General features: G+C 44.3%; 1 protein-coding gene across 1 annotated transcript; it reads right to left on the reverse strand.

The window, feature by feature from the left end:
• Positions 1–17,066: 17,066 nt before the first annotated feature.
• On the reverse strand, positions 17,067–99,894 carry tmem114 (transmembrane protein 114). Its single transcript, XM_078239876.1, has 4 exons — positions 99,711–99,894; positions 99,433–99,513; positions 82,372–82,509; positions 17,067–17,302 (listed from the first exon to the last, which is right to left on the reverse strand). Exons 1-4 carry the CDS (start codon positions 99,892–99,894, stop codon positions 17,067–17,069), a joined length of 639 nt encoding a protein of 212 aa, XP_078096002.1.
• Positions 99,895–111,963: the final 12,069 nt, after the last annotated feature.

Below are 111,963 nucleotides of genomic sequence, written 5' to 3' on the forward strand. Positions count from 1 at the left end.
ACGCTGGATGCAGCAGACAAAGGGAAACATGCCCTCGCCTCGCTCAGGATCCAGCTCCCATGAGCCGCTGCTTATCTTATGATTAGCTCGGGACTCTCCCCTTTGGACAGATAGGGGGGAGGTAGCAGTTATCTGTAGAATCAAATGGATCCAAGATGTCAGACTGAAGCAACTGGATGTTGGTATCCAAATAAACCGTCTGTGGCAGGTTTGATAATCTGATCTCTAAACCAGGCAAGTTGTCAGTAGTTCAGCACTGGCTCACTGACTAAGTCTGGTAAAGTAAATCTGTCAAGGGGAATTTAAATTCTTTCCACTCAGTTCCACTTGCCTTAATGGACAGAGGGATGCTACCTGCACTGAGGAGCTTACCAGCATTCGCTAATAGTCTTTAGTCAACTTAAACTTTTACATTTCTCCAGCATTTACTCTGTAATCCCTGAGTCATGTTGTTGTCCACCCACTCAAATCTCTCTTTATTTAACAAAAAACAAAGAATGAAAAAAATTACAGCACAGGAACAGGCCCTTCAGCCCTCCGAGCCTGCACCGACCAGGCTGCCTGACTGAACTAAAGCCCCCTATCCTTCTGGGGACCATATCCCTCTATTCCCATCCTATTCATGTATTTGTCAAGACGCCCCTTAAAAGTCACCATCCTATCTGCTTCCACGACCTTCCCCGGCAGCGAGTTACAGGCACCCACCACCCTCTGTGTAACAAACTTTCCTCGTACATCTCCTTTAAACCTTTCCCCTCGCACCTTAAACCTGTGCCCCCTAGTAATTGACTCTTCCACTCTGGGAAAAAGCTTCTGACTATCCACTCTGTCCATGCCTCTTATAATCTTTAGACTTCTATCAGGTCGCCCCTTAACCTCCGTTGTTCCAGTGAGAACAAACCAAGTTTCTCCAACCTCTCCTCATAGCTAATGCCCTCTATTCCAGGCAACATCCTGGTAAATCTTTTCTGTACCCTCTCCAAAGCTTCCACATCCTTCGGGTAGTGTAGCGACCAGAATTGAACACTATATTCCAAGTGTGTCCTAACAGATTCTATAAAGCTGCAACATGACTTGCCAATTGTTAAACTCAATGCCCCGGCCGATGAAGGCAAGCATGCCGTATGCCTTCTTGACTACCTTCTCCACCTGCATTGCCATTTTCAGTGACCTGTGTACCTGTACACCCAGCCCCTTCTGCCTATCAATACTCTTAAGGGTTCTGCCATTTATTGTATATTTCCTATCTGTATTAGACCTTCCAAAATGCATTACCTCACATTTGTCCGGATTAAACTCCATCTGCCATCTCTCCACCCAAGTCTCCAACCGATCTATATCCTGCTGTATCCTCTGATGGTCCTCATCGCTATCCGCAAATCCCAACCTTTGTGTCATCTGCAAACTAACTAATCAAACATTTTCCTCCAAATCATTTATATATATATTACAAACAGCAAAGGTCCCAGCACTGATCCCTGAGGAACACCACTTGTCACAGCCCTCCATTCAGAAACGCACCCTTCCACTGCTACCCTCTGTCTTCTATGACCAGCCAGTTCTGTATCCACCTTGCCAGTTCACCTCTGATCCCATGCGACTTCACCTTCTGCACCAGTCTGCCATGCGGGACCTTGTCAAAGATCTCACTGAAGTTCATGTAGACAACATCCACTGCCCTACCCTCATCAATCATCTTCGTCACTTCCTCGAAAAACTCGGTCAAGTTAGTGAGACACGACCTCCCCTTCACAAAACCATGTTGCCTCTCGCTAAATTAAGTTAGTGAATCACCAAAATTGTTATGACACAGAAGGAGGCCATTTGGCCAATCATATTTGTCTTGGTTCCTCAAACGAGCATCATGGCTTAGTGCCATTCTCCTGCCTTTTCCCCATACTCCAGCACATTGTTTCTATTCAAATAATCATCTCATGACCTCTTCAATGCCTCGATTGAACCTGCCTCCACCACACTTCCAGGCTGACCTGAACCACTCATTGTGTGAAAATAAAATTCTTACATCCCATTTGCTTCTTTTACAAATCAAATTAAATTTGCACCCTCGTTCTTGATCCTTTTACAAGTTGGAACATTTCCTCCCTATCTACTCTGTCCAATCCCCTCATGATTTTAAACATCTCTATCAAATCCCCTCTCAGCCTTCTTCTCTCCAAGGAAAACAGTCCCAACCTCTCCAATCTAATCTCATAACTGAAGTTTCTCATCTCTGGAACCAGTCCTATAAACCTCTTCTGCACTCTCCCCAATGCATTCACATCTTTCCTATAATGTGGTGCCCAGAATTGTACACAATACTCCGGCTGAGGTCTAACTAGTGTCTCGGAAAAGGTCAGTATATCCTCCTTGCTCTTGTACTCTATGCCTCTATTAACAAAGCGCAGAATACTCTGTGCTTTATTAACTGCTCTACCACTTTCAATGATCTATGCACATATACACCCATGTCCCTCTGCTCTTGCACCCCTTTAAGAATTTTCTCTCATGATGTGGGCAGCACGGTGGCACAGTGGTTAGCATTGCTGCCTCACAGAGCCAGGGACCCGGGTTCAATTCCGGGCTTGGGTCACTGTCTGTGTCAGGTTTGCACGTTCTCCCCATGTCAGCGTGGGTTTCCTCCGGGTGCTCCAGTTTCCTCCCACAGTCCAAAGATGTGCGGGTTAGATTGACTGGCCACGCTAAATTCTCCCTTAGTCGCAGGGGGATTAGCAGGGTTAATATGTGGAGTTATGGAGATAGGGCATGGATGGGATTGTTGTCGGTGCAGGCTCAGTGGGCTGAATGGCCTCTTTCTGCACCTGGATGATCACCAGTCTAGTAAAATAATTTCCAATATTCCTGTTGCCCCTGCAGTTGGGGCATTTTCCCTTGCTTGCTCCTGCATAAATATATCTCTCCTACTAATGTGATTTGATGCTGCGCGAATGGATTTTCACTGCTGCTTTCTCAACACATTTACACAAGGGAGAAGAGACAGAACACTTGCATCAAAGTGAAAATATCAGTGACTCCTTCACAGTGTTAAGCACAAAGGTGATTGTCAACTTATTCCATCAAATTTTGGAACCTTTGATTCAAAGTTCACTGTCAACCTTGCATTAACATTTTGAAGTGGATCACCCAAAGATTCATTGTGATACTTTCATTAAACCTGGGAAATTAATTCTGGAGCTTGTATATTCTACCATATATTGTACAAATTAGTGTCAAGTTTGAAGTCAGCTGCTAACAGCTAATGGTGATTTCATATAACTATTAAGTTTTAAGCTAAATTGATATGATCTCTGGATATTAAAGTCTACGAAAGTCATTGTACCAAAATAACAATAACTTCAGCTCAATAACCTCTATTCAGAACATTTTTACACAGCAAGGATTTCTCTCTGTGCAACTTTGTGGCAATTTTCTAACCTGTATCACCAGTGGTATTGGTTGAAAGGTCAGGTAAAAGGTCTTTGAGGTGTTATGAAGATGAGCTGGCAGGACCTGGAGCAAAGGGACCAGGTTCTTCTTTTTTAAGCATTCTTCCTCTCTCTGGGAATGAAAGGCTTGAGATATGAGGAGCGCTTGAGGACTCTGGGTTTGCAATCAATGGAGTTTAGAAGGATGAGGGGCGATCTCATTGAAACTTACAGAATAATGAAAGGCCTGGATAGAGTGGATGTGGGGAAGATGTTTCCATTAGTGGGCAGGACTAGGATCCGAGGGCACAGCCTGAGAGTAAAGGGACGACCCTTCAGAACCGAGATGAGGAGGAATTTCTTCAGCCAGAGGGTGGTGAATCTATGGAACAGCACATCAGTATACAGTCATTGGGGAGCTGCGCATGCGCAGTTGGAGGCTCTGATCAGAGCTGCAGGATTTTGGGCAGATTAAGCCCCGCCCACAGGCTTGTGCAGCACGATTCAGAATCGCTGATATTATTTCAGGCAGAGTGCGTATGGGGGTACCTGAGAACGAGTCTAAAAGTCAGATCTGAAACACTCCCAGTTTCAAGTCCACCCAGTACTTCGAATCAAAATGGTAAACTAGGGCCCTAAGTGCCCAATTCACGTGTAAACTGGAGTAATTGACGTTGTTTTTTTCAGTGGGAGTTCAGGGAAGAATCTTCCACACTCTATGCACTGCAGAGGTCACCAGCGTGAATATCATTAGATTTTCCCATTGGAGAGGCTGAACCCAGCACGTTGAGCAGGCTACTTACTGCACATGCGCCGATCAGTCAGTGCCAAGATCGGTGCATGCACAGTGGCACTGCACTGCCGGCCTCCCGATCATTAATATTTAAATATTTATATTTAATTGACCATGTGAATGGTCTTTGTGCCTTGCCCCAGTTTCTGGCACGGAGCAGACACTGCCGGGAATCCGGTGCTGGGAGGAGCAAACGGAGCGCGAACACTTGTGTGAACTCCACGAATCGACTGACCCGTTGCACTAAAAAAAATTAGCGCAGCGGGATGCGTGAATCGTGGCCTAAATGTTAGACACAGTGGAGACAGATCCTACAAATTTCCTCAGCAACCCATCCTGCACTGGGATTTCAACTTAAATAGAGTGCTCAGGTCTCCAGAGTGAGAAGTTAACCTGACTTCCTGACACAGGAGCTGAGAGAACAACAGGGTCAGATCAGCACATAATTAAACCTTCAGCAATGCCTCCAACTGGAGTTGGCAAACCTAGTGTGTGTGCATGAGCTGTAATCTATTTCCCGGCTCTCTAACATCCTTGGCTGTGAAGGTAACACAAAAAAATCTTTGAACAATCTATCGCTTCATGTTCAAATAAAACGCTTCAATATCAGTACTGAGTGCAGTTCTTTTAGCAAAGTTATCACTTGAAAGACTAACTTATTGCAGTCCCTTAATTCAAACAGCTCATTCTACTTCCCGTAAAAGACCTCTGCTCTCAAAGGCAATTAAATTTGATCACCATGGTAACAGTGAGACTCGAAAAATCTGATCGCAGCCTCCTTCGTATCAACTTGTTACACATGCCAGACCCAACTGGAATGATTCCAAGCGCTGAAGGTAATCATGCCTGCCACTCTGCAACAATGGTATCTGTCCACCTGATGGACTGCGCTCAGGGTGTGTATCACTCCTGTTTGTTGTGCCTGTACAGGCTGATTCGACAGTGACAGTTCCCTCTGCTGCGACCATAGGTTGCCTGGTGATTTTTTTTCCTTCTTCCAGCGGACTCTCTTTCCCACCATCTGGTCATTTCTATTGTCCTCAGCTTTTTCTATGCCCTTCCTGGCTGCTAGTCTGCAGGCACTCTGATCAGAAGTGAAGACTTCCCGTACATCGATCTGGTGTTTGGTCTGCAGTCTGGTCAGAGCAACACAAGCAAAGATCTCCCCCACAATACTTTGCAAGGAGAAGCTTTGGTAATTGTTGAAGTCACTGTGATCCCCATTCTTTTTGTGATTGTTTTTACATCATACGTGTCTCGAGACAGTAATCTTTCCTTCCATCAGAGATGCAAAAGTTGCTGCAGTAGTGCTGGTTTTCCAAGTTCACATGTTGCTGACATGTTGCTCACTTTGAGTCAGCCTAGTTTTTGGTGGTTCCAGGTGAAAAGCCATGGTTTGATGGGGCTTTACCACTGATCAAGAGGTCACACATTGTGCTCTACATAAGGTGGGCTCACAGTCCAATTCCTCCGAGTCAGGAAAGATTGGAATGGCACTGAGAGTTTCTACAGTGACAATGGTCTCTATGTCGTAGAGTTTGAGAAAGTGCTCCACCCACCTTTCCATCTGTTTTTGTCTTTGGGTTCAAGGGGGTTGATTTGGTTGCTGCTGGGCCAGTTGTTTCTTGATTCCTTCATAAATCCCTCTAGCATCCCTGGATTCAACAGCAGATTGTTTGTAGAGTTTCAGTCAGTGGTGATTGGTACAGTGATGAGCAGTCTGTTGGAATTTGATTCTGGCAGCTCGGAGAGCATCTAGATTTTGTTTGCTAGGGATTTGCCTGTGCTTCATGAAGACTCTCCCCTTGGTTGCAGTAACTGGCTCCATTTCAGGCCAATAAGATACATTTGAAGCAATCAGCTCCAAACCTCAGCATTCCTCTGATACTCTCTTTTCCCATATGCAGTGAGTGCAAGAGTTTTGCATGGTGTTATGCAGATGATTACACTTTGACACAACACTCTGCTCTTGAGCTCTGTTGTCTAGAAGTGGCTGATTGAGAATAATGAGGAACCCTTGGGTCCTTTCTGGGTCAGTGGTATTGTAAGTGTTGATCTGAGGGCAACCTTTCTTCTTAGAGTATATAGTTTCTTTGGCTGAAGCCTGATCTTACTATATACCAGGGAGTGGTCAGTGTCACCCAGCTGTGATAGCCAAGAATGAAGGGGACATTGTTGAGGGTGGCACACCTGGTGATGATGACCTCTAGCTGGTGCCAGTGACATGATCACGAATGTTGCCAGGACACCTTATGGCATGGCTTGGTTTAGAAGTAGCTGTACCTTTCACGGCATTCATAGTAACAGCATAGCTCCAGCAAACTCTATCCATTTTCATTCATCTTGCCGATTCCATGGTGTCAAGCTGTGTAGTCATATTAGTTGTATATAGTCATATAGTAATGACTGTATTGTGACTTTGTAGTTATATGGAATCATATTACAATGAGATACATAGGCTTGGCCAGCACAAAACTAAATCAGAACTGCCATTCTGTACACTGTCACATCATTCGGACCATCTTTTTAAATCCCCTGTTTTACTGGGTTTTTTTCCCTTCTAGGTAGGCCAACATGTGTTGACAAGAAATTATTAGAGTCTATAAGTGAGGATAGAATGACAGAACACCAGAGAGAGCCAGCGTGAATTTGTGAAGAATAGGTCATGCCCGATGAATTTGATTGAAATTTTTGGTAGACTTGACAAAAGTAATGGACAGGACATATCTATGAATATTGCTTATATGGACTTTTGATCCAACAACAGAGGCCTCTGGCTTTGACTTTCCTTGAAGGCAGTGGATAGTGTTCACCCGAACCCACAAAGGATATAAATGATAGGAACACCTGCTCCATAAGTGGAAGATGAGGAACAAATGAAGTACAATTGTGGCCATGAGTCTCAAACTATGGAATACATCGTATCAACCTGCCACTAAGAGCTGTTGTGGGAGGTACCCCATTTCTCCACTCTGCATTTCAAGAGACCATCAAATGATAGCCAAACAAGACATCTCATTGTAATCTTTTTCCTTCATATAAAAGTAGTTGTATGGCAGTAATTTGCTGAGATTAGTTTAACAATACATCCCAGCCCCATGACATCGCCATCAAGAAGAACAAGAGCAGCAATGTCTAAGAACACCATTACCCCCTGACATAAGACATGGAGTCATTTCATTCATCAGCCCTAAATCTGCTAAATCCATCATGAAAACACAATGAGCACATAAAGTACAGTGGCTGAAGGAGGAAGCCCACAATCAACTTCTCAGGGCAATTAGAGGTGAGCAATAAATCCAGCAATTCTTGCAGCCTGAGGAAAAATAAAAATTGGTTCAGATTTTGGGTCAGGACTGAAATGGTTTGGCACATGGCAAACTGCACTTGGCTAATTAATGATCTACACCTATAAATAATGGGCATCGGGGGGTCACTAGATTGTCACCAGAATGATATGGAGATGCCGGCGTTGGACTGGGGTAAACTTCTTACTGTTCTTACTTCTTACTGTGAGACTTCTTACTGTTGTCACTAAAAGGCATGAAAGATTACAAAGTGGGATTCCTGCTGCAGGTTAACAAATGAAAAATCATAAGACTTGCACACTTGAGTTGCCAATCTGTACTGCTGATTGTTGAAAGCTTCATGTTGTTACTCTTTCTACCCATCAAGCAGTCAATGGGAAGCAAATCAAGTACAATCCACAATGCGTTCATGAGATGGGGAGGGGAGAGCGCAATCTGTCATGTTCCCACCCTGGGTCAGAAGATAAAAACTCTCCGTCCCAACCAGCAACCCTCCCCCATGTCCCCACCCCACCCCCAATAGTTTCAGAAGAGAACAGAATAAAATTCAGGAAGAAAAAAAGATTGGGGAGGTGGACTGAATTGCACAAATGATGCGAAGAATTCTCTTTCCTTCTGGTTCCGTTATCCCTTTTGATCTTGCCTGTCTCACAGATGCATTAGCTCATGACGTGCCTGATGTTGCTGCCTTCAAAGCTTCCTTCTTATCTACTAGTAACCAAGTAATGGTCAGTTCTAAGAAAACGAAATGTTTGAGTTTACGCCAGAGGTGAGAGCAAATAATGAGATGACGATGAACAAAGTAAAGCCAAGAGAATTTCAACAAATTAAAGAATGTTTCCAATGCTTGCAGCAATGTTATTCATATTAAAGAGGCAAAATACTGGATGAAAAACATATAGGAATGTGAGCTGGTATTTGAAGCTCCAGCTTTTGCTTTTTAACATATCAAAACGGATTATTTTTTTTAACATTCTTTCATCAAACCCTATCAATAACAACGAGAAATAAGATTTGTAAATGTTGCAAATGACAACTGTGATATACATTCTTCACGGTCCATAGTCTGAAGTTGGAATTGTTGTGACTGGGGTGTCTATATTTCTGGGCACTCCTCTGTCATATAGTCAGCTGAAATGAATTTGCATGTGTTAATAGGGTTCTCCTTACTGGCATCAAACTTGGACAATGGTATAGTTGTATCAAACCACTACAGTGGTAAGAAAGCACTGTCAGTGCAGCAACATTATGTGGACTGCAGCAGTTGAAGAAGGTGGCTCACCCTTTCTTCTCCAGGGCATTTAGAATCATAGAGTCATAGGGTCATAGAGGTTTACAGCATAACTTGTCCATGCCGCCCTTTTTTTTAAACCTCTAAGCTAATCCCAATTGCCCACATTTGGCCCATATCCCTCTATACCCATCGTACCCATGTAACTATCTAAATGCTTTATAAAAGACAAAATTGTACCCGCCTCTACTACTACCTCTGGCAGCTTGTTCCAGACACTCACCACCCTCTGTGTGAAAAAATTGCCCCTCTGGACACTTTTGTATCTCTCCCCTCTCACCTTAAACCTATGCCCTCTAGTTTTAGACTCCCCTACCTTTGAGAAAAGTTATTGACTATCTAGCTGATCTGTGCCCCTCATTATTTTATAGACCTCTATAAGATCACCCCTCAGCCTCCTACGCTCCAGAGAAAAAAGTCCCAGTCTATCCAGCCTCCCCTTATAACTCAATCCATCAAGTCCCAGTAGCATCCGAGTAAATCTTTTCTGCACTCTTTCTAGTTTAATAATATTCTTTCTATAATAGAGTGACCAAAATTGCACACAGTATTCCAAGTGTGGCCTTACCAATGTCTTGTACAACTTCAACAAGATGTCCCAACTCCTGTATTCAATGTTCTGATCAATGAAACCAAGCATGCCGAATGCCTTCTTCACCACTCTGCCCATCTGTGACCCTACTTTCAAGGAGCTATGAACATGTACCCCTAGATCTCTTTGTTCTGTAACTCCCCCCAACGCCCTACCATTAACTGAGCAAGTCCTGCCCTGGTTCAATCTACCAAAATGCATCACCCACTGGCCTAATTGATCAAGATCCTGTTGCAATTGGAGATAACTTTCTTCACTGTCCATTATGCCACCAATCTTAGTGTCATCTGCAAACTTACTAACCATGCCTCCTATATTCTCATCCAAATCATTAATATAAATGACAAATAACAGTGGGCCCAGCACTGATCCCTGAGGCACACCGCTGGTCACAGGCCTCCAGTTTGAAAAACAACTCTCTACAACCACCCTCTGGCTTTTGTCAAGAAGCCAATTTTGTATCCATTTAGATACCTCATCCTGGATCCCGTGTGATTTAACCTTATGCAACAGCCTACCATGCGGTACCTTGTCAAAGGCCATGCTAAGGTCCATGTAGACAACATCAACTGCACTGCCCTCATCTACCTTCTTGGTTACCCCTTCAAAAAACTTAATCAAATTTGTGAGACATGATTTTCCATTCACAAAGCCATGCTGACTGTCCCTAATCAGTACTTGCGTCTCTAAGTGCCTGTAGATCCTGTCTCTCAAAATACCTTCCAACAATTTACCCACCACAGATGTGAGGCTCACTGGCCTGTAGTTCCCAGGCTTTTCCCTGCAGACCTTTTTAAACAAAGTCACAGCATTTGCCACTCTCCAATCTTCAGGCACCTCACCCGTGACTATCAATGATTCAAATATCTTGGCTAGGAGACCCCCAATTTCCTCCCTAGCCTCCCACAATGTCCTGGGATACACTTCATCAGGTCCCAGGGATTTATCTACCTTGATGCGCTTTAAGACTTCTAGCACCTCCTTCTCTGTAATATGTACACTCCTCAAGACATCACTATTTATTTCCCCAAGTTCCCTAACACCCATGCATTCATTTAGGATCTCACCCATCTCTTGTCGATCCGCACATAGATGACCTTGTTGATCCTTAAGAGGACCTACTCTCTCCCTTGTTACTCTTTTGCCCTTTATGTATTTGTAGAAGCTCTTTGGATTCTCCTTCGCTTTATCTGCCAAAACAATCTCATGTCCCCCTTTTGCCCTCCTGATTTCTCTCTTAACTCTACTCCTACACCCCTTATACTCTTCAAGGGGTTCACTTGATCCCAGCTGCTTATGCATGTCGTGTGCCTCTTTCTTCTTCTTGACCAGGGCCTCAATAGCCCGAGTCATCCAGAGTTCCATACTTCTACCAGCCTTGCCCTTCACTCTAGGAGGAATGTGTTTACCCTAAACCCTGGTTAGCACACTTTTGAAAGCATGCCACTTACCAGACATCCCTTTGCCTTCCCACAGACTCCCCCAATTAACTTTTGAAAGTTCCTGCCTGATACCACCAAAATTGGCCTTGCCCCAATTTAGAATTTTAACTTTTGGGCCAGACCTATCATTCTCCATAGCTATCTTAAAACTAATAGAATTATGGTCACTGGTCCCAAAGTGATCCTTCACCTCCCCTTCCTTATTTCCCAAGTGGAGGTCAACTTTTTCCCCCTCTCTAGTCGGGCAATCCACATACTGAATGAGAAATTCCTCCTGAATACATTCAACAAATTTCCCTCCATCCAACCCTCTAATACTATGGCTGTCCCAGTCAATGTTGGGAAAGTTAAAATCTCCGACTATTACCACCCTATTTTTCGTGGAACTATCTGTAATCTCTTTACATATTTGCTCCTCAATTTCCCGCCGACTATTTGGGGGCCTATAATACAACCCTATCAAAGTGATTTCCCCCTTCTTATTTCTCAGTTCTACCCATATAGTCTCAGTGGCCGAACCCTCGGATATATCCCCTCTCAGTACGGCCGTGGTGCTTTCCCTAATCAAAAGTGCAACTCCCCCTCCTCTCTTACCTCCTGTTCTATCTTTCCTCTGGCATCTGTACCCTAGAACATTGAGCTGCCAGTCCTGTCCCTCCCTTAGCCATGTTTCAGTAATTCCAAAATAGAGATGGGCAATAAATGCTGGCCTTGCCAGTGACACTCACAAACTACGAACAATTGGGAAAGGAATCCCATGGTGGAGAAGGAGGAGCTGTGGGGAAATTCCGCTTCCTTGCAAACATGCCAAGAAGCAGCTATTCAGCTAATGGAGTAACATTACTGATCTCTACCAACTCATGAAAGCATCCTCCAGCCAGCCATGATCTTCTTGTAGAAAAAGGGTAATTTCATCCACTGGTAATTTTCAAACTATAATGATGAAATCACAAGGGTGAGTCACTCTGCAGTCATACAGTATGTGGTTAATACACTAATAAACATGAATAAGCTGCACATCAGCATCAGCACCAAGCAACTCCTGCCATTGTTTCTATCGATTTGTGGCCTTTCTAAACTCCTGGGATTTCAAAGATTGCCATCGGCTATTTGGACACTGTCCATTAATTCTTGCTGTCTACATAAATCAAAAGGCTTCGCGTTCCTTTAAACGGTGAAAATGGAATGTTACCCATCAAGAAGGCCTTCTGGTGCTTCCCCAATGAACTCACTAGTCACTCCAGAAAGGTGGTCACTGTGACTGATCTAAAGTCAGCAGGTGATATATGTCAGTTAAAGTCTATGGCAAGTTTGAAACTGGCATTGGCAGAGGCAAATCAATATGAGCCAGGAAGCCAGTGGCAACATTGGCTTCAAGCTGGTGGAAGATTTCTCCCAGTACAAGCACTGTGGCATCACATGGAAAAGCGTCGACATCAGTAAACCAAAATAAGTGGATCAATGCACCAAAAATGAAAATATTACAATACACCCAGTCTTTTTTGAGAATATGTACAAATAAGTATTGTGCCAAAATCAACTGCAGTCTTCAAGTGAACTGGATTTAGAGGATGAAGCATACTGCATCAAAGTGGCAAGATATGGTTCAGTTATCCATTTTAAAATCACTGGAAATTCCGATGACCACCATATCACACCAATTGTTCACAAACGCTATATTCTATACTACCCCAGACAAAATTGATAGCCCCAAACCCTATCCATCACAAAGATCATCTACTTTCACCTTGATAATATTGTTCATCTTACCTTAGTTCAACTGCATTGAAATCATTATCTGGGCCTTCCCCATCTTTAGACTTGATTATTTCATTTCTGTCCTGGTAAATCTCCCCTCCTCCAGACTCACACCAATGTAGGACTCTAAAATGCTCTGGGTAATAAGTGACTCATTTGTGTGGAGGTGGACAATAAATGCTTGCTTTGCCAACAATGCTTATGTCCTGTGAATAAAAAAAATAATTCTTCCTTTTTAATATCTCTTTGTTCTACTTGTCTTCCTCTCTTTCCACTCCCCACCCTATCCCACATTGGCTTCCTCTTAACTGGAGTCCAATCTGCAGGCATAGCTCCCAGACATGATAGATAGTTATGAACACTAGACATGCAAAGGACAAGAAGACATCCTTCTTTATGATTTATCCGAGGTTGGTAAAGTTCTCCAAAGACAGCCTTGACTGTAAGATTGAAAATGCACTTTAATCTTGAAACTGGTGATCCAAAGGTTTGTTAATGGTGGCTGATGGACCACCAGAATAACCCTGTGTGACCTAACAAGTTGTTTGACACATCTGGCTTGCTTTTAAGGGGAAAGAAAATGGTCTCTTTCCCAAACCAATGTCTGACATTGTGCTTATTACCGGAAAGTGTTTAGTTGTTGATCTTCAGTGACGATACCATTATTTTTACTTTCATCTGTCTTCTTGCTTTCAACAGTGAATAAAAGCTCCCACCTCACCAACCCCCCACCCTCCCCCCCACCCCTCACCCCACCACCCCCACCCCCATCCCTCATTTGTCTTGACTTTGACTCAGGCATCAATATTTTTTAAAATGTTATCTTACACATCATGCCAGTGCTGAGCTAATGATTGATTCACAAACAGATGAAACCAGATTTAAAATCCATTGAGTTCAAACCATGCATGGCTTGGTTAGGTGACAATTAAAATAAGAAGTTGAAAAAAATAAATGAGCCTAATTTCAGGAGGGCATTTTAAATCATGTACACACTTCCGTTTTTGAAGAAGCAGGTTGTAAGCTTCATTTGCAGATAATTGGTGTCCTGTCCTTTGTGAAGTGATCGCAGCATTTTAAACATTGATTGTTGAATCAACGTCAGCTATTGGTGCTGTTATAATTTTCAGTCATGAAGTGCAGGTGCAGCAAAGCTTCATCTCTTCCTATAATATTGCTCCCTTGTTGATGAGTATAAGAGATTCATAACCTCCTGTTTCCTCCTAATATATCCATCATTTTGAGCCCTGGTTTCAGAGCCATGTTCATGGATTGGCGTCTTGATCTACTGACTGGTATTTCCATAAAATAAATACTCAATCCTCAAGATGAAACCAAAAGCCAAACACCAACAAGAGATTGAATTTGCATGTTTGGAATGGGTTTTTTTTGGGTCACCATTTTTTTCACTGCATGTTGAACAGAAAAGTGCGCAAATCTAGCTTTCTGGAGTGGAGCCTCGATGGACAGTTAGCACGGCTTGTGGTCATGAAGATCTCAATTTACAAATGATTCATTTTAATGTCTGAAAGTAGTGCGTGCAAAGAGCTGGGCACGCTGTTTTCTGCCAGTCGTTGGAATATTACGGGTGATTTTTTATTTTCATAACTTGGTTCCCTTCAAAATAAGCTGAGTGCCGGAAGTTTTAAAATACATTTCACTTGGTAATACAAGGTGATGGATTTAAACCGATGCTTCTGTCCTGCTGCTATTGTCCTGCTGAAATGCCAAGACAAATTGTAGCATGTTGTGCCATTTGAACTTAATGAAAGTTGTGGGAGAATAATTGCATCAAGTGAAATTGGCATAAACCCGACCAATTATTTGATGGTAATTGTGATTCCCCACTGTGTCAAGTGAAAATCTTGTTATGTTATTGACAGGAAATCAAGTGCTTTGTTTTGATTATTATATTTTAATAATGTCTGAATAGAGTATGCACAGACAATGGTTTACAAGATTAAAAACCAACAAGCTGCATTTCAATGATATTACCCCCACCTCCTGTGTAACATCATTCTATCACTGCAGGGATATGTGTGAATTGATTTCAATGTAAGCTTCCTTGACTTTTTAAGTGTGTCAGACCATTAGCAGCATGTTTGTTACTGCCTCTCGCTCGACATCAGCAAAATTGCTCATCCTATCTTTTTAATACATATTTCTATTCATTTTTTACTGGTGGTGAGTATTAACTGCAGCCTAATAAAAATGAATCACATAAAAAGCAGAAATAATTGGGCTACTGCTCGCTAATGTGTAGGACATCATCAGACATAGCAAAACATTACTCTGCCACCGCTGTCGAGGCCATGCATACTAAAGATTGCTTTGACTCAGTGAAAAGCTCGCTCAATAAATGTACCAAGGGACAAAAGAACATCTCTGCTTCCTAACTCTTCTTCTGAAGAAATTTGTCTTAATTATTTAGAATTTGAATTAAGAAATGAATTTCAAAATATGGCAATTGATTCATGTTTTTGCTAAAATAGTGGACCAAGAAATTTCAGACCTGAAGCATCCACCTAAAGTCAGCCCATTTGCAGATTTGTAATGACCTTTAAACATTGTTGATATCCATTACTTTGGGCATTGTGTTGTTAAGGCCACACCCTAAGCAAGTACCACAACCACTTCAGCTTGTGATTTAACATTTCTGAAGGGTTTTATGAATCCATAGAAGCTTTTTGTTCTTTTGAGCCCTGAAACATTAAGTATGTTTTTAATCATCAGCAATGTAATAGGTAGCCATAAAAGACTTGTTCTTTAATATTTTGTACATTTGGTACGAGTTGTTAACTACAGTGCTTGAAACATCAAGTGGAAAGTTTGTAACTTCTACATACTGGAAAAATTCAACCAGATATTCTCTTTTTTGCCGTCCCCTATCTGGCCATTGTATTTTGAAGGCCAAGTGTTTTAACTTTTTCTCCTGTGCTTATTAAAGGTTATTTAGCAATTGGCTCATCCAAAAGTTCAGCCCGTTAATCCAGTTAGTTTGCTGAACCATAAAGATTGGGAAGATCCCAGACTGGATGACTAGCATTTGCTAAGTTTGTCAAGCTCAGCAGTAATGGGGTATCTACCATGGTGCTCAGTTTTACGAGTTAAGGAGCTCAGGTGGCCTTCACGCAAACCAGCCTCCCATTTATTGACTCCATCTACACTTCCTGCTGCCTCGGCAAACAGTCAGCATAATCAAGAACCCCACGCACCCCGGACATTCTCTCTTCCACCTTCTTCCGTCGGGAAAAGAAATACAAAATTCGGAGGTCACGTACCAATCGACTCAAGAACAGCTTCTTCTTTTGAATGGACCTACCTTATATTAAGCTGATTTTTCTCTACACCCTAGCTATGACTGTAACACTACATTCTGCACTCTCTCGTTTCCTTCTCTATGAACGGTATGCTTTGTCTGCAAGAAGCAATACTTCTCACTGTATACCAGTACATGTGACAATAATAACTCAAATCAAATCAAAAAAGTCCTTTCGTTCTTCAGCAAATCCTGCTGCAAGTTTTGGCATCCAGACAGGGTTGCGGGCTGCGTTCCCCTGTGGGCAAATAGTCCGGGAGATGTTCACTGTCATGGCTCGCAACTAAACAAAGTGAACAGCTGGGCAAGATGCTGGACAATGACAGGTGGGCATGGAACCATCTCCATGCGAAGCACCAATGCCGTCAGGAGGGAAGTGGGTTGGGGGAGGGGGGGGAGTGGGGAGGAAAGGCAAAAATTAAAATCTATAAATGATTTATCTCCTGGCATTTTTCATCACATTTTTTGCTCATTTTGTGGTACTTTTTAACAATTAAATATTGTTTGCCGCTAACATTCCTGCAGCCAGTTTGTTTTGCAGTGCTACCACTCTCCTTTGGGTACTTTCACTGTGTATTCAAAGGGAGCGAGCATTCGATATAGAGTCGCTACATTGAAACCTAATTTACCAACCCCATAGAACATGTAGCATCATGTGATTAGCCCATTCATCTTCTGAAAACTAATGACTTTATTGAACATTCATCTGTGACATTCACTGCAACTCCAGACAGAAGAACACAAAAAGTATATTTTCTCTGCAGAAACAGGAAACCTTGCCATTTGACCTGAAACTGTGAGAGCTCTCCCTTCCTTGCTCAAAGACATTAGTACAGTCAACACAATCACTGACAGCATTTCTTTGTTACATTTTGCTGTGAAAGTTACATTAGGAGAGATATTTTGATCTTACTACAACATAAACTACACAGTTACAAAGAATAGACTGTTTTATTAGGTATTTCAGCTACTAATATCTAATTACACATTCTCAGCATTGATAGCATTTCAAATAATATCAGCTTTGTGCGGAATATATATTTCAGCAGTTCCCTAGGATTATTGAAATCGTTCCATAATTTACAGAAACCTAACTTAATTCCCTTTGTTTCTTCACAGCTCTTGTTGCGATTAAAGTACATTAGCTTCTTGCTGCTTCTTCCCGCCTCCTTTTCATGCCGGTCAATTTTGCAGCTAATATGAATGCAACACCTGTAAAGACCTCAGCAGTAAATGAGATCCATGCCAGAGCCAAGGACCATCCGAACCTGATGGTAATATCTTCCAGAATCTTCTTCCCGGACAGGCAAACAGCTTCTTTAAACGCTGCTGCTGAATAGCCGATATACACACTCACCCCGCCAAGAGTTACCAGTGCTGAGTTAAACAGAAGATCAGGCATTGGTTAGTAGGTACTGACATATCCATTCCAATTCTCTTCCCGCACCTACGAGTGCAGTAAGGCTGACTTTCATCTGGTTTCACAGCTAGTAATTCCGGAACAGAGTCTATCACCAGTGCTACCACTCTACTTTGGGTACTTTCACTGTGTATTCAAAGGGAGGTTTATAGCTTGAGGGAGGGGCCAGTCCAAATCAAGCATGGCTGACCAGGAGTCTCTCCCGCTCTTACCGCCACCGTTGGCATGTTAGGAAGGATTTGGAGGTTGAACTCATTCTATTTGACCGCGTTATGAACATTCCTTCCTTGACCATCAAGTCCTGGAGTGGGATTTGAACCTGGAGCTTCTGGTTCAAAGGTAGGGATGCTACCCACTGCACCACAAGATCGTCTACTGAACGGGCGGCACGGTAGCACAGTGGTTAGCACTGCTGCTTCACAGCTCCAGGGTCCCGGGTTCGATTCCCGGCTCGGGTCACTGTCTGTGTGGAGTTTGCACATTCTCCTCGTGTCTGCGTGGGTTTCCTCCGGGTGCTCCGGTTTCCTCCCACAGTCCAAAGATGTGCGGGTTAGGTTGATTGGCCAGGTTAAAAATTGCCCCTTAGAGTCCTGAGATGCGTAGGTTAGAGGGATTAGCAAGTAAATATGTGGGGATAGGGCCTGGGTGGGATTGTGGTCGGTGCAGACTCGATGGGCCGAATGGCCTCCTTCTGCACTGTAGGGTTTCTATGATTTCTATGAAATCATGTATTTTCAGACTATCACATTCCATGGCCATGTTGTTTTTCCACAATATGTTATGTTCAACTGTAGAGTTCAAATAATGTAGCAAGACAAATGTTTTTTGTGAATCAGTTGCCTGAAAAAGAGAATTCAGTTTGTTACCAACACAATCAGAGTGTATCTATCTTAAGACATGCTGGGGATCTCTTTTATCTTTGGGACACATCAGGTTGGAACTGAGCAACATGATAGAGGTGTTCGCCCAATTCACTGGCAAGAATCCTGAACTGATAAAGCATTACAAGGAAGAGGAGATAAAATATAATATGGAAAGAGGGAGTTGGCATGAAATGTGTGGGAAGGGAGATAAAGAAAGCTACTTAAGATCTTTGAAGCACCGTTACACATAATTTGCGAAGCAAAATCCGTGGATGTGCTATTTATTTCAGCCAATGTGCTATTTGATACCTTGCCAACAAGTTAAAACACCGGGGGATAGGAAGGGCTGGAATAAGAGGCAAGATTAAAAATGGAGCAAAGGAGGGAAAGCAAAGTAGCAAAGTCACAAGGAATAGTGTGCCAGGAATCGGTGCTGGGATCACTTCGGTTTACAGTGAATGATTTGGAGCTGGAGATAGCCGGTGACATCAGATTAGGCTGAGCAAACAGAGGAGAGAGGAAAATTAACTCTAAAGAAGGCATGGAGAATTTGAATGTCGAAATGATGAGCCTTAAATGCAATTAATGTGGATAAATTCAAGATAATGAGAATAGGGAACAGAAATAAACAGTGGAAATATAAATTAAATGGCTTGAGGAAATTGCACATTGAACTATCGACCATCCTTCAGTTCAACAGCAGTAAGGTGGGGAGGGTGCTAAGATCTTGGAAAGATATATGAAAGTAAACTGGGGCATCTGAAATAGAAATAGAAAATACTGAAAATACACGGCAAGTAAGGCGGCATTTGTGGAGAGAGAAACAGGGAAACCGTTCTGATCTGTGACCCATCGTCAATACTGGAGGAAGCCAAACATGTAGCAGGTTTTAAGAATTACAAAGGCAATGAAAGGGGGAGGGAGCGAAAGAACTCTGTGATAGAGTGGAAGGCAGAAGCACGATAAATGACAATAGGGACGATGGTCAAGGCAAAAGAGGGTGGGAGTGGGGCATGAAGGAAATAAAGCTTGGTCTGGGGGAGGTGGTAACAGTGGAAGGTTCTGCCTGAAAATAATGGAAGCTGTGATTATGATCTGAAAATGTTAAAATCAGTGCATCGTCTCGGGGCATTCTCCGAGCATCAACAGTGACCATCTCTGCCAGTGAAGCCTGTCGAGTCTTCAGGGCAGCTGACATGGGTGGGCACGGTGGCACAGTAGGTAGTGCTGCTGCCTCACAGTGCCAGGGACCCGGGTTCAATTCCAGCCTCAGGTGACTGTCTCTGTGGAGTTTGCACGGTCTCCCCGTGTCTGTGTGGGTTTCCTCCGGGTGTTCCGGTTTCCTCCCACAGTCTGAAAGATGTGCAGGTTAGGTGGATTGGCCATGGTAAACAGCTGGGATAGGAGGGAGAGGAGGGCCTGGGTGGGATGCTCTTTCAGAGAGTCAGTGCAGACTCGACGGGCCAAATGGCCACTGTCTGCCCCGGGATTGGACCATCAGCATCTACATTCCACCTGCTGCCCTTGCAGCTGGCTCCAATATGGCCAATCAGCAGGCTATCTCCTTGGCTTGCAGCAGGTTTGGGCTCAGGATTCCCATTTGATCCTGAAACCAGAGTCCCGATGGGAAATCCTGCCCTGGAAAACTGTAGAGTACCTCGCGTTAGGCTGAGTGCTGATCCTCAAATTTCCACTGAGCTTTAATAGAGCAATGCAGGAGATCCAAAACAGAGAAGACAGATTGGGGGCTGGACAGAGAATTAAAAATGGCAAGATTGGAACATGCATCCAGATCGTAAATCTCAGAACCTGTTAATTGAGTCTTCACTATATTTGGTTATAAAGGGCAGTGGGGGGCAGGGCGGGGGGGGGTAATATTCTTCCTATTTGTATACATGTTTGCTCCTATTTAATAAGTCATTCCCTTATAATATATTCTTGTTTTTGCTCTTGACAATTTGATTCTATTGGTGATGAATACTAATCGCTCGGTAGATTCCAGAGGAGATTTGTTTGTTGGAAGATGGATATTACATTCACTTGTTTAATATGCAGTGGGATCCCTTCAGCTTTCTGCCACCTTCTCATAATGACTGTTAACATCTCATGAATCTTGGCCCTCATATTTCTCAGTAGACTGGATTAAGTATGTTCTCTTCCTGAGGATTATTTGGTTTTGAGTGCCTTAAGCCTCTCTGTATTCTTGTTGGTGAAGCGGAACAAAATGAGTTCAACATGATTGGTGATTGTTGCACACATTTTGTTATAGCAAAAACATTGATAATACAATTAGCAATGTGTTCGAATAAAAAATCTTAAATAGACTTAATGTAAGACTTCACCATCATGCTTTTTCCACCATGCCTATGATCATATCCATCTTTTACATAAAGCTAATTATTGTACTAAGCCCTGATTGAAACCTCTTATCTCTAGGAGGGCAAGTAGCTCTGTCTTCTAAGAGCCATTCAGTCAAGGTCTGTAAAAATTGAACTGTTTTCCTGATGTTCCCTTCAGATTTCTCTCCGCCACATTCCAAAACAATTTAAGTCCAGAGATGGTCTTTCCCCTCTTCACATTTGTCATCACCTGGTGTGAATGTTTAAATTGTGCTGCAATGTAGTACATGGTTTAAGTGAATAAGAACAGCTATCCTCATTGGGAAGTATTAGGGCTCTGTTACTCGAGAATAGAAAGCAGTTCACACCGGGGGTTGTGGGGAACTGGAAGAGTCTGTGGCCGGAATCTTATCATCGTTCACACTGGCGGTATTTTCCCATCCCGGAGATTTGGCTGGGTGGGAGTGAGGCGTGACCAGCCGGTAAGATCGTGCCCTGTGTCTATACTCTGAAGGCTTGGAAATAAATCTGTCCAGACTTACTGGGTGAGAATTTATGGCCTTTTCCACCAACTGGTTCCCCAGTGGTGGGGGGACAAACCAGGCAAAATGATGAAGACATCAGCAGGAAGAGCCTGCTGTTGACTGGAAGAGCCCACTGGCGACCAATGGCGAGTTGCCTCCGCCACCGAGAAAAACACACCGTGCGGGGGGCAGGGGGCGGCGGGGGGGGGGGGGGGGGGGGGTGAGAGGGCTGGCAGAAAATCCTGCCCATTCTTTCCTCAGCCTTAAGGCTTTGAAAGGGTAATTTTACTAAGTGTACAACATAGCTTGCCATAGTTATGTGACTCTACCATGAGACAAGCTGACTGCAGGCTGCCATTTCTATTGAGTTCACTAGAAACATGGCACTTAAGAAGATTGCTGTCCTTATACATAATGGCTTTCTTCTGTGCTGTAACTTTTTGATGAAACACTCAACGTACGATTATTTAAAAGTGGGAATGGTCAGGAATCTGAAATTATAGGAAGTGAAGATATCGAGGAGGATTATGATACTGGAGGTCATTACAGAGATAGAGAGGGGCATGGCCATGGAGGGATTTGAGTGTATAAGGAAATTAACACTTTAGAGTCATTGTGTTTTACAGCACATAAAAAAGCCCTTCGGCCATTGTGTCTGCACCGCCCATCAAGCGTCTTTCTCGGTGGCACAGTGGTTAGCACTGCTGCCTCACAGTGCCAGGGATCTGGGTTCAATTCCCAGCTTGGGTCACTGTCTATGCAGAGTCTGCACGTTCTCCCCGTGCTTCGGTATCCTCCCACAGTCCAAAAGACCTGCTGGTTAGGGTGCATTGTTTGTGCTAGATTCTCCCTCAGTGTGCCCAAACAGGCGCCGGAGTGTGGCAATTAGGGGATTTTCACAGTTATTTCATTGTAGTGTCAGTGTAAGCCTACTTGTGACAAGTAGATAAAATTTAAACTTAACAAACTTTAAAATGAACATCTAACACTGCTTCTTGCTGCTTATACCCCAACCTAACCATCAATGTAGCACTTTCCCCAGCTTCAGCCCTAAAAACCTTTTAGTTCCAAACTCCACTCTAACTTAAATGTAGTTCACAGTTTGAGGCTTTCTCCATAGTGTAAATGGAGCAACAGTGATGCCCAAAGCGCATTTCCATTACTGATTTAGGAGTCCTCATTTTTAAGATATATTTTGTTAATAGCTCTTTACTTTCACCTTTTATTGCTCCTGTCCCAAGGACTCAGCTAGTTCCTGTGCCCTCTGCTGCCAGTACTTTCCCCGAATAAAGCCTCGGAGTTATATTCCCAGCTGTGACATGGGGGCCAGCTTGAAGTTCTTACTGTTGCCAACCATCAGCATTCAGAGCAGACAACCTACTTTATGATCCTCATTCATGGAGTTCTGCAAATATATAGACATTGCCAAAGGAAAACCTGCACTAAAGCCCATCATCTCTGTGTTGGCTGATCTACACTGGCTCCCTATCTGACAGGACCTCGGTTTTTTTTAAATTCACATCCTTGATCTCAAATTCCTCTGTGGTCTCACTCCTCCCTGTATCTATCACCTCCTCCAACCCACAAAACTCTCTCAGATCCTCCAATTCTGACCCATTGCACATTCCTGATTTTCCATCCATCGCTCTATCATTGCTGGATGTGCCTTTAGTTGCCTCAGCACTAACCTCCAAAATTCCCTTCCGAAAACCCAATTGATATCTCCCTTAGACACTCCTTAAAAACCCACCTCATTTTACCAGCTTTCGGTCATTTGCCCTCACATTTCCTTATGTGATTTGTTGTTGTACTTCATTTATGAAGTGTCTTGGGACATTTTATTACTTTAAAGGTACTGTATAAATCCAAGCTATTGCTGTTAGCTCTTTAGAACAAAACAAGTGCTCTTTATCTTGCTTCAGAGTGAAATAACTTCCAGTGAAATTATCGAGTAACATGGACCGTACCTCAATATTCTCATTCCAATACATTTTGTTCAGATGCCAATTATGGTGCACGGGTAGCAAGGTACTGGAAGCCACTGTCAATATCCTTGGGTTACCATTGGCCAGAAACTCACCACATAAACATAGTGACTACAAGAGAAGGTCAGAGGCTAAGAATACTCACTTCCTGATTCCCCAAAGCCTGATCACCATCTACAAGGCCCAAGTCAGGGGTGTGATGGAATATTCCCCACTTGCCTGGATGGATGCAGCTCCAACAACACTCAAGAATCTTGACGCCATCCAGGACAAGGCATCTTGACGCCATCCAGGACATTTGATTGGCACCACATCCACAAACATCCACTCCCTCCACCACTGATGCTCAGTAGCAGCAGTGTGTGCTATCTACAAGATGCACTGCAGCAATTCACCAAAGATCCTTAGACAGCACCTTCCAAACCCATGACCACTTCCATCTAGAAGGACAAGGGCAGCAGATACATGGGAACACCACCACCTGCAAGTTCCCCTCCAAGCCACTCACCATCCTGACTTGGAAATATATCGCCATTCCTTCACAGTCGCTGTCAAAATCCTGGAATTCCCTCCCTAACAGCATTGTGGGTCAACCCACAGCACGTGGACAGCAGCAGTTCAAGAAGGCAGCTCACCACCACCTTCTCAAGGGCAACTAGGGATGGGCAATAAATGCTGGCCAGCCAGCAACGCCCATGTCGCATGAATGAATAGAAAAAAAGAGAACTGAACACTTCAGTTCAAAGATAACATGAACTATCTGGCACTCTTGTTTTACACAGACAAAATGGGCTTCTTTTTAGAATTTGAGTCCAAAAGTAGTGAAACAAGCTTTTTTGCCAACCTTTCAACCGAAATGGCCAGGATATCAGCAGGAAGCAGCTCCCCAGCTCTTATGATTGGGCTGCTTGAGGTCACAGTGGTCTCCAGTGCAAAGCAAACACTCTCGGAAGGCAGGGGTGGCTCAAAGTTTCCTTGTGCACACAGAGGAACACTCCTGATCCTCTAGGTTCATAAAGAAGGCAAAATGAAGCAACCATTATTCAATTGAATATTCAATTGAGCAGGCTTGAAGGACTGAATGACTTACTACTGTCCCTAACAAATGTAAGGTACGCTGAAAACCGTTAAAATTCAGGTCCAGAACGTTGATGTGAATAATGAGGTACGGCTAATAGCCTTTTCCCATTCCTATATCCTTTCAAAATTAAGTTACTCCAATAAAGTAACAGAATTATAATCATGGTGTTATATTTTACTGCACACAGTAGATAAATAGAATTATTTTAAAAATTCATTCGTGGGACATGGCCGTCGCTGGCTGGCCAGCATTTATTGCCCATCCCTAGTTGCCCTTGAAAAGGTGGTGGTGAGCTGCCTTCTTGATACAACTGAGTGGCTTACTAGGCCATTTCAGAGGCAGTTGAGAGTCAACCACATTTCTGTGCCTCTGGAGTCCCACGTAGGTCAGACCAGGTAAGGACGGCAGATTTCCTTTCCTAAAGGACATTGGGTGTAACAAGCATATTTTTTTTACAGCCATTATACTTTTGTTAAAAATGGAGAATTGTTACATGGAGTGAAAAAGAATCTCACTTTTTCCCGGTGTTTTGATAAGAATCACTCATTGCTTGTTGCAGCTAATGACATTCTTGATTCTCTTTTTATTAACATGTATTTGTGAGGAGAAGGTTGCTGAGATATTAATTCCCTGAGTGCTTCAGAGGCTTGAAAGGAAATATCACACAAAGAAGCTGGAGACAAATGGAAAACAATTATCAGCCTCTGGGTGTGTGCTCTTTTAGGATTCTTTCTTAGAATGAGAATGCGGATTAGTTTAGGCAATGTTTGACATTAGTTTCCAAATCCAAACATCTATTCTATTGAAACTACAGTATAATAAGGTGATGACAGCATTCATAGCATCACAGAGATCCTACAGTGCAGAAGGAGGCCATTTGGCCCATCAAGCCTACACCAACAACAATCCCACACAGGCCCTTTCCCCATAATCCCACGTATTCACCCTGACACTAAGGGGCATTAAATCAGTTCTTTTTTTCCAAATGAACCCAAATGAACACTGCTGGCCAGTCACGATGGGGTTTCTGCATCAAAGCCATACAGTTTTCACATCACCTTGGTGCAGAATTTAGAGTTTCATGTTGCCAATTTCAAATCGCTTCAAATTTTTCTAACCATTATGAGACTGCTTTGAGGAGGTGGTTTGACACTGCTTGAATGTGCAAAGATTTACAGAAATTTGCAATCAGTGGGGAGCTACGTTGCAAAATTACTCTTATTTTCTGGTTGCTATTTTTGTTACGTTAAATGCGAGAAGGTAACATACCTACTGAATTCTGGACTGAATATGTGTAACCCTTATCATCCTACATTGAACGATTAGGGATCAGTGAAATAAATTTACTACAGAGAGCAAAAATAACAGTTTCTAAAATAATTATCAGCTATGTGGGACATGATCAGGAATGCAGGGCTTGTAGGATGAAAGTTGAAAATCGACCATTGCTAACCTTCAGCAACAGGTCATCCAAATTTCCATCAAATGATTTGGGGTCAGAGTGTAATATAGCACCATCAAAGCCTTTTTTTAACGTAACGTGTATTTATTAGTCACAGGTAAGACTTACATTAACACTGCAATGAAATTACTGTGACATTCCCCAGTCGCCGCACTCCGGCGCCTGTTCGGGTTAATGCACCAAACCAGCACGTCTTTCAGACTGTGGGAGGAAACTGGAGCACCTGGAGGAAACCCACGCAGAGACAGGGAGAACGTGCAAACTCCACACAGACAGTGAACCCAAGCCGGGAATCGAATCCAGATCCCTGGTGCTGTGAGGCAGCAGTGCTAACCACTGTGCCACCGTGCTGCCCCCATGTCATCATATTGAAAAGAAAATCACATCTGAGTCCTGTGACTGGAGCTGGGTCCCCCATCAGAGTGTTGGCATGTTTTTCTGGTTTTATGTGGCAATTCACCAACGTTACGGTTGACCTGAATGCGGTGTACTGCATTGTGGGTGGCACCTAAGTAGGCGACAGAGCTGAAAACAAAACACTGCAAATGCTGGAATCAAACAAAAACAGAAAATGCTGGAACATCTCAGCAGGTCGGACAGCCTCTGTGGAGAGAGAATAGAGCCAACATTTTGAGTCTGGATGACACTCTGTCAGAGCTACAGAGCCGTTTGTACCAGACAAAACATCAATGAACAGAGAGCTTGCACACAGTCACCACAGCCAGACTTTTACCAGCTCTTGGCCACTGGGCAGGGAGGCAGCAGGGCTGGAGAAATGGAGCAGGGAGGTGTAGGAACATGCCCACATTTTCTTGCCATCATGCCACTTTGCCAACAGTGACAAAGATGACAGATTGGCCACCCACCTGGAGTCCAATTCAGTCACTTAAGGGCCACTTACTACCTCTGCGTGCATTCTGCCTGCCACAAGAGGAAACTGTCCAGTGAAGCTTAGGTGTGGCTTCCAAGTGAGCTCTGAGGGGGTAGGAGTCTTCCCTTTTTGGGTAATTAATGGCCCTTGGAAGAGCCCCCTTCCAATCACCCTCCCCCCCCCCAACCCCCATCCACCCACAAAGGCAGTGGCCGGCTATGAACACTGAGACCTCACTCCCCCCCAACCCTCCCATCCCATACCTCCCCCCCCCCAACCCCCTCCACCCCACCCCCCCCCCCCCCCCAGCCTCCCCCCCGCCCCCCAACCCCCTCCACCCCCCCCCCTCCCACGCCAACCCCAGTGGTCACAGAGCCCGCCGCTTGACCAAGCCACTGAGGCGCCCTCTCCTCCCAGCTGCTGCCTCAGCCCTGCCCAATGTTAGCAGTGATGCTGCTACGCTGCCAGCCCTCTGACTGGGCAGGGAATGTGACTCCCTGGGTCCCACCGCTGGCCTAGGTGGGGTCACCTCCCACATTCGGCCCCAGCAGCAGCTCTTTCTTCTGCCCTCCCTGTAAGATTTCAGTCTGTGCCTGAATACCTGATGTGGAGATGCCGGCATTGGACTGGGGTAAGCACAGTAAGAAGTCTCACAACACCAGGTTAAAATCCAACAGGTTTATTTGGTACAGATATCCACTCCATCTGACGAAGGAGCTCTGCTCCGAAAGCTTATGGTATTTGCTACCAAATAAACCTGTTGGACTTTAACCTGGTGTTGTGAGACTTCTTACCCTGAATACCTGTGTCAGTGACCATTATCCAACAGTCAGCCATAGTAGCTTCCCTGTGCAGCTGGCCACACTTTATTTGAAGGAGAACCAAGCTGCTGCATGTCTCTTTGGAAACCGAACTGCCATTGGTGTCCATAGTCACTGATTCCACAGAGGAACCATCTAACAGTCTGTGTGTTTGCTGTATCTATGGCTGCCGTCTCCACTTCCAGAACAACTGTACCATGCAACTTCAACTCAATTAAAAAGCGGGTGCACAAGGACAATGGCTGTGCATGGTGCTTCAAATGATAGCTCTCAGAAGGTTCAGCTCAATTTTCAATCACAATTGATGGGTCCATCAGAAATGGATACAGGAATGCAAAGCATTACTATTAACTTACCTTTTACATCTTCACCTGAAAGATTTGTGTGAGTGCATGGGCCCTTGGCAGCCTTCCTCGGGGTACTCGTGCCTTTACTGGTGAATGGCTTTCTAACCATGTATTAGTGGCCAACTTGAGTTAGAGGAAGGAACAACTATTGCAACATTGAATGCAGCCAATCCTGAGTCCCTGTCATGGGTCAACAAAATCCCCTTTTTATCCACCTCATAATTGAGACTTCCAGCCAAGTCCCTGACCACATACGCCATATTCCCCATCATAACTAAAAGTGGACTTGTTTTCCTAGAACTTGTCCAAAGTACCCACACGGGGCTATCATCTCCATGTGATTTTATGCAGGCAGAACTCCTGAACAATCTGAGGTGAATTTCATCTTGGATTAATCAAAGCAAAGCTCCGGAGACAATGGGGGATCACGTCAAATTAATTGTCTTCGCGATTTCAATTATCTGAGAACATCAGGATAACTTCTCTTCAATATGTCCCGTTGCTCCATTTTCTGGTTGTCATGGCTTCTGTTTTCATTGTTTGAAGGCGCTCTGGCTGTTTTGAACAGCAAGACTGTCAGACTCAGGAATTAAACGTGTACCTGTGATAGACAAAGTGTGGTTGTTGAGACATCCGAGTTACATGACTACATTGTTTGGCCGATGTGGTGGGAAAGCAACACCTCCGTCAATACCATTTCCTTAACTGCAATGACGCGAGGGCCAAGCCAGTTACGTCGCAATGGAGGTGGGACATTTGTTTTTAATATTAGATTGAACAAACTAAAAAGCTGGTGCACCAAATACTAAAAACTGATTGATTTTCTACATAAACATCAGATGCCAGCTAAGACAAATCCTGTGATAACTTTATGAACTAGTTATTAATCCCAAAGATATCACAAATGCATAGGACTGGGACACAGGGCGGGATTTTATGGCCTCGCTCATCCCAAAACCATAAAATCCCGTCCGAGGTCACCGGACCTTTCCGTGGCCTGCCCCTCGTCCGCTCTGATTCCCGTTGCGGGGCGGGTCGGTAAAATTCTGTCCTCAAACATTTACCTGAGAAAATAATGCAACTAAAAGCTTCGGACTCAGCCCCTCAAGACTCTAAAATAACGGCCGGAATTTTACCGCCTTTCCCACCCCAGAATTAGAGTGGGCGAGGCTCGCAGAATGCTGTTCTCCGTTCGCCTCAGGCGGGATCTTACGAGCCTCGGGCGGGTGAGGCGGTAAAACTCCAGCAAACAAGTGCTGAATATATTCACACAAAGCTATTTCGCCCTTCATTTTAAGTGATGTTGACCTATTTTAAAATAAACATGCTTGCATTTCTTTTGATGTAGGGAAGGGGAATTTCATACTCACTCATTGGTTTTGTATGCTAATCTCAAGTCAAAACTGCGATTGATGAAAGGTCTTGATAACACTTCATCATTTTTCCACACAATTATAATCGGTGGATAAAGGCAAAATACTGTGGATGCTGGAATCTGAAACAAGAACAGAAAATGCTAGAGAAACTCAGCTCTGACGAAGGGTCGTCCAGATTCGAAACGTTGGCTCTATTCCCACTCCACAGATGGACTGAGTTTCTCCAGCATTTTCTGTTTTTGTACCATCAATGGAACATGATGGTTAGCTGTAATTTTGTTGGTTTAAAACTAGATTTTACATCCCCAATATAGAATGATCAGATCGGTGAATACCTTATCAGTCACTGTGAGACAGTGGGTGAGAAGGTACAGTCAAAATAATGATGAGGTTAGAACAACTCACCAGTACTTAAATGCAAACTGCACAGCAACCTCACGCAAAGGGCAGATCCATACCTAAACGTGAATATCCGAAGTTGCTTTTTAAATTACGCTGCTCCACCATTGGCATTGTAAAAACAGTTTCTCGCAGTCTACCTCACCAGTGAAATTCATGGGGTAGAATTTTCCCATCCAGTCCACGGCGGCCTTCATGGCAGGTGGGGCCCAAAATTTTGGAGTAAGGCCAAAGACCGCAAGAAACTACAAAAGGTTGTGAATGTAGCCCAGTCCATCACACAAACCAGCCTCCCATCCATTGACTCTGTCTACACTTCCTGCTGCCTCGGAAAAGCAGCCAGCATAATTAAGGACCCCAGGCACCCCGGACATTCTCTCTTCCACCTTCTTCCATCAGGAACAAGATACAAAGATACAAAAGTCTGAGGTCACGTGCCAACCAACTCAAGAACAGCTTCTTCCCTGCTGCCATCAGGCTTTTGAATGGACCTATCTTGCATTAAGTTGATCTTTCTCTACACCCTAGCTATGACTGTAAAACTACATTCTGCACTCATTTCCTTCTCTATGAACAGTGTGTTTTGTCTGTATAGCACGCAACAAACAAATACTTTTCACTGTATGTTAATACATGTGACAATAATAAATCAAATCAAAAATATCAGAAAGCCACCACCAGGAAAACAGTTTGGAATTTTCAGCTCACCACTTTTCATGGCGGGCAAACAACAGGTCAGTTTTCCTGCTGATCCATAATGGGAACCCCATGCGTTACCATCTCATGAATGCTCATTAAAAACACTACTTGCCTGAATCACATAGACTCCTTCCCTAGCGCCACATCAGCGGGAAATGAGACTGGTCTGGAGCATGTTTGGAAATAAGTGGCATGCAGTTGTCAGCCCTCACCTCACTCCAGATTTTGAGGTGCGTGGAACACTCGAAGTTTACCTGCAGCAGTGCTGCTCCCAGTATCTCGGCAAAGCCAGGGACACGCTACACTGATGGGGAATATGGCTGCTCCCCTCACTGGTTTCCTCTGTTATTGGGGAGGGTGTTATGTGGGGGCTCAGGTAAAGCAGGAACCCAATCAGAGACTATTATTGTGACAGGAGAGAGGGGTTGGGGGTTGCAGTGGAGACATTTGGCAAAGGTAATGTTGGCTGAGGGAGGAAACCATTTCAGGCAGAGGGGTTGGTGGGGGGTTGGGCACGATGGCAGGCAGAGGGGTTGGTGGGGGGGGTGGGGTTGGACATGATGGCAGGCAGAGAGGTTGGTGGGGGGGGGGGGGGGGGGGGGTTGGACACAATGGCAGGCAGAGGGGAGACAGAGGGTGGGGAAGCTGAAGCCCAGCATGGAAGACAGGACTGACTTTACTCTGGAACGCTGACTATTAAATGCACTAACATGGTCTTGTCTTGTCTGGTACTGGGCTACAGTTGGGATGGTCGGAGTGAGGGGAAGCCTGTAAAAGGGACAAAGAAGAACAGAACTGCACAAATTGGAAGGGAAGCATGCAGACTCAAAAATATGAGGTGGTGGGGGCGGGGAGGAGGGGGGGGGGGCAGGGAGCGGCGGTGTGGTGCAGTGTTAGTTTGGCACAAGGCTTCGGCAAAGACTCATGGAGTTAAGAGAGGGGAAAGAGAGAGTCCATATGGGGGTGAGGTTGCACAGACTCTTGGAAGGGAGTATATTTGTGAGAAGGCATTCTGTTGTCAGCAGTCAGGAAGGAATGAGAGAGCAAAGGGAAAGGCAGTCACTGTTCCTGGTCTGGGCCATGTAGTCAGCATTTCATAGTCAAGTCAGCTCTGGGACTTACTGCACCCAACGGTCAGAGTTCTAGAGTGAAGTCAGTCCTGGGAGATTGTGGGTTATGCTGATGCATGGTAAGCACGTAGTAGTCCTGCTCCGGGGAGGGGAGATGTTGTGTGCTTAATTAGGCAAAAGCAATGTTTGGTGTGCAGGGTGTGGTCGTGGTCTTAATCTCACTGGCTATGGTCTTCCTTGCCTGGAACTGGGCTACAGATGGGATGGTCTGGTCAGAGTGAGGGGAGATATCTACAGCCCGTACAGGGGAAATGTAGTACAGAGGTGGGTATGTAAATCTTTTCTGGGAAGGGGTCACCTTTGTGTGTGACTGTGCACACATGATGGGGAGAGGAGCAGTCCACAGTGGGCCCTGGTACACCGACAGTTATTGGTTCAGTTCGGTGGGTTGGGATATCCACAGCAATGACCATTGGATCCATGATTATTAGGGAAGGCTGGATAATACTGGGGAGACACCTTTACCTATACCAGGGAGATTGGGGGCACAGTGACTGGCATGGAGGGAGGGTCAATCTGGTCTCAAAGAAAAATCTAAGAGTCTAAGAACAGCGTGGCACTGTCTGCACAGACACAGTTTGAGGCCATGACAGTGGAATGCTGCTTGCAGGTGGGGGCTTAGCCATCTTTCCCTGTGACTCATTAAGCTGCTATTTCTATCATTCCACAGAGAGTAGAAGCAAGAACGGAGCCTGGGCTCAACGCTGCCTTCTTAATGGTGCGGATGGAATGGAGGAGCAGAAGAAAGGGCCTGGTGTCACCAAGTGCAGCTTCTTGAGGAGGTCCCACCTGAGGTACAGGATTCATTGAAGCCCCAGCAACAACCAGATGATTAGATTCAATTTGAACCACGGAGGTGACTCACTTGACCAAGGGTCTACTGACAAAGGCTCTCCTATCTGCAGCTGAGTGAGAAACAATGCCGCACCCATTTGTGCTTGTCCAGAGATTCGGTGGATCACATCTGCCACATTCTGCGGAGGATCTAACACCTGTGGAGTGGGAGGACTGTGGCCGCAAAGGTCACTGCTTGAATCAATTTCTTTACCTGCAGCTCATTCCAGGGATGAACAGGGGACCTGTGCAGCATCTCACAGGCCGCCACACATAAATGCATCATGATGTGAAAGATGCCCTCCACAGTAAGGCTCACCATTTTGTGAGGTTCACATTTGATGAAGATAGCCACGCTGCTAGATTTAATGGTTTTGCAGCTATCTCAGGCTTCCCAAAAATGCAGGTTGCAATCAACTGCACACATGTGCCTTTGAGAGCTCCATGGCAACAACCCCTGATGTTCATTAACAAAAAAGGGGTCCACTCCCTGAACGTTCAGCTGGTGCGTGATCATCGGAAACACATCGTGCAAGTTTGTGTCTGGTACCCTGGCAGTTTCATGGCTCTTACATCCTGAGTCACTCCCAGGTGCCTGACATATTTGAAGGGCCTCAGTGGCTGCTTGGGTATAAGGGGTACCTGTTGAAGCGTGGCCCATGACACCCATGCATCGTCCTCAGAGTGTCTCAGAGGAGAGATACAATGCTCGACAATCAAGCAGACCATTGGCATCCTGAAGATGCGTTTCCGATATCTGCACTTTCAGCAACTGCCACATAAATTTTTAAAAGGCTAAACATGCATGGCCAAGTCTAACTAAAAGTAGAAACCTGCGAGAGCAATATCTTGAATACAACTTCAAATCTGTTTATATGAAAAACTGTTATTTTCTTTTGACAAATATGAGGTATCCACTAAAAGAGACCCTAAATGTCATCAGTCAGTGTTTCCTGCAGCTCATTCCAGAGATCCATGGGAAACCTGTGCAGCATCTCACAGGCCACCACACATATGCATCATGATGTGAAAGATGCCCTTCACAGTAAGGCTCATCATTATGTGAGGTTCACATTTGATGAAGATAGCCAGGCTGAAATTTCTGTCTGCTGATTTTCCGCAGTTTTAACCCCTGTCTAGGTTATGGGGTTAGCAGGCAAGTATAACACCACTTCAGGCACATCTCCAACGCTCCCTTGCATTGTGATGGGAGTAGGTTGTGGTTGTCCAGAACTCTACATCCACACCCGCCACTGACCCTGCAAAAGTTCCAATCTAACTAAACCAGAAGAGTTCTTTCCAGGATTCATGCCACTCATTAATAGGGCCCATATCCTTATGGAAGCGGGTAGGATAGTCTGTCACTGGCATACTGGCTGCCAATCAAACACCAGGCTTCATTTGAGGAATAAAAGCATGAAATCTCAGCATCTCCCTCATGTCGTGGCACAGTGGTTAGCACTGCTGCCTCAGAGCGTCAGGGACCCGGGTTCAATTCCGGCCCTAGGTGACATTCTGTGTGTCATTCGCACGCTCCCCCCCATGTCTGCGTGGGTTTCCTCTGGGTACTCCGGTTTCCTCCCACAGTCCAAAGTTGTGCAGGTTAGGTGGATTGGCCATGCTAAATTGCCCCTTAGTGTCCAAAGATGTATAAATTAGGGGGATTAGCAGGACAAATGTGTGGGGTTACAGGAGTAGGGCAGGAGGTGGGATGGGTAAAATGCTCTGTTGGAGAGTCGGTACAGACCCAATAGGCCAAATGGCCTCCTTCTGCACTGTAGGGACTCTATGATGGCTCAATATCCAGCATTGCCTTGTAAGAGGTCAAATAAGTTGCATCAGAAATCAGCACAGTAACTCTCAGATCACCATCCTTTCACTGATGTCTCCAGTGATTACCCCCTAGAGCAATGAGCATTATTTCTGGGCCATAATGGCTGGTCAAAATTACATGAATTACAAACAAAATGTAGTTCCTATTCTTATTGCCAGCTTGCAACTTTCAAGTCACTTTCAACTAAAATCGAGAAAAGATTGTTTAAAGATTGGTGTTACTCATCAATCCTTGAACCTGAACCCAATCTCGTCATGCACGAGAACAAAATACTTTGGTTGCAGTTCAGTAGGCTTGGTGAGTTATATTCCAATTCAGAATGCATGACATAAAAGACAAAAGGAATTCATTGTCAAAATTGTGAACTGAATGGAAAATTGTCAAATCAAATTGCAAGGTAATAGTTTTTAAATTAACTTGACAGAGGGTTGATCCTTTTACTTTTCAAAAATAATTGAAATTGCCCACTCAAATCTACTTTTCCCTGCAACTGCGGGCAGCTGAACTTTAGTCTTTCAAACTCCAGAGGTCCTCCTGTATTTTGTCGACATCCTATTAATAGGGATCTGACTGCTCAGTCTACTTTGCTTGGTCATCTGAGCCATCAGCTTATTTTTCAATCTCCATTAAAGAGATCCAAATTGTTTCCAATCTTCTCTATTATTCTCATGGAGGTGTTGAACCAGGTGAGTCCTTTATCAGGAGATATCAATACTCCAATACAATACCCAAATGCACTTTTATGTAGGGCAGGGCCAGAGGTTCTCGCTGAAAGTCAATGAGTTCACCAGCCTTTCTAACTCCAGTGTGCTCTCATGTCACTCACTGTGTCTTGTGGTTCTCCCTTGCTTTTCATTCAATTCTTTCCTGACTGAGGTAAAAGACAAGGAGATCGGTGGAAATGAAAATCAGGTGAGATGTCTATTTTGGCATCTGTGGAGAGAGAAACACCATTATCGTTTCTAGTCCACACTCTGTAGAAGGGTCATATGGAATCATTACCTTAACTGTGTTCCTCACTCCACAGACGCTGTCTGACCTTTTTTTATTCATTCATGGGACATGGCCGTCACTGGCTGGTCAGCATTTATTGCCCATCCCTAGTTGCCCTTGAGAAAACGAAGGAGATAGTTATCGACTTCAGGAAGTGCAGTGGAAGGCATTCCCCTGCCTACATTAATGGGGATGAAGTAGAACTGGTCAAGAGCTTCAAGTTTTTTGGTGTCCAGATCACCAACAACCTGTCCTGGTCCCCCCCATGCGGACTCTATAGTTAAGAAAGCTCACCAACGCCTCTAATTTCTCAGGAGAATAAGGAAATTTGGCATGTCTGCGACAACTCTCACCAACTTCTACAGATGCACCATAGAAAGCATTCTTTCTGGTTGTATCACAGCTTGGTATGGCTCCTGCTCTGCCCAAGATCGCAAGAAACTACAAAGGGTCGTGAATGAAGCCCAGTCCATCACACAAACCAGCCTCCCATCCATTGACACTGTCTACATTTCCCACTGCCTCGGAAAAGCAGCCAGCATGATCAAGGACCCCATGCACCTCGGACATACTCTCTCCCACCTTCTTCCATTGGGAAAAAGTTACAATAGTCTGAGGTCACGTACCAACCGACTCAAGAACAGCTTCTTGACCCTGCCATCAGACTTTTGAATGGAGCTACCTTACATTAAATTGATCTTTCTCTACACCCTAGCTATGATTGTAACACTACATTCTGCACTCTCTCCTTCCCTTCTCTATGTACGGTATGCTTTGTCTATAGAGTGCCCAAGAAACAGTACTTTTCTCTGTATACTAATACATGTGACAATAATAAATCAAATCAATGAGAAGGTGGTAGTGAGCTGCTTTTTTGAATCGCTGCAGTCCACATGCTGTGGCTTGACCCACAATGCTGTTAGGGAGGGAATTGACTGCAAAGGAACGGCGATATATTTCCAAGTCAGGATGGCGAGTGGCTTGGAGGGGAACTTGCAGGTGGTGATGTCCCATTTATCTGCTGCCCTTGTTCTTCTAGATGGAAGTGGTCATGGGTTTGGAAGGTGCTGTCTAAGGATCTTTGGTGAATTGCCGCAATGCATCGTGTAGATAGTACACACTGCTGCTACTGAGCGCCAGTGGTGGAGAGAGTGGATGTTTGAGGATGTGGTGCTAATCAAGCAGGCTGCTTTTTCCTGGATGGTGTGGAGCTTCTTGAGTGTTGTTGGAGCTGCACCCATCCAGGCGAGTGGAGCGTATTCCATCACACTCCTGACTTGTGCCTTGTAGATGATGGACAGGCTTTGGGGAGTCAGGAGATGAGTTACTCACCACAGGATTCCTTGCCTGTGACCTGCTCTTGTAGCCACTGTGTTTATGTGGTGAGTCCAGTTGAGTTTCTGATCAATGGTAACTCCAAGGATGCTGACAGTGGGGGATTCAATGATGGTAACACCATTGAATGTCAAGGGACGGTGGTTAGAGTCTCTTATTGGTCATGGTCATTGCCTGGCATTTGTGTGGTGCGAATGTTACTTGCCAGTTATCAGCCCAAGCCTGGATATTGTCCAGATCTTGTTGCATTTGAGCATGGACTGCTTCAGTATCTAAGGAGTCGCAAATGGTGCTGAAAATTGTATAATCATCCCCACTTCTGACGTTATGATGGACGGAAGGTCATCAATGTAACAGCTGAAGATGGTTGGGCCTAGGGCACTACCCTGAGGGACTCCTGCAGAGATGTCCTGGAGCTGAGATGACTGGCCCTTCACAACCACAACCATCTTCCTATGTGCCAGGTATGACTCCAACCAGCGAAGAGTTTGCCCCATGATACACATTGATTCCAGTTTTGCAGGACTCCTTGATGCCACACTCGGTCGAATGCGGCCTTGATGTCAAGGGCTGTCACTCTCACCCCACCTCTGGAATTCAGCTGAGTTTCTCCAGCATTTTCTGTTTTTATTCCAGATTTCCTGCTTTTATCTGAGATGTATATCTCATCTGATAATCACCCCTTTGACACTGTTGCATAAAGGCACAAAGGTTCCAGAGCATTGGGCAAGCTCTAATATATAAAATACTGGCACTTCTGCCTGTCCTTAACATTGGGATGGGGAGGTAGAATGAATGTCTTTCATGAATGTTTTACAGTAGTTCTTTTTATTCAAACTCTAACAACCCATGTCTCTGAACCAATTGTCATTGATTTGCTGCAGATCAGAAAAACACAAAGCCTAATAGTTTTACCAATAATGAAAGTCATGATGAACTCAGTTGTGAGGAGTTCTGTGAAATGGAGGTTGTCAATCACTTGAATAGTCAGGTTATTGCCATCACAATGGACTGTTCAGAAATCAGTCGGTCATTATGTGAAACGATGTCAGGACGAAGGATGAATGTAATCATGAATTTGAAAATAATGAGGCAAAAATGGCATGGCCAGGAAGTAAATGCTAGTTAATGGAAAAGTTTCAATTAAATGCTATAAAATCCAAACCTTTCTACCACATCCACTGCATATGAATTTCTCTATGTAATACTGAGAGGCTGTTTCCCCTTGTGGGAAAGTCTAGGATCAGAGGGCATAATCTCAGAGTAAGGAGTCACCCATTTAAGATAGAGATGGGTATAGAGGGATATGGACCAAACACAGGCAATTGGGACGAGCTTTGGGGTTGAGAAAAGGGGTGGCATGGACAAGTTGGGCTGAAGGGCCTGTTTCCATGCTGTGAACCTCTATGACTCTATGAGATGAGGAGGAATTTCTTCTCAGAGGGTAGTGAATCTGTGGAACTCTTTACCGTAGAGGGCTGCAGAGGTTGCGTCGTTAATTATGCCCAAGGCTGAGATAGACAGATTTTTAATCAGTAAGGGAATCAAGGGTTATGGGGATAAGGCGGAAATAGATTTAAGGATTATATCAGATCAGTCATGATTACACTGAATGGTGGAGCAGACTCGATGGGCCAAATGGCCGGCTTCTGCTGCAACAACTTATGGTCTTATGCGGGGTGTTTCATTTCATTGAAAACTTTCCTCTGAAGCTAATGGAAAGGAAAACCCCATTATTGTGTCTGTTTCACCTGTAGGTTAACTCTACATTTGTCACACAAATGGGTCTTACTTTGAAGTAACTCCCACGAGGATAGCGTAACATGCTAACATGGGGAGAAGATTGGCTGGCTGTCAGAAAACAGAGAGTATGAATAAATCGTTTTATTTCTGATTGGCAAAATGTGATGAATGGAATCCCACAGGTGCTAGGGCCTCAGCTTTTTACAATTTATATCAATGACTTACATAGAACAGGACAGCACAGCAACAGGCCCTTCGGCCCATGATGTTGTGCCAAACATGATGCCAAATTATGGCCTGCCCTTGGTCCATAGCCCTCTATTCCTTGCCTATTCATGTGCTTATCTAAAAGTCACTTAAATGCCCCTGGCAGTGCGTTCCAGACAGCTACCACTCTGTGTAAAAATTGTGCCCCTCATGTCTCCTTAAGGTGAGGGGGGACAAAGGAGATGCCCATGTCCCACGAATGAATAAACTAGGGGGCATGCACTTTTTAGTGAGAGGGGACAGGGCGTCACTGGCTGGCCAGCATTTATTGCCTATCCCTAGTTGCCCGTGGGCAGTTGCAAGTCAACCACATTGCTGTGGCTCTGGAGTCACATGTAGACCAGACCAAGTAAGGATGGCAGATTTCCTTTCCTAAAGGACATTAGTGAACCAGATGGGTTTTTCCGACAATCGACAATGGTTTCATGGTCATCAGTAGATTCTTAATTCCAGATTTTCTTTTTATTGAAGTCAAACTCCACCATCCACCGTGGCGGGATTTGAACCCAGGTCCCCAGAACATTAGCTGAGTTTCTGGATTATTAGTCTAGTGATAACACCACTTGGCCATTGCTTCCCCATTAGTATTAGACATTCCAATTCTGGGAAAAAGATGAGAGGAGTGAAGGCAAATTTGCCTGCCCACTCAATAAATTTGCAAATGACACAAAGATAGATAGGAATGTATGTTGTAAAAAGGGCATAAGGAGGTTGCCAGACAGATATAAATAGACCGAGTAGGCAAAAACCTGGCAATTGGAATATTATATAGGAAAATATGAAGTTGTTCACTTTGACAGGAAGAACAAAAATGCAGAGTATTATTTAAATGGAGAACAGCCTCAGAATTCTGAGGTTCCAAAAGTTCAAGGTGTTCTAGTACATGTGTCACAAAAGGTTGGTATGCACGTGCGGTAAATAGTTAAGAAGGCTAATGGATTGCAAGCATTTATTACAAGATGAATTGAAAATAAAAGTAATGATATTATGCTTCAGCTATATGGGACATTGGTGAGACCACATCTCGAATACTATGTGCAGTTTTGCTCTCCTCATTTAAGGAAGGATGTAAATGCGTTGGAGGGGGTCCATCTACCCAACTCTTCAAGCATCACTTCCTCCAACAGTCTGTGCATTGCACCTTTGGATTCATCCAGCCACAAGTCATTCCCAAACCCAATGGGCAGCCAAAAGAAGAAAAGCATGCACAAACCAGTTCCACATCTAATTATTTATCGGTTCGCATTGTAAAGAAATTTCTTCTTTCCCTGTCAACAACACACAGCAGAGGAGATTTATTAAATTGATACTTGGAATAAGTGGGTTGTCTTGTGAGGAAAGATTGGACAGACTGCATTTGTTTCCACTGGAGTTCAGAAGGGTGAAGCGTGACTTAATTGAAGTATAAATATGAAATATAGATGAAAAATGAAGTATAGATTTCTAAGATTCTAAGATTCTATAAAATATCCTGAATGGTCTTGACAAGGTGGATGTGGAAAAGATGTTTCCTCTTGTGGGTGAGTCTAGAAATTAGGAGTTGCCCGTTGAGGACAGAGATCAGGAGGATTCGTTCTCAGAAGGTTGTGTGACTTTGGAACTCTCTGCCTCAGAAGATGGTGGAGGAGAGGGGTCACTGAATATTTCTAAGGAGAGGTAGATGGATTTTTGTTAGGCAAGGGAGTCAAAGGTTATCGGGATAGATAGGAATGTGGAATTTAGAAACACAAACAGATCAGCCATATTCTTATTCAATGGCAGGGCAGGCTCAAGGGGCTGAATGGCCTACCTCTGCTCCAACTCGTATGTTTGTAACTATTCAGCCCAAGATATGGTTATTGGCTTATCTCCTTACACATGAGTTGCGTACTTCCTGCGGTTTGACAGGTAGCATTGTTTTCAAGTACAAGGCCGGAATTTTCCAACTGTTCACATCCCACCACCACTGCCAGCGAGGATGGAGAATTTGGCGCTCAGCCAAATCTCCGTTCACTGCAGCGGGACCGGAGAATCCACCGGCGTGAACAACCGGAAAATTCTAGCCCAAGTTTTTAACATAATTTTACTAACTGTTACCTGAAGTTGTGGATCTTTTGAATTTTATTGGGGTTGACCAACTGGGTCTTTAAACATACACTGAGTGGGCAGGCAACCCCTTACCTTTAAGATGGCCTCAATTTAAAAACTGCATCAACTCCCCACTGGCAGATGATCGTTTCCTCCCCTTCTTATATCACCTAAAATGTGCTTTACTCCCAATGAAAGACTTTAGATGTGTAGCCACCTTTGTAATGTGGGAGTTGCAGCAACCAACTTACACACAGCAAGATCCCACAAACAGCTATGTGATAACTGACCATAAAATCTCTTTTAGTGATGTTAGTCGAAGTATAGATATTGTTCAGAATTCTCATCCTCCTCTTCAAAAGAGTGTCGTGGCATTTCTTTTTACATGCAACTAAGAAAGCTGACAGTGCTTCAGATTAGCAACATACCTGAATGATGGCACCTCCTGCGATGCTATGCTGAGGGAGTACTAGCCTGCATTATATGCTCAAGTCCCTGGAGTAGGACTTCAACACATAACCTTTGAATTCTAAAGTAAGACTTCTATCATTAATCCAAGAAGGACAATGGTTCGCACTCTGTAGGAGGAGACTTTACTTAGAAGTTATCAGGAAAATTTAGAAACTCAATCATAGAATCATAGAATCATCATAGAATCCCTTCAGTACAGAACGAGGCCATTTGGCCCATTGAGTCTGCACTAACTCAGGTCCCAGGCCTGCATCCCCACCCGATGCACCCAATCCCCATAACCCAACTTACCTACTCAACTTGGGACACCAAGGGGCAATTTAGCATGGTCTACCCACCCAAACTTCATGTCTTTAGAGTGTGGGAGGAAACCAGAGCACCTGGAGGAAACCAACGCAGATACAGGGAGAATGTGCAAACTCTACACGGACAGCGACCCGAGGCCAGAATTGAACCCAGGTCCCTGGCGCTGTGAGGCAGCAGTGCTAACCATGTGCCCAACTTAATTTTCATCATTTAGCCAGAGCAAGGCTAGACACAAAGGCAGAAAAGAAATAAGACATCAGATTGACAATCATTTCATTGGTGATGACTAACATTTCCACATTTTTAACTGCAGCAAAAGTACACCAAGTAGGGGGGCGGGGGGGGTGTTAAAAATAGGTGGTCCTGGATCGCTCACCCATTATACATCCCAGCCAATTTTCCAACAGGCATGAGACTTTTGCCACCTATGTGGTTGGGAACAGGGCCTCCAGGATAGATGACTAAATTAACCTTAGCATCATGGAACAAATGATCATTCAAGTAGGGGCGTGGAAAGGATTGTAAAAGTAAGATCATAAGACATAGGAGCAGAAGTGCACTATTCAGCCCACTGACTCTGCTCTGCCATTCAATGAGGTCATGGCTGATGGGTGCTAGGGGATAGTATAGTCAAGGAAATAGTTAGTATTCTCCGCAGCATCAACTGCGAGTTTCAAAGTTTGAGTTGCCTGTCCAATGTCAAGGTTAAAAATATCACCGTGCAGCTGTCGGATAACTTAGAGTAGGTGGGTGAACATCATTTGTTCTGGTCCATGTAAGAAGCAGGGAAATAGGAAGAACTAGAATTAAGATTCTGCTGAGGGAGTTGGAGGAGCACAAATTAATCAACAGAAACTCAAAGGTAATAATCTCTAGTTGCTACCGGAGCTTCTGGTAAACTGGCACAAGGTCAAACGAATCAGAGAAAATTAAATGCCTTCTTAATGAATGGTCTGGAAGCCTGTGGTTATGGCTCATAAGGCTCTTGTATCAGCACTAGGGAAAGAGGAATGTGTTCCTTTGGGATGGGCTCTGCTTAAACTGAGCTAATGTCAATATCTGATACACATCCAAGGTGCAGGATGGAACAAGAGGTAATTTTTCCTCCCTTGATTTCAGTGGGAAAAAATTAAATGGGTATTAGAAAGGGTGAGCAATCTGACAGACAACCCCCCCCCCCCCCGCCCCCCTCCACCACCCTCCACCCCCCATCCGCTGTCCCACTCAATGGACATATTTGGGGCCAATGTCTCTGCTCTGATAGGTCAAGGTAAGTATACATAGATCATCCTGGTTCATTTAATTTGCTTGATGACTTTGTACTGAGATTGTTTAATTAGATAAATCAATGTTGAGGAGGGACCATTATGCACAGTACTGTCTCACAAACAGTGTGCAATTCACCATCAGTTACAATCCACATTTAGTGCGCACACCCAATAAATATCAATATAAAAATAGTCTAATTCAGAGAAAATCAGAGCATGATCAGCTCGCAAAACACTGAATGGTTCTTAATACTTCATGCGGTTTACAATTTTAAGGACGTCTTGCTGCAGTTTTACTGGGCTTTGGTGAGAACACAACTGGGTTAATGTCTGTCATTTTGTTCTCCATAACCAGTGGGGAATACACTTGCCTGAATGGGAATGAATCAAAATTTCACAAGATTGATTGCTGGGATAAGAAGGTGGTCCAATGAGAAGAGATTGAGTAGGATGGGCCTATATTCTCTGAAGTTTAGAAGAATGAGAGGCAATGTCATTCAACCATATAATATTTTGAAGCGATCTTATGGTAGATCATAAGAATCTGTTACCATGGCTTAAAAGTCTAGAACTAGAGGTCTGAGGCTCAGGATAAGTGGCCAAATATTTAGAACTGAGACAAGAAGAAATTTCTTCACTCAGATGGTTGTGGATTTTTGGACTTCTCCGCTTCAGTGGGCTGTGCATGCTCTGCTATGGAATATATTCAAAACTGAGAGGGATAATCAGAAGGCAATGGCAAAACGTTATCGTCACTGGACTAGTAATCCAGAGTCCCAGGGTAATGCTCTGGGCACCTGGGGGATCCGGATTCGAATCCTACCTCAGTAGATGGTGAAATTTGAATTCAATAAAAATCTGGAATTATAAAAAAAGATGATCATATATTAAGACCCATCTGGTTCACTAATGTCCTCAAGGGAAGGTAATCTGCCATCCTTACTGGTCTGGCCTACATGTGACTCCAGATCCACAGCAATGTGGTTGACTCTTAAAAGCCCTCTGAAATGGGCTAGCAAGCCACTCAGTTTGAGGGCAATTAGGGATGGGCAATAAATGCTGGCCCAGCCAGCGACGTCTAAATTCCCTGAATTCATAAAATAAAATAAGAATTGATTCTCTTATAGGTGCCAAAAATCTATCAATATGGAAATCACACTCTTATTGAATGGCAGGCTGGCTCTAGGGGATGTACGTCCTACACCTGCTCCTATTTCTTATGTTTCTTAACTTATATTAACATAGAATAATGGCCGCGATTCTCCCAAAAGCATTGCATTGGTGGGAAAATTGTTCTAAATCCCGACTTGTTTTGTCAGTTCAACTTCTCACCTGAATCTCCGCACTCTGTACACTGCAGGGGTCCCAATCGAGAATCTCATTAAAAACCCAGGGGGAGCGGGGCCTATTCGCATCAGAGTCTGACAGTTCTGGAACTCTGCGCATGCTCCGATCTGTCAGTCTCCCTGTTTGCTGGCCAGCCCGATTGCTGACCAGCCCGGGACCCCCACAGTGCTGCCCCTCTAGCACCCCCCATGGCCCAATCGCAGCCCCCACAAGAATTCCCGGGCCAGCTCTGGCCACCGCCACCCCCCCCCCCACCCCCCCGCCGCCCTGGAGCGCCCTGATGTCCAGCCCAACCCCCAGCAGTAGCAATTACCCCAACCCCCTCACCCCAACAGACCACCACCCCAGCTGAGCTCCCACTTCTCCTCCCCCCAGTGTCAGAAACCACCCCCCACCCACCCCCCCTCCCCGGGAGGCAGCCCCCCCCCCCCCCCCCCCCGGCAGACTACCTCCCCCCAGCCCACCCCAATCGCTGGCCTCCCTCTATTCCAGACGGATCGCCATGCAGAGTGGCAACGGGAACCCCCACCCCCACCGATTGCCCCTCGGCTCCGCCCACGATAGGCCCTGCCCTCTTGGCCCTGCCCGATGCCTGATGGGCAGTGCCAAGGTGCCCCCTGGGCATAGGCACTTTGCACCTTGGGCAGTACCGGGGGCACAGGCCCATGCCCAGAGGGCACCACCCGCCACCGCCCGACACCCTGGGGGGCCCCAATTGCCCCCCCCCCCCTTCATTCCGGCGGAGTCTCCTGCTAGTTCCCCGAGCGTGGGGTGCTACTCTAAACCCCGCCAGAATGAAGTACTCCTGGTTGGGTGGGAGATTCAATCGGGACCGGTAAGTTCCCGATAATGACATTTAAAATACATTTAAAACATATTAAAAACAGATTCAAATTATTTACCTGCCTTCCCGCCGGTTTCCGGTGCGGTCTGACCAGCGACTGTTCGCCGACTCTGGGAGATGCACCTGCGTTTCCGGCGCATGCGCAAACCCTGGAACAAGGCCGGCGACGTGCATCTCCCACCCAAACCTGCCAGAAAAGTTGTGGGTCGGGGTGGGGGAATCGCGGCCAAGATTTCCAAACCGTAAATCAGACATCATAGTGAAGAAACATTTTTTACAGACTTGGCATTTAAACTATTCAAATCGTTCCTCCCTTCTTAAAAACAATTATGTTCTGATAGACAATATAATGTGCCTTTTATTTTTCAGCAGACAATGTATAAACTATGAGCAACTGCTGTGTCCTTCCTCACAACAGAATTAAGGGAGGCTTGTATTGTTCTCTTCCTCATGTCAGCTTCAAAGCAGATATAAATGAAACACTCCGAAATGTAGTTTAGAAAGTCAAAAGTTGTTCTGGCATTATTCTCTCTAAGGTTATAAACAGAAAGAATTTCATGAGCAACGCTAGGATCATTATTATTCAACTTTCTAGTTAATTAAACCTATGTGTGTGTCATTAACATTTCTTCCATTTTGCATTAAACAAAATGTTTATTTCTCATCGAATGTAAATTCCATTCAATCTAACAGATTTGTCTACGCAGCATTGAATATTTCAGTTTTAATTCATTTTAAAAGCATTTATGTACCTTTGTGCCCTTCGTTGTATTAATCTACCAAATAAATTTGGCACACATGAAAGGTCATCCAGACACGAAACGTTAGCTCTATTCTCTCTCCACAGATACCATCAGACTTGCTGAGATTTTCCAGCATTTTCAGTTTTTGTTTCAGATTCCAGCATCCGCAATATTTTGCTTTTACCCTGTGTGTACTTTCATTTCAGATGATGCCACATTTTTTTTACAAGAAGATTAATGTAATTGTTTAATCTAACCTCCTTGGTCCAAAGGACAGATAGCTACAAATGATGCCAGTACACCTTCGATATCTAAAGCTAGTTATCTGGTGAGTATCATACGAGTTGCCCTCGAACAAATGTCACTTTGTGAATCTCCTACTCATGACATTATTACACTGTGATTTTCTCTGTAATAACCTTGGAAAACTTTCTGATCATCGAGGGAGAGTTCTGGTTGTTGGAGACAGAAAGAAACGCCACTGGCTAAAATTATGTTTCACCTGAAAGAATAGATTTCAATTTTTAATCATTCAATCATACCAATATTGGCAAACTTGTTTTATATTTCCAACAATTCTGTTTTTCACTGCATTTTTAAAGTGTAATTCGGAATTTGAGCATAATGGTGCATTTCAAGACCAAAATAAAAAAGACAAAACAACCTTGGAAAAATGGACAATTCTAAAGCTTATTTAAAACCTTATTATTTTCAGCATTCAAATAAATAGCCCATTGTCTCAATTCATAATACTAGGCCAATCAATTACAAATAGTAAAGAAATATTCTTTCCAAAGATGAGGAATCAGTACCAAAGAAATGAATCCTTCTTGTTCAGACTCACTCTGAAAATAAATGGTTCATAACGAGAAATGATGTTCTGTACATATCTAATTTATATATTCTTCAGTAGTGCTATGGGGAGTCCACGTAGGTACCAATGACATAGGTAGAACAGGAACAGAGGTTCTGCTAAGGGAGTATGAACAGCTAGGAGCTAAATTATAAAGCAGAACCAAAAAGGTAATAATCTCTGGATTACTACCTGAGCCACGAGCTAATTAGCACAGGGTCAATAAGGTTAAGGAGATAAATGCATGGCTCAAAGATTGATGTGGGAGGAATGGGTTTGAATTCATGGGACATTAGCACCAGTACTGGGGAAGAGGGGACCTGTTCCGAGGGGACGATCTTCATCTGAATCATGCTGGGACCAGAGTCCTGGCGAATCGTATAACTAGGGCTGTAGATAGGGTTTTAAACTAAATAGTGGGGGGGGGGGGGGGGGGGGGGGGGGGGGGGAGGATTCAGTTGTATGGAGAATTAAAAAATCAAAGTCAAAAGAGAGGGTACAAGTTCAGGTTAATGATGAAGACTTTCAACTAGTTAAAGGAGCCGAAGGTTCAGGAGAGGTTAGTAAAGCTTCCAGACCACATAATAGAACAGAGAGTATAGAAGGTGGCAGGAATCTAACCTCAGGCACAGCAAAAAAGGTGACAAGTATGAGAAGGGAGGTGGTCAATGCAGGATTGAGGGTGTTGTATCTAAATGTGTGCGGTATGTTGAACAAGGTAAATGAGCTTGTTGCGCACATTGAAATTGGCCGGTACAATGTTGTGGGCATCACAGAAACGTGGCTGCAAGGGGATCAGGGCTGGGATCTAAATATCCAAGGATATGTGTCCTGTCGGAAGGACAGGCAGATGAGCAAAGGGGGCGGGGTTGCATTGTTAGTAAGGAATGAAGTTAAATCGATAGCAAGAAGTGATATAGGATCAGAAGGCATAGAATTTCTGTGGGTAGAGTTGAGGAATCGCAAAGGTAAAAAGACCCTGATGGGAGTTATGTACAGGCCACCTAGCAATAGTCAGGATGTGGGGCAGAAAATAAATCAGGAGATAGAAAAGGCATATAAAAAAGGCAATATTACAATCGTCATGGGGGACTTCAATATGCAGGTGGACTGGGAAAATCAGGTAGGTAGTGGATCCCAAGAAAAGGAATTTGTGGAATGTCTAAGAGATGTTTTTTTGGAGCAGCTTGTGACAGAGCCTACTAGGGAACAGGCTACTCTGGATTTGGTGATGTGTAATGAGGCAGACTTGATTAGGGAACTTAAGGCGAAGGAACCCTTAGGGAGCAGTAACCACAATATGATAGAATTTACCCTGCAGTTTGAGAGGGAGAAGCTGGAATCAGATGTAACGGTATTACAATTAAATAAAGGTAACTACAAAGACATGAGGGAGGAGCTGGCCAGAGTTGATTGGAAAGGGAGCCTAGCAGGGAAAACAGTGAAACAGCAATGGCAGGAGTTTTTGGGGGTTATTCAGGAGGCACAATGGAAAGTCATCCCAAGGAGGAGGAAGCATGTTAAGGGGAGGACAAGGCATCCATGGCTGACGAGGAAAATCAAGGACGGCATAACAGCAAAAGAAAAAGCATACAAAGTGGCGAGGATTAGTGGGAAGCCAGAGGATTGGGAAGCCTGTAAAAGTGAGCAGAGGACAACTAAAAAAGCAATAAGGGGGAGAAGATGAAATATTAGTGTAAGCTAGCTTCACAATATAAAAGAAGATAGGAATAGTTTTTTTCAATCTATAAAAAGTAAGAGAGAGGCAAAAAATAGACATTGGGGCACTGGAAAATGAGGCTGGAGAAGTAACAATAGGAAACAAAGAATTGGCAGAGGAACTGAATAGTTACTTTGCATCAGTCTTCACGGTGGAAGACACCAGTGGGATGCCAGAACTCCAGGAGAGTCAGGGGGTACAGGTGAGTGTAGTGGCCATCACTAAGGAGAAGGTTCTGGGGAAACTGAATGGTCTGAAAGTGGATAAATCACCTGGACTGGATGGATTACACCCCAGGGTTCTAAAAGAAATAGCTGAGGAAATTGTGGAGGCATTGGTGGTGATCTTTCAGGAATCACTTGAGGCAGAGAGGATCCCAGAGGATTGGAAAGTAGCTAATGTAACACCACTGTTTAAGAAGGGAGGGAGGCAGCAGATTGGAAATTATAGGCCAGTTAGCCTGACTTCGGTCATTGGCAAGATTTTAGAGTCCATATTAAAGATGAAATCGCGGAGTACTTGGAAGTACATGATAAAGTAGGACTGACTGAGTCAGCATGCCTTCGTCAACAGGTGGTCATGTCTGACAAATCTGTTAGTGTTCTTTGAGGAGGTAACAAGGAAGTTAGATAAAGGAGAACCAGTGGACGTGATTTATTTAGATTTCCAGAAGGCCTTTGACAAGATGCCACATAGAAGACTATTAAATAAGTTCAGAGCCCATGGTGTTAAGGGTAAGATCCTGGCATGGATAAAGGATTGGCTGACTGATAGAGTCAGAGAGTGGGGATAAAGGGGTCTTTTTTGGATGGCAGCCGGTGACTAGTGTCGTGCCTCAGAGGTCAGTACTGGGGCCAGAACTTTTCACAATATACATTAACGATCTGGAAGAAGGAACTGAAGGCACTTTTGCTACGTTTGCAGATGATACAAAGATATGTAGAGGGACAGGTAATATTGAGGAAACAAGAAGGCTGCAGAAGGACTTGGACAGGCTAGGAGAGTGGGCAAAGAAGTGGCAGATGGAATACAATGTGAAAAAGTGTGAGGTTATGCACATTAGAAGGAGGAATGGAGGCATTGACTATTTTCTAAATAGGGAAATCAGAAGCACAAAGGGACTTGGGAGTCCTTGTTCAAGATGCTCTTAAGGTTAACGTGCAGATTCAGTCGGCAGTTAGGGAGGCAAATGTAATGTTAGCATTCATGTTGAGAGGGCTAGAATACAAGAGCAGGGATGTACTTCTGAGACTGTATAAGGCTTTTCTGTATAAGGTTCCTCTGTATCTAAGGAAGGATGTGCTGGCTTTGGAAAGGGTCCAGAGGAGGTTCACAAGAATGATCCCTGGAATGAAGAGCTTGTTGTATGAGGAACGGTTGAGGATTCTGGGTCTATATCATTGGAGTTTAGAAGGATGAGGTGGGATCTTATTGAAACTTACAGGATACTGCGAGGCCTGGATAGAGTGGACATGGGGAGGTTGTTTCCACTAGCAGGGAAAGCGAGAACCAGAGGGCACAACCTCAGGCTAAAGGGACGATCCTTTAAAACAGAGATGAGGAGGAATTTCTTCAGCCAGAGAGTGGTGAATCTGTGGAACTCTTTGTCACAGAAGTCTGTAGAGGCAGGTCATTGAGTGTCTTTAAGACAGAGATAGATAGGTTCTTGATTAATAAGGGGATCAGGGGTTATGAGGAAAGGGCGGGAGAATGGGGATGAGAAAAATATCAGTCATGACTAATTGGCAGAGCAGACTCAATGGGCTAAATGGCCTAATTCTACGCCTATGTCTTATGCGGAGGCAGTGGCGCAGTGGTATTGTCGCCAGAGTAGTAATCCAGAAGCCCAGTGTAAGGCTCCGGAGAGCTGGGTTAAAATTACACCAAGGCAGATGGTAAAATTTGAATTCAATAAAAATCTGGAATTAAAAGTGAATCAAAAAATTAAAAGGCAGATGACTATGAAACTATTGTTGTAAAAGCCCATCTGGTTCACTAATGTCCTCTAGGGAAGGAAATCTGTTGTCCTTACCTGATCAGGCCTACATATGACTCCAGATCCAGAGCAATGTAGTTGACTCTTAAAGGTCCTCAGGGATGGGCAATAAATGATGGCCTGCCAGTGATGCCCACAGCCCATGAACAAATTTTTTTTTTTTTAAATCCAAGTTGGTGTTACTACTGGATGGGAAGATCTTGGTTCAAAAGATAGTAGCATTTATCTTTTTTTGGAAAACATGAAGGAATAGAGTCACAGACAGGATTGCTACTTAGTTTTAAGAACAGAAAAAATATTTCTGCAACATGAAAAGTTTGATTCTGATACAATATTCCTTTACTCCCCCCTTAGCTTCACAAATGTATATCATTTTCAAAGATAACACCCCACTCTGAAACCAAATGGCCAATGCCATTCAAGCAATCTTCCGTGAATTTCTCCCACAGTCCCCGAATGTCTCCAAACTCTGCTCCCAAACAGACATGTTATAAAATCTTCCTTCAAACAATGCTTTGCATCAGATGTTTGCATTAAGAAGGCATTACAGGTTTTCCAAATATCCTTTCAAACAAAGCTTTCATTCCACTTTTTGAACAAGGAATCCAGCACCAGGTTTTCCACCTCTCCAAAGCTGAGAGAGATGTTCCCTCTCTAGCCTTCTAAAACCAACCACTAATGAATTCAGTTAAAACTACACTGAAAAAGCATTCCTACCCAAACGGTGGCCCAGCTGCTAAGCAGCGACTTCTACTTCTCCCAGCTTGTTAACCTTTCATGCCATAACTCTCCCTCAGCGCAATATAAGCACAATTTAATCTGAAACCAAAAACACCCAGATGCAAACTACTTTGTCTAGCATTAATCTAACTATCCTTTCCTTTCACAGACACACTAAATTAAACCCACTTAAAACTATATATTATTTCTACTATTTCACAATATAACTAAAGATCAATTAAAACTACATCTGTTTTCCTGACAGTAGAATTACATGTATAACAATGATCCTCACCACACGCTTCATGCTTCGGTGGTAAATCTATTACTATAACATTGTCACAGTGAACAACATCAAAAGCTTTAATAATCATACTTATTCTGTTCCTCAACAAAAGAAAATCCTTTTAGGCACAACATTACATGGCCTACTCCATTACTTCGTAAATGTCTAACTCAGTCCGCATATCTAATTCACCTCAACAAATCCAAGCACATTGAAACAGCTGTAAATAATGGAAAAGTTTAATTCACACCATTTGGAAACAACCACAGAGTAGTTGAAGTGATTACATTGTAGCAGTACTATTGTCACACTGTGAATGTTTCTGTGCTCCAAAACCTGTCATAATTGCCTACTTTGAACTGGATGCCATATTCTGCTACCAGGGCCAGACTTACAAAATGCTGTCGCAACTCAAAGGCTACACTCCTACCATTAAAATTTAGAAACTGAAGGCAAGCGCCTGAGATGCACATCACTGTAGGTCGCAAAGGATGAGAAGTGATTGCGGTTTCACCTCAGAAGGAGTTCAGTCTCTCTGGGCCTTTAGATTTGAGATGCCATGGAACATCTCATTGCTCTGATCAAAGGATCTGGAAATGGGAAGGGGCAGCCTACTGAGAGCCACTTGCCACCCGCTCCCTTCCTTCAGGATATCCCGATCCTGGAGTTGCACCAGCTGGTGGCTAGTCAACTGCCCGATTGGCACATAACATTTCAGGGTCCTCCTGGAAAGAGGTGATAGGGGGCTGCCTCCAGATCTCCAAACATCAATCGAGACCCCCAGAACAGCATAAGATTCCACCTGTCAACTCTATCCTACACCACGACTGAAAGGAGTTCCACTTCCCCACCTTCCAGATGGTGTGTGACCATGGGCAGAGAATTATTCAAATATCCCAGTATCATAGCAACAGTCATGAAACTTCAATTCTGTGGCAGTCCACTGTACAAGCTTCATTTGAACCACCTTAGCTGTGGGACAACAAGGGCTCGTGCGCACGGGCACGGTAGCACAGTGGTTAACACTGCTGCTTCACAGCTCCAGGGTCCCGGGTTCGATTCCCGGCTCAGGTCACTGTCTGTGTGGAGTTTGCACATTCTCCTCGTGTCTGCGTGGGTTTCCTCCGGGTGCTCCAGTTTCCTCCCACAGTCCAAAGATGTGCGGGTTAGGTTGATTGGCCAGGTTAAAAATTGCCCCTTAGAGTCCTGAGATGCGTAGATTAGAGGGATTAGCAAGTAAATATGTGGGGGTAGGGCCTGGGTGGGATTGTGGTCAGTGCAGACTCGATGGGCCGAATGGCCTCCTTCCGCACTGTAGGGTTTCTATGATTACATGAAGGAAGCTATGCTGCCAGAAGAATTGCAACAAAGCAGACCACTGACCTGCTGAAACAACAATTCCACTGCCTGGATCACTCAAGAGCGGCACTCACTCAACCAATTCAAACTGGATTCCTGGAGCAGTACCAACATGAGATGAAGTTATTTTAGATCTAATATTGTGCAATGAGACTGGGTTCATTTCATTAGTAAAAGATCCACTGAGAAATCGTGATCATAATACCACAAATTCCACATTGTTTGAAAATTATGCATTCCAAAACAAGACATATTTCATGCTATAGAAATTTGAAATACCCTGGGACTAAACCACTAACAAAGACTACTAAAATAGAGTGGATTAATTTAGGATAAGAATCATAGACTGCCTTATACATATATTTTACAGGGGTACTGTCTGCATGGAAACGTCTATAACCAGAGTTAGAGAATTTAAACCTGTTTTTCTGAAAAGTGTGTTACAGCTTGGCTAATGGCACAGAGTTCTAAGGCATCATGGGGAAATAGTCCAGGAAAGTGAACCACATTCTTTATAACAATACACTCACAGAGGCATAGCTCTTATTGGCATGGACTCTAGACAGTCCTTATGAATAGAAAATTCATAAGCCGAGGGCAAAGCTAGCAAACTCAGACAGCCCAGTGAATAGACAAAGCCTAGAACCAGATAAGAGAGTGTGGAACAGGCAACAGGAGGCCATGGGAAAGTCAGGCAGAAACTGCTAGAACTTATTGTTCCCATGCTGTCAGAGAATATCTGTAAATGGCCAAGGTCTATGACATTTACTAAAAGTGATTGACCTGTACTAATGATGATTGGTTCATTTGCGACTGGGATGAGCCAGAGAGTGGTTGAAATGTCTTTTGGAAGATGTATAATTGTATTGCCACTGTGATGTAACTTCAGAGAAGTGTTGAATTGCCCAGCTCTTGTCTCCCACCGTATGTTGGTTAATAAAGAACGTCTATCACCAGGATACTGTCATTGCGGATCTTTGCATAATCTAGAGTTCAGCTCAGTACTTAGCCTCTGAAAAAACACCTACACTTCATACAACCAGAATCTTAAACAAAGCCAATTACATAGGAATGAATACCTTCTGCAGTAAATAATACCACAGATTCACCACCCTCCTTCATTTATACATCTCTGCCTTAAATGGGTGACTCTGAGATTATGCTGTCTGGTTCTAGACTCTCCCACAGAGGGAAACAACCTCTCAGCATCTACCTTGTCAAGCCCCTTGAGAATCCTTGAGAATCCTATATGTCTCAATAAGGTTACCTTTCATTCATCTCAACTTCAATGAGTATAGGCATCATTCTAAGTTTCAACTACTTTCCCTGGTTTTCAAAATTGATAGATAGCTGATTCCTGACATGCTTACTTTCCAAAGCTGCACTTACCAATGGCATAAAACATCCATCTCCCTGGTGATCGAAGACAATAAAGACTCCAGTCTCATCTGTCACTCAAACTCACATTGGATAACTGCTAGTACTCAATTGTGATGTTGGAAATACAAACACCCCATGGCAGTTAAAGCTTCACATCATTGTGTTAAAAAAACAACTCACCAGATTAGTCCTGCTCCACTGAAACATATTCCTTTGAGAGATGCAGTGATAAGGAACAAAAATGTGGTTCAGACTGTCTGGAGGAACTACCATGTCAGCAGAGGGAGTTAAACGAGGACAAAGCAGAGAAGAAAATAACTTTCGAAAAACAGTTGCAGCTTCAGAATTCAGCACTGGGACTACAAAAACAGATAAATAATTTGCCAGCATGTTGGATATACAACTCCCAACCCTAATGAAGCACCAGAGAAACCAAATACACTAGGCCAGTGGGAGAGCTCGTAAATAGATTTATAGCAGTGCCCAGCCCTCCACTGCCCTCCCCTATTCCATCTCACTACACAAGAATACAAACAACCCATGGCAGTTATGCAGCTGTGCAGTAGGACTGGGTGTCCTTGAGCATGAATCACAAAAGGTTGGTTTGCAGATGCAGCAAGTAATTAAGAAGGCAAATGGAATTTTGTCCTTTATTGCTAGAGGTTCACATCGTGGTCAGCCCACACTGAATGTGTGAAGTGACTTCACTGCCCATCTGATGGTAGTCAGACCTTACTTTCATGCAGAAAATGAGCTGCTGGTGTCAATAATGCCACTTATAGAAACCTACCAGTTGGTTAGATGGCAAGTCTGGCCTTGCATTGCAGGGGAGAGCTGAAATCATCAGTCGATATAAGGAGCATTTTTCTAGCATCAGTAAAATTTAAAGAATACAACCAACAGTAGGGACATGAACTGAATAAGGCTGATAACTCCCAAAAGAAAGAATGAATATGAGTACCATACATCATTCCAGCTGTACATTCCTGTGGTTTAGCATCCTCCTTACTAGCATGTTAAATGGCCATTTTTTGAACTGCATGATCCATGGTGCCAGAAATTGATGACAATGAGGCTATGGCAGTTGAGAACCTAGAAACGATCATTATCACTAAAGTGGTAGTGTTGGGTAAGCTAATGGGGCTAAAGGTAGACAAGTCTCCTGGCCCTGATGGAATGCATCCTAGGGTACTAAAAGAGATGGCGGGAGAAATAGCAAATGCACTAGTGGTAATTTACCAAAATTCGCTGGACTCTGGGGTGGTTCCGGCAGATTGGAAAACAGCAAATGTGATGTCACTGTTTAAAAAAGGAGGTAGACAAAAGGCACGTAACTATAGGCCGGTTAGCTTAACTTCTGTAGTAGGGAAAATGCTTGAATCCATCATCAAGGAAGAAATAGTGAGACATCTGGATAGAAATTGTCCCATTGATAAGACGCAGCATGGGTTCATGAAAGGCAGGTCATGTCTAACTAATTTACTGGAATTCTTTGAGGACATTACGAGCACGGTGGACAACGGGGAACAGGTGGATGTGGTTTATCTGGATTTCCAAAAGGTATTCAACAAGGTGTCACGCAAAAGGCTGCTGCATAAGGTAAAGGTGCACGGTGTTCCAGGTAATGGATAGAGGATCAGTTAACTAACAGAAAGCAAAGAGTGTGGATAAATAGGTGCTCTTCTGGTTGGTGATCAGTGACTAGTGGTGTGCCTCAGGAATCAGTATTGGGACCGCAATTGTTTACAATTTACATACATGATTTGGAGTTGGGACCAAGTGTAGTGTGTCAAAGTTCGCAGATGACACTAAGATGAATGGTAGAGCAAAGTGTGCAGAGGACACTGAAAGTCTGCAAAGAGATATAGATAGTCTAAGTAAGTGGGCGAGGGTCTGGCAGATGGAGTACAATGTTGGTAAATGTGAGGTCATTTATTTTGGTAGGAATAACAGCAAAATGGACTCTTATTTAAATGGTAAAAAACTGCAGCATGCTGCTGTGCAGAGGGACCTGGGTGTCCTTGTGCATGAATCACAAAAGGTTGGTTTGCAGATGCAGCAGGTAATTAAGAAGGCAAATGGAATTTTGTCCTTCATTGCTAAAGGGATGGAGTTTAAAAACAAAGAGGTTAGGGTACATCATATGTTGCTGGTGAGGCCACACCTGGTGTACTGTGTACAGTTTTGGTCTCCTTACTTGAGAAAGGATATACTGGCACTGGAGGGGGTGCAGAGGAGATTCACTAGGTTGATTCTGGGGTTAAAAGGGTTGGCTTATGAGGAGCAACTGAGCAGACTGGGACTATACTCATTGGAAATGAGAAGAATGAGGGGGGATCTTAAAGAAACATATAAAATTATGAAGGGAATAGATAAGATAGGAGTAGGGAGGTTGTTTCCACTGGTGGGTGAAACCAGAACTAGGGGGCATTGCCTCAAAATAAGGGGGAGCTGATTTAAGACTGAGTTGGGGAGGAACCTCTTCACCCAAAGGGTTGTGAATCTGTGGAATTCCCTGCCCAGTGAAGCAGTTGAGGCTACCTCATTGAATGTTTTTAAGGCAAAGATAGATAGAATTTTGAACAGTAAAGGAATTAAGGGTAATTAATTCCCTTAATGAAGGGTGAGCGGGCGGGTAAGTGGCGCTGAGTCCACAAAAAGCCATGATCTTATTGAATGATGGCCTACTCCTGCTCCTAGTTCTTACCTTCTTATGATTAGTAAACTAGTTAAAGGTTGCGCTGAACAACCAAAAATTTTGGGGGGGGGGGGGGGGGGCACACAGGGGTTCCTGATATCATCCATTGCTTTCTAGTTGAATATTTATATTAGATGCTTCCCTCCCCCCCCCGCCCCGCCCCGAATATCAGAGTGGCCCCCAACCCTGCCCCCCACCCATTGTCCAACATTGCCCATACAGCATGTCCAACCTCCCTGGCCCCAGCATGTCCAACATCCCATCCCCCCAATCATGATTGTTGGAATAATACAGGACTTGGCATCAGAAGCTAGTTTCAGTCACATGGTGGCAGGTTTCGGTGCCTTCGATTGTCCACATGATGGGTTGGAACCAGGGTGATAGATACACAATGAGGAAATGATTGTTAACCCACAACATACCAGCCTGATTAACTTGCTGGAAGACTGTATTTGATCATCCATCTTCACAACTCTGACACTTCTGACAATTATTGTTTATTGCATCTCTTTCACTGAGCCAGTAAGGATGGGTACAACTGAGAATCCCATTTGCATTTGAGAACCTCCCAGTGGCATTGTCAAACATGAGTTAATCCTTTGTCTGTGCAAAAGTCGCCTTACCCTTGGCAGCCATTTTAATAGTCTTACTGGTGTCCATTTTCAAATAAAAGATCAGTTCCAGGAATTATATACTTAATGTGGCCTACTTTTAAAATCGTGAATAGAGCATATCTTCACTGAGTATGTGTGGTAAACCATCATTGGTTCCCACTGGATAGTACTGGGCCAGGGCTGGCCAGCACTATGGGAATGTATATAGGTTACTGTGGGATTGTACTAATGTTGTTGTTGGGCTAGGGTGGGATTGATACACCTGTGGTTGTTACTGTTGTGGCACATCCCAGTCGGGCTCCGCCTCCTGGGAGAGGTATAAGACCCCCTGCTCGGACGGGACCCCTTCAGTCTGGGATAGTGTGTTAAAGTTCTGATAGTTCCATTGTTAGTTAATAAAAGACTTCTTTTACCGAAGCTTTGAGCCTCGTGTCCAATTGATGCGCATCAATTTTATTAACTAAAATTAAACTCTCGACGGAAGGAAAAAAAAAGAAAGGAGAGTATGGAGCAAATCCTTAAGCCAGAACGTCTGATGCTAGATCCACGTGCGGTGGGCGCTTCTAACACCTTCGACCACTGGCTGAAGTGTTTTGAAGATTACCTAGCAGCCTCCGCAGTGGTCACCACAGATGATGACAGACTCCGGGTCCTCCATGCGAGGGTAAGCGACACAGTCTACCTCGCGATCCGTGCGGCCACCACTTACCCGAGGGCCCTCGAGCTTCTAAAAAAGCGCTATACGAAACCTCCTAACGAGATCCACGCTCGTTACCTCCTTGCTACACAACGTCGGCAGTCGGGCGAAACCATGGAGGACTACGCCAATGAGCTCTTGCAGCTAGCCAGGGGCTGTGACTGCAAAGCTGTGTCGGCTGAGCAGAGCATGTACGACCTCGCCCGAGATGCGTTTGTGGCCGGGGTCGGGTCTTCATACACCCATCTCAAGCTGCTAGAAAAGGGGAATCTCAACCTGACCCAAGCCATGGAATTAGCTGAAATGCTTGAGGCGGCTTCGAAGAGCTTGGTCCTGTATCCGGAGGACCACGTGGAGACAACGTGGCAGGAGCAGTCGCAAATCCCTCCTCGCCCCTCGGGCTTGAAGTGCAGTGTTATGGCATGCTCCCATGTGGACCAGACGACGGCTGCAGCCCCATGTGGCTCGCGGTGCTACTTCTGCGGAGGAGCCAAACATACACGACAAAAGTGTCCCGCTAAAGCGGTAGTCTGTACCGCATGCGGTAAAAAGGGGCATTATACGAAGGTGTGCAGATCGAAGCCCAAGAACGGCAGTGCGGCCTGTGACCCTTCGGAACGGGGATCATCACCATCATCGTCGAAGTACTCACGGGGTTCGTCCACGTGCGAGTCCAGGACGATGCCATTGCGGTCGACGGAGTCGGAGGAGGATGACCACCAGGGGTCGCTACGTTTGGCGCCCTCACCCATGTGCGATTCATGGGGGCGGCCATTTTGGTCGACGATGACCATGAGCGACCAGCAGGGGTCCTCAGCATCGACCTCAGCTGCCTGCAGTGACGTTCACGGACCAACGGTGGCGTCGATCACCCTGGACCAGGCTAAGCCTCACAGGCTTGATTGTTCGATGATGGATATACAGGTAAATGATCATGCAATTTATTGTCTGTTTGACAGCGGGAGCACTGAGAGCTTTATCCACCCTGACACTGTGAAGAGGTGTGGACTCCAGATTCAACCTGCCAAACAGACAATCTCTATGGCATCAAGGTCCCGGTCTGTCGCTGTGCTAGGACGTTGTGTGGTAACTTTGAAAGTGCAAGGCACAATTTACAAGCGTTTCAGGCCCCTTGTGTTGCCGCATCTCTGCACACCAATTCTCCTCGGACTAAACTTTATGGTCCACATGAAGAGTGTGATCCTACAGTACGGTGGGCCACTCCCTTCGCTGACAGTGGGAGAACAGCTGCAGTCTTCAAATTGTCCAAAGCGCCCCGCCTGCAATCTTTCTACGTTAAAGATCACCACACCCTCTTTATTTCAGAATCTGGTACCAGGCTGCAAGCCCATCGCTACTAAAAGTAGGCGTTACAGCACTGAGGATCAGATCTTCATCAGATCTGAGGTTCAGCGACTCCTCAAAGAAGGGATCATACAGCCCAGTGTTAGTCCGTGGAGAGCACAGGTTGTGGTGGTCAAGAGCGGGAACAAACCCCGGATGGTCATTGATTACAGTCAGACCATTAACCGATATACGCAGCTGGATGCGTATCCTCTCCCGCGCATATCTGATATGGTCAATCAGATTGCGCAGTACCGGGTGTTCTCCACCATAGACCTTAAGTCCGCCTACCACCAACTCCCCATTCGCCCAGAGGACCGACAATACACGGCCTTTGAGGCGGATGGTCGTCTGTATCATTTCCTTAGGGTTCCATTTGGTGTCACCAATGGGGTCTCGGTCTTCCAGCGTGCTATGGACCGAATGGTGGACCAGAACAGGCTGCGGGCTACCTTCCCGTACCTGGATAATGTCACCATCTGCGGCCGTGATCAGCAGGACCATGACACAAATCTCCAGAACTTCTTACGCACTGCATCTCGCCTGAATTTGACCTACAACAGGGAGAAGTGTGTATTCCGTACGCGCCGGTTAGCCATCCTGGGATACGTGGTGGAAAACGGGGTCATTGGCCCTGATCCAGACCGTATGCGCCCCCTTGCTGAACTTCCCTTGCCCGCTAGCGCAAAAGCACTGAGAAGATGCCTAGGCTTCTTCTCCTATTATGCGCAGTGGGTCCCCAACTACGCGGACAAAGCCCGTCCGCTTATTAAGTCCACGACTTTTCCACTCACGCCAGAGGCCCAATTGGCCTTCAAGGAATTGAAACACGACATCGCGAAAGCCACGATGCATGCGGTAGACGAATCCATCCCTTTTCAGGTGGAAAGCGATGCATCTGATTTCGCCCTGGCCGCCACACTTAACCAGGCGGGCAAGCCCGTCGCGTTTTTTTCCCGCACCCTCCAAGGCCCCGAAATTCGGCATTCGGCGGTGGAGAAGGAGGCCCAGGCCATTGTGGAGGCCGTCAGACACTGGCGCCATTACCTGGCGGGAAAGCGGTTCACCCTGATCACGGACCAGCGGTCCGTGGCGTTCATGTTCAACAACACGCAGAGGGGCAAGATCAAGAATGACAAGATCTTGCGGTGGAGAATTGAACTCTCCACCTATAACTACGATATCATGTATCGTCCAGGGAAACTCAATGAGCCCTCGGATGCCCTCTCGCGCGGAACATGCGCTACTACGCAGGAGGATCGCTTGAACGCCCTCCATAATGACCTGTGCCATCCTGGGGTCACTCGGCTCTACCACTTTGTCAAAGCCCGCAACCTGCCTTACTCGGTGGAGGACGTCAGGTCGGTGACAAGGAGCTGTCGGATTTGCGCGGAATGCAAACCGCACTTTTACCGACCTGACCGGGCACATTTGGTCAAGGCCACTCGCCCCTTCGAGAGGCTGAGTGTTGATTTTAAGGGCCCCCTTCCCTCAACAGATCGGAACGTGTACTTTCTGAACATAATAGATGAGTACTCCCGGTTCCCGTTTGTTGTCCCCTGCGCGGACACATCGGCTGCCACGGTGATCAAGGCATTCCGTGATCTTTTTACCCTGTTCGGGTACCCCAGCTATATCCATAGCGACAGGGGCTCGTCGTTCATGAGCAATGACTTGAGGCAATTCCTGCTCTCATACGGGATTGCCTCTAGTAGGACCACGAGTTACAACCCTAGGGGCAACGGACAGGTGGAAAGAGAGAATGCTACAGTCTGGAAGGCTGTCCTATTGGCGCTGAAGTCCAAAGGCCTTCCAGTCTCCCATTGGCAGGAGGTCCTCCCTGATGCGCTTCACTCCATTCGCTCCCTCCTGTGTACGGCAACCAATGCTACTCCCCACGAGAGGATGTTCTCATTCCCTTGGAAGTCGTCCTCGGGGATATCTTTACCAGCCTGGTTGACGTACCCAGGACCCGTCCTCCTGCGGCGACATGTAAGGGCCCGCAAGTCCGACCCCTTGGTCAAACAGGTCCACCTCCTCCACGCCAACCCTCAGTATGCCTATGTGGCATATCCTGACGGGCGAGAGGACACAGTCTCGATCCGAGACCTGGCGCCCGCAGGGGACGTAGCAACTCCTGTCGCTCCCATACCCCCAGTGACGAATCCCTTATCCCTTATTTCTCCCCCGGACGTGGCGCGGACAGCATCGGGACCAGTGCTTAACAGTTTTACTCCAATGCACAGCTTGCCTGAGCCCCGAAGATCGTCGCCACCGCAGAATGTGTCAGGATCCCCTGCACTACCGTTTCATCAGGGTCAACCGGCCTGTGAGTCCGTGGGAGAACAGCTGGACGCCGTTTTGGGGAGAACGCCACCGCAAGTGCCTACTCCGGTGTCACCGCTGGTATTGAGGAGTTCACAACGACGGTGCGGTCCTCCAGACCGTCTGTACTTATAATCTGTTGACATTTTAGTCTGTTTTCGTACCCCGCTGGCCTTTGTTCTCAAAGGAGGGGTGAATGTGGTAAACCATCGTTGGTTCCCACTGGATAGTACTGGGCCAGGGCTGGCCAGCACTATGGGAATGTATATAGGTTACTGTGGGATTGTACTAATGTTGTTGTTGGGCTAGGGTGGGATTGATACACCTGTGGTTGTTACTGTTGTGGCACATCCCAGTCGGGCTCCGCCTCCTGGGAGAGGTATAAGACCCCCTGCTCGGACGGGACCCCTTCAGTCTGGGATAGTGTGTTAAAGTTCTGATAGTTCCATTGTTAGTTAATAAAATACTTCTTTTACCGAAGCTTTGAGCCTCGTGTCCAATTGATGCGCATCAGTATGAAGGTTTCCTTCAGATTGAACACCTTAATGGACACAATATGCAGTCCTGCTGTAATCTTTACTTCCCTTTTGGTCATCAGTGGAGCGGTGAAAATCCTACTTCATCCAATTCTTCAAAGACACAAACAAATAGATTTTCACTTGCCACCTACCAGGCTTAAAATTGGTATTGTGGATCCAAAGGCAATTTCAATTCCATTGACTTGAATTAAAGTAATAATTGGCCTTTGGTCAACAGATGCATAACAGGTGCATCTGTTTCCAGGCGGTTAACCATTTAAGGCCCATGCCTGCCCAAGATTTGAAACCTGCTTCTGTATACCTTGAATGCTCTGCTAAATCTTTTGCTTTCTTCTTGGCTAGGGTATAAGTATTTTTTTTTGCTAACTGATATGATGTCTTGCTAAGTTCTGATCCCTAGACACATTTTTCTCCACCGCAACCTTTCTTGTGTCTCTCTCACCTGGTCTCAATCTTACTGTTGCTAAGGTCATTGCATCTCTGAGGTATCTGCAATTATCCCTTCAATGTTCCAGGTACACTACGCTGCTATCTAGCCTGTACTTGAGCAGTGTTTGAAATGTCTCTCCCCACCTTAACTAATTGTTCTCCAAGAATACAGTGGTGTAGTGCTCCATAACTCCCTCGAACGTCAGGCTTTTAAGGCCCAAATTTGCCAATACTTCATCACCCAATTCCAACATTTTATTTTAACCTCTTGCTGTATGAGCCTCAATCCTTCACATTGGTTTCCCACCAAGAAAAAATAAACAGCACCATACAGATTCAAACTTGCTTAATTACTGTTGTTATTCACAAAAAAATTCTTTGGGCACACCCAGACAAAGAAAGATGTGGCACCAATTTCAAACAGTGCTCAGGTTTAAATGAGCAGAAAGTATTTCAAATACAAATATTCCGGATTAAATGGTCATAACCATGGTAATGGAGTGGCATGATGGCAGAGTGGTTAGCACTGCTGCCTCACAGCGCCAGGGACCCGGGTTTGATTCCCGGCTTGGGTCACTGTCTGTGTGGAGTTTGCACGTTCTCTCCATGTCTGCGTGGGTTTCCTCCGGGTGCTCCAGTTTCCTCCCACACTCCAAAGATGTGCAGGTTAGGTGGATTGGGCATGATATATTATCCCTTAGATGTGTTGGATAGGGGGATTAGCAGGGTAAATACATGGGCAGACTTGATGGGCTAAATGGCCTCCTTCCGCACTGTAGGGATTCTATAATTCTCTTCTATTCTATGGTAAGAAAATACACGTTTATTCTGTCTGGAATCCCACTGATTCCATTTGCTAAATTTCACAAAGTTCATTTAAAGTGTGTGTATAATTACTTTTTTTAAATTTACATTTCGTAAGTTATTCATTTAGGCGTACCTATAAAGAACTGAATACCTGCGGCTGTTTTATAATCTAAACCTTCAGTCTGGGAATGCTAACACAGTTATACGATACTCTGATTTATTTTATGGCTAGTCACTATGGTAACCTCTAGATTATATCTCATTTGTGTCCAAGGGGAAATATAAGCAACACAGTGCAATCTAAGAGACACCTATGATGTGGAGCAAAGGAAAAGATAAACAAAACACTAAACTGACTGTGAGATTAAAGTTAAAGCGACAGAATGTTTGTTTTATTCGTTGCGGGCCACACTTAAAAGCTCAGTGTCAGATTGTGATCTACAGATAGCGTACAAGACCAGTGATCTGATTATTTTAATTTCCTTTTTTTCAGGAAAATTGTCTTCTCCAACACAGACAGATACAATAGCGTGAACTCTTTGCCGTATCACAGAGTCAATAGGGACAGACTGGTCCATATTTGTACCTACTGGAATGCTCCTGACCAGGGGAACTGCTGGGATTGTAAAGCTCCCTCCTAAAGGAATCGATAATGAGGGAGTTCCCTCTTGAAAATGAAGGGTCTCCCATTTAAGGTTGGGATGTGGAGGAATTTCTTCTCTCTGTGAGTCGTTAGTCTGTAGAATTCTCTCCTCCAGAAAGTGGTGGGGGGGCTGGGTCATTAAATACACCCGAGGCTGAGTTAGATGGATTGACAAGAGGGTCAAGCATTATGAGAGGACAGGCAGGTGAGTGGAGTTAAGACAGCAATCAGATCAGGCATGATGTAATTGAATAGTGGAGCAGGCTCGAGCAGACAAATGGACAACTCCTGCTCCTATTTCTGTGGTGATTGTCTCTTTAAGGACAACACAGCAGAAGAGGGTCAACTAGCTTGAGGTACCAATTGAGACTGAAAGTGGGTAAACACCCCAGGGGGTGGAGACCTCTCCTGGGGAGAAGACAGTCTGAAGACATGTAAAAGACACGTTGGCACTGGGGCAGCCGTGGGCTGTTGGCCTCTATACAGTTTTTCCTTGTTAAAAAATGCCCTTTGTGTTCCTGACCAAGTCTGTTGCTTGCATCATTACCATTTCTTATGATCTTATCAGTAGCAATTTGAAGGGGACATTTTCTGGAGTAAGAAATGTTGGTGTAATCAGGTATAGGGAGCAGATGCCTGGCGGAGGACCATAACTTACCAATGTCTCTAGGGCTGTTGCACAGGGAAGTGACCCTACCCAGCATCTACAAGCACAAAGCTAAAGTGTTGATGGCAATGCAAATCAGTGTGGCCACCTACCCAGAGAATGGGTTACAAGTAAGGAAATACTTCAGAGATGTCACTTGATTAGTCTAAGTAAGAGTGTCAGCATTTCCAAGCTGAAGATTTAGATCAAAAACAGTTACACGTGTCCAGTTCTTTACAGATTTCCCTCAATGAATAACGCACCTACTGCAACTTTTTTTAAAAATGCATATTTCACACGAACTATGTGAAATTTAGCAAATAGAATCAGTCGGGTTCCAGATGGAATAAAAGTGCATTTGCTTACATAGAAACGAGAAGCAAGAATAGGCCATTCGGCCCTTCGAGCCTGCTCTGCCATTCATTTTGATCATATAATTCAGTATCCTGATCCCCCCTCCACCCCATTTCCCTTGATCCCTTTAGCCCCTAGAGCTCTCTCTAATTTCTTCTTGAAATCATACAATGTTTTGGCCTCAACTACATTCCGTGGTAGTGAATTCCACAGATTCACCACTCTCTGGGTGAAGAAATTTCTCCACACCTCAGTCCTAAAAGGTTTACTCCTTATCCTCAAACTATGAGCCCTAATTCAGGACTCCCCACCACTGGGAACATTCTTTCTGAATCCACCCTGTCTAATCCTGTTAGAATTTTATAAGTTTCTATGAGATCCCCACTCACTCTTCTAAACTCCAGTGAATATAATCCTAACCAATTCAGCCTCTCTTCATATGACAGACTTGCCATCCCAGGGATCAGCCTGGTAAACCTTCGCTGTACTCCCTCCATAGCAAGGACATCCTTCTTCAGACAAGGACACCAAAACCGTACACAATACTCCAGGTGTGGCCTCACCAACGGCCTATATAATTGCAGCAAAACATCTCTATCCCTACACTCAAATCCTCTCACTATGAAGGCTAACATACCTTTTGCCTTCTTTACTGCCTGCTGAACCTGTGCTCTTACTTTCAGCGACTGATGCATGAGGACACCAAAGTCTCGCTGAGTATCCACTTCTTTCAATTTACACCCTTTCAAGTAATCATCTGTCTTCCTATTATTGCTACCAAAGTGGATAACCTCACATTTATCCACATTATACTGCATCTGCTATGCATATGCCCACACACTCAGCCTGTCCAAATCATGCTGAAGCATCTCTGCATCCTCCTCACAGCTCACCCTCCTACCCAGCTTTGTATCATCTGCAAATTTAGAGATTTAGTTCCCTCTTCCAAATCATTAATATATAATGTGAACAGTTGGGGATTGAGCACAGATTCCTGAAGAAATTGGTGCTAGGGTTTTTTTGTCTGGGCATGCTTAAAGAGTCTTTTAACAAATAACACAAATTTAGCAAGTTTGGATCTGTAGAATGTTTTTATTTTATTGTAAATAGCTGGGAGGAGTCCACAAAGGTTTTCCATTCACCTCCCAATATTTTATAGCAGACAGATTGCTTGTCATGCATGCCCATTCTGTTACAAGGTGCACTTTGCAAAAAACTGATTATAGGTCTACCTCTTCTCAGACTCATTTCCCGAACAAACTTCACCACCAAACGGTTGATCAAGCAGCAAAAAGGGGATAGAAACAGACAGGCAGAAATAACATGGATATCTCAAGACACAAAAATGATGTAATGAGGCTCCCCCAAGATTTACCCCCATCCATGTTACAGTCCCTTCTCTTGGAACTACATATCAAAGTTGCTGATCCTGCAACCAGGTTCTTTGCCAGATTTCTTGTTTCTCTCACCACTCACTCATGCCACACAAATCCAATCAATGACCATCTCCAGCCATCTCCCCATGATGTTTAATGGCATTATGATTTTGAAGTCCTATGATCAATATCCTGGGGGATACCATTGACCAGAATCTTTTTAACTGGACCAGCCAGATAAATGTTGTGGCTACAGGAGCAGGTCAGAGGCTGGGAATTCTGTGGCGAGTAACTCACCTCCTGACACCACGGTTCATGTCAGCGGGATTTTCCCATCCTTCCGCAGTGAAAGGAGATTTGGCTGCCCGCCAAATTCTCCAACCTCGCTGCAGCGGGAGCGTGGCGTGAATGGGTAGTAAGATTGCACCCCCAGTACCATTCTAGTAAATCTATGCTGTACTCCCTCCAAGGTCAATACAACCCCCAAGTTCTGCTGCTTTAAACTGCTCACGGTATTCCAGATGTGGTCTGACTGGGGATTTTATTACTGAAACAGACACTCTCTGCCAAAATTGCTTCTAATCGATGCTTGTGTGTTAAATACACAGGTCGCCGTTTTAGCGCCTTCAGACATGCTCAAATCATGGTGATCAGCAATTATCCCAAAAATTAGCAAAGCTCCAATTTAGTGCTTGTTTTCACCTTTCATCCAAATAACCGGAAATGAGTTCAGAGTAAGCAGTTGATAATATTTTTGCTGTGCCCGTTGTCATGTGAGTGTACCTTTAAAAAAGGTTTTTTTTTCAATCATGCAGCACACAGCTTCAGCGATGTCATGAGGGTGTGGAGCTAAGATGTGGCAGTCAGGGGATAGGGCTTTCAGTTTCATTTTGGGGAGGGTGTTGGAAGCAGTTTCGCAGCAAGCTCAGAAGCAGTCTCTCTCTCTCTCTCTCTCTCCCTGTTCTTTTCTTTGTTTGGTTCTGAAACTATTATCAGTTAGCTGAAGTGGAGGCTTATTGCCACCCAGAAGCTGTGTTTTGGGAAATAGATTCGACGACAACCTCTTCTGAGTTTCTTCACAAGGGATTTTCAGCATTCAGCCCAGGAGGCGGGATTCCTGTAACAAGTGGGCATTAACCTATGCTGTATTGTTTACTTGGAGGGTTTTGTGTGTTGGGTGTTGGCTTTGGTTGAACACATTAGAGATATTCCTTAAGAGTTATACATTATTGTGGTTGTTGTATTTCTTGTTTGTAATTGTTAAAAGTTCTTGCTAAGTATCTTACTATAGATGTCAACAATATTCTTAATTAAACTTTGTTTTTGATAAAAAGCTCCTCTTGGGTCAGTTGAATCACACCTGAAGTGAAACCTCGTGTGCTCATCCTAGTCAAATTCAACATAAAATGTTACAGGTCAGGCAAGCTTCACAGAATACCTTGAAGTATCCGACCTGGCTTGTAACACAGTTCATGACCAGTGCTCTGTATGGTAACATTTCCCCTGCTATTTAATCAGAGATATTCGAATTCAGTAGGGGAGAGGTGAGACCACGGGAGCAAGCTATTCAGCCCCTTGAGCCTGTTCCACGATTCAATGCATCTTAGTTCTATTTACCTGACTCGGTATCAAATCTTTCAAGAACTATCCCTGAATCTCTGGATTTCTGTTTTGAAGTTTTGGGCTGGATTTTGCAGCCCATTCCGCCGGTAGGATCTTCTGGTCCCACCAATAGTGCCCCCTGCACCCACCCCCACCCCCACCCATGGCCGGTAAACAATGCAAAAGGCCATTGACATTGGTGGGACTGGGAGATCCTGCTGTGGAGATGCCGGCATTGGACTGGGGTAAGCACAGTAAGAAGTCTCACAACACCAGGTCAAAGTCCAACAGGTTTATTTGGTTGCTGCCAGCCAATGGGGCGGGCCACCTCCACCACCAGAAAATATGCCGCATGGTGGGCAGAAAATCCTGCCCGTTAAATTCCCCGAGCTGTAACAGCTTTTTGGAGGAAAAAGATGCAGGATTTCCACTACCATTGTCCTGGGATGTGCTTCCTGATAGATCACCATTGAATGATTCAGCTCTTCTTTTAAGTTCATGCTCCACTGTTCTGGAATCTATATCTATGTCTTGCCAAACATACACTTAGAATAGAATAGAATCCCTACAGTGCAGATGGAGGCCATTCAGCCCATTGACTCTGCACCAATAACAATCCCATCCAGGCCCTATCCTTGTAATCACACATATATCCCTAAGGGGCAATTTAGCATGGCCAATCCGCCTGACCTGCATACCTTTGGACTGTGGGAGAAAATCAGAGCAATTGGTGGAAACCCACGCAGACACAGGGAGAACGTTCGAACTCCACCATCACCCGAGGCTGGAATTGAACCCGGGTCCCTGGTGCTTAAACACCTCAATTGATCTTTAATCTTCTGTATGAAAGGGAATACATGTCTAGTTCTTGGAACCTGTCCTCAAAGAACCCTCAAAGTCCCAGTACCGCTCAGCTGAATCTGCTCTGCACCCTCTCCAAGATCCATATAATCCTTCCTGAAGTGCAATATTCACAATTGTATACTGTAATCCATCTGCAGCCTAGACGGAGCTCTCTACAATTGTAGTGTAAACCTCACCACTTAGCACTATCAAAGCAACTGCTCTTAATATTAAGATGACATTTGACTGAATGTCATAGACAAGAGTCTGAGTAAACCTGAGGTCATCGGGGTCAAGTGGAAAACTTTCCAGTGGCTCAAATCATATCTGATACAAGATGTGGGTGTCAACAACTGACCATCGCAACCCCAGAATATCACAACAGGACACAGTCAGTCACCAAAGGACATAGCTTTAAAATAATTGCCTAAAAGCCTCTTCCTAGGGGAAGAGAGGAAAATTTGTTGAACGGCACAAATTGTTATTAATTGGAATGCATTGCCTGAATGGGTGGTGGAAGCTTTAACCTTCAAAAGAGAATTGGGGATCTTTACTTTCAAAGGAAAAAAATTGCCTTGTTATGGGAATAGACCAAGAGACTGAGACTAATCCATAGCTCTCACAGACAGCTGTGCTATAGCCAGGAATGGTGGTTAATTTAAACAGCACTAATTTCTCATTTCACCACTTGTCCAGAAACAGAAATGTGTTTTCTTTATTTGCTTCCCCTTTATACAGGGTGGTGTATTCTCCAAACCCTCAGGTTTGATGCGATCCAATTTCCATTACTAACCCCACAGTAAACTCGAGACAGGATGAACTCAAAGGGTTAGTTTATCTGCACACACTCAAAACACTGGAGGATATTGCGGGGGGGCGAGTCGTTGCAATGTTGCCTCCTTTGCATTCATATAGTAAACACGGGATAGAGAAAGGAATGATTTACAGCGCAGAGGCCACAGAGAAAAGGAACATTATTTCACGTGGGTTCCAGAGTACAGATCAAAGTCTGATTAGATATTCCTTCATGGAGGTTGGTGCGCCGAAACCAATGTTAGATCATTCATTTTTCCAGTGGTATTGATTTCACGTGATGAGATAGGCCTGCAGAGATGAATCAGCCTTGTGGGCGATGGTACAGAGTGTAGATAGGGCCAAGTGTCCAACCTGGGCCAGAGCTCATTGCTTGTGAGGCTCCTAGTCAGGTTTTTAGAAGAAGCAGTCTGAGACCTTGCAGTTCAGCGAGGCAATATTACTGGTTCCACAAGCCAGAAACCTGTGTCACATGACTCCCACCTCTCCACACTGTCTTTGCGGAGAATGTGTATCCTTTGTCTGGGTCCCTGAGATTGCTAAATGTCTCAACCATTAAGAATTAAAAAGGAAGATTGCGGGGCCCTTTGTCTTGGCAGACGAGCAGACTCCAGTTGGCCCACCTGGGTTATGAAATGAAAATGGCCTTTGTATAGCTCCCTTTGAATTTAGTCTGTACAGCCCACAGGGGATCGCTAGTGGCTCTTCAGGGATAACAGTATGTGGGTTTCCCTGATACTGCCAAGTAGATTCTTATGTTCAGAGTCAGACAGACATACATTCAGTCATTTCAGGTCCATGTTCAGTTTGAATTTTTTTAGGAGATAGCAATCAGCAAATCTCTATATATTTAATAAAACACATACAGAGTGAGCTATTAACTGTTAACTGCTGGCACAAGCACAGTGGATTTGAATAGTCACCTTCTGTGCTGTAAGATTCTATGAACCTAATTTTACCAAATAGTACTTCTGCAGGGGGAAGTGTAAATAAGTCATTGTTGTATTTGCCATTATCTTTCTTCTAATGAAAGCAATGAGCAAAATCTTGTGAGGAATTCACCTGTTTACGATTTACATAGATGATTTGGTTGTTTACGATTTACATAGATGATTTGGTTGTTTACGATTTACATAGATGATTTGGTTGTTTACGATTTACATAGATGATTTGGAGTTGGGGACCAAGTGTAGTGTGTCAAAATTCGCAGATGACACGAAGATGAGTGGCAGAGCAAAGTGTGCAGAGGACGCTGAAAGTCTGCAAAGGGATATAGATGATCTAAGTGAGTGGGCGAGGGTCTGGCAGATGGAGTACAATGTTGGTAAATGTGAGGTCATCCATTTTGGTAGGGTAGGAATAACAGCAAAATGGATTATTATTTAAATGGTAAAAAATTGCAGCATGCTGCTATGCAGAGGGGCCTGGGTGTCCTTGTGCAGGAATCTCAAGGAGTTGGTTTGCAGGTGCAGCAGGTAATTAAGAAGGCAAATGGAATTTTGTCCTTTATTGTTAGAGGAATGGAGTTTAAAAACAGCGAGGTTATGTTGCAGCAGTATATGGTGCTGGTGAGGCCACACCTGCAGTATTGTGTACAGTTTTGGTCTCCTTACTTGAGAAAGAATATACTGGCACTGGAGGGGGTGCAGAGGAGATTCACTAGGTTAATTCCGGAGTTGAGAGGGTTGGCTTATGAGGAGAGACTGAGTAGACTGGGGCTATGCTCATTGAAATTCAGAAGAATGAGGGGAGATCTTATAGAAACACATAAGATTATGAAGGGAATAGATAAGATAGAAGCAGGGAGGTTGTTTCCACGGGCGGGTGAAACTAGAACTAGGGGGCAGAGCCTCAAAATAAGGGGGAGTAGATTTAGGACTGAGTTGAGGAAGAACTTCTTCACACAAAGGGTTGTGAACTTGTGGAATTCCCTGCCCAGTGAAGCAGTTGAGGCTACCTCATTGAATGTTTTTAAGGCAAGGATAGATACATTTTTGAACAGTAAAGGAATTAAGGGTTATGGTGAGCGGGTGGGTAAGTGGAGCTGAGTCCACAAAAAGAGCAGCCATGATCTTATTGAATTGTGGAGCAGGCTCGAGGGGCCAGATGGCCTACTCCTGCTCCTAGTTCTTATGTCTTATGTAACTTCCCAATGTATACTTCTATCAGACAAGATTTCCTGCCAGGAGCACACATTTGTATAATTGTGGGGGCAACTCGCTGGCCCCATGTGTACAGGCACAGATCCCGTTACGGCTGGAGAATCTCGTGAGAGGGGCTGTAGCGGGATTTGCACCAGGGAGAACTCATTTTGATATTCTCCCCATCCCCCGCTGGTGATGTAATTTGATTCACAGCCAGTGAGGGCATGAACCAGATTAGCATTTTTAAAAGCCAATTTAAATATGCAGGATCTGTTTTAAGCCGGATTCACCTGGTCCTTTCACTTCTCCCACCCATGACGCCAGCGGTAATCACTACTGGTCCCAACAAGTGGAGACCAGACATGATGATCACACCGGGGAGACTTAGAGGTCACTGGAGCTGCCAGGTGGTCAGGATACTGCCCATTGGCACCTGGCACTGCCAAGTTGGCACTGCCAAGGGATAGGGGGTGAAGGAGGCCATGGGAGGATACTGAAGCAGGGGGATCTGAAGGGGGACCTTGAAGGGGGGATGTCCTTTGGCGATCCCTTGGCAGGGTTTCACTACATTGGAGGGGGGGAGGTGTTTGTAGCAACAGTTAGGGGGGCAGCTGATGCAAACGATTGGGGGAGTCTTTGTTGGTGAGTTGTCAGGGGTGAGGGGGTGGGGGGGGGTGGAGTTTGTAGGGTTTGCTTGAGATCGGGGCACCATTTTAAAAAGGTGCCCGAATCTCAGGAGCCAGCCTTGTTGGTCCCGGACACCTCTTACCCGGCAGGAATCACACCAAGCCCAAAAAATTCCCAAATGTGGATGGATTGTGATCTAAATCATGCTGACCCACCAGTGGGAATCGCACCGCTTTTCCTGCTGGGGACAAGAAATGTTTTGGGAGGTGTGAGCCCTGTTACCTGCAATAGCACACAGCACTCCCAAGATCAATAATAAGAAATTAACTCCTGCAGATGAGGGAGATGGGATGGGTTGGGATTGGGAGGCAGGGGTGGGGGGGAATACTTGAAACCATTGATCCTCTTCCCCCTTCCCATCCAAAAATATCATCAGATTCCCCTCACTCCCCCAACAGTATCTCATCCCAGAGCCCCCTTGACTTTAGCACATTCTTCCTTTCGATTCTTCTGGATCCGAAGATCCCTTTCTCCAATCATTCCATGTTCCTAATTCCAGACTGTAGCACTTCTCCTTGTCCCACCACCACTCAGCCTTTCTGCAATGATCTTCTACAATCTGCCCGGTGCTCAAAATGAAATGTCCATCTAATTTTTAAATTGGAATAGACAATGTAAAATATTCCAAAGACTGAATAATAAATTAACTATTAGTTGATCTGGAGGCTGAGCTTGGTTATTCAGATTCAATTATGTAGCTGTCACCAACAATTCCATATTGGTAATTCACTTTCTCTTTTGTACGAGTCAGAATGACAAAAAAAACAGAGAATGGTTGGCATGACAATCCTTCGACCCTTCAATGTAGAGATGCCTATCACCACAGATGCCAGGGTTCACTCTACTTGACCTTAAGAAAAGGTCAGTGTACAGCATGCAGTAAAAGCTATGGGCTCCTATCAACATTTCACTTGTAATGCTGAAGACCTGCACACAGGAACTAACAACTCTTACAACCAAGTTTTTTCTAAGACAGTTATGACACTGGTATCGACCTGACAATAAGGACAATGGCCCATTTTGTCATTTCCATTAACTACTGGACAAATATAACCTATCAATTTCTGCTATGTCAGCCATCTCCCAATCATTGTGTAAGCGATGGAAGCTTTCATCAATTGTACCTTCAAACAACAATTAATCACCAGTAATCAGCCTACCAACACTTAGGGCGAGATTTTCCAGCCACGTTCGCCCCAAAACCAGAAAATCCTGCCCACGGTCAACAGACCTTTGCATGGTCCACCAACCCCCGCCCACTATGATTCCCATGGCAGGGAGGGAGGGAAAACTCCCCCCTCAATTTGGGGTCTGGTAGAACCATTCAGTTTCATGGTTCAATGGAGTTTTGTTTCAAACATGAACACAAAGAGGATGAGAGTGGCTGCCTTTGACATCAAGGCAGCATATGACTGAACATGGCACCAATCAGCATCAGAAAAACTGAAATCAATGGGAGGAAGCCATCCAGAGTCTGGCTATGTCTAGTATAAAGGAAGATGGGTCACAGTTATTGGAGGGCAAACACTGTAACCTTAAGATATTGCTACAGAAATTCCTCAGGGCAATGTCCTCACTGAACCACTTACAGTTGATTCAACATGACCTTTCCTCTTTTATAACATCCGGAATAAGGTTTTTCCTTGAATATTCCAGTACTTGGCTCTATTCAGAATGCCTCCATTAATGAAGTAGCCAATGCCGTCTTACAATATAGCTATGGATAAGACAAAACTTGCTACATAGAGGATGAGTTGTTAGCAATTTACGATCTAAATGCTCTTGTGCAATGAAGAAAAGGCAAAGGATATTTGGTAAAGGTAATATTGCAAGACTGCACTCTTAGCAAGGAGCCTTATTTACTAGCAGCACATCTCAGAAATTCAGGAGCACACTGCTCAAGATCACAGAATCATTAAGGCGCAGAAGGAGGCCATTTGGTCCATTGTGTCTGCCCTGGCTCTCCGAATGACTTTCATGACTTTAGTGCCATTCTCCTGCCTTTTCCCCATACTCCAGCACATTGTTTCTATTCAAGCGATGATCTAATGCCCTCTTGAATGCCTCAAGTGAACCTGCCTCCACCACACTTCCAGTCACTGCATTCCGAAACCATTCATATGAAAAAAAAAATTTCTTACACATCATATTTGATTTTCACGTCAGATTTTCTTACCCATTCTTTGTTGCATATATACCTTGAATAAATTTGTTATTGATGCAATTCATTAATGTATGGTTTCGCCTGAGTATCTTGTCTCAACATGGCATCCCAAAAAGAAAAAGAGAAAAAAGTATCCAGCAGATCAGGTAGCATCTATGGAGAGAGAGGCGGGGTTAACATTTCAGGTCAGTGTCATCAGGAGAAAGTATGTTACCTCGAGGACAAACACATGAGACATTTTTGCTGCACTGAAATGGCCATTGATTTTGGTGGGACCAGAAGCCACTGGTGAGCCGCCTCCGCTGCTGAAAAACATGCTATGGGGGAGCCGGAGGGGGGTCGGGGGGGGGGGGGGGGGGGGGGGGGGTCGGGGGGGCAGAGTGGATGTTGGGGAAGGGGGTGGAAAATCCCAGCCACAGTTTAATCCCATTCCCTGTTGCCTAAGATGCCACGTAGCGCAGAGTGCCATTGACTGCATGCACATCACCCTTTGTGAACCTCACGTGAACTCACCATACTCATGAACTGAAAGGTATTTTACTCCCTCAATTTGCAGCCAGTGCCGATTACAGGCAGATGAATGCACGTTATCCTGGCAGCATTCACCATCTCTTCAATCTGCAGGGGTCCTCTGAGTCAACTGAGTCATGACCTGCCACAGCTTCAGCTTCCTTGGTCATTAAATAACACCGAAAATAAACTAACTATCCCTGTGCAGTCCCATTGTGCCTGTCTTTTGTTGTAATATCACTTTCAGAGTGATGTCTCTTTAAGAAGCTTAACATGCTGGTGAGCCAGGTACTTGGATGTCATCATGTGACCAGGAGCCATGGCCTCTCTTTGCACTGTCGTACCCTAGACAACAGGATGTGTCTATAGATTGCTCTGCTGTTTATACTGCTTCAGTTGTAATTAAACCCTATCAAAACTCCTCAAGTAAACAAAATCCACTCACCTCACCTGTGTTACCTGCAGATAGCATAAGGATATCACTGCAACTTTGCCTTTTGTAGGCTTAAATGAGCTGCTTCCTCGGTGGCTGCAACATGGCTGGTTGAAGGCTATTGACCTCTAACTTGCAGATTATCTTGGAGGGTGACCTTCAATATCTGGATCTAGAGCGCCCAGCTTCAACCTGTAGCATCTCAGCCTGGGATGCAACAGTCTGAGTTGGCTGGCTAATAGGCCAACAGGAAGGGCATTGACAGAGTGGCTGGGTTAGGACTGAAATACCATTACCCTGAAAAAGGCCGCAGGTTTGTCCTTCACGGAGCCATTGCCACTCTGCTAGCTAGCACTGTGGAAATTAAAAAGTTCAGATTGAAGTTTCATAGTTTGGAAGTTAAATTGTGCAGAAGTTAAAGTGTTCAAATTAAAAAAATCATGCTTTCTCTGTGCAGCAGTGGAAAATGTTTATCAGCTGACTGACCTTCAAAAGGAGTCAGTCTCTGCTATTTCTTCACAGGCCCCCGTAACAGTTTCCTTTTTCAGCCTTCACCAGAGGGTGGCACGGTAGCACAGTGGTTAGCACTGCTGCTTCACAGCTCCAGGGACCTGGGTTCGAGTCCCGGCTCGGGTCACTGTCTGTGTGGAGTTTGCACATTCTCCTCGTGTCTGCGTGGGTTTCCTCCGGATGCTCCGGTTTCCTCCCACAGTCCAAAGATGTGCGGGTTAGGTTGATTGGCCATGCTAAAATTGCCCCTTAGTGTCCTGGGATGCGTAGATTAGAGGGATTAGCGGGTAAAATGTGTAGGGATATGGGGGTAGGGCCTGGGTGGGATTGTGGTCGGTGCAGACTCGATGGGCCGAATGGCCTCTTTCTGTACTGTAGGGTTTCTATGATTTCTATGAGGGTGAAAAAAAACCAGATTTTTCCCATAACAAATACCAAAGGCAAGATATGGGGATATGCTATGCAAATGAAGAATTAGCAGAAGTCAATTTTTTATCGAATGAGAAAGGGCGAAAGGCCAGGATTTAATTGGTAAATATGTACGTCAATGAAAGATGTGAAAAATCTCTTGTTCCTGATTTGCTGTAATTGACTATAACTGCTGAACTGTTTCTCTGTAACCGAGGAACTGCTCCGGTCAATCCAATTTGGCTGTGGAGAGTTCTCCTTGTGCACAAGTAATTAAAGACCTTGCATTGGATGCATGGTGTCCAGTGCTGTTTGTGTAAGGAGTTGACTCAGTGCCTTTAGATTGCTGTTACTCAAGAGAACTCTAACAGCACCTCAGCAATCCTACTGATATGTCAGAGAACAGTCAATGGGTTGCTGTGTTGCCCAGGAAGTCCCTTTGAACGGAGTGTTCAGAGCTTCAACTACAGCACTCAGATCAATGATAGAAGCTGTCTGAGCTGCCTTGGAAGCTGTGACAAGCTGGATCCCACAAGGGTGCTGATGATGGTGACCATGGCAGACACATGGGAACGCCACACCTGGAAGTTCCTCTCCAAGCTACTCACCATCCTGACTCAAATATATTGCCGTTCCTTCACTGTCGCTGGGTCAAACTCCCTCTCTAACAGCACTGTGGGTATACCTACACCGCATGGACTGCAGCAGTTCAAGAAGGCAGCTCACCACCACCTTCTCAAGGGCAATTAGGAATGGGCAATAAATGCTGGCCAGCCAGTGACACCCACATTCCATATATGAATTTGAAAAACACCCATCCCATAAGGATGGATTTAAAGCCTTGCGCAAAGCCTTGAGCCAAATTGGTATTGGATCCCTCTGTGTTCATTGTGCGCAGGCTTTTAGGAAGCTATCCTGATGCAGTCAGCATTTGGTTATGTATACACAGCAGACTTCTTCAGTATTCAGTTATGTATACGCAGCAGACTTCTTCAGTATCCTGGCTCACTGAAGTCAGCATCTGACTGCTCTGAAGCAGAACTCGTGCATGGCCTCACCCTCCTGTGAGTTGGTACCTACTCTATCTTCCGCCTCTGCCATGGCTCCTGCACAACTGTACCCTCCTCTATTCTAGCCTCTAAAATCTAGGCAGTTTCAAGCTCTATGCTGGTGGCTGCAACTGCAAGATCGAATGAAGGATCCTCTTCACCTTTGCTACCTTCTTCCTCCTTCTCTAACTGGAGTGTCCAGAATGAAAAATGGACAAGGGTTGGGTTGTGGTAAGAGGAGAGGCGAAGTTAAGAAATATTGTACTTGCTTCCTCGGCAGCTGGTGAAACAGAAGAGAATAGTTATGCAGAGATCCTCAGCAGGAATCCCTCCATCAATATCATTGGGCAGGATCTCAACAATACCACTTCCCATGATGACCAAATCTCAATCCTCTGAGGGTGAGAACACATGTAAATATAGAATCATAGAATCCCGACAGTGCAGGAAGAGGCCATTCAGCCCATCAAGTCTGCACTGACCACAAACCCACCCAGGCCCTATCCCCTTAATCCCTATTTACCCTTGCTAACCCCCCAACACTAAGAGGCAATTTAGCAAGGCCAGTCAACCTAACTAGCACATGTTTCGGTCTGTGGGAGGAAACCGGAGCACCCGGAGGAAACCCACGCAGACACGGGAAGAATGTGCAAACTCCACACAGACAGTCACCCAAGGCTGGAATTGAACCCGGGTCCCTGGTTGGGTGGCACCCTGGTGCCACCAAACAAATAAACTTGTCATCCTCCAGATCTTTGCTGTTTCCTGCCATTATGCACCTCTTTTTCTTGTAGAGAATAAAGATATGCACCAGTGAGTGTCCCACAATACACTTCAGTGAGGGGTTGTCATAGTTGAACACCTACTAGTGTGTGCAAGCTGTGAATTATGAGTGCAAGGCTTGAAATAGTGCAAGGCTTGAAATAGTGCTAATATTAAGAGGTGGCACAGTGGCACAGTGGTTAGCACTGCTGCCTCACAGTGCCAGGGACCTGGGTTCAATTCTGGCCTCGGTGCACTGTCTGTGTGGAGTTTGCACATTCTCCCTGTGTCCGTGTGGGTTTTCTCCGGATGCTCCGGCTTCCTCCCACACTCCAAAGATGTGCAGGTTAGGTAGATTGGCCATGTTAAATTGCCAAATATGTGGGGTTACAGGGATAGGGCCTGGGTAGGATTATTGCCGGTGCAAACTCGATGGGCCGAATGGCCTCCTTCTGCACTGGAGGGATTCGTTGATTCTACTTACAGCCACAGTGGTACAAGAGGTGCCTGCATCATTTAAGTAGCACTCTCGCCACTCGGGCTATTAGGACCGCCTGCTGGTGTGTGCAGCATGGGCTAATGAGCAGCATGGGGAGTGCTGGCTGCACACATGAATCATTTAAATTCAGGCAGATGGAAGGGCAGCTGGTACAGAAATGAAAATGTCTCTGTGATTTGTCGACAATATTTGGAGAGTATCACTCTGCTCCAATGTGTGACAGGTCTGACCTGGCCATGTCAATATACACTCGAATACAATGGGGAAAACCTTTCAACATGAGTGCTGGAAAACCATTTTGTGTAATCCATATAGAAATGCAGCAAATTACCATTCAGCCATCTAAAAATATCCTGGTCTTCAGTTTCCACTTTTGGCATAATTTTTGCCAAAATGGCATTGGTGATTTTAAAAGAATATAAGATGCCTACAGTGGCCAGTAGTACTGGCTCTGTTCAGGAGCAGAGCTTCAGGTGTCAGGATTAACTCAGCACTGGAAGTTGAGAAAATGCATTTTTACGATATTTAACAGGAGGATAATAACTGAAGAGCTTTCTTACAATTGAGAGATTTCTGATGGTTTTCAATGAGTCTCAGAAGCCTTCTCAACCCATTAGCCAAGGATGAAAGGGCAGGGCAACTAATCAATGAGCAACAATACAGAGATAAAAGCCACAAGGGACAGATTAAGTCTGCAGACGGAGCAGTTCAGCTCCCAAAACCCTTGATGATCAGTGGTGAAGTGAAGGCAGTGCCACATGACAGGAGGGCTCCCTTTGGTCCACTTCATACCATATCCTATGGGTTTATGATGTAGGATGCCTACAAGAGGGTGGAGCCACTTTCATCCACTCGCCCATACCCACTGACCTACATTTTCTCCCAGTCCCTCACAACATTTCCAAGTTAAAATTCTCATCTTTGTCTTTAAATCTCTTCATGGCCTCACCCTTTCCTATTTCTGTAATTTCCTCCTCCAGCACTACAATCATTCAACAACTTTGCAATCCTCCAGTACTGACCTCTTGTCCATCTCCAGCTCCCTCTGTCCCACCATTGGAGGTCACACCTTCGGGTGAAGAGGCCCCAACGTCTGAAATTCCATCCACAAACCTTTTCACCTCTACTTCTCTCTCCTCATTTCAGAATATGCTTAAGGGATGGCACAGTGGTTAGCACTGCTGCCTCACAGCGCCAGGGACCCGGGTTCAATTCCGGCCTCGGGTCACTGTCTGTGTGGTGTTTGCACATTCTCCCCGTGTCTGCATGGGTTTCCTCCAGGTGCCCTGGTTTCCTCCCACAGTCCAAAGATGTGCAGGTTAGGTTGATTGGCCATGCTAAATTGACCCTAGTGACAGGGGGATTAGCAGGGTAAATATGTGGGGTTACAGGAATAGCGCCTGGGTGGGATTGTGGTCGGTGCTGACGTGATGAGCCAAATGGCCTCCTTCTGCCCTGTAGGGATTTTATGATTCGAAGACATTTCTTTGATCAAAATGATAGTCACGTGTCCTAATATCCTTTCTTATCTTGGAGGCAACCTTCATCTTATTATCTCTGTGCTGTTACGAAGGATCATCCAGACTCGAAATGTTGGCTCTATTCTCTCTCCACAGATGCTGTCAGATCTACTGAGAATTTCCAGAATTTTCTGTTTTTGTTTCAGATTCCAGCATCAGTACTTTGCTTTCATATTATTATCCTTTAGTCATGTTACTTGCCACCGTTTTACTACATTAGAGGTGCTAACGGGGCGGCATGGTGGCACAGTGGTTAGCACTGCTGCCTCACAGCACCAGGAACCCGGGTTCGATTCCTGGCCTTGGGTCACTGTCTGTGTGGAATCTGCACGTTCTCCCCGTGACTGCATGGGTTTCCCCCAGATGCTCTGGTTTCCTCCCAAAGTCCGAAAGATGTGCTGGTTAGGTGCATTGACCATGCTAAATTCTCCCTCAGCGTGGCGACTAGAGGAATTTCACAGCAACTTCATTGCAGTGTTAATGTAAGCGTACTTGTGGCTAATAAATAAACTGTACTTTAAATAAATGACTGTTTAAAAATGGCAGATTTCATTTTTTTATGACAATTGGCAGTGGTTTAATGGTCGTCATTAGACATTTAATCTAGATTTTCCTTTTAAATTGAATTCAAATTCCATCATCTGCCATGGTAATGGTCAAACCCAGGTCCCCACAACATTACCTATGCTGTGACAATACCACTATACCGCTGCCTTTCCCCTTAACAAAATGTGTGCCATTTTTATAGCATTTTCACAACTGTTGTGCAAGAGAAACTCCAGAGTAGGTCACCAACTGTGTTTTTGTTTGACTTTGTTATTAAAGCTCCTCCCCCACCCCGCTCCATGACCGGTTTGGAAACAGCCCTCTGCCATTATTTCAACAGCCAATATCAGGGTTTACCAGTGACTTGCCAAGAAGCAGTGGCAGACTTATTACCATACTGAAATTGGACTACTTTAATGAAATTGGGATCCTGATTTAAAATTAAATCATGCTGCAAAAATGTCTTGGGATTTGAAAATTCAGCAGTGAATTAGAGGCTTATCCCAGTTAGTGATTCTTTCAGCGTTCTTTGTTATTCAAGAGCAGCAGGGCTCCTGAGCCTCTCAAGGAAGCCCCCAGCCTCTGACAAATTCACTTTCTAGCCTTGCCTTCAACCCATACCTTTGCATGCCTACCGCTTCCCTGACACTCATGATTGCTGCACACCTTCTTCCCTCCAATCGCTGACCTCCTGGCCACTCCTGATTGCTGACTGGAAGCTCCTGCCCTCTTCCATTCCCTCCCTATTGCCGATCCCAATAACAATCCAATTCTCTCTTGAATGCCTCAATTGAATCTGCCTCCACCACACTCTCAGGCAGTGGTTCAGCGTGGTGGCACAGTGGTTAGCACTGCTGCCTCACAGTGCCGGGGATCCTGGTTCAATTCCAGTCTCGGGTGACTGTCTGTGTGAAGGTCGCATGTTCTCCCCGTGTCTGCGTGGGTTTCCTTCAGGTGCTCCAGTTTCCTCCCACAGTCCAAAGATGTGAGGGTTAGGTTGATTGGTCAAACTAAATTGCCCCCTCGTGTCAGGGGGACTGGCAAGGTAAATACGTGGGGTTACGGGGATAGGACCTGGATTGTTGTTGGTGCAAGCTCGATGGGCCAAACGGCCTCCTTCTGTACTGTAGGATTCTATGATATCAGATTATAGGCACTCGCTGCATGAAAACAAAATTCTCCTGTTGCCTTTGCTTCTTCTGCCAATTACCTTAAATCTGTGGCCTCTTGAAGCAAAGGGGAGGGCCATATCATGGGGAAGACCAAATAATAGTGAAGGTTTTGCTGGGGGTAAAAGTGTCAAGATTGAAGGGGAGGCACTGGCTAAGCAAATTAACATCTACAAGCGCCTGATAGTTAATGAAGCTGAAGGGATGGGCAATTGGGAATTGAAAAATGCAGTTTTCAGAGGCTGAAGCAGAATTTTTTCCCAGAGGCACACAAAAAGGGAATTGGGTTGCAAGGAGCTGGAGGGATGTAAGTGGTGAGGGATGCTATGCAATGGTCAAAGTTACGTTTGTCAGTGGTTGAGACCACAGGAATTGGGAGCCCACTAGAGATGGCGAGGCTGAAAAGGTAGCCATACATATGAGTAGGAGAGCTTAAACAAAGGGAGAGATTTAGGGAGGACAAGAGAGTAATGAGTTCAGAGGAGAGATGGTAAAGGGAGCCAAATGGGGGTGGATAGGATCTGTAATTGCCAAGGATGAGGGCTCACTCTCTGCAGAGACAAAAGGAGGATATCTCAGGGACATTGAAACTAAGGAATGAAAATGAGACTTGATTTTTAAGTTAGTCTTACCTCCAAATAGGAAAAGAGTTCCAGTCAACAGTAGTAAGGCATAGGCTCGTGCTAAGATGCTAATGAATCCAACCATTCCTCCAAAAACCATCAGGATGAGACTGAGCGGAAACAGAATTACAAACGTTCCATGCATATCTGTAAGAAAAGCAAAAATCAAACTATTTTTAACCAGCATAAAAATCCTAAAACAGGATGCGTTTCTTTTAAAATGGGATTATCCAAGCTCTTGTGGATCAGGGCAGAACCTATCAGGGGGCAGGGGGGGGGGTGCGGTAATTTTCCACTCCACTTTCAGGTTGTCGGCTCAGCTGCAGGAATAGGAAATCCCACGGGAGTCCCAAAACGCAGTTTACGCTGGTGGGATTTCTTGTTCCGATTATCCCCGCACCCTGCCAATGATATAACGGGAATTACCAATGTTGAACATCAGGATCCCCGTTTGAATGTATTTAAATATAATTATTGGGCCTCAGCACCATTAGAATAATGCCAGGTCCCCCTGGTGAGCAGGTTAATGCATCACTCAGGGGGAGAGGGCCATGCCCAGGCAGTACCCTGACAATGCCCCCTGGCAATACACCCACACTGCCCCCAGCACTGCCTGGGAAGTGTCAGGGGAGTGCCCGAGCAGTGCCAGGTACTGCCAGGGCCGGGTGCCATGTTGGGGGAGTGGTATTGCCTGGGTGGGTGTTCCGTGTTGAGGGGGTTCTATCTTTTTTTTAAAATCGAAGCACCTTTTTTATACTAAGTCAATCAGAACTCACCCTGACAACATGGCAGCATGGAACCTGCCCTTAACTTTCTTTTACTGAAATCCTAAAAATACAGCAGAGGAAACTACTCTTGGGGCCAACAGCTTCCACACTATTTTTCCCACACGCGCTGTGCCACTCTGCCTAAAAATAAGAGGACTTCACTCTATGGGCAGGATTTTCCAGCCTCACTCATCCCGAAGCTGGAATATCCCTCCCGAGGTCAATGGATCTTTCCATGGTCCGCCCCTCACTCGCTCCGATTCCCGTGGCAGGCAGGACGATAAAATTCTGGCCTGTATCTCCATGAGTATATATCAAGGCAGATTAAAATTTGTTACCTTACTTCCACCAAGCAAGTACATTTGCGATGACATTGTGCCTTTAAGAAATGTATTTTAGTCATGTTTCTGTTCAGGATGTTTCTAGCAGTTCCTTCCATTTTATCAGAGCTATTCTGTCTACAACTGGCATTCTATATTGTTGCTACAGCAGCATATTTGCTTGATATGAACTAATGTTGTTCTGCTGTTCTTGGTGTTCCTCTGGGATTTTGTAGAGTGGGGCTTGATTGGGATGATTAACAGGTATGGTCATATGACTGGGCACAGCTAGACTTGTACAGAGAACTCAAGCTCAGTCTCTTTTTTGGGAGAAGATGAAGTGCCTTTCTTTTTTGTCTCTAAAGTCTGGAGACTGGGAGCTGTCAAAGACGAGGTTTACTTCTCTGAAGGTTTGCTGTTTTGAGGATATATGCTGAAAACTGCTGTCTGGATCTCTGTCCAGAAGTGTTAAAAAGCTTGAAATCCAGCATCACATAAACATCTTTGGTTTCTTTGCCAACTGTTTCTACAGAAGGGGTGTGGAGGGGTGTGGAGGGATATGGTCCAAGTGCAGGTCAGTGGGACTAGGCATAAAATGGTTCGGCACAGACAAGAAGGGCCAAAAGGCCTGTTTCTGAGCTGTAATTTTCTATGGTTCTATGGTTCTAAGGGATTTAGGCCTCTGGGGGATATGCTGAATTGGAACAACAGAGATAGCTAGCTGTTAAGAATTATACTTTGTCGTGCCTAAGTATTTCAATTGGTAACATTATGCTAATTATTTTTGTTATATTCTAACTGTTCTTAAATAAAGTTGGTAAAAGATGCCATGGGGGGGCAGAAAATCTCAGCCTATATGTGCGTTTGTTTATTTCTCTATGCTAATGAATTTGTGATTTCACAATAGTTACTGCCCTTCAGTTTTTTTTTAAATCGCTCAGTAATATGTTTTCCACTTCTAATAAGATACTTGAATATGGAGATGAGAAACTCCTCAGGTCACAGACCACACGCAACAACTGAACCAACAAGACCCGAGGGAAGAGAAATAGTGACTGAGATTGAGAAGGCCAGAATAGACTAGAATCGTTTAACAACTATTGAAGAAAAATGAATGGACAATGAAAGCAGGTGTCAAATATAATCATGAGAATGAAAATCCCATAAAGCAGTTACATAAGGAGCAAAAATGGAAGAATCCCACAAACGAGCAGTAAAAGTAATGAATTGTTGACTTGGAGGAGAGATATGAGTCTGCATTTCAGATCAACGTCCAGTGACTATAACACTGGAGTCAGATCAACATCAGACTCTGCAATGTGTTAAAAAGAAGCATGATGAGATCCTCCCCCACCCACCTGACCTTTAGGAATTTGTATCTCATTATTAGGTATGGCACTGGGTAAAGTGTAACCCAAGTGAGAGACTGTCATCTCTGTCATGAACTTGTGTCAATTGTTTTCTTCAGATACCCATTCATTTTCTTCTTCCTTATTAGCATCACAATTGCAAGAGCCACACAAGGGGCCAGATTTTCCCTGCAGCCTTCAGGACACCCTCTGTTCGACTCAACTGTGGGTTAGATGTGGAGAACAGTCACTGATCTGTGATTGTCCCCAAACTGGCCAATTAGTGGCCAGGGGAACAGCTTGCCCTTCCTATTAAGGCCAGCAGACTCCTGAAGCTGGAGGGCAAACTGGATGCCCCCCAGTTTGGAGGTAGCCACAGGATGTCTTTCAAGGTAAGTGAGAAAGAAGGCACGCAAGATGCAGAAATCCTCTCTCTGACTTATTTTTAAACCTAAGGAAAATAATAAATTATGTAGCCAGGCCATGAGTGTGGCAGGGGAGGGGAGTGGGGGATGGGGGAATTGATTGAGGATTACTGCCAGCCTGGGTGGAGGGATCAGTGTAACATCATGAACTGTGTTACCGTACCAGCACCGTAGCACAGTGGTTAGCGCTGCTGCTTCACAGCGCCGGGGACCCAGGTTCGATTCCCGGCTTGGGTCACTGTCTGTGCGGAGTCTGCACGTTCTCCCCGTGTCTGTGTGGGTTTCCTCCGGGTGCTCCGGTTTCCTCCCACAGTCTGAAACACGTGCTGGTTAGGTGCATTGATCCAAACAGATGCCGGAGTGTGGCAGAATTTCACAGTAACTTCACATGAGGAATTTCACAGTAACTTCATTGCAGTGTTAATGTAAGCCTTACTTGTGACTAATAAATAAACTTTAACTTTAAAAAACATTGCTACAGTGCTGGGGCTGTACCTTGGAAAGTAATGGAACTGGTGAATTTTGATGTCATAAACCAATGTTGGGCACAAATGTGTAAGGATAAAAATTCCACCTCACAAGGCAAGGAAATTCCAGTGGTAAGGCAGAGAGAGTCTGTTATTTGGGGTAGAACCTGGATCTGTCAGATTTTTGTTTCATCTAAGATGTTGAAGAGACCAGGGAAAGGGTGTGTTTATTCTGCTCACCCCAGATAAATTGAACAGATCATTAATTGTGTTTCATATCTCGGGTCATTCCCCTCCTGCTTTCAGCCAGATATGCTTTGGGTAGATACAGTTGGGCTTATGTTTGCTTTGAGCAGGCACAGGTCCAACCCTGAACAAGGTGAAGGCTCCAATAATGCAAAATCAAGGACTGGATTTTCATCACCGATGTGGGAAGCAGGAATCAGGGAAAATTCTCTGCCAAACATACATAATGAGGCTCGGCTGAGAGCCCAGACATTCATTACTCTCATTGAAACAGCTGCGACACACAGAAGATGTTGCTTGATTGACAGTTCTGTGGTCAATTACACAATGTTTAGTTACACAAGGTTAAGCATTTTCAAGGGTTTGTGGCTAATGTTATCGATACTCTAAAGGGTCTAGATGATTGACACTTTTATTGCGCTGTAGTGAAACATTTCTTTCAAAGCATAGTGGAAAGTAATGAACAAATTACTTTGCAAAGCTTTTTAATAAAACACATCCTACTGCTGCTATGGTTCTATACAATATACAGTGGGTCAATAAACATGGAAGTGCAGTTGCTTAGTATGCTGGGTATGAGGGTGGGTGGAAAGGCATAGCTTGGTAAAAGGGGAACTGAGGTGCCACAGGGCTGGGTGGATGGAAGGGCATTGCAGGTATGAGGAATCATCAGTGGGTAGAGAGGCCATGAGGGGATGGGTGGAGTCCTGACATTGACAAAGGGAGCATTAGGTTGACCCTTTGATCTCACCATTTTAAAGGTTCCCTCCTGCAGACTAAGGTTCATAATTCTTGGTGGGGATGGTGGAGGAGTTACGTGAACCATGACTCCTTTAAAAACCTGGCCTGAATCATGAAAAGTATGAAGGAGTAGGATGTGCCCAGCCCTGCAATTGAGCTGGCCTAGTCTAGAGTGTCAGGAGTGGAGGCTGATGACACAAACCAGCCCATTCCGTTTCTGGCCATTCCCAAAAATTAGACACCCAGGAATGGGGTCAGAAACCCAGGAGGTGGGACCTACTCACCATTTTTAAGGGGCTCCCTAGTCATCCAACTTGGTGAAAATCCAGACTCAAATGTTGAAACATAGACCTGCAGTTACTGGGAAAATATTTTTTTTTTTAATTCTTCAATTTTATCAATTGGTTCCTGATGGACTTCCAGCCTCTACTCCCTCCCACTACATCTTTGGGATATGACCTCCGTTACAACACCAAAGATTCAAGGGCCAACACCAAATAATTTAATCCTTGTCCCATCCATTGTACATACTCTACAGCAACAGCAGCATTTAAATGTTGGGTGGAATTTTCCCGTCCTGCCCACCATGGGAATGGTAGCGGGCGGCACATGGACCATGCAAAAGTCCTTTGACCTCGGGCAGGATTTTCTGTCTGTGGGGCGAGCATGGCCGGAAAATCCCGCCCATTGTCCTTATAATGTTACAATGAACCCCTATGCATGAGATGGGAGAGGTTTTTTCTCACACTTTGACCATGTGTACTTTTATTCTGATGTTACAGTCATGAACATGGCATCACTCAGAAACTTGCGTGAATGTTTCAGGAGCTGAGATATCTTTTTGAGGAGATTACTATCGACATAATTCAGATGATCTTTCAAAGGAAAATGGTTAAGACATGGAATTTAATTTGACTTCTTATCAAAACTTAAATGAAGTTGGATTTGCCAGTGGACCTCAGTAGGAATTTCATCAGAAGCTGCTTTGTTGGTTCACTATGGACGAGCTGCAGCCCTCTTGCGGTTCGAGAGCATCCTACTCCAGTGTCAACCCACCAGCTATGTTTAACTGGATCTCAAGGCCAGTAAATGGCCAATCCTACAAAAACTGTATCAGAAAATCCATCTCTAAAACAATGGCCGAGGTTTACCGGCACGCCAGCCCTGGAATCGGGGCATGCAAGGCTCGCAGAACAACATTCTCCATTGCCCTCGGGTAGGCGAGGTGGTAAGATTCTGGCAAATGATTTTCCATCTGTAATAACCCTAACCAAAAATACACCAGAATACACAAAGATCAGGGGAAATCAGCTCTGCTTAATTATGGGAAGCTGGTGGCGATAGGGATTTGAGTCAGGCCACCCAAGCACATTTTACACAGTAACCGATTCAGGCAGGGGGAGACCTTCAGTCCATCAAGTCCACCTATCAACAGTATTCCCCAAGTGCATTTCTAATAATCTTGACAAGAATCTATCTATTTCCATCTTGAGGCCCACTAAGGTCTCTTGCTCGACAACCTGTCCTGATAACCTGTTCCACTCTTGGTTTAAAAGGAAGTTCCTTCCATGTTTGCTACTTCGTTTTGACATTCTTAATTGGTAAAAGTGAACCTTTGGAGAGATCATAGAATCCCTACAGTGCCATTCGGCCCATCGAGCCTGTACCAACAACAATCCCACCAAGGCGCTGTCCCGGTAACCCCACATATTTACCTGACTAATCCCCTTGACACGAAGGCTCAATTTAGCATGGCCAATCAACCTAACCCACACATCTCTGAACTGTGGGAGGAAACCGGAGCATCTGGAGGACACACACTGACACAGGGAGAATGTGCAAACTCCACACAGACAGTCACCCAAGGCCAGAATTGAACTCGGGTCCCTGGCGCTCTGAGGCCACTGTGACATCATGCCACCCACAGATCTGCATTGGTGGAGTTTGTGATGTAATTAGCAATTGAACAATCTGTAAGCTTCTATGCACCTTTAAAACTATAAGCCAGCCTGGACCATTCAGCAACAAACTTGAAGACAATTGAGTGAGAGAGAAACAGTTCTTGCCTATTTTATTCTACTGTCAAATAACTTCTCCGCAATATTTTTATTACATTTGTATAGAATCTAAGCAATTAACTACCCACATTATCTTATTTTTTGGGATGCATAGGGGAATAGTTATTGCCCATTCCTAGTTAGCCTGAGATAACTGATGGCTTTGCTAGGCCACGTCAGAAGGTAGGTCAGAGGTAAATGGTGAGGCACTGGAGTCACATGGTAGGTTTCCTTCCCCAAAGGAAATTACTGAATGAGATAGGTTTTTCCCACATTATGACAGCTTCTTGGTTGCATTAGTACTGATACCAGTTCACATTTATTTGCACTGAACTCGAATTCTCAAACTGCCACCATTAATGGTTCCTCCCACAGTCTGAAAGACATGCTGGTTAGGTGCAGTGGCCATGCTAAATTCTCCCTCAGTGCCCGATCAGGCACCAGAGTGTGGCGACTAAGGGATTTTCACAGTAACTTCATTGTTTTACTTGTGAAACTAATAAATAAACTTTAAATATGTGCAAGACATGTTGTTTGAAGGTAATTTACTTTTTTTCCTCTTATGCAGGCACTGCCTCCAACTTGACCCCTGTGCCCCTTCCCTTTCCCCTTGCCCCTTCGTTGCTGCTGCACCGTCTCTGCAGACCAGCTATGGTCTTCTCCACAGCAGGCTGTTGCTGCTGCTGATTCTTTTGTGCAGAGTACAGGGTTAACTCTAATAACAGCTACTGAGCAGGTGCATAAGGAGCTGTGGCATCACAATGTCTCTCATAGATAGAAGATGAGTAAGAAGCACATTGAAGAGGAGCTATAGCCAACTCCTGGTGTTTTGTAACCTTGTATGGAGTTAGTTACACATATAAAAGAGTTTTGAAGGAATGACCATTGCCTCCAGCAAGATCTCCTCCAGAGGAAGAAAATCAATATCTCTTGAAATAACCCAACAATAACGGCTTTGCAGCTCATCAAAGGTTCCTTATAAGACCATAAGATATAGGAGCAGAATTAGGCCATTCAGCCCATCGAGTCTGCTCTGCCATTCGATCATGGCTGATACGATTCTTATCCACATTCTCCTGCCTTCTTCCCATAACCCTTGATCCCCTTATTGATCAAGAACCTATCTATCTCTCTTCCAAAGTGCAGCACCTCATACTTGCCCCGGTAAAACTCCATCTGCCAATTCTCCGCCTGTATCTGTAGGTGATATAAATCCCGCTGTATCCTTTGACAACCTTCTACACGATCCACAACTCAACCTATCTTTGTGTCGTCTGCAAACATACTAACCCACCCATCTCAGTCTTTATCTAAATCATTCATCTATATCAGAAGCAGCAGAGTTTCAGTGGCGATACCTGTGGAACACCACTAGTGACAGGCCTCCAGGCAGAGAAGGACCCTTCCACCACAACTCTCTCACCACCATGGGAAAACCAATTCTGAATCCAAGCTGCCAAGTCACCATGTATCCCATGCATCTAAACTTTCTGGATGCGCCTACCAGGAGGGAAATTGTCAAAAGCCTTAAGGCAGGCTGCCATCGTGATCTTGAATTCCAATCTTTCCAAGGTCCCCAAATTAGTCTCTCAGCACAAAAGTTCTCAAAGAAAAAACATTTTCATTGATTGTAACAACCCTCCCAAGCTCAAATCTGCATGTCCTTTCCTGTCTAAACTTCCTCCAAAGATTCAAAAGAAGTGTGAGGTTTATGAAGGGTTAAATTAATCCATAGCCCTCCACATCCATAAGCCATTGCCTACACCAGAAGGACTGTAGTAATTCAAGAAAGCAGTTCACCATCATCTTCTCAAGGACAATTAGGGATGGTCAGAAAATACTGCCCTTGCCAGCAAGGCACGCATCCCATGAAAGAATGTTTTTAAAATGTTTCTTTATCCTAACTTGTACCAGTCCCTTTCAACTTGTTCATAAGGTGTGAACACCATCACTTGATTTCAGTAGGTTTCTGTTTCTTCCCCGTTACAACCAGATCATTGTACGTCACATATATGATGAATACAGATGAAGCTGGCTGAAAGGTTGGGGTAAAGAATATTCATGTCAGTGTGGGGTGCCTTGGGGCTCAATGCTAGGCCCATGCATGGCTGTTTAGAAATTGCAGGCATGACTTAAATTTTGAAATTCAATGCAAATGGGTCAGATTTACAAATGATACTAAACTGGAAGGAGCAGTAGAATTGGAAACTACGAAATGAACTGAACGAGATACGTAGATGGGAAGAACAATGACAGATAAAATTTAGTATAAATATATAATATAATAGAAAGTATAAAGTGCTACATGTGACTATTTTGTGTTAATCAAGATGATGGATGTAGTGGTGGGATATAGAACAGATCAATTTTGCCATTCATGCCAGTGTTGCATTGTCCCAGATTAGGTGCAGATAGAACCATAGAATCCCTACAGTGCAGAAAGAGGCTCATCAAGTCTGCACCAACTCTCCAAACTGCCAAACTGCCAACTCTCCAAAACAGCCTCCCCTCTACCCTATCCCTGTAACCCTACACATTTACAATGGCTAATCCCTCCAATCTACACATTTGTGGACACTAAGAGGGAATTAAACATGGCCAATCCACCTAACCTGCACATCTTTGGACTGTGGGAGGAAACTGGAATACCCGGAGGAAACCCACGCAGGCACGGGGAGAATGTGCAAACTCCACACAGTCACTGAAGGTCGGTATCAAACCTGGGTCCCTGGCACTGTGAGGCAGCAGTGCTAACCATTGTGCCACCGTGCCATTCAGATGCAGAGTGACATTGCTTTGATTCAGCCCTGGCAATCTCATTTTTAGAGGAGTTCCGGAACACAGCTCTCACAGTGAATAAATTTGTGCTGAATAGTGGGAAGTTATACATTATTTATCCACAGCTGCTAAACTCTGGGTTAAGGTCATTCAATTACTTTCAGTCGGTGACCTTGCATACTCTTGTATCCTTTAACTATCTGTTATCACAGAGTTAATGTCTAAGTTTATGGTTTGATGTCTCCTTCCATTCAGAAAATTCCTTTATATCTCCTTCCACTTTTTACCTTGCTAAGAAAACATAACTTAGATTATTTCATTTGTTCTCACAGCCCAGCAATCGAATGCAACACTTACCTTGATTCCTTGAATGGGTTAAAGTTTGAAATTTATTGATCATTTCTTATGGTCTTATTAGTGTCACAAGTCGGCTTACATTAACACTGCAATGAAGTTACTGTGAAAGTCCCCTAATCGCCACACTCCGGCGCCTGTTCAGGTACACTGAGGGAGAATTTAGCATGGCCAATGCACCTAACCAGCACGTCTTCCGGACTGTGGGAGGAAACCGAAGCACCCACGTAGACACGGGGAGAACGTGCAGGCTCCGCATAGACAGTGACCCAAGCCGAGGATCGAACCCGGGTCCCTGGTGCTGTGAGACAGAAGTGCTAACCACTGTGCCACCATGGGTCTAGAATGGTCTAAATGTTGTCATAATTTTGTCCAACATGATTTGCAACATTCATGGCAATTATACTGGTTCAGATCTGTAAATTCATTTTGTGTGTACACACACTTGCCACTTGCCAACAGCTGCAGTGAGCAATGCAAGAAAGAAAATTTAGTTTGACATTTCAGATATTTGATTCCAAAATGCCAGGTTTTGAAGATTTCTTTGTATTCCCCTTCTGCCCTTTCAATCAACAGTCTCCCACATTATTCTATGTACAGTGATACCAAGGTTCTGTTCTTCAGAGCTGTCTATCGCATTACATATAAATATTTACGAGGTATTATTGGTCATGGTACAGTCACAGGTTGCTCTGTGATTCACTATTTGGATAAAAGATGAAAAGTAAAATCCAGTTCTTGCTTCACAGCAATCTGTGAATCATAACAATGTTGAGGCTGGCTGGGAAACAGAAAATATGCTACTTACTCTGACACTAAGAAGAAGTATGAATTTCCATCATTCTCATGTCCTATATGTTTTGTTGAATATATATTACTTTACATAACGATGACTACTGCATCCCAAAGCAATTGACTTACTGTGTTTCAGCATCAGGTATTTCAATTCTGTGCCAACGTGTATTCATGTGGCACTTTAATTTGAGCTCACTTGAATAGGAATTACTCGTCAAGGTCATTCCTCACTTATAACCGAACTTCAAATGATTTCATCATTACTATGAGGCATGTTATTCATCATTCTGGTCATGTCAATGTTTTATGTCACTTTCATTTTACTCAGTGAGATATCACTCAATGAGTGGAACTTTACAAAGCCTTACACCACTTCGCACGCAGTGGGTGACCTATCAGAAATTCACAGATGCCTTACCTATAACCCCGCAATCCTACACATTTACAATGGCTAATCCCCCCCACCTACACATTTGTGGGCATTAAGGGGCAATTTAACATGGCCAACCCACCTAACCCACGCATCTTTGGACTGTGGGAGGAAACCGAAACATGCAGAAGAAACCCACGCAGGTACGGGGAGAATGTGCAAGCTCCACACAGACAGTGACCCAAGGCCGGAACTGAACCCGGATCCCTGGCGCTGTGGTGCAGCAGTGCTAACCACTGTGGCACCGTGCTGCCCTTAATATGTTAATGAAGGCCAAGGGGTTTACACTCACAATGCACTTGTGGGAAATTAGTCTGAGAGATTTAAGGTGTAGTTGTTGCCCAATTTGACACCAGAGGAAATTAAGAAGTTCTCAGCATAAAGAATGTGAAGAATTAGAGATAACTCTATGGGGTAAAGGGATCAAGCAATATGGCGGAAAGGGGAGATCAGGATATTGAATTTGATGATCAGCCATGTTAAAAATAATTGGTGGAGCAGGCTCGAAGGGCCGAATCGCCTACTTCTGCTTCCAGTTTCTATGTTTCTATGAGTATCAATCATGATTATTGTGGTGAGATTAGCTTAGTATAAACAGTTTTGGACTTGCCTCTGTCAGGTTCCCATGATTTAAGACCACCTGAAGATTCTGTGAGCATTTCTCAGGAACAGGTACAGCAACATCAGAAGATGAAGCAATGGCAAAAGGTGGAGCAAAGGAGGGTCTGGCCATCAAGGAGGATTTGATTTGATTTATTATTGCCACATGTATTAGTATTTAGGGGTGGCACAGTGGCAAGCACTGCTGCCTCACAGCACCAGGGACCCGGGTTCATTTCCAGCTTGGGCCACTGTCTGTGTGGAGTTTGCACATTTTCCCCTGTCTTTGTGTGGGTTTCCTCCAGGTGCTCCGGTTTCTTCCCACAGTCCAAAGGTGTGCGGATCAGGTTGGTTGGAAATGCTGAACTGCCACTTCGTGTCAGGGGGACTAGCAGGGTAAATGCGTAGGGCTATGGGGATAGAGGCTGGGTGGGATTGTGGTCTGTGCAGCCTCAATGGGCAAATGTCCTTCTTCTGCACTGTAGGGATTCTATATAGTGAAAAGTATTGTTTCTTGCGCACTATACAGGCAAAGCATACCGTTCATAGAGAAGGAAAGGAGTGCAGAATGTATTGTTACAGTCATAACTAGGGCATAGAGAAAGATCGACTTAGTGGGAGGTAGGTCCATTCAAAAGTCTGATGGCAGCAGGAAGAAGCTGTTCTTGAGTCATTTGGTACGTGACTTCAGACTTTTGTATCTTTATCCCGATGGAAGAAGGTGGAAGAGAGTATGTCCGAGGTGTATGGGGTCCTTAATTATGCTGGCTGTTTTCCCGAGGCAGCGGGAAGTGTAGACAGAGTCAATGGTTGGGAGGCTGGTTTGCATTATGGATTGGGCTACATTCACGACCTTTTGTAGTTTCTTGCAGTCTTGGGCAGAGCAGGAGCCATACCATACTGGCTGTGATACAACCAGAAAGAATGCTTTCTATGGTGCACCTGTAAAGGTTGGTGAGAGTTGTAGCTGACATGCTAAATTTCCTTAGTCTTCTGAGAAAGTAGAGGCGTTGGTGGACTTTCTTAACTATAGTGTCGGCATGGGGGGACCAGGACAGGTTGTTGGTGATCTGGACACCTAAAAACTTGAAGCTCTCGACCATTTCTACTTCGTCCCCATTGATGTGGACAGGGGCATGTTCTCCACATCACTTCCTGAAGTCGATGACAATCTCCTTCGTTTTGTTGACATTGAGGGAGAGATTATTGTCGTCGCACCAGTTCACCAGATTCTCTATCTCATTCCTGTACTCCATCATGTCATTGGGATCAAAACCATTACGGTGGTGTCATCAGCAAACTTGAAAATCGAGATGGAGGGGAATTTGGCCACACAGTCATAGGTGTATAAGGAGTATAGTCAGGGGCTGAGGACACAGCCTTGTGGGGCACCAGTGTTGAGGATGATCGTGGAGGAGGTGTTGTTGCCTATCCTTACTGATTGTGGTCTGTGGGTTAGGAAGTTCAGGATCCAATCACAGAGGGCGGAGCCGAGGCCCAGGCCACTGAGATGTACCCCACAGAATAGCAAAGAAACGAAAGGGTCCCATGAGAACCTTAGTGAGGAAACCTTTGTGTATTAGAAGACTCCACTTCACCAAGTAGGCATTAAGAGAGCTCTGTCACCTGCTGCATGAAAACCTGCAACCAGTCAAACTTCATGGCACATCAGGCATTCATGAGGATTCCCTGCAAATAAGTCAGGTTGCATAATGGCTAAGAGAGCACAAAGTGGTTTTTGAGCAAGGAGGACCAAATGAGAAAATTAGTCTTCACAAGGGTGAAGTCAAAATAAAGGGCAAAGTACAACTGACATTTTGCAAGGCTAGGCCAGTACCTTGTGCACAGTTAGCAGTAAGTCAGCATCAGAACAGAATAGAAAGAAATATTCCAGCTCAAGAAAGCTTTGGGAATGAATGGGTCAATGTATTTGAAGTGGAAGGTAAAGAGTATCTTATTTTGTTCAATAACTATAGAAAGCAGATAAATGTTGAATCTATCCCAACACCACAAGTGCTGAAACTATTGAGGTCTCAGGGTGTTGCTTTGCAATTTATGGGTTCCCAGAGGTGCCGGTGTCAAATATAGTCTGCAGGTTACATCAGGAGAGTTTAAAATATTTCCGCGCAAGAATAGCATCAAACAGACTCTAATACCACCATATCATTCAGCATACAATAATGCCACAGATTGTGAATAGGTCTTTGCAGATGAATTTGCTGATTGCAGTAATTTCCGTGTTTCTCTTCAACAAGACAACTTATTTTTTCTTACAGGATAGCGCCTTACGAGTTACTCCTCAGACGGGGGTTTATTTACTTAAATCAAAGCAAAATACTGTGGATGCTGAAAATCTCTAACAATAATTAAAATCTAAAGGAATGAGATTCCATGCTTGTAAAGGTTAAGTTTAATCCACAAAGAGCTTGTTTGACAGTAATTAAGACTTGTTATGATGTCAAAAATTTACTCAATGGAATAAACAAGCACTAACCTTTTCTGGCGAGTTTAGTATGTATGTATCACATCTGTAGAGCAACGTCCTGCCCACTTATGTATTGCAAATCCAAGTCACAGTACAATACTCTTACTGCAAAGCTTCTGGAGAAGGATAGACTGAGCAGCAACTTCCTGACTTCCACATTTTGCTGCCAATGTGCAATTGCTGATAGTTTTTGTCGAATTTGCACTTAACAATGGTAAGTGCTGTTAGCCTCACCATCAGTTCTACAGCACAATCCAGTCCAACATTTTTTATTAAGTCAACTTGGCAGTCAAATCAAGTCGTCTTATAGTCCTTCGCTGCTGTTAATTCCAGAAAATTCTTCAAAAATGTTAGTGATTCTCAACATAGCATTTGTGGTGAATTTCAAAGAAATGATTATCAAATGTGTAAGACTTGAAAGAAAGTCGCCCATGACCCCCAAGCTATGAATGGCAGCAGTTTTAGAGCTTTAGAAATTACTGTTCATTCCTGTTACGAATCTGCAGCAACTATTGTTTGGATTTCATGAGCTCTCAGTCGAGGAGATAACCATCATGCAATATTTGCTCTTATAATTGTTAAATACATTTTTTGCATTAGACTGTGAATCATAATGCTTTATTCAACACATACGTTTCTTAGTTACAACCCTTTCTGCATTTGTAATATGGTCACCCCGGTACTAGGTTCCTTAAAGAGAATTTTCAAGTCTTTGGTGTACAGAGTTTGTACTATAACCAATCCAATCTCCCAGCCATGAAGTTATAAATTGATTGGTGTCACAATCTAGATCAGAAGGCCATGCCCCATGGGATATAGTGCGGCGGAGTATAAAATTTTGATCTCAAAAGTAATTGAAATAACATTAGCCACAGAAGATAACATTACACAAGCTACCCAAGTATGCTAGCATAATAATACTGGCCATGTCTCTTTACCTATTATCTTATTTTAGGTCTAGTTTAGACTTCAACATTTTTCAATGGCAGACCATGGTGGCCAAAGTTCATAGTTCACACCATAAAGTGAAAAGAATAAAAGCTGGATAAACCGGGGAATAATGACAGTATAATGCCCAACTTGGCCTTTTAAGAATTGTTGGAAGGAAACTGAGGAAGATAAGGATTTCACAGATTCTGGAAATAAGGAGACTGTAATAACTCGTACTACAACATAATGAGAATGTAGGGAGGAGAATGAATGTGCTTGGTCAAATCAATAGAATAGCGAGGTAAGCTTGTGACAGATATTGAAGGCTAAAGGTGACAAAGAGATCATCTATTAAATGAAAAGCTTTCAATTGTATTCTCTGAATAAGTGTGAAGAAGCTTATCCAGAAAATGCGTTCAAGTCAGACAGATTTGGCACTGTAAAGCATTAAGGGTTATTGAGAGAAAAAAGTAAATGCATTTAGAGCTTTTTTGCAGCACCACTTCCACTATCAGTTACAACTTATTTACATGCCAGCATGTTGCATAGCACCTGATAGTTGAAACATTAGCATCTTTTTAAAATTCATCAGGACTGAATACTTACATTTCACAGCATATCAGTATTGCCTGGGAATTAGTTATTTGTTTGATCTCAGTATGTCATTAATGATCACAAAGGGATTATCCATATTAAATGGCTTACATATTTAATGTACTCTATTGAAACCTGTTACATAAGCATTTCCTATTAAAATGGCATAGTTAACCTGTAAATATTACCTGTCATGGGAAGAGGTGGTGCTGTAATGGTCGTTTAAATACTAAATGGCAACACTGATTTGTAATAATTACTTTTCAAACCATTAGGCGGTGCTGTGTGATCTTTTCCCCGGAGATCATTCACATTGCTCCATGAGATAATTAAGAATCATAGAATCCCTACAGTGTAAAAAGAGGCCATTCAACCCATCCAGCCTGCACTGACAACAATCCCACGCAGGCCCAATCCCCGTAATCCCCACATATTTACCCTGCTTATCCCCCTGACACTAAGGGACAATTTGGCATTGCCAAATCAACCTAACTGGGTAGCAAAGTTCAGTTTCAATGGATTAGCTGAACCCAAACTCATCATGCTCAGGTCCTCCATAACAGCAAGGTAAGGTAGTCCTGGTGTAGTCCCTGGAGTAATCTGGTGTGAATACTGTTCCCTCTGCAAGTTGTCCAAGTGAGCACTATCAAAGATTCTGCATTCACTTTGTGTGTTTGAACAACCTTCTCTCACATAGTCACACCATCCATCCAAATGTTACGACCCTTCCCAGGTTAAGCAAATCCTTGTTCTGAACAGCAGTTCGGGGCTCACTTTTCACCTGTCCCCTAACTTAGCCTAAATAATTCTGCAGGCTTTTGTTTCAGGGTAGACTTTTCTCAATGTCTTCCATTTCCCAAATAACGTTTAGAAAGCATTTTACCACTAATGTGTATGTGTGCTCATTTAGATTGTAAGACATTCTTCACCCTTCTTCACCAGTCTTGTAAACCTCTTCAAGAAAATCTAATTTCTCACACAATATCCAGTGGAGGTGACATATTACCATGAATACCTTCTGTTCCTTCTATTGAAAATGATGATTGGTGACATGCTATGAGTGCAACAGCCAGCTAGCTGCCTCACACATTGTTGTGAATGATCATCTCAGCCTTTTGGCTAAGATCAAGCGTCGGTCCAAGCCCAAGATGGGTTGCAATACCTTATCTTGTCAGCTTGGATTTTCCTAGAGCCCTACAGTGCAGAAGGAGGCCATTCAGCCCATCGAGTGTGCACTGACCACAATCCCACCCAGCCCCTATCCCCCGTAACCCCACATATTCACCCTGCCAGTCCTCCTGACACTAAGTGGCAATTTAGCATGGTCAATCTCGCTTAAAGTTAAATTATTAGTCACAAGTAGGCTTACATTAACACTGCAATTAAGTGACTGCAAAAATCCCCTAGTCGCCACACTCCAGTGCCTCTTTGGGTACATTAAGGGAGAATTTTAGCACGGCCAGTTCATCTAATCAGCACAGACACAGGAAGAACATGAAAACTCCACACAGGCAATCACCCTAGCTGGGAATCGAACCCAGGTCCCTGGCACTGGAAGGCTAACCACTGGGCCACTGCACCACCCCATGTGGGGACCATGAATTGGATTCAATTTGAATTTGGTTTTTGGAGCAAGCGAGGAGATGGATTCAAGTCTGCCCAGTCCATTCTGAGCATTGACTTTTGTAGCTTTGAGAATGGAGTAAAAATGTTTTAAAAAAACAAGACTTACTTAAAAGTTGTCTTTGTGAGGCCGTGAAGTTTGCATTCCCTTGCCAGAATGGATTAATTAAGTGGAAACATTTACTTTGAACTGTAGACACAAAAAAAAACACACGGTAAGCACAGAATCATAATCGACTATATTAACAGTAAATTAAATCAATATTGTCAGTAGTTGTTGTTTGACGAACTATTACAAATGTCTCTCAGGTTAAAAGAAATAAATTGTTGTTAATATATGAAATGGGCAAAGCATCTCACATCCCTACAGTATTTAAGCTACCTTACATTTGCAAGTTCTCCAGAGCCCGGAATGGGAGCTGAGCTGGTGGGAGAAATTGGAAAAGGTTTCCAATTTGGAGGCATCGATAATGTACCAGAAATCCGTCCCAATAGCCACCACCAGAAAGACGAAGCTCATCGCGCCGGTCAAAACCACGGACACGGAAAGCATGCCGAATGTTAACTTCATCCTTGGGGTGGGGGAGTGAACCCTCACTCAGTCCGCCGTCTCGGTGGCCAGCCCAGGAAAGCTACAGTGGCACCTCTCCTTACTCATGCCTGCTTCTATGAGATAATAGCGACCTTTCAGTGGCGAGTGTTCTTTTGTTTTATTTCCTTGCTTCTGCGCGGAGATTATAATGTCTGTGTGTCAGACGTCAACTGCAAAAAGTGCTGCTGGTGTGATTAAATGTGTGTGTGTGTGGTTCGACTCTGGAGGACGAAGCCAGGCAATCCAGCCACACTCTTATCTTCATTTCTATCAGTGGAGCAGCAGGGGGAAAAAAATCTTTTAAACTCCCAGAAGCAGGGGATTTTCAGTTTGCGAGGCAGCTGTGTGTGTGTGTGAGAGAGAGAGAGGGGACTGAGGAGTTGAGAGCTGCTATTCAAGTTATGTTTTACTGAACTACACACCTGAGGATCTACTTGAAATGCTTCTAGTGAATAGATAACACACCACTTCAATTATACAGCGGATGTAAAAAGGAGAGACTTTGAAATAAACAGAGAACATGCTTTATAAAAATACACTTAGAAAAAGAAAATCGCTCGAAGTTTGAATTGGAAAACACTGGTTTAAAAGTTATAAATTGCGATCAGAAACAAAACACGTGCTATCTCATTTAAACAAACAGAGCTCTATTTACTCCAAGAATTGGTATGCATTGCAATGGTGTTTTTTTAGCAGGAATAATTTGAGACCCATAAATAAGTATTTGGCATTTATTTTGGTTCTTCAATTTTGCCAACTGCGTTCAGAATTTTCATAGCAGCTGCTCGGTCTCGGCACTTCCGTTTAAAGCAGTTTTATCTTCAAATCCCCTCATTAATAAATACACATCGCAATGACTTGTCACTCAGATAATAAATAAACACTTGGCTCCATAAAGGGAGTTCGCAGTCAGTAAAATTGTTTGCTCTAATCACTGTTGGTTACAACTGGACAATTGAACTTCAGCAAAACATAGAACAGTTTGTTATCAGAGACTGCAAGAATACACTGGAATCAGGCAGCCCAGGTCTCCAAAGTAGGGGAATAGTCACACGGAGTCAGCAGTGTGTACCATCTTGAAGATGCACTGCAGCAACTCGCCAAGCCTCCTTACTCAGCACCTTCCAAACCTACCATCTATAGAAGCACAAGGGCAGGCAACCTATGGGAATGCCATGGAATACTGTGTACAGTTCTGGTCACCCTATTATAGAAAGGATATTACTAAACTAGAAAGAGTGCAGAAAAGATTTACTAGGATGCTGCCGGGCCGTGATGGTTTGAGTTATAAGGAGAGGCTGAATAGACTGGGACTTTTTTCTCTGGAGAGTAGGAGGCTGAGGGGTGATCTTATAGAGGTCTATAAAATAATGAGGGGCATAGATCAGCTGGATAGTCAATATCTTTTCCCAAAGGAGGGGAGTTTAAAACTAGAGGGCATAGGTTTAAGGTGAGAGGGGAGAGATATAAAAGTGTCCAGAGGGGCAATTATTTCACACAGAGGGTGATGAGTGTCTGGAACAAGCTGCCAGAGGTAGTAGTAGAGGCGGGTACAATTTTGTCTTTTAAAAAGCATTGAGACAGTTACATGGGTAAGATGGGTATAGAGGGATATGGGCCAAATGCGGGCAATTGGGACTAGCTTCGGGGTTTTAAAAAAAAGGGCAGCATGGACAAGTTGGGCCAAAGGGCCTGTTTCCATGCTGTAAACCTCTATGGCTCTGTGACTCTATGCCACTTCCTGAACATTCTCCACCAAGTCACTCGCCATCCTGACTTAGAAATATATCGCCGTTCCTTCACTGTCGCAGGGTCAAAATCCTGGAACTCCCTCCCTAAGAGCACTGTGGGTGTACCTGCACCACATGGATTGCAGGGTTCTCGGCCTTTTAGCTAAGATCAAGTGTAGTATCGACATGCTGTGCTTGGTTGAAGTCATTAGGTTACATTTTAGCTTCATTTGAAGCGATTTTTAAAAGCAGCATCTCGGCCTTTTGGCTAAGATGCAAATGAATCAAGTCTTGGAGGAGGAGCTATGCCTACTCCAATCAGCTTGGATCATGTAGATCAAGCCCAAGACAGGAGGTGAGAGCCCTGTCTTGTCAGCTTGGATCGAGAATGCCTCAACTTGTTGAGACTCTGAATTGGACTTGATTTGATTGAATTGGAATAAAAAACTACATGGATTGCAGGGTTCAAAAATTCTTTCTGAAACCACACCTGGAGTACACATTGAAGAAGAATCATACAGACTGGAGACGTTGGGGCGAATTTTATTGCCCGACCCACCCATGGGAGCCGGAGCAGGGGAGGGGCGGACCATGGAAAGGTCTGTAGACCTCGGACGGGATTTTCTGTTCGAGGTTTCGGAGCAAGCGAGGCTGGAAAATCCCACCTGTTAACTCTGTTTCTCTCTCCACAGATGCTGCCAGACCTGCTGAGTATCTCTTCCATTTTTTGTTCTTATACCTGGAGAACGGTGTATAGTTTTGGTCTCCTTACCTAAGGGTGTTTGCCCTCTGAGGAGAAATTGTGTATATCAATCCTATATTCCCTGTAGTTTAAAAGAATGAGAAATGATTACATGGACATGTATAAAATTCTTGAGGGGATTGACAAGGGATGTTTCCCTTGGCTGAGGAGTCTAGAACTAGGAAGTCACAATCTCAGAGTAAAAGGGTTGGCCATTTAGGACTGAGAGGAGAGAAATTTCTTCTTTCAAAGTGTTGTGAACCTTTGGAATTCTTTGCCACAGAGAGCCGTGGATAATCAATCATTGAGTGTGTTCAAGTCAGAGAGTGACAGACTTACTAAGGGATATGGGGATGGTGCAGGATGGAGTAGCTGAGTTAGAAGATCAGCTAGAATCATTTGGATTTGCAAAAATATACTTTATTCATAAAATATCTGAAAGAATATTACAAAATATTTCAAAATGATCATCACAGAAAGTGCAATGATATTCAAATTTTTTACATAAATCACATTGCATTCTGAGGCGCTTCAATACAGTTTTGATAGTTGTAATTTTTACTGAATATATTCAATGTGAGGCTTACAGCCTGAGGGGTTCTGTACAATTTCTAGTCCCTCAGTGCACATGGCTATCAGCCCTGATCTTATCAGTGTTCCACGTTCAAATCCCACCCCAGGTTCAAATCCTACACCAGGGCTTGAACACAAAAATCAAGGCTGACACTCCAGTGAGGGACTGTGATGATACTGTGCCTTTTAGAAATGTATTTACATCATGTTTCTTATAAGGCGTATGTTTAAAAGTCAGCCCTGTTTTACAAAGTGCCAATTTGTCTGGGCAACAGATAGCTCAAATGTTGAGAATGCAGAACAATGACTGATATTAGCTAGGGATGTGTTTGCTTAAACTGAGTTAATGCATTTGGGTTTACTTGGGGTCTGGGTGGGGTTTTGAATAGGTTGATTGACAGACAGTCATGTCCTAATGGGAAGAACTAAGCTTGTAGGGAAGATACACAGCTTCTCTTTTATTTTAGAACAGGCCTTGCACTGTAAATGTTTGTCAAATATATATAGACATCTTCATGGCTATTCCTAGAATTTTAAAAACTGGGCAAAGACTTTCAAAAATGGTTGAATTTCTGTGACCCCTGAACAAAATATGCCAGCTGGCAGTATTGGGGGAACTCGCACACCGTTAAATCTGGGGAGCTTATTGCTATCTCGAAAAATTTTAAGCTGGACAAAGACCTAAAATGGCTGAATTTATGTCTGTCTGTGACCCAAACAAAAGAAACTATTTCAGTATCAGAGAAACTGGCATACCGTTATCCCTGAAGAGCCACTAACGACCCCCGATGGGCTCCCCAGACCAAATTCAAAGAGAGCTATACAAAGGCCATCTGCATTTCATAACCCAGGCTGGCCAACAAGAATCTGCTGAAACACTAAAGGCCCCACAACCTTTCTTTCAATTCTTAAAGGTTGAGACATTTAACAATCTTGTGGATTCACAAGTGAATTTCAAGTGTATTTACAAATATACATGGAGAATAAGGTCACATTAACCTCAAGAAAACACCTCCCTTGTCAAAGGCAGTGTGGAAGAGGTGAAATTCATGTGCCATGTGCCTCTGACTTGTGGAACCAGTCGTATTGCTTTGCTAAACTGAAAAGTTCGGTCTGCTGTTTACCATCTAACTGGCAGTTTCACAGAAAAGGAGCACTGCCCAGGCTGAGCCCTTAGCCCCATCTACACTGTTTCTGCGGGAAATTCTGTACCATCTGTTCTGTACTAGCCTGATTCAGCTCTGCAGGCCTATCTCATCGTCTAAAGTCAACACCACCGGAAAAATGAATTATACAATATCGGTTTTCAGCCCACTGAACTCCGTGAAGGAATACTTCATTGTATTTTGATTCTGGACTCTGGGGCACAAGCGAAGCAATGCTTCTTTTCTCTGTGATCTCTGCACTGTACATCTTTTTCTCTGTTCCTCTCTTTACTGCCCGAAGGCAGAGGAGTGGGTGGAGTGGGGATGTTAAATAACAGAAAATGGGATGGCAACAAATCTGAGAGATGGTGGAAAATATGTCAGAAGGAGGGAAACAAATCAAAATTCTGTTTATTGATGGGCGGTGTGAGGACAAAGTAACTCCACTCCTGCCCATAGCAATTTGAAGCATTTGAAATATAACAGTATGGAGTCACTTCTGTCAATCATTCTGTCAAACATACATTTGGTCTTGCCGGAAGAAAATATAGAGTCAACATGACTCTATAGCTCCTTTGTTTCCTACTTTGAGCCTTGGGCACACAACAATGTGCATAACCACCGCACAACCATAATTTGGTATGCTAACCGGGTATACTTCATCAGAGCCCAGTTGGGCTTCAACAGTCAAGTCACTGTTATGTAAGTGAATTAAGTGGATTAAGACTAGTTCACTGAAGGGAAAGTTGGCTATAATTCCTCTGCCTGCTTATCATTCATTGACCCCTGCCTTATCCAGTATGTTGTTGCCTTCAGTCAAATGTCCTTGTGCTGCTCTCTGTCAAGGCTCAAAATGTATACCGGTTGCTTTGATGAGATGACTGGATCCCAACAAAAATTCATGATTTTCAAAAAGAAAGAGCCTAGGATGGTGGGGTAAAAATCAGCAAGGAAAAACTGGAAAACAAACAATGCGTATGTATTCTCAAGATGTACCAAATAGATAAACTTTATTAAAGTTTCCACATGGCATGGCTGTAACAATTGTAATTACATATAGATTTTTCGCTGCGATATAGTTTACAAAACAACAATGAATAGGAATTGACTGCTTATTGCGGGGTTTCTGGAGGCTAAGAATCACCAAAACTTGAGCCAATACAAAAACTCACAAAAAGCCAGTGTCCCGGTTAAAGACGTATCTTTATTGACCAACGATCGATGGGTGAAATGAACATTGGGCAATCCAATTCCTTATTACAAGAGAAGGCTTTAAGCATTCCAATGCCACTCTGAGGTTACAATGCATGGATTGATCAATTATACATTTTTCATATCAAATCTACCTGCCTTTCATTAGTTGTGATTGAATCATTTTCAATATGAGTCAATCATTAACACCTGCCACATACTTTAGCCAATTGCATTCTACCCTCTGACATCATGGGATTTCATTGGTCCGTAGAATCCGGATGCTTCTTCCTTCTATTACCGATGCTTCTTCCTCTGTTGCCGAGTAACCACTGACGCTTAGCTACAAAGGTCAAAGTTAGGGTTCCCAACAACTCCTGCTACATCACTAGCCAAACAAGACAGGTGTACATTCTCACGTCTGAGAAAGGACCAGTCTTATCTGGATTGTGTGAAAAACTCTATTCATAAGTAGCCCTGAGAACATTACTGCTAGCAACTTTCACTGATAAGAACTTACACATTCTGAGATTTCATTGTTTCTGAAGAATGTGGTTCTGTCTGCTAAAGCTTCATCCCATCACCCCTCACAGCAGCCTGCTCTTGGCTAAAGTGCACAATTACTTCTATAAAATACAATTAATACATTTCAAAATACATGTTCAAATCAGAAATACTGGTTCAAATCTCATTCTTATATGCCTTTATGCAGACAGTTTCCCTGTTAAATTGTTAGTCTGATCTGAAGTCATTCACTTAAAAAAAAGTTATAAGTTAAAGCTTATTTATTAGTCACAAGTAAGGCTTACATTAACACTGCAATGAAGTTACTGTGAAATTTGCCTAGTCGCCACAGTCTGGTGCCTGTTTGGGTCAATACACTTAACCAACACGTCTTTCAGAATGTGGGAGGAAACTGGAGCACCCGGAGGAAACCCCCGCAGACATGGGAAGAACATGCAAACTCCACATTGACAGTGAACCAAGCCAGGAGTCAAACCCAGGTCCTTGGTACCGTGAGGCAGTAGTGCTAACCACTGTGCCACCGTGCCACCTCTGCCAGTGACAGTGGTTTTATTAGTGCCTTAAATCCTTAATTATTTAAAATTTCTCTCACCTACTAGGATTTTCTCCCCAACTACTGCCCCAGTTTGATTACACAACAAATGGATTGGGTTTTATTTACTGAGACAAAAAGGCGTCCTGCCACGAGGTGGAAGAGAAAGAAATTATTTCATTTGTTGAGCTGGTGCCAATAACGTTTGTCACTTTTGAAAAGGAAGACATATGGCTGTTGAGAATATGTTTGTTGTGATCACAATAACTATAGTGTGACAGTGTTGCTCAGCTGTGTGACTCTAACTCGAAGCCTATTGATTTCTTCTTAATCTAATGTGAAATAATTTAACATGTCAGAAAAGTCTTGATTTTAATGAAATTCCTAGACAGGTATCATAGAATCATCAATGCAATCACAAATGCACAATGGAGAGGGTTTTTGCATGTTGAGGAGAATTGTTTTTGGCATGCAGTTGAGTTGTTTTCATAAAAATGTGGATATTAACAGATAACAGAGAAAAATCTCTGAGATTAGCTGGAGCTGAGGAGGATTCTCCGGAGTACGTTGGCATACTTCTGTATGGCACTCCTATGGAAGTAAATAACTTTTAAATTGATGTATCTTATAAAGAGGATTTTTGAGGGAAGTAAGAAATAAACCTGAGTACAGAACATATGCATTATGAACCATATTGTTAATAGTGCTTGTTTTCTTTAACTTTTACATACAGTAAAGCTTGTTCACTAAAAAAAATTGAAATCTTGCAGTGCAGTTCTAGTGGTTAAAGCAAGGGCTGAAAGTCGATGGTCTCGTTCCCTCTGCTCCACTACCAGTAAGAACGGAGAATTTGGCACTCAACCAAGTCTCCATTCACAACAGTGGCACTGGAGAATCCCAGCCGCAGGCAAAGTCGGAGAAAGTATGGACATGTAGCATAGTAGGCTGACTGTCACCTTGCTGTAATGGATAGCTCATGTGTGAATGCATGTCATTTTTCAAACATATCTTCCTATAGAGGACACCCAGAGAAAGGAGCAGGACATTGCAAAGAAGCAGCAAACAATTTCCATCGAACAGACATTCAAAAGATCCTCGATAAGATGCAGCGAAGGAGGAGAAGACAGCTGGAGTCCCATTGGAGGAAATTGCAGAAAAATGTTTTGCGTCCCTGTGGAGGGAAGGACAATGGCACCAAATTTTACATCTCTCATCACTGCAGACCAGTCACTATCCTTTTGCTTCTTTGATCATTAGAGTCACCAACACACTGTCACTCCTTAAAAATATAGCTGCACAAATAACTCTTCGCATGACATTCTGGTTAAGGAGGTCACTAATAATGGAAGAGAACAGTGAGATGATACTCTGGCGAGGGGATGGTTGAAATTGAGGTTGCAAGTCATATTCTGCAACTGCGCCTTAACTACATTGCCACCAAGATCTCCACAGGCCATGGAGCGACCATTAAGGTGGGCCTCTCCTCAAGAATGCACTGACTGTCATCAGTGTTTGTGCTGCAGTCATCTCACATGGGGGTGGGCCCTCTTGATGTAGCAAAATACCGGTTGGGGCAGCAAGTGGCCCATATTTGGGCATTTAAATGGCTCAGTTGGCCACCATGCAGACACAGGACTACTACTGCTTCAGTCCATAACTTCAAATTGAACAATCTACATCCTGTTGATTGCTTATATTCATTCCATGTGTGAATCAGTAGATACACTTTGCACTTCCTAATTGCAAATTAGGAAGGGCGGAATGGTGGCTCAATAGTTAGCACTGCTGCCTCACAGTGCCAGGGACCCGGATTCAATTCCGGCCTCTGGTGACTATCTGTGTGGAGTTTGCACTTTCTCCGTGTCTGCGTGGGTTTCCTCCAGGTGCTCCAGTTTCCTCCCACAGTCCAAAGATATGCCAAAGATTGGCCATGCTAAATTGACACTAGTGTCCGGGGATTAGCAGAGTAAATGTGTGGGGTGACAGGAATAGGGCCTGGGTGGGACTGTGGTCATTGAAGATTCGATGGGCCAAATGGCCTCCATCTGTAGAGTAGAGATTCTATGATTCTATGAAATATCGATAGTCATGCCCAGCATGTTCTCATTCTCTCATATTTGTTGTCAGGAATGGTGCCAGGAAACCAGAAAAGGCTTATTAAAGAACGATTCCATTTTGTAACTAATTCTGTTTGTCCAGAATACGCTGGCCACTGTCGTATAAAAGGGTTATTGTTAAATAAGTAAATAGACAATATACATCATCATTGATGTCACATCACATGACAATAGAGAGATGTGAAGCCTAGCGCTAGGCCTTGTCCTGTATATATTCAGGAGAATGTTTAATGAAAGTTAAAGTTTACCAACAGCCTTGTCCTCAGCAATACTATCGATCATAACCAAGGCCAACATCAGCTAATACCCAGAACGATAATAACAGAGCCACAGAATTCGACAAGTTGACCCAAAACAAACCAGCTCAGACATTCAAGGCCTACTCATGGCAGCGGAAGAGTCATGAGGAAATGTGTTTTTGTTCTTTGCGAAGTTGTGACCTGCTGGTAGGTATAGCTAGCTGTGTCTGTGTGTCCTACCAGTGCATTTAAGGAGAGAAGAAAGCTTCTGTTATGAAGTGAGAGCTATTGTGAAACTTACACTCACTGAACCAAAATCTGTGGAGTGATGAGCTCCAGGTTGGTAACATTCACCGAATACTGGAACCAGTCGCTGAGGAGATAATAATTGTCAGATAATAAGAAGAAGGAAGCCTCAGTTACGAACCACCCTGCAACTTAGCTCAGCAATTATAACGTGGAGCATCCTGCAGCCTTGACATCATTGTGTGTATCGTCTATGAGTATCAACTTCACTAATAAATCTAAGTGGAGCAGTAAATTTTTTTTCCCATAGTGTGGCCAGAGATTCCATAAGCTTCACCCCCTCCTGGAGGTGCAGCTTAGCCTCCAGCTGCTTCCACATGGCCCATGCAGCGCGCTCTCCCGAGAATGGTCACCACGTGACTACCACCCGAGTGTGCCAGAAATAACTGAATTGACACTCTCCTGACATCACTCAGCCCCACTGGCTAATGTGCCACCAGACTTCCGACTTTGGCCCACACAGCTCCACTGAACCAATTTGTGCATCATTCTGCAATGAACAAGCATCGAGGTGAAAGGTGTGCCTTTCACCAGCTCTATGTAAAGGCTCAGACTCCCAGGTAATTCTGAAGAACTTCTGCATTTGCAAAGTCTGAAGTGTTTTGGGGGCTGCTTGTGGTGAGACCAGGGCTGCCTCCTCGCAGGGGTGGAAGGGGAGTAGGTGACCTGCTCACATAAAGTAATGGAGGCTGCCCTTCCGTTTCCCATGTTTTAAATTGCAGCAAAATGGGTCAGTGCAACCTCTCTTTAAGATGGACAGAGGGACAAGCTACCTTTAAGAGCTCCACGTGCTGTTAACACAAACCCCGCATTGCCCAGAGGTAGCCAGAAGTCCGATGGATGCTGGACTCTACACCACAATTATGATAATGAGGTGGCAGCAGCAAATTTACATGCTGGCCACTTCCAACAAACGAGGCACGGGAACCCAGTGAGTCCTGAACCTCACAGTGAAAAAAAACAGGAGATGCCCATTGTCAATCCTGGCAGAGAAACAACTATTACTTACAATTGTGGGGAGAGGGCGGCACGGTAGCACAGTGGTTAGCACTGCTGCTTCACAGCTCCAGGGTCCCGGGTTCGATTCCCGGCTCGGGTCACTGTCTGTGTGGAGTTTGCACATTCTCCTTGTGTCTGCGTGGGTTTCCTCCGGGTGCTCCGGTTTCCTCCCACAGTCCAAAGATGTGCAGGTTAGGTTGATTGGCCAGGTTAAAAATTGCCCCTTAGAGTTCTGAGATGCGTAGGTTAGCGGGATTAGCGGGTAAATATGTGGGGGTAGGGCCTGGGTGGGATTGTGGTCGGTGCAGACTCGATGGGCCGAATGGCCTCCTTCTGCACTGTAGGGTTTCTATGATTTCTATGATTCTCCCGAAAAAGTTCTATGTGTCGAATTCACGTGAAAACTGGAGTAAATCACACTTTTTTTCAGCTGAAGTTTAAATTTGAATCTCCCACACTCTGTGCACTGCTGAGTGCACTAGTGTGATTCACTTTAAAAATCAGTGGGCTCTACACCACAATTCGCTGGAGAGGCCTCACCGCTGGAGAGGTCGGCAGCATAGCGCTGAGCGGGCCACTGCGCACGTGCCGATCTGTCAGGGCTGAGATCAGCGTGTGCGTAGTGGCCCCCATACTGCCAGCCTCCCAACCGCTGACCAGCTCAATCGCTGGCCAGTCCCATGACCCCCGCATCGCCAGTCGTGCAACGCCCCCCGCACCCTGCCCAAAGATGCTAGCGGGCCCAGAGATTTCAGACCCGGGCCCACTAATGGCATTGAAATTATATTATAACTAGGCGCTGCATACATTATGCAGCTCTGTGCTGATTTCCAGTGCGGAGCTGACGACGGCAGAAGTCCAGCGTCGGGGGCGCACTCAGGCCCGGACATCCAGCACAAATCGTGTGAATCGGCTGCCATTAGAGGTTCCTGGCCCACTGCGCTAAAATATCAGCGCAGCAGGATGGGAGAATCTCCCCCAGGATGTTTTGTTGTTTGCTGACAAATGAGATAGTAAATAAGTATTATTCACAATTTATTTATACTGGAATGAATATAACCTGTGCATAAATGGGATGTGGATGTATGTAACCTGAATGACATGGATAAGCTAAGTCAATCAAGCTTGTTCTCCACCTCTGTTTAGCAGAGCTGCATTTTGTTAGATTAATTTTCCAGCTGTTTCCTGGAGAAACTAATTTCATATCAAAACCTCTGCAGTTTGAAGAGATCTTTGGGGGCAGTTACAGATGATTCAACTTTATCTAGAAATGAGTGCGATATTCCCTCTGCTACTGAAAAATGAATTTGTTCTCCTGCGCTATCTTTGCAAGGTTCAATTCATGTTCATTGTAACTCATTAAATTTAATTATGTACACTCTTACTGAATCACACATCAATTTATCTCCATGATTATGAATAATGTTCTCACTCTATATGGTCTCTAGACGTAACATGTGGAATACTCCGCTTCAAGCATTCTTTTGAGAAATATACATCTCAGTCTCATTTCAGATTAAAACTCTGAGTGAAGAGTATTTCTTTAAACCCAGGATAGGTAGTTGTTTTCCTAATAGGGGCAACAAGAGCAGCTTCTCTGCTTTTGAAGATTAGGTACCAGAAATATAGGTGGAGAAGTCCCGTGGGAATTCTCCCGCTCATTTCTAATAACTTCAGCAGAAACCCGGGGAAAAGAGGATCCAGAGACCTTGCTTGTTCCTGTGACTCAAGTGGACACCAAAGATTCAGGGCACTTTGTGAAGAGTGCATTGAACTCCCTCAGTTAAAATTATCGAAAATAATCAACTGACCATTCCTTTCATGTCAATGGGATGTTATTTATATACGGTAGCTGCTGCATTGACCTGCCTAACACTGCCCTTTGAAAGTAATTCACCCTATGTAAAAAAGAAATTCAGTTGTAAAATGCATTATAGCATGTAATATGA

The sequence above is a fragment of the Mustelus asterias genome, chromosome 23, assembly GCF_964213995.1.
Source record: "Mustelus asterias chromosome 23, sMusAst1.hap1.1, whole genome shotgun sequence".
In the NCBI taxonomy this organism is placed as follows: domain Eukaryota; kingdom Metazoa; phylum Chordata; class Chondrichthyes; order Carcharhiniformes; family Triakidae; genus Mustelus; species Mustelus asterias.

Coding starts and splice junctions, on each gene's coding strand:
- tmem114 (XM_078239876.1), bottom strand. CDS start 99,894: ATGAAGTTAACATTCGGCATGCTTTCCGTGTCCGTGGTTTTGACCGGC. Junction 99,514..99,710: donor GCTCTGGAGAACTTGCAAAT/GTAAGGTAGCTT, acceptor TTGTGTCTACAG/TTCAAAGTAAATGTTTCCAC. Junction 17,303..82,371: donor AACTCTTTTCCTATTTGGAG/GTAAGACTAACT, acceptor TGTTTAACTCAG/CACTGGTAACTCTTGGCGGG.